This window comes from Molothrus ater, chromosome 5 (genome assembly GCF_012460135.2).
Source record: "Molothrus ater isolate BHLD 08-10-18 breed brown headed cowbird chromosome 5, BPBGC_Mater_1.1, whole genome shotgun sequence".
In the NCBI taxonomy this organism is placed as follows: Eukaryota; Metazoa; Chordata; class Aves; order Passeriformes; family Icteridae; genus Molothrus; species Molothrus ater.
The window spans coordinates 15892673-16036851 of NC_050482.2; the positions used below are offsets into that span (position 1 = coordinate 15892673).

Here is a 144179-nt window from a genome sequence, read left to right on the forward strand (position 1 = left end):
CCGGTGGCGGTGGCTGGCAGAGCCGCGCTCCCGGCCCTTGGCTGGGCTCGGTGGTGTTCCCCGGCTGCGTGCAGGGATCTCCCTTGGCGAGGAGCAGCAGCGGGAGCTGCGTCACACCCTCCTTTGCCTCCTCCCGCCCCCGGCCGGGGTGGCAGCTGGGTGGCATCCGATTTAGCAATAAGAGCTGGGAATGCAGGTTCTGCTGTGAGGCTTGATTCCTGAGCGGTGCCTGTGCCTAGCCGAGTTCAGGGCTGGGCACACGTTCATGTTAAACAGCAGCCAGCAATGTGCTGATTTCTCAGAGCATGCAGTGTCTGGATGCTTCTTGGTGTGGAGCAGTGAGGCACGGGAGTGTTGGAGCAGTAGAAGCAGAGGAATGCTGCTGGAGAGCTTACTCGGGAGGAGACAGAGAGGATGGCATGGTAAATGGCTGTTTTGCAATTCAGGATGTCAGCCTGGACTCCTGCAGACAGGTCAATAGGTATGCGTAGATTTTGTGGTCTTCTGTGTGCTCCTGTGGTCATCGCGTGCACAAACGGGGCAAATGAGAAATGACAGTTTTTTGTCATGTTTTTGTGTCTGGCCGTGTTGCTGCAGCTCGGGAGTTTTAGATTAGTAGATGTGGTACTGTTAAGCTTGTGTGATTATGGAATGAATGATGGACGAGTTCTCGGTATCATGTTTCCAGTGGTGGTTGAGATGTGGGTGGGGAGAGGAAATATTTAATAAAGTAGGGCTCTCAGGTCCCTGTGCTTTGCATTATCTGGCAGTATCCTGCCTTTACTTTTAACATGTGATAAATAATTTCATTCCGCAGAATTAGAAGTGTGAGCTTAACTACTTCTTTTAATGCCATGTTTAGCTATCAAATACCACATCTTCAGAAAGGGAAGGCTTTTTTTAGTCCTTGTCTGTGTTCTTCAGAAGCTGACAGTTAAGCTGTTAGCTCTGAAGCTGATAAAATACAAAATTGGTGTTGTTCTGGCACTGAATTGTGCAAAATTCCATGAAAGCCTGAGTTATGTTTCACTATTTTTCATATGGTTGCCACAAGAATGTTTGGCTCATCCCTCTGCCCTAATAAAGGTGGTTTTGGGCTGAGATGTCAGACTGAGCTGAAATGAGCCATGCCGTGCATCCTGCTCTGCAGGTAAGCTCTCAGAGCTGGTTTCAGACAGTGGTAGGTGGAACTAACTTGAGTTCAAGTATCAGACTGATAGGTTTGGTTTGGTTTCTTTTCCTCATTTAACTGTGGTACTATTGAGATGTGATGTGCTCAGTGTGTCCTTGGCCAGGGGGTGGCTCTCAAGCAGCCTGGGGTTGGCTGCTGCTGTTTGGATGTGTGTGTGCGTGCCACTCCTTGGCATGGTACAGCTTCTGCTCTGGGTGAAGGCATCACCCAGGCTTTCACCTCCTGCCTGATGCCGTGCCAGCATTGCTGTGTCCTGGTGACCTCACATCAGTACCCGGGGTGGGGGGGGTGAGGAATTAAGGCAGCAGCTGGGAAAAGCCTTGTCCTGGCTCTGCTCTTTCATGGGACCCGGTTTGAAAGAGACTGGTAGAGGGAGATCCCAAATGAGGAGGCAAAATCAGGGGACTGACTGCAGCCCTGCTGTCCTTCCAGCTGGAATCTAATTCCCAGTGATTTACAGCAGAAACTGTTCCCTGCCCCTACCTCTGCTCTTCCCATGAGTGATATCGAAAGGTTATAGGAATAGAAGTTCATTATACAAATGAATGGCTGGAGCAGTGTTATGTGCCAAAGAGATTCAGTGTTGTTTGAGACCTGGGGGGAAAATCCTCAGCTGGAAGACTTTGTTTTGGCAAGGGAAGCCTTTCAGTGTCTGAGAAGTGATTAGTGCTGCTGTTAAAGGTCAGGTATAGGTACTGGGTGTGAAACATTGTCTGTGCATACACATGAAGTACATACATGTTGTACTACATATATGTGGTATGTCTTCAGCATCATTTTGCTACTTGAGTATTCAATCCTTAATACAGAGACTTCAGAACTAGGGAGAGGCATTAGCTGTTTAACCCCCAAAGTGATGACAGATCTGTTGGAAGAATAACAAAGATCCCATTTCTCCTTCTTTTGTCTGCTGAAAAATCACATTTTATTTTTTGACTGTATCACCACCAAATGTATAGGGACTCTTGAACACCAGTCTGTGTTTTGTGTAACATATGGTCCCACTAACAATTTTATAGTGAATAATTTTTTATTTAAGGAGTAATAGATCACATTTCCTGATGTTTTCTTTTTTATAGGTCTGGGTAATAAATGCTGTTCATGAATGCTTGAGTCAAGGGCAACATATACCTCACTGATTTTTTTGGGTTAAAGTTATGTAGCTATTCAATGATTTGTCATGGTCTCTACCTCCCTCTCTTACCCCCAGTATTTATCAGGCTTAGCAGTGATACTCTCTAACTTCAAAGTCTTGAAGGCCCTGGCTGCAACTAAAATACTCCAGTATTATGTTCAGAGAATTCTGTCATCTTGAATTGGAGGCTCTCTTGTTCAAACCTGTGTCAGGCCCAAATAAAGTACACAATTTTCTGGCATTATCCTGTAACACTGGTTCTATTTCTTTCCTACACTGACTTTTGCAGCTAAAGAATATCTGCATGACAGCATCCATGCTAGGAGGAGAGATCACTTTCTCTAATGTGTTATTTTTATGACACACAGTTTGATCAGAGGGAAAGCTTTCGACAGTAAGTGCTTAATCAGAGTTTTCCAATACAGATTTTCTCTCTGCCCACTGCCCTTAACCTGACAGGTTAATCCATGTAATAATCTGTGCATAGAAATACAGACAACAAATGTAGTGCTTCAGTTGTAATGTTGGCTGCTTTGAGGTTTTTATCTGTTTTGGTCTTCAAAGTTTCTGAACATGCAAGTTTCCTCTTTGCACCTTGCGTTCATTGCTGTTGCTATGGGACACGCACTTCCAAACCAAAGAAATAACACCTTTTCCTAGAGGTCAGAATTTACTAAAAGAGTTATAGTTTAGTTGTGAACTCCCCTTAAAATTTAATGACTTAGTGCTGCTTTTTGTTATGACATAAGAAAAATGAAGTAAAGAGTCTTTGAAGCTACTTCAGACTTCATAAATATTAACAGGCTCTGCAGTCTTCAGAGAGGGTAGGTTCTGGGTGTTTTTCTTCACCTTAATAGTATGGTTTCATTTGCAAAGTAAATCTTCTTGTCTTGACTAAACTGAAAGAGCAGTTATCAGATGCAAATCAGAAATGCTGTGTTTGTGGGTGGGAGCACTCTTGCTGTGTTTCCCCTTCTCTCTTGAACACCTAATCCTTTCTCCCGGTGCATGCTCTGGGAGCAGTAAATTTAATTCCATGGCTTACAAGACCAGATCTTCAGAGGTGCTTAAATGATTGAAAATGCAGGTTTTTTGCTTCTGAGGATAGTGGAAAGTAAAGATTCACAGCTTGCATTGAAAAAATCCTTTCTGTTTGCATCCTGGGCCACTATACATGTTTAATGTATAGTGCCTGTGTTAATGAGGAAAAAAACCCCACAGGAAGTATTCTCTAAACATGCCTTGAGTATACCCAAAATTGTCTCTAAGTTTAAAAACTAGTTTGCATTTTAATAAAAACTGAAATTCTGTTCGGTTGCAGCTTCCTATGAATCCCGGTTAATGCAGAAAGCTGTCTTTGGTGGTGAATAAAAAACACTTCACCTGTAGATACACTTTGGATGAAGCTTGATGCATTCTTTTAAAACTTGCTCTAGGTGTCTCATCAGTAATGGAAGAGAATTAGTCTTTTTATTTTGCAGCATCATGGAATGACTGAGGTTAGAAGGGTCCTCTGGGGATGCCTGATCCTACTCTTGGCTCAAGCAGAGCCAGCTAAAGCAGGTTGCTCAGGGACAAGTCTAGATGGCTTTTGAGTATCTCCAAGGATGGAGACTCCACAACCTTCTTGGGCAGCCTATGCAAATTCTCAGTCACCCCCACAGTAAAAAAAGTGTCCCCTGATGTGCAGAGAGAACTTCCTTTGTTTCAGTGTGCCCCTTAGATGTGCTTCTGTCACAGCACCACTGAGCTGGGCCCAGCTCTGTCACCTCTACACCCTCCCTTCAGCTTTTTATCTAAGTTTATAAACTCCTCCCCATGAGCCTTTTCTTCTTCAAACAGAACAGTCCCAGCTCTCCCAGCCTCTCCTCACAGGAGATGCTTCAGTCCCTTTCCTGGACTATCTCTAGTTCATGTATCTCTTGTGCTGGGGCCCTCAGAACTGGGCACAATGCTACAGTTGTGGCCTCATGTTTCCCAGTATGCTTTAAAAATAAGAAACTTCTAAAGTAAATTGTGCCTTTTTTTTTTTTTTTTTGGATGCAGGTCAAGAGATCACTTTGGTGCTGTAAATCACTGGTGATTTGCACTCTGAGTTCTTCTGCCCTTCCATAGGAGCTAATGTTCCTTGTTTAAAACACTTCAGCATTTTGCTGATCCCATCAGTGCAGGCTTTGACAACTCTTTTGACCTGTGATTAAGGGATTTATGACTGGGTTTGCTGCTGCACATCCCTAATAAGCGTAAGCACTGGATGCTGAGTCACATGGGGACATGTGTTTTTGGGGTGTGTTGATGCAGACTCCTGTCTGAAACAGAGCTCATTGCAGCTTATAATGAATTTGTGGTTACATTTGGGAGGGCACATTCCTGCTGTGGGCTGGTTTGGCTCTCCAGCAGCCACCCTTGTGCTCTGTTGGGGCTGCCCTGCCCAGCCCTGGGCACTTCTGCATAGCTGCATCTCCCAGAGATGAGCCTGGAGGGGAGCAGCTGTCTGTAGACAAACCCAGGCAAGTTTGGATGCTGTGTGCGTATATGGGTGATTCTGTAGTTGGTGTTAAGTATGGAATTTGTAAACAGGGGCTTTATTTTTAGGTCAACAGGGCTTCTATTTTTAGGTGAGCACTTCTAGGTGGAGAATAAAGATGTTGGTATAATGCTGCTAACGCTGGTCATGGACAGGAGGGAGAGAGAAGAACAAGAACAAGGCATAAAGCACAAAATATCACTTTATTCTTGGGTTTTGCATCAAACTCCTTGAGAGGGGATGCTAATTTCTTTACCATTAAGTAAATGTAATGGTTTACATTATATTTACATCCTGTTAATGTTAGTATGTGTTGTTGGTTAAGATAGGATTTTTTGAAGGTTCTTAAAGAATATAGCAAAATCATGTGGAAAAGGAAGTTGGCAGTTGCTTGCCTTCTCTATGCCCAAATACAGTGGTTAATAGATAGGCACCTTTCAGATTTTTTTAGTATCCCCCCAAAAGTAACTTCACAACATGAGAGGTCTGTACTTACCTTAATTGGAAAGAACAAAACCTTACCCTTCAGGCTGGCCTGATGCATGCAGTTAATGACTGAGTGCAGTTAGTTTCCAGCTGCTAAAACTGTCTTACCAGATCTCTTGACAGGACTATCAGCAGTTTGTGTCAGTATCCAGCATTACTAATGCTTGGCATTTTACCATGTTGTAAAAGCCACTTGTTCCTTCAATATTCATGTCAGGTATCAGGGTTACTGACATAGGGAACATATCAAATTCACTGGTTTGGAAACTGACCAATATTCAGAGATCAAAAATTAGTACCAGGTTTTTCAGTGAAGGATGCACAAGCATTTTTAGATGCTCTCAAGGCAGGGTTTAATTCATAAACTAAAATTTATCATTAACTTAAATTTTGAAAACTGTCTTCTTAAGTTTGAAACGTGTATGAAAAAACTGACTTCTTAAGAGAGTTTTAGCTTTAGAGGTACCTTCAGAAAAAAATCCTCCAGCCTCTCACTATGTATTTTACTACCTGAGGCTCCACATTCCTTCTGCATTTGGAAAATGGTTTGCATGTTTTTCTTTCTTTCTCTCTGGATCTCTTCCCTGCATTCCCAGGTGTGCACAGTAACTGCTTTAAAATACCTTGCTGCACTTCTCAAGGTCAGAAGTGTGTTGTAATTCCTGGGAAGTGTCACAGAGGTGTGACAGATTTCTAACTGTCAGCAGTTTTTCAGGAGTGTCACAGCCATAGGGGTGGGGAGACATGAGGTGTCTGGAGAAGGAGCTCTTAAAATGTAGCATTTTTTGGATTTCACCTTGAATAGTCCCTGCTGCTGTGTTAGAAGCCTTATGAGGATATCCTTTTTTTTTTCCATGTTGTTTTTTAGATCCAGGTGATGTCTGTAGTTGTACAGCTTCAGTGACCTGCCTAGTTATGTTAGGAGTGATGAAGGTGTCTAAACCCTGTAATTTGCTGTAATTTGCTCCAGATCAGAATCCAGGGAACTGTATGACTGTGTGCTTTGGGTAAAGCTGCTTCCCATGGCACTTCCCTAGTAGTGAGACCACTACCAGTGTCAGACTTTGTTCCAGGGATAAGCCAGAAAATGGGTGAGTTTATGCTTTCTGTGTTGTCTGGAGAGAATGGGATGTCCAATATGAGCCTTAGAGATCTTAGCAGTAGAGCCCAGTCTGAAAATACCTGTAACCCCATTCTGGGAGTGCAGAGAACAATAGCTTGGGCTCTTGAGTGTTTTGTGAAATGCACAAGTATTGCAACGAGATACCAGGTTGGAACAGGAAAAAACAATAGCATTTTAAGCACCCAAAGATGAAATGCTGTGTACAATGTGATATTCCTTGCAGTTACATGGCCCCTGATGAACATGACCTTTACCTAATTGAAATTAAGTGCAAGATGATCTGTAATCCACAATCCTATCTCTGAACTCATTTTTGTGTTAGGGGCTTTCTTCATCTTCTCTCTTGCTCACTTTTTCCCTTGTGAGACAGGGAGTAGTGCCAAAGGAGTTGCCTTCATGCACCTTGCTGTCTTTAGCTGAGATGTTTGATTCCCAGCAGCTGCCATCCTATTTGTGTGGAGCAAAGATAGCTGAGAAGTGTGGAACTTAGGGGCAGCAAAACATCCAAAAAATCCTCATGGGACTTAGACTAGTCTTTGGACTGATGGGATCATCAGATAATAGTAAAAACCATCTCTGAAGACTACTAAGTCTTGCATTGCCCTGCAAGGATTATGTTGTTGGAAGGAGTAGGAAAAATGGCAATCTGTCTGAATATATTCTTTGTGTAGTCTGACTTTTCAAAGCATTAAACCACTTGCAGGTGTTACTACAATTAGATTAAGTTTATAATTCTTTGCACTTCTGCAGTGCTTTTATCCAATATCTCACACTCCTTTAAAAGCTAATCTACAAAGTAACCCAGAGGACACCTCCAAGTGTCTGAGATCACTTTTTGTACCAAAATGTGGTGTGACTTGGTTTTGTGTAAAACCCTGCATGGTCTCAGCAGCTCTCTGGGATCACAGTGGGTGTGCAGTGGGGAATGCCCTTCCCAAAAAGCTGTGAACGGTGTGGCTGAGCACGGTGATCCTTTAAGAGAACTACCAGCTGCTACCAGACGCTGGGCTTGCAAGATTGTCCTCACATGGAAGAGCTTCCTGGAAACTTGCGGTAAATAAAACTAATGTCAAGAGTTTTCAAAACACTGCAGAAATGAGAACTCTGTTCTCTTCCAGATTATCTGGAATAATAAGCAAGCCCTTTTCTATTTGGAAGAAATGTTCTGAAAACAAAAGCTTTTGATACTTAAGAAAGGTCTCAGCCTATTTTGAGAAACTTTGTCTTCCCTCCCTGGCAGGGTTGCTTATGGGCTGATGATTGTACATGCATTCAACAGCTCTTTTTACTTTCAGTCATGGGAATAACCAGCCAAGGTGGAATAGTTCTGACTTCCCCAGAAAACTGTATTAGGCAATATTTTACAGCAAATACACATTTTGTAAAGTGTACTTCTGCTTCTTTTCTGTTTCTTCCAGTAGCAATTCTTCCCCAGTTTGAGGCCTCTGCCAACAAAGATTCCCTCTGATGCTGGATCACTTATCCCTCTTGAAAATAAATGAAGCACAAATACCATTTCTTGGAATATTTTACAGGCGGAATGTGGAGTTTACTTTGTTAGCAGATTGAATTTGCTTGGTGAAGCTCTCTGGCCCTTGCAGTCCTCTGTTAAAGGAGAACAGGGACAGTATATGCTTTTTGAGTAGGAAACAATGGCTGACATTTTCAGTCTGGTTTTCCCGGTGCAGTGCAAGCCTGGCTGTGTCCAGTGCCCACTCTGAGTTTCACTTGGGTGGTTACAGCTGGTTACCTGGTTTGAGACACTACAGGGATCTATTCAAAACTCATTTTGTGTTTTGTTGTTAATACTTTGAAATTGCATAAATATTTTTTTCTTTAGCAATAAGCTCTAAGTATTAAGCTGTTGTCTGTGACTCATTAGTCTGTTGTTGGTGACAGTTAAATCATGGAAAATCCTTCCATGCAGTTTGTATTCCTTATTGTCTGAAGCAAACTGCAGCTGTTTGTTTTACCCTGAAGGAGGCTTTCTTTTAATCTGGCTAAGAGTTCATAATAACACCTGAGAGCTAATATGAAAGTACAGCAGACCTCATTCATTGAAGAAAATATTTCGTGTGCACATTTAACTGTTGAACATTTGTGTTAGATGAATTTTGAAAACACTGCCTAGACTGACACAAAAAACAGTGTCCGTTTCCTTGGTTTTTTTAACTACTTATTCTCATTTCAAAAGCTCCAGCAGAACTAGGTGTTGGTAGTTACACAGAGTGATGTTTTCTAGAACTTTTTTAATCAGTAGTTTAGTTGCTATGGGTTAATACTGCATTCTTGTAAAAGTCAGAAGAAAAGTCAGTTGAAGACCCATATACTTACTGGAAACACTGTGAAGGGGTTCCACCTTGAAGATGGCTGAACAACCACAGATTGCTCATTGTGTGAAATGAGACATGGGAAACTGTGTTTAGGAAACAGATGCATTGCTGAAGGTTCTGAACCACAGAGGAAGCACCAGACACGAGATCTTGAGGTAGATTAGCTACAAGCTGGCAGGTTTTCTTTCATATGAGTTGATAATTGGAATAGCTTATTTTTATTTTTGAATAAGGACTTACCAGTAGATTTAACTTTTACTTTAAAAGTTGTTTTGAAAAGTGTAGTCATAACTGGCAATGTGATTATAGTCCAGTGTGCCAGTATAGTCCCTTGTGTAAGAATGCCAGTAGGAAGTGGTATGACCTCTTCTGTATGTTTGTTAACTATATACCAAATCTAAAGGCTTTTTTTTCTGTACATATGTGAGCTCTTGGTCAAAGTTCTTAGTGCTGGTTGTATACAAATCAGACCCAGCTTTCTGATCCCAGTGTCAGTTGTGATTCCTGGGCACTCAGAAACCTTCACACTTATTAGGAAACAGTCTAATTTAGAAAAACTTGCTTTCATGTCTCTGGGTTGTGTGCCTCCCTCTTCTGAAGGAAGGGTTTTAGCAAGGGGAGGTTTTTATTTTGCTTGTTGCAATATTGAAAAGCCTGATGCCCCTTTTTGAAAAGTCTGATGCCCCTGGTGTGCTGTGGGGCATCAAAGTTGAGTGCAGCAATTAAAAGCTAGAACAGCCCCTGATTAAAACTGCTGTTTAGTTTCTGAAGCTTTTGTACTATCCAACAAATAAAATGGTTTGGCAGGGGTATCCATAGGAGATGAACTATCCCTTCATTGTGTATTTACAGCTTTTCTTTTCACCCTAAAGACAGCCAGTCCCTGTTACTCATCAACTCTTCTTCCAAGAGTAAGGTGTTGTTTAGGGCAGACTCCCATTTCCAGGCATCCAAGTCCCTGCTCAAGTTTAGTCTGTCTGCCTAGATCCTGAAGCTGGATGGAGGCTCCAGGTGTCTACAACAAAGAAATCCAAAGATATCATTTTCTTTTTACTTACCCTTTACCAAATTTGATGTTTTGTAGTTTGCTTTTGGGCATATATTGCTCTGGAGATCCCAGTATATTCAAGAATAGTATGGTGTAGCTGTTTCTTGTTTCTTTTTTTTTAAATTTTTATGCCAATCATGTAAGCAAATCAGAGGCTAGTGGGAGTTCAGTACTAGCTGGTGGTTCCATCATATTCTGCATATACTGACATTAATGCAAAAAGTCTCAGAATTCCAAGTTTCCATGACTTTGAGAGACTCTATCTGTTAAAACATTTCTGTAGTATAAACAAAAATCTTGATATCCCTATACTGGAATTTGAGCCTGACTTGTAATTCAACTTTTGGAATCCTTCTTGAAAAGTGAAATCTATGGTTTAGGTTTTAAAATTCCAAGATTTAAATATGTGAATATTATTTAAGTAATTGGGAATAAGTTAGAGCTGTAACAAATCCCAGTCAAGAAACTGGCAGAAGTGCCAAAAATGTTGCTCTCTGTCTTCATTTGTATCCATTCCCACATTCTTTAGAGAATTTTCAGGAGGTCTTTAGGGATCTATGGTGGTCTCTGGCGTTCAGCTGGTGACGGGGCCTCTCAGTTTTAAAATGAGGCACCACTGGCTTCTCTCTTGACTTGGAAAAACACTCTATTTTGTAGGAGTGGTTGGATGAAGAAAGGTGGGATCTCTCCAGAAATCTCCTTTGTGGACTGAGGCAGCTTTGAACTGGGCACAGCTGAAGTGGTTTTATGGCAGCAGGTGGGTGGGTGGCTGCGAGGGCTGTGGCTCCTGACTCCTTGCTTCCCTGCTCCAGACAGACTGCTTGGAAAGACACACATACATGGCTCTCTGCCTCAGGGGACTTTGACCTCTGGACCTTTATGGTTGCCAACTGAAGTGTCAGCATGGCATAAATAAGTCAGATCAAGGAGTGTAGTTCTGGCCCTTGTCCCAGCCTTAGAGGCAGACGTAAATGCCATCCTCTAGCTGCCTTTTAACTTGTTTGGGCTGATTGAAATGATGACTGATAGAATCTTATTTCTTTTCCCTTGGTTTCTTCACTTTGTTACTAAACTCTCTCCCTCTATCTTTGTGTTAATTTAAATCTATTTTGAGTCTGAAGGCTCAACATGTGCCAGGTTGCTATTTGCTGTCATTGGCTTTGGATTATTTTAGCAGCCTGACAGGCTTTGCGTTGTAGCTGTGACATTTTGAGACAAGAAAGTACTGGGGTTTTTTTATAATAGAGCATGCAAAAAGTATGGTAATTTAGAGAGCTTTTACAGGCTTGGTTAATAAACCAAAAAGCTGATCCATTAAGTGCATTGGATTCATGTGTTACCCCATGCTTGGGATCAAATGGACCGATCTGGGAGAGATTTTTTTTTTCCTTTTCCATGTGTTCAGTACATCTCATGTTGAAACCTGGTGGAAACCAGCTAGTACTGCTGTTTCTAGAGAGGAGCTGGTTCTCTCGGGAGAAATGCCACTTAGCCTATGTGTATACTTTGGTGGTGATGCTGACAGCAGGCTCCCCCTTTGCAGAGAAGTGGAGCTGGTTTGTTGACATGCCCTGCTTTATTTAAAGACTTGCTCTAAGATAATCTTGTTCCAGTTGTTTCAAGCAGCTTCAGAAATGTAGTTGTTAACTCTTTGTCATCTGCAGTAATGAGGCGATAGAATATAAGAGGCACCATTAAAATGTTAATTTTTTACAAATATGACCAAATTAGTATGAACTGAGCAAGCTTATGGTAATTACCTCAGCTGTGTGCTTTATTGTTAGGAAGAGCCTTTGTGTCTTCCTTACAGACTTATGTGAAGCATAATTTTTGTGTTTCCTTGAAATTATGGAATTTTTTCTTTAGTTTTTCTTGGCTCTATTCTTGCTTTAAGGAGGCCTCAAAATTGCTCGTAGAATGTGGCCATGCATCTCCTGTTTTGTCCCTGTTCCTGTGGCAGCCTGTGTATGCTCCAGGCTGCTGGAGGTGGGGAGCTGAGCTGCCCTGTGTGTGTGTGTGTGTGTGAAGATGAGTGCATTATGATTGCTGGCTGGAGCTTGTTTCCAGCAGTGTTGAGTGTCTTGAGTGACGAGTTATTTTGGTTTTGTCTGTAAAATTAAATAGGTTTTGTCAACTAATAAAATTCGGGAGAAAACACAAGAATGCATGGGAAACTTGAGTAATGTCTTTTTTTTTTTTTTTCTTTCCCTCCCTGACTTCTCCATCATTCTTTCCAAGGTTATTCTACTTCCTCATAGGCTACGGTCCCCTCTGTGACTGTTGGTGGGGTGAGGGGATGTACTTTGCTCAGCCTCACCTTCATACTTCTCCATCCATTGCCTGTCGAACCCTCACTACTGCTAAGCATGTATGGCAGCCTTTTCCTGGGCTGGCCTGGTGTCCATCTTCAATCCTCACCTTAGAGCAGTTAGTGGTATCACCCAAATTGGCTTTTTTGACAGCAGTTGATATTACAGGCAGAGGTTGTTGGGAAAGAGCATGAAGGAGATGCCCAGACCACAGCTGCTTCTTGGAAGAATCAGATTTAATAGCAAGGATTTCTGCTGAGTTTTGCTGTCCCAAGCATGTTAAAATCAACATGTGAAATGAAAGATCTGCAGTTATGGCAGAAGACCCCAGCAGTTTACTGAACAAAAGGGTTAACTTGCAGGATTGTGGTTCTTTTCCTTAGGGATCTAGTTTCTCACAGGACTGTACCCTCTGCTCCCTGGTATGGCTACACTAGCTGGGAGTTTTGTTTCTTAAAATTTTAGGATTTCCACTGTAAGCATGGGGACAAAGAGCAGATATTCTGGTTACTGTGGGAATGATGCAGTTTGAAATGTGAGAGAATAGAGGTTTGCTCCTGTAAGGAAGATTACCTTGAGCAGCAGGGCTTTTCAATCTGGAGCCTGCTATTTCACTAGGTTAATTATTTAAACAAGTAATTGCAGTTCAGATATCAAACCCATATTTCGGGTACAGTGATTTCTTTCTTTTCCCAGCAAATGTAAGAGCAGTGCAGTTGAGCTTACATAAAGGGTGGCAGTCAGAAGACATGCAGGAGGGGTCTGTGATAACTAGAGACCAGATTTGGTGCTTTCCTGTGTCACACAACTTCCTCTGCTATTTCCTAACTCTTCTACATGGAGTAAAATATCTCTCTCATCCTTTGACAAGCTGCGTGGGTGGAATGAAGGAGACTCTTTTCCAGAGTGCTGCTTTCCAGCAGAGCTGCTGTCAGTCTGGTGGGAACTTGACCTTGACTTTTTTACTCTGTGGTAAGATTTCAAGGAATAGTTTACATGGCTTTTACAAGGGGCTGTGTAGTGCAGACAGTGCCAGAAATTAAACTGATGACTGAAGCCAGACTTATTGTATAAAACTTGGTCTTTCTGTGTTACTTCTTCATTTAACTTACTCTGATAAACCCCATCTTTCTGTGTTGTGCCTGTCCTTTTACGCATTATTTATGCAATTTTTGCACAATATATTATGCCCCTTCATTTAGAGGTTTGACATGATGAGTAATTATAATACTGCAAACTTGTATATTCCATGGTGTATTTTAACTTTTTTTCCCCCCTTCCCTCTCTTGTGTATTTGTAGCACCAACTTCAGAAGCATTTTCAGATATTTGTTGGGAGAAAGTGGCAAGGAATAGAATGAGCAGCAGCTCTGCTTCGTGCGTGGAAATGTCTGTGATTTGGAGATTATACACATTCTTTGTAAGCTCAGGGCCAGTATATAGGTAGGAAAGAAAAGATGCTGAATTATAGTGATGGTTGTAATTGGCATGTGCTAGCTCTGTCTTTATAGTTCTTCATGGAATTACAATATTATATAAATCTTTAATGCATTAACATTATTTTTATAACTGCATGGCAGTTGGAGAGCTACTGGTGTTTGGTAAAATGCTCAGTTCTTTTCCTCAGCTGTTTCTGTCTTTTGATTTTTGTAGTCAGCATAACTGAAATGCTCGATTGGTTTTTTTTTTGCAACATTCACATTTCAGAAGGTTAATGAATTCTCAGATCAGCAGTAGGATAGTTAAAACTTGGAGAAACAAGTTACAAAGTGTTGTACACAAAATTACTGCATCTTGGGAATCTTTCACTGAAAACTTGCATCGGGATGGTTTCATGTTAACTGGATACTCACAAAGTTCTAGTGTTGACTTCTACTGAATTGTCTCCCTAAATTGAGAGAAGACCCTCAGAATAGACCATCTTGCTGTACTCTGGCCCTTATTCTTGTTCTCAGTGAAGTACCCTGATAGATATGTGATTTGGGAAGTATTTGGGAACCTGGGCCTGTGGTTCCTTAGTGTCAGAAGGGTAGGGGGGTTCATTTTATCCCTGCGTGTGTGACAGAGCAGTTGCAGCCTGTGGTCCTTTGCCTCTTAGCTTGAGTAATTCCTTTTGTATGGCCTGGCCGTGAGTGAGATCGCAGTGCACAGGAGGCTTGGCAGTGTGGCTCAGGGAAGTGTTTCTCACATGTCAGAGGTGCAGAGGTGGTGAGGGCTGGGGCAGGCTCCCCTTCAGCCCTGGCTTGTGCTCTCAGCTGTGCTCGTGGCTGTACGTGCACAGCAGAGATTGGTCAGGCTGTGCTCGTTAGCTGTGAGCTGTGTCTGCTTCACTTGGGTATATCTTTGTTTTTACACACAACAAACAAAAAGGAATGCACAGACATTCTTCAAAACTAGGCAATGCTGTGTACCTTTGCTCTGTTTTCATAGGTTGCTGAGTGAGCTGTGATCAGACACCCTGAGCTGATGAGACACTTGCTTCTGAGAGACCTCTCAAAGAAATACCTGCTAGCACCAAGCCAGTGTGTATAGACTTTCGAAGGCTGTTCTCAAAGAATCTTTTTTTAAGCTTGGGTTGCAGCTCATTTCTACAGTGTCTTTTTTTCTTAGTAGTACCTTCATTCTCTGATTTATCTGTAGTTACCCTCTGAAGATGAACATGCAGTTGAGATGATTAAAAACTTGGCATCAAAGAGGTGTCAATAACTTGCTCTTTCTTACATTGAAGGAATATAATCAAAATTCTTCAAGGCTGGCAGGGCTCACAGTTTTTATAAACAGTCAGTGATTACCTTCTTAATAAACTTTATTAGTCTGCATAAGATGCTCCTGCCAGTATATGTACTTCCAACTTTAAATATTTATTTTAAAGTAGGTTGCAAAAGACCAGCATTATTTTGAGTGTTGTGTCAAGTTAGACTTCTTACAGTTTCCATTTGAACAGTGGAAGAGGAGATAAACGCAGCGACGACCTAATCTTACGCTGTGTTAATTGTGTCCTGTCCTTCTGCCCCATTTGTCACCCCCATGTCTCTGTTTTTATAGGCAGAAGCTGTTCTTGCTGAGGGCAGCACTTGCTGTGTGCCCCACCTTCTTACCTGTTGGAAGTCCATCCAGTTCTGAGCTGCCTGAACCTTCTCATATGCAGAGGCTCTTGCTAAGCTGGTGATGCTCATCTTCCTGTCTTCACCCTCTGCTCTGCCCAGACTAGGAGACAAAATTCAGAGCAAGGAAGCAGAAAAAAGCCTTTTGTCAATGCCAAGCTGTGACAAACTCTTCCCTGTCCTTCAGAGTAGGGAATGAAGCTCTTGAGTTCAATTTCTGAAATGTGCCTTGTGGCAGCTTCATAAACACTGTCTTTAGGGTGAAGCTTTGCAGTTGTTTAACCTCATTTAAGTGCAGGTGGCTCCTGTAAAATGATGCTTTCTCCCCCTTCCCACCACCACCAGAAATGTTTTCTGTGTGGGAGTAGCAGAATTTCCAATAGTCTGTGCTTCCCGGAGTGAGACTGCATCCCTGTCTGCTCTGATTAAACTGACCTTGCCAGAAAACAAACACAAAAATTAGTTGCTCAGCAATGAGCTGATAAACTGCATGAGTGATCAAATGACGTAAAGGCTGTGGCAGAAATTAATGGGGTTGCTCTCTTTGGTGTCAGCCTGTGATCTAGAGGGCTTCAGGCTTGGCTGGGCTCCTCTGGGATTGGGATGGGAGCACAGCAGGGGAGAAAGGAGGACCCAGTGGGTGACCTGGAAGGGAGAAGTTCATGTCAGCAATGGCCTTTATCACAACATGCTAACCCTTTCACAGGCTATCTGCCATGGCTTGAACTGGTGGCTCCTCCAGTCTATACATGCTGCTGGAGATCCTCTCTGCAGGCAAAGTCTTCATGCAAGGTTTATTTGTTCAGCTCTTGTGGTGCCATAACCAGTGTCTCACTTTTATTATCTCCCACACAGGTGTCCTGAGGAAGAATGAATTTCATCTTCCTGTTCAGGGGTTAAAATTCTCAATTTACAGACAAATTAATTTAACAAAGCTTGTTAATTTCAGGTTTCACAATGCCAGACAGAAGAAGTGTGTATGGTGGCTCTCTGTTAGCAGAAGAGGTGTTAGGGTAAGTGGGGAGTTCAGGATAAAGTACAACTCCCACAGACACTCAGTGGAAACAATTAGTGCCTTTTGTTCCTTGACCCAATGGAGTTTGACCTGGGTAGGTACGTGTGTGTGGTTTGGGATTTTTTTTTTTTTTGTGAACCAGTCCACCCACAATTTTCCAGTGGTGGTCAAGTCAAGGGCCCCAGTTTCAGCTGTCTTGGACGTGGAGCAGCAGCTCCCCCTTCTCCATCCTTCTTTGGAGGTGTGGAGGGTCTCTGGTGCTGCTGCCTGGCTGACTGAAGGGCTGGTCCCCAGGTGCTTGAGGGATTAAGATCTGCAACTCTGCAGGAACTGAGCAGCTCATTTTGGGAATGTCTGCCTTAACATTTTTGCCAGATATGTGTGAAGTACTGTCTGAGGAAGGTACAGAAGAGATCCCTACAGCCCCAAGCCACCATGTTCTGGGTCTCCCCTCTTCCCCCAGCCCTTTTGTTTGCAGCAGCCAAGCTGAAGGTTTTGAAGACAAGTCACTTTTACTGTGCAGTCCTGATTTGTCTCCCAGGGAACTTCATGTTGTGAGCTGAATGACATGTTACTCCCTTTTGGGGAAAAAAAGATAGATTTTACCATAATGCATATTCATGAAGCTGCGTTATGGTTGCTGTGACAACCTCAGCAGCGGTAGTCGAGATCTGTATGTTGAACTTCATCTCCAGTCCCCATATTGAACTACAGAACATGTTACACAGCTTTCCACTCTTTTCTTCCTCCCCTCCTCCTCCCAGTGGACAATATAAATTGTTTGACTCGATGCTTAATTAATAGCTGCATCTGTTTTAAGTCTCAACACCAAAGCACAACTTCCTGTTGGTTTCCAAACTGTGTTAACTGAGTGTTGCTTCTGCTGGGAGTGTGTACACAGAGGAAGTGATTCTGGTGGGATTTTTTTGTTTGTCTCCCTTCAAACTTACAGACATAATAATCCTGAGTTACTAAGCATTATGTTTCTTCAAAGGTAGCCTGATAACTTCATCTATTATGAAGAAAAACAACCCACCAGAGTCCATCCCCATAGTCTATCCCTGTCTAGTCTAGTCTGTTCCTAGAGTTTTAAGGACTCCTGACCCTGACAGGAGCTTTTAATAGATATTACTCAAAACCAGAAAGGAGTTTGTTCTGGGTATGTTATGGCCCTGAAGCCAAGGGTGATGTAATTCAAGGAAGGCTTGACCACACTGTGACGCTGAGGCAGTGAGTGTTATTTCAGGATGAACCTGTTGTGATGAGTGTGGGGAGGGCTCAGTTGGAAGATTTGTTTGCGTGTTTGTGATGTCAGAAATTGAGGGCTCTTGTGCAATCCTTGTAATTTTCAGAGTGTTTGTAGGCTGCTCTTGGCCAATCCAACTGAATGTTTGGCCCAAAGTATTGCAGTCTTGGTTTCCAGTGACAAGTGATGACATCCTACACTGAGAACCCAAAATGTTGCATTGTCCTGGATGAGCTCAATCTCATGTTGGGGCTGTTCATGAAAGGGCCATGGTGAGTGTGAGTTGTGCCCCTTCTGTGTGCTAGATGTCTTTGAGTTGAGCTTAATGCAGAGTTTTCTTGAAAGGTACAAACTTCCCCTTTGCAAAATCACTCTCTGTTGTTAAAGAACAACTGTGGGTAAAGATTGGCTTTCTTCACAGATGTGAGCCTTCTGGAGAGTAGTCTGGGAGAAGTCTATGCACAGGGGGAAGAAAAGTGTCCTTTTCTTTTATCCTGTGTTCTAGGATGACCCTGCTTGAGTAGGGAGATTGGACCAGATGACCACTTTGGTTCCTTCCACTCTGACCCATTCTAATTCTGTGAAAAGCTGAGCAGACAAGGAGCTCTCTGGTGCAGTTGATCTTTCTCTGGTTAGTTTCTTAAATATTAATAAGTACAAAATGTTCGGAAAGTGACTTGAAATAAGATTCCATTCATTAAAATGAAAAATTGGGGGGGAAATCATGTAGCAGGAGGGAACTTTTTGCACAGTACATTATACAGAGGACTCTGAATCTGTATTAGGCTTAGATATACTTGCTGTTCCTTCCAGTTTTAGTTAAACATGTCTAGAAAAAAATACAACAAGCTTAATTTTCAGTGTATGTGGATGGATTGAGTTTGTCTTGTGTTACTGCTCTCCTATCAACTCTCAGGATATTATTAAGGAGCATTTCAGTGTAGAAGTAATGAATACCAAACACAATCTTGATACTTTCCACTCCCTCAGTTTGTACATCCCTTCCTCATGATAAGACCGAAATGTCCTGGTGTTGACAACAATGTCTGTATTTGTTCATCCACACACAGCCTGGCTTTTCTTGGATACCAGGGCTCTTACACTGGACTTCTGCAGAAATGCATTTTGAGAATGAAAGAACAATATGAAGGAGATGGAATGTAGAGATGAGAACTAGGGGTATGCTAGATTAGCAGGTCATCTTCAGCTTTCTGAAAAGCTGTTTTTCTAGCAAAAGGAACATGGGTGCCTTGAAGGTTACTCTACTGTACCATAGTCTTGTACGGCCTTTATGACTTGGAATGACATTCATCCATGATGTTTTAAGTGGTTTCTTTGTTTGTTTTCCCTCAGGCTCCAGACTAACACTTGCTGAGGCAATGCTGTTTGACTTTGTGTAGCAGGTTTGTGTTTTGTTAACAGCTAAGGAAAACTGACTGAACCCTCTGTTGTGAAGCAGAGCCCTTTCTCTGAGAAGTGCACATGAAGATTTCACTGTTCAATCCCCGCTGGGTCTACCAGGCCACAGACTGTACTTGTGTAAAAACTAAATGCAACAACAGGAAACCAAAACCTGTGTACTACTTGTAGGAGACTCTACAAGGGGTAGAGTTTAGGCAGGTGTCAGACAGCAGCAGTGCATTGGCTACTGCACTTCCCTGAGTTCCCTCTGCATCCCAACCTCTTCCTCCTCCATACAGGAGTAGAAATGGGGTGGCAGTGGCACGAAGGGGTGGGAGGGTTGTCCACATCTCATGCACAAGTCCTTCCAGATGGCAGGGGTGGCTGTCTATATTCCCTGGAAATGGTTGTCTGCTTACTGAAGCGTCTCTATAAACGTAGGCTGAAAAATTTCTTGTAGATCTCCTCCCAATTTTCATGTGGAAGTTCGGGAAAACTTGATTTTTCTGTTCTTAGTATAAATTTGGAATGTGAGTGTATGTTGTTTTTGGGTCTTGATATATTCACTTGAAATAAAGGTCTGACAGTTGTTTGAGGGTTTTTCATGCTAGGTCAAAATAAAGGCGTCTCTTCCCTGGCCCTCTCTAAAAGGAATAAAGCTTCTGGCTTGAAGGACTTGTGTTAGCTGGTAGATATTAATGGCAGATATTAATAATTAATATTAATGAATATTAATGTTAATTAAAAAGAAAATCTTTAAAGATTATTTTAGCTAGGAGGTTTTTTAAGCATGGAGAAAATAGGCCTTTTTCACTTGATTATTGTCACATGTATGATAGTGTTCGGAAGTGCATGTTTGGTAGTGTTTAAAATGCATGGAATTAAAATACTTGTATTTTTATTAGAGTGTTATGATATTTGTTAATAGTTAGTTTGGAAGCAGAGTGAGATGTGGGTCTGCCTGTGCACTCTGAGCTCCTCACATGCAGAGAGTTGCATGGTGGTTTTGATGTAGTGGGTATGGGGAGTTACTAGAAACAGCCTGAAATAATCACAGCTGAACCAGCTGGGCTCAGAATGGGTGTTTGGGTAGGGATGGGTCCAGGGTAGGTAGTTGGGAGAAGGTGAGGGATGAATAGCTGTGATGGTGAAGCGAGTGTTTTGATATTTAGTTGCTGTATTTTACAGTAAATCTAATTCTAGATCAGATTCTGGTCTTTCATTTTACAAAAGCTTCCCCAAGCTTGCCTAAATTTGACTCAAGTTAGTTGGAATACAGAATCTCCAAGAATCTTTTTTCCTAGTGAAACTGCTGAAATGTCAGCATAAAAAAAGTTGCTGGTTGCAGGAACAGGCTGCTGACATAAAAAGCCTGTCTTAGATCCAGCATTTGGCTGGAGGCCAGATAATGAGTTTTCATAGGAGCTTGTTGGCAAGCTTACATTTCTGCTTAGGTTAATGTAATGTAACTGTAAGTAATTTGGGAACCTGGTACATGCAAAACAATTTTTAGACAAAATGATCTTATTATTTTTAAATTTTAACTGAGAAGATATTTTTATAAACCAGATTCTTGTACTTCAAGCACTTCAGAAATGCCTTGGAGTGTGGTTCTTTACTATGTCCTCCTTTAATGGTTAACCTACTGAATAATCCTTTAGAAATATTGACCCTCATGACATACCTGTCAAATCAGAATTTATGCTGACTTCATTCAGTGGAGTGATTTAAAGAAAGGATTGCATTTTTAAAAGGCTAGGCGGTAAGGGGTAAGTCATATTTAGGGGTAAGTCATCAGTTTTGTGAGTAAAAAAATACCATAAATGTGTTCCTGGGTGACCTGTTGGCCAGGTCATTCTGTGACCTTGGGCTGAAATGCATGAGCCATCCTAGGATGAGAAAGGAGCTCAATTTCCCCAAATGGTGCCCATCCCTGGCAGTTATGGCAGTGGGCCTCTTCACTGTCCTTGTGGCTTCTTTCAGTCTTCATTCAAAGGGTTGGAGATTGCTTTGTTTCCAGATGTTTTTGATGCTTCTCATTTCTTACACGTGCAAGTGAATGTGAATTTACGCTTAAGGGGAAAGAAAGCTGAATTCTCATCTTGATCCATCTGTGGAAGTGCTGGATATACCAGGCTATAAAAGATGTCCAGATCCAGCCCTGTCCTTTGAGGATCAGCGGAATAAATGTGATTTTAGAGGAGAATGCTGAGGACTCCTGTTTCTGTCCAGGACAGCAATGCTCATCTGCACTCACTGCTCCATCTCTGAGAGCGGTTGAGAGGGCATGGGATGGGTGCTTGTCCTCCATCGTTATGGGCTGCCAGCCACTCCAGAAAAGGAGTAACTCTTCCATGCCTTATTATTTCCATGCACTGCTGTATCATTAGCAGTGGCAGCATGGATGATGAGCAGACAGGATTTGGTTTACAGCTGCTTTGCTGTAGGTCTCCTACATGGTGTGTAAATCTGGTTGAACATAGATGGAGATCATTGTGATGGGAGAGAGAACCATACAATGGTGCTGGTGCTTATCAGAGGTTTAAACTTCCCTCATACCATTTGTTCCCTAATTGCTATTAATAGTAGGGCCTAGAGATATTTCTGGATGTGATAGCTGACAAGTTTCTTCATCAAATAGTCAATGAATGAGCAAGAAGTGTTTCTATTTTAAACATAGCTCTGACAAGTAAAAGAACTTCAAAGAAAAGCTGTTCTTAGAAAATAACCTTGGTGTGAGTTACCATAAGTGTTTCTCTATAAGTGATAGATTAAACACAGGTTGAAACTTTAAGCATCTCTGATAAAGGAAGAATTTTGTGGGGTTTTTTTGCCAGCTGTACTGTAAGGGGTTTGTATTGGTTTAAAACTTCTGTGTTTAATTGAAAGGTGCTAATAAACTTTGGCAGAGGTGCAAACTAAGACATATTTGAAGGGAATGATCTCGTTTGAACTTGGAGTGAATAGTCAATGCCAAAGTGTTAGGTTAAGTGGAGAATCCATAGGGAAAGTTGTAGAGCTTTGTTGAAAAGAGGTTTGTCCTAGGAGGTGAGAATTGCCTTAGGTACAAAGGCTGTGGTAGCAAAAGGTTTTTGTATTTTGCTCTCTATTTTACTCCTGAAGTGACATGAGTCTGAATTTACCTTTGTACTTCCATCTCACACCAGTGTCTGGGATGATGTGCCATGAAGCCAAGCATGACCTCTAATGAAGAGGATGGTAGTGCTGACCATAGAGGACAAAAGGGTAGTACCAGGAACAAGTGCCTCAAAACAGATTTTTAAAAATCCATTTGCTAGAGCATGGCATCATCCTCCAGATGAATCTCTGTGTACTGAGATAACTGTGGCTTTTTTGTTATAAACTGACAGAGCAGGAATGACAGGATCAAGGAACTAAATGTTGGGTTTGGCTTTTTTTTTCTTTTTTTTTTTTTTTTTTCTTTTTTTTTTTTTAGATGAAGCTTGGCACCTTTGGTACAGAGTGTGATTTCTTGAATGGGACCAGTTTGGCAAGTCTGGATTAAATCAGAAATTATACAGTGCAGTGTCTTGAAAAGCTGCCATTACAATGAGTTTACACACATAAATAAAGCTTTCTTCTGTTGTCTTTCTAAAAGCAAAATTTCAGGGGTATACAAGATTGTCAAGTTTGGTAATTTTAAGGATTTTGGCAGTATGTTTGAATATGATTTATGGTCTGTTTCAGCTGTCTAATTTTTCATGAAATCTTCTGCATGGATCTGTCTGTGGCTTTTTTCAGTAAACCTTTGGTACTTTGTTTCGTTAGGCTGAGGTCATAGTGAGATATGATGGCATCCTTACTCTTTTGCTTTAGTTTTTCTTGGAATTTAAAACTTGGTTATGAAGCTTGGTGAATTTTCCTGTCTTTGATTAGAAGCATCACAAATTGAAAAATACTGACTTATCAGCTAAACTTTCCTTTTTTTTCAAGTAACTTCCTAATCTTTCTTTGGAGTGCAGGTTGTTACTGTTTGTCTATTCTGACTTGCTTTAAAAGCTGCCAGGAGAGAGGGGCCATGATAGTCTGGGAAGAAGGTAAATGATCAACTACTGCAAACTAAACCATGCATCTGTTACACTGTGGAAAAAACTCCTGTTAAGAAGCTAAGCATGTTTTTCCTCAAGTGGCAGGAAGGCACTTGAAAGATGGTTGGGAGGAGTTAGTGATAGAAATGTGTGTATTTAGATTTATTGCAAGCTTTCTAAAATACTCCTGATTTCTTGATCTTGCAGAGACTCCAACCGTCATGTTAAGGTAAAGCAGAAAAGTGCAGTGCTGAACATGCTAAAGAAGTTGGACAAAATAAGGTTCAGAGGTCACAAGAGAGATGAGTTCCTTGATTTAGCAGAGTCTCCAAATGCTTCAGACACTGAATGTGGAGATGAAATCCCGGTGAAGATACCTCGAACGTCAGCTCGAGACAATGAAGAGTTGAGAGACCCTGTAAGTACTCAAATTAGTATCATTATATTATATTATGTTATTTACTTTTCAGGCAGAAAAATAATAGAAATTACTAATTCTTTATCCTTATATTATGGTTGTAAAACTTGAAGATTGTGGGCTAGGAAGTAACTTTCCAGTAATAGGCCTTCATTTTGTGGAAAAATCAATTAATTTCTCAATACTAGAGTTCCTTGTCCCTACTTCTAATTTTAGATGTTGTGAGTTGACAGGTTTGTTAACTTTGGATGTGCTTCTGAATGCTCTCTGTTTTTTATTTGTTTTGTTGAATTACTAATGAACATGTGAAAGAGAAAAGGCAGCCTAAGGAGCTCAGGTCTGCACAAATGGCACTGTCCAGGACTTTAAGGATAAGACTTCTGGTAGCTTCATTAGTGTTAGAAGGTCACACCAGCTCCTTCTCCACTGCAGTGTTGTAACCAGTAGTGCTTCCATGCAATTAGAGCTGGTTTAAACCTGTGAAGGGGGTGCTAAAACGTTTTGGTGCTTATAAGCAGAAGCACCAAAGCACACCTACCTTTTTCAAAGACATGGCTTCAGTAAAAGTTAAATATTCGTTAAAAATGTAAAATAAAATCCTTCTTTAAGTGTTTAAAAATAGCTGTGTATCCATGAGCTTGGAGTGCTACAGTATTAGTTTAGATTTGTTTATATAATTGTATTGTGGAAGTGACTTGGAATTCAGAACTTATATCACCCTTAAAAACTTCCTAGTTTTTATCCCCAAAATGTAATCAGACTGTTGTCTGAAGACTCATTCCTAGGAGCATGGGGCTTGCTCACAGGAAGCTGTAAACTAAGATTTTAAACTGTATATGCTTATGCATCTCCTTTGGGGTTGGCAGCTTGTATCTAGTTCTGTAGCTATTAGCTTTTTTAAATTTAAGTGGGCTTTTATGGTACTACATACAGTCCTGCTTATAGAGAGCTTTTTTGCCAGAATGTTTTTCCTATGATCATGGAACAAACAGGTGGTAATGACAGAGCATGTTTTGGTCACAAAAAGTCTGTTACATGTAAATCCTCAAGCTTCTCAGACAAGGAAATCTGTTAAATGCTACTCTTTTGCTCTTATTCTACTGAAGACATTTATCTGTGGCAATGTTCCTCACTCAGGGTCACCAAATGTGGAATTGGCAGGCAACTCCAACTTGGGAAGAGATGAGAATCTTGACTCCATGTTTCAGAAGGCTGATTTATTATTTTATGATATATATTATATTGAAACAAAAGAATATATTAAAACTATGCTGAAAGAATAGAAGAGGGGGTTAATCAGAAGGCTAGCAAGGAATAGAAAGGAATGGAATGATAATAAAATCTTGTGACTGCTCACAGCTTCAACACAGGTGGCTGTCATTGATCATCAAGCAAAAACAATTTCACATGCTGGGTAAACAATTCTCCAAATCACATTCCAAAGCAGCAAAGCATGGAGAAACTGAAGCTTCTCAGCTTCTCAGGAGAAAAGATCCTAAGGAAAGGATTTTTCATAAAATATGGCTGTGACATTTGTCATTTGTTAAGATGTAAGTATTGTGCATACTGGGACTAATCTCTGATGCTGTCCTTCCAATGTGGTGTTTTGTGAGTTTTTTGTAGGTAAATACTGGCTTATTTTCATTAAACTTCAGGCTTTATGTTTGGTGTTGGTATATATGTCTTTTGTATTTAATCAGAAGTATCTGGATGGCAGAGCTAGAGGCTACAGAAAGATCTGCCTGAAACTCCAGGTACCATTTTCTGTATTTCTTCAGGGGAATAGTTGCTCCTGGGTGGTGTGGAGGGCAGCTGAGGGCACAGCAAGGTAAACTTGTAGTTTTGAATAGTAATAAAGCCTTAACAGATGCACATCTGCAGTGATGATCTCTGTTTTCTCAAAATGTTGAGCTCTGTGTGCTGAGAAGGGAACTTGGAGAAGCATTTACTTTCTGGCTGATTGCATTCTGCTCTAGGCTGTTGTGGTCTAAGTCCTTGCATACAGTTGAGGGCAGTTCTTTAAAATCAGGGAGAAAGAAAGAGAGGAAAGCAGAAATGACATCGAGCTTGTTTTGCTCTGCTCCTGATGTTTGGGAGCTCCAAACCCAGGGTGATGCTGGAACAGCCCAAGAGCAGTGGCTGTGTTACAGATATGAGCAAAATAAGCCAATTGCTATGAGCAGAAAGGTCTGATGTATAAGGGATAAATTTCAGATGGGAATTTTGAGAGATTAGCAGTTGGCCCTCACAGTCATCTGTGCACTCAGTGCTGCTGCCCATCCCTCAAATGAAGGGAGAAGAAATAATCCCCTGTGCTGCAGAGGTGCCAAGAGTAAAGAAAGCAATCCTTATATAGTTAAATCAATATTAAAGTAGTGGTGTCTGAGGTTGTGTAAACAGTGCAATTTTGAATTATTTGTCTGCTTCTTATTGAGATTATATAGTTGAGTTGTGCCTGAAAGGGTTTTAATTCAGTGTCTAAAACTCATAACTTAAATTGCTTGTACATGGTGTTTTATAGGCTCTGTGAGCAACTTAGTATTATACTTGTATTCCACTGATCATTGGAAAACCAAATCTTCTTGGTTTCTTCCTGTTTAATGCCTTTGGGAAAGTGTTGAAAGCACACAAAAACCAATGCAAGTCTTCTGTGTAAATGCAAGTCAGGCTACATGTCTTTTCAGATAGATGTGAGCTGTACTGTGCTTCCACTTCTGTTCCTTCATTGTTTCTATTGAAATCTGGGTACAGAACTCATGGTCTTGAAAGAGCAAGGTTGGTGGCTTGGAACTGAGCGTAGTACCCAAAATTAGGGTCCTAGCATCTTCACTGTCAGCCATTCCCTAGACAAAGACTTCATCTCTACCCCTCTCTACTTCCCTCTCCTGCCCCTGTCTGGTGTATTATTCATCATGGAGGCATTAAGGAAAGATCTCTGTCTATTAGAACAGCACAGTGCAGTCATATGAGTGAAGAACCCTTCATGGGTTACAGTGCTCTTAAAAATGTGCCTCTTCTGTAGGTATGTATCTGAACTTGACAACAAGTGCAAAAGCTTGATGCAAATGGAGGTTGCAGAGTAAAAAGCCTTGTCATAAAAGCTTGTGATTGCAGAGCCCTGACCATCTGCCAGGAGGAGCATCATCCTCTGTTGCACTTGCAGCAAATGAAGTGAATGCTCAGTCCCAGGCCACAGATTGTGCAGTGGCACTTAGTCCCAACACTTCACATGCCTTACTGAAGTCACACATGTAAAATTCATACCCTGTGAAAAGACAGAAAGGATGGCCAGATAAGGTCATTTCCTGTTCTTTATCTTTAAACTGAGCTTTACCTATTTAGTTCAATAATAAACATCCTAACCTGTGTTTGGGTAAAGCACCCAGCTAGCTCCTGGCCCAAGGACTCTGGAGGTGGAAGGATTTATATTTTCCTTTGAATTCTCAGTGGTTTCTGAGAGTTTTTGTTCAAAAAAGAGTTTTTGAACTAGTTTGGATTCAGCTTACAGGCTGGCTGCTTGCTTGTGTGGGTTTCCCCCTCTCATTTAAGTGCCCCAGCTACCAGATATGCCTTGAATAGGAGATACTTTCTTGGGTCCCTGTGGGTGTTTGGATGCTGTGATCAGATCATTGCCAAGACAGCAGTACTGGTTAACAAATTTAACTCTCTGCTAAGCATCTCTTTCAATTCCTGAATGGCTTCCTAGATTTCTTCCTTCATTCCCTCTTTACCATAGCTGGTTGTTTGTTTTTTTTTTTTAAGGCAAGGATATTAGACACTCTATGCAGCACTGCTCTTTCTGCATTGTTTTGTAAAATCACCACAGTTGCAAAATAGGTAGAGGGAGGAACCTGGTCCATTCCAAATCAATTAGCATGTGATTTGTTGTGACATTAGAAATTGAGGCAATGTTGCTTGCTCAGTAATTAAAGTCCCCTTTATTCAGTGCTACCCTTCCTGTTTGTACAGAAGGGGAGACAAGATCCTGTTCTACATGCAGGTGTATGAATGAATGTGTTGCAGACAGATCACGTCCCCTTCACAGAGCAGAGAAAGAACAAACTGTGTTTAAACCTGTAGAGGCTGGCACTAACCTGACAGTGAGAATTACTGGTAAAGCTCTCTTGTATCTGGCATATTGTACTGAAAGCAGTCTAATCTACTTATGCAAGTTCCCTGCCAGTGTGCTAGGATTAAATCTGAGTTACTGTGGTACAGAAAACATTACTTTAATTGTTCTTGCAGTATAGCTTGCTTTTCCCTGACACATGTCAATTAAAACCTCAAATGCTGCTCTGTTGGTCATCTCATTTACAGGGATTGGAAGGTACAAAGCATGATGCAAACATTACAGTTAAGAAGTTAAAGTCTCTGAATCTGGCTGGCATTAGATTTTAAAAAATTTATGTAGACTATAGCTGTGGTTTAGGAGCATGCCAGTATGGGTGTGCTTCCAGGAATAGCTACTAAGAATTAACTATTCATGCAGATGCTTTCATTCTTAAGCAATGTTGTTGAGTTTTTCCTTTTCTTACAGCAGGTAATTGCATCATTCATGGGGAGCCCTTTCATAATTTGAAGTAAGAAAATGCACACGAAGTGCAGATGAAAAACTCAGGAGGCTAGAACTTCATGAGACAAGCTGTGTAGTTTGTTGTATGGCTGAAGACTTCTCCCCTCCTCTTTTTTCCTCAAATGAATGCAAGTTAAAAATTCTATTTTAAACTATCTCTTCCCTGTGTTGTGTCCCAGCCACTTTCTGGGCTCTAAGGAGTGACTTGAGTGGAGGATTTTACCCCCTGCATTGGCATGTTGTGTCCTCACTGCTCCTCATCCTTTTGAGAACTGCTCTTCTCCAAGGAAACCTCACCATTTTGTGAGATATCCCTAGAAAAATCTCCCACATACATATGATGTTGTGGAAGGAAATTAGAAGCACAGAGTTGGGCGGTCGTGTTTCTGTGTGATACTGAAGTTATGCTGTGCTGCAGGTGGAGAGGACAGATCCACATCCACTTAGCTGGGAAGTGACTGGGACCCTTTCTGTGGCTGTACAGCAGCAGTGGCAGCACACAGAACAAAATCCCAGGGCCTGCAGGATGGAGGGGTTTTGGAGAGGGAGGGCAGAGAAGTCTTGGGCTGGGAAGTGCTGTGTGAAAAGCCTGAACTGCAGATGGCTTTTGGAAAACACTTTTGTGGGGAGATGTGGGTTTTAGATGTGGAGCTGGATGTGGCTCGGACAAGCAGCCCTGAGCTCTGCTAATGGCTTACAGGCAGTCTGTTGTCATCAGAAATGTTCCTTTAACCCCTCTGTCTCTGTGTTCCCCTCGGGCATTTCTCTGTCTTCCTAGGCACTGCCAGGCCTTCTTCTCATGGTCTTGGCTAAGCAATAACGATTGCCAACCTTTTAAGAGGGCTCCTGTGTCAAATGCTGTCAAAGCTAGAGAGGCAGAAGGAAAAGCAGAAATCTGTGGAAGCCTTCAAGGCTTTTACTGTGAGTCAGGAACTGGAAAGGACATCTGTACAGGGCAGTGTAGGTAATCCAGCCTGAGTCCCAGCACTGTCCACAGAGGCAGCAGAGAGGAGAAACCTTTACTCAGATAAAACTGGAATTAATACCAGGATTTTGATAACTTGTGAATTGATCCAGATATGCTAGCTTCAGACAGAGGGACTTTTTTGAATTCAGAGGCAGGCAGTTGACCTTCAGCAAATGTAGAGACATTATTTCTTGTTTTCTTAGATGTGTTGGTGTGGGGAAAAAGCTTCACTGACAGAGACATCTGCTTAAATGTTTTCTATATCACTGTCCTGGGCATCCTCAGTTTTTCAGAGTGTTTCTAAATGGTACTCATAAAATGTTGTGGTAATGTTAATTTTGGAGATTGGGTGCACCACCAAACCTGTGTCACTGTGTATCTTAATAAACCATTTTATTATTATTACATGTTAGTTACATTATCTTGCTCCTAGTATTCTAGTGAGCACCCTTATGTTTTAGCTCAGTGGATTTTCTTTCTCTTTTGTTCTCCTCTCCAAGTTAGAAGCTTTGTAGCTAGTTTAAAGATGTGTACCTTCTGATTTTTAACCTGTCTGTGGATGTCAGGCTGCTTAGGTCCAATGCTTTAGCAGATAAACATATTTGGAAACCCTGAGAATGAGTCATGTTAACTGGTATCACTCTCCCCAGTGCTCTGCACCTCTTCCTCAGAGGCACTGTTAAGGTATCCTGGGCTTTAATTATTCACTCAACAGCTCTGAAGAAGCAAAAGCAGAGCTGGTCCTCCAGGCATATTTCTGAAATGTAGCACATCTTTGGGTAAAATATCTTGAGTACCTTCAATGAGGATGAGAACTTGAATATGCTTAGGTACTTGCTAGCCCCTTTTTTTTCCTGTCTCCTCCCTCACCTGGGGTGGGGACCAGCTGCTGTCTAAGCACAGGGCTGATGCCCAGAGAGTTCAGGCACATTCCTTTTGAGTACAGCTCCTTGCTCCTTGTCCTGTATGTGATTTTATTATTTAAGCAGTGGCATTGATTCTTCAGACAGCTCCCTGTGAAATCCTGCGTGCTGGGAGCAGAGATTGTCCCTGTGTGCTAGATGTGGGTGTACAATACAGAAAGCCATGCATTAACACCTGGGCAGCAGTCTGAACTTTAATAACACTTCCCTTGTGCCTGCCCATGTTGTAAGGGTGCTGCTTTTCAGCTTCAGCAGCACCATCCTCCTTGGGGCTCTCCAAATGTCTGGCAAGTGATAGCACTAAATCTTGCAGTGTAAATAAATACAGCCCAGCTCAGTAGATAAGAGATCAACACAGAGGTCAATTTGCATCCTGTGCTCATCTGAAAAGAGTCTCTGATAATCTTCTGCAGTGGCTGGAGCAGTTGCAGATGGCATCTCTCACTGCACCTCCCTGGCTAAAGGCAGGAGTGATGGGGAAATGTGGGCATGGTGAGGGGGACGCTGTGCTGCAGCTCCTGGAGTGAGGACTGCCCTGGGCTCTGTCCCTCTCTGCTGTGCTGTGATTCCTGCCAGATCCAAAGTGGATCTGCTGAGCTAACAGCTTCTCCTCCTCGTCAGGGCCAGCAGCATTGACAGAGTGCTGTGTGGGTGGGTGCTGCTTGGGGGACTGGAAATAGCATCTCTGCTTGGCACTGTGTTCTGCAAGCCCAGGTGGGGACTTGGTGCCAGGTAAATGCTGGGCACTGACTGCCTGCAGATTGCTAATATGTCTGCACAGACAAATTCTGAGGCTTTAACTCAGGATCTGTTCTTAAACTCAGTTTCAAACAAGAAAACAGATGTTTAATAGGTATTTCCACACTGTTTTATCTTGAAAGTACAAATCCATCCCAACTGTGAAAAGACAACTTTGCTGTCAGTAAGCTTTCTGCACATCTTTCCTAAAACATAGAAAATGTCTGAATTTAACGTCTCCTGTAGATTACTTGAATTTATATATGTATGTAATTTAAGCTGTCATGGTTAAATGTATGCAAGCTGGTGTTTGAAAGGAATGCAGTTCCTATGTGTTTTCAGGGTTCAAACAATGAGTGGATAATAGTCAGAATATGTAAATAAATTCCTTTTTATCTTGAGATCATTTTTGAGAGGTAGGCTTCTGCAATCTCTCCCTTTGGTTTTGAATACAAGCTGCTAGAGAAACTCCTGTAATTCTCATTGACAGATTTTTCATACCTGGTGGGGGCTGTACACAAGCACCGAGCAGCCATTACCCAGGAGATGCCCTCACCCACCCTTTCCCCTGCTGTCTGAAAATGCCCACTTTATGAGAGAAAGAAGGCATCACCTGCCTTCTGCTCTGTGGCCTTGGGGTTTTTCTGTGTTTAATTCATGGGGGTGGACATTGTCAGTGGTCTCACTAACCAAATTGCTTTTTAATTCCTGCTTTCTGCAGTATTTTCAGTATTCTGCTGAGTTCATTCAAGGGGTGCTGGTAAATCTGTTGAGGCATGCAATCTTCTGGTTTCCCACTCCCCTGGCCTGCCAGGGTGAGCTCCTGGGCACCAGAACATCCTTCTGCAGTAACTGGGAGAGTTACTGTTGTGGGGAGTGGGGAGCCCCTTCCTTGCAGAGATCTTGAAAATTACACATTCCATAGATGGATATTAAAATATACAATATGTGTTTCCCAGTAGCTCAGTAATTATCTAGAAAAGTATTACTTTTACTGGCCTCACAATTTTATGTTTAAAGTGACCATTCATTCTATGGGAAGAGGAGAGGAGTAGTATAAATATGGCTTTTCAGTCAGCAGAAGAAGGGATTAAATGATGGTGCAGTAGAACTGGTGAGGGTGGTGGTGGTGGGAAATACTTGTTTTCTGTGGCTTCCCAAGGTTTGCAGAAGTGTGTTCTGTAAATTCACATTTGATTAGCTTTCATTCACTTATTTTGGTAATCTGATGCTGACAGAGGCATGTAGAGTTGTTAATACTTGCATGTTTCTCTCATGCTTGTTTCTTTACTGCCCCAGAAAGCAGTTGATGTATTTAAATGACACACACACACACAAAAAAAAAGAATTCCTTCTGAACTTTCAGTATGTTCTGGCTTTCTTATAGGCTGGTCCAGGGACCACCATCATGGCTTCAGGAGTCCAGGATTTTAACAGAACAGAGTCTGACAGACTGAATGAGATCAAAGGTCACCTGGAAATAGCCTTACTGGAAAAACACTTTTTACGTAAGTATAAAATGCTCTGTGGAGAGGAATAGTTTTGGACTTCTGAAATAATGTTTCTCTAACAGTAGGAGCTGGCATCAGAATTTTGAGGTGTGCTGATGTGCAGATAGCACGTGAGTTTATGCTTCCCTGAGAAGAGCTCAAAAGCATTCCCAGGGTTTCTGGGTCACTTGGGTATTTTTTCCTCATTGCATTCCTCACAACATACTCACTATGTGACAAAAGCTGCGTACTTGAAGTCTGGATGTTGACATCTGCAGGTTGGCTTAGAACTAAGTCAACCTTAATGTGCCTGCAATAGGTGTTTTGCTTTCTAGTAGTAATTGCTAAGAAGAGATTTATGACAGGGAGACCAGTTCATTTTCGTGGCAGCTGTTTCAACAAATAATGCGCCTTAAAACACGTGTCACTTAACATTATGTGTATTATTGGTAAGTGGTGTAAGAAATACAGAGAAGAGGGTCTGGAGATTTAAAGTGCTGGTTTTTTGGGTTTATGCTTATATATGTGTACATATGTGTGTATAATGAGAAAAAGTTGTCATTCATGGCAAGGGGAAGCTGCAAGATTTTGGGGATTTTATCTCAGCAGGTCTGAACTGTTGATTTATAAGACAAGATAGTTAAAAACAGAAAAACAGAAAACAAAATAACTTGATACAAGTAGAGATCTCTGTAATAAACTAATGAGAATTCTTGCTCAGTTGCTTCCCAAAATGGCCATTTTAATATTTTGGTTTTGAACTTCAGAGTATGAGGGTTGTTTTTATGTCTTCAAAGCTTGTCAGATATTTTCTAAGGAGTAGAAATAACAAGACTATAGATTCTGTTCAATTTCTAGGCTATAATCCAATGACAAGACTTAGGTTTTTATCTTCAGCATGTTCTCAAGGATTTGTCATTAATTTTCTGTGACTTGTTTTTCACTTGGCAATACTTCTTTGATATGTTTTCCCCCTGATGTGTATAAGAGGGAAGCCTGATAAAGGAGACTGGGCAGGAATTTATAACAAGCTGCTGTCAGCTTCCACTGATACCTGGAGGAGGTATCATGGTTGGAATGTCAGGTAAAAACTGAATGAAATGTTTGACTTGCCTTGTTAGTTTCAGTGATTTACTTGATTTTTATTTAACTATTTGGTACAGAGTTACCATGTACTCCTTCCATCCCCAAAGATACATTGCTTAAGCCCCTGTTACACAGCTGTTTTTTAGGCTAGGTTGGACACATGTGATTTCTCCGTGCAATCTAATGTGCAGTAGAAACAGCAGGACTTAACAGAACTGACTTCTGATTTGAAATGGGATGTGCTTTTTGATGTAAAAACATGGTAGGGCTCCCAAGCGCTTCCGTGGCTGGTGAATTCATTCTCCTTCTTAGTATGTTCTTACAGTAACTAAATGGGGCACACAGGTTTGAGAATATTGGTAGTCTTCAGGTTCCTGCTGTAATTTGAAAACCTTCTGATCAACTGTTACTTGTAGCTGAATCATTTTTCCTTTGCACAGAGCTTTGTTGTGAACTCCAAGGTGAAGGATAAGGAGGATAAAGTTTCCCCTTTGTGTAAACTTTGAGCAGATGTTTGGGGGTTCAGGCCAGTGGGATGGTTCAGCTGAGTGCCTTGAGTCAGCCAGGGTTGTCTCCAGCCCTCACTACTTCAGCAGAGCCTGATGTTAGCTGTAGGTGAAATAACAGCATTGTCCTGACAAATTGGTTGTAATTCTCTATATAAAAGCAATAGTAAGAGTCATAGACTGGTTGAGAAATAAGTAAAATAAAGCTTATCCCTTATTTGGCCACTTTCCATTCAAAATTTTGGGATGAAATAGGTCACCATGTTTGTCAGTTGGAGTGAAGTAGGAGTTCAGCTTTTGCATATGGCTCCTCAGTTCTTACCCTTCCTTTTTCCTTCTCTTTTGAGTTGGTTTGGGATTTTTGATACTAGAAATCCTTCATTACTGTTTTCTTCCCAAAAATGAACTAATGGTGTGAAGAAAAACATTCTTGAAATGTGCAGCTCGTTCGCTTCAGTTTGCCCTTGGAAGAAAGCCTGATTATTATTTTTTTAAAATCCTATTGCTGCAGTAGGTGATTTTTAGGAAGACTAGTTGCTCTGCAGTATTTCCATACTATTTTTGACTATGGAATCCCTTAAGGACACCTTGCTATGATTGTGATTTTGCATATTGTTTGCCAGGTCCACATACTCCATTTCCTCCAGCTGGGCATGCAAAAGTCAAAGCAATTTCTAGTTTGTGAGGGAAATATATAAAGTTTCATGCATTTGCTTTTTAATGTGCTGTGGTTCTACTTGTTATCAGCTTGATTCTGACTTTTTTTTTGGTCTCTTCTATACTTTTATTTGTATTGATGTCATCAAGCAGGAGGTTCAAGGAGGAGAGATTTCCTCTCAGCTCTACGTCATGTGTGATGTACACACACATTACACAGCTGCAGGTCGATGTGGGTCTGTAATTTGAGGTGCCTGGCTAAAGTCTTTCTCTAAACTCCATTCACTGTTAGTAGGCACCAGCAATGGGTGCAGTTTGGCTGAGTAGCACATTCAGTGAAACACATCCCAAACCTCACTGTAGCCTCTCCAAGCTGCAGGGAAATCCAGAGCAAGTAGGTATGGAGAGAAGCTGTTGTCTCTAAGGGGGAAATATCTTCATCTGAGATGCCAGATGAATGTCTTCTTTAGCAAAGAGGTAATCCAGACTCCCAGAGATGTGAAGATGGAGAGGAATTGCTTAGCATGTGCAGAGCTGTAAATGCAAATCAAATGTGTCTGGAAATGCAAGGGATTTAAGCTGTGGATTGACAGGAGGCTGAGGCATGCAGAGAATGGGATCTTGGAATGTCTTAAGCAAGGGGCAGGGATCATCTGATTCTCCCAGCTAAAGGGGCTAAAGTTGCTTTTCCTGTCTGTGTGGGAATGGTCTTAATCTCTTGATCTAAAGGCTCATTCTGAGCCTTATTATAGGAATGCTGAAAATGTGCCTGTTGGGTTTGTGGTATTGGAGTGGGTTCCTTCAGAAGAAATCTTGGAACAGCAGCTGAATCAAGAGTGCAAAGGGCTTAGTCTGCTGGAGTTTCCAGTGCATGTGGTTGGAAAAAGCTTTGTCTTGGAGCTGGGACAATCAGAATCATTTATTTCTAAAGGACTTCCTGTTATTTTAACCTAGTTTTTCATACATGTGAACACTGCCTTGGGCTAGTTAAGGGCTCAGTTTTGGAAGGCAACTACTGACCCAGGGCAGTTAGATTGATATGCTAAGATTAGTAGTTTGCAGTTCAAAACCTAGTTGTATCTTAACAAAAAATAAAATTGTACCTGCTGCTGTTGCATTTGAAAGACAAAACAACCAACAAAACAATCTTTCTGCTTTTGCACCTTTTTTGTTTGAGGTAAACACCTTGCTTCCTTGTGCCTGCTTATAGAGGGCAGTTTTGGAGATATCAGTGCTCTTGTCCTGGTGCCACAAGGTGCTTTGTAAGCACACATGCATCCTGTGGTTTATATGAAGTATTAGCTAATTCTGATTCAAGGGTGTTGAAACCTTTTGCAATGTGGAATTCAGCAGCTCAGGAAAGAGGAGTTGGTAGCACCAGCTGAGAGTGAATAAACCTGGTGACTCTTAGAGAAGAGGGTTAGTCATGGACTGTTAAATCAAAGGAACGTCACATGAGGATGAGGAGTAGTAGAAGGAAATATCATCCTCTCCCAAAAGGGTTTTTGCATTCCACACCACACAGCAGTCTGTGGCAGGATGCTTTAAGGTCTCACCAAATCAGTGGTCTCAGTCATGATGTTTATACCACATGACAAAAGAAGTTGGGATTATGTTGCTTTCCCACTGAAATTTCTGCTGTGGCACACTGTTCATCATCATGCCTTTTTGAACCATTTATGTGACTAACTCCACAGGATTTTCTCTAGCTTTCACTTCACTTTCTGATAGAAATGACCTGATGATTCTTTCTAAGAACAACCTAGAAGAATACTGACCTCATGGAAATAGAGCTCTAGAAAACCATACATGATTCTCAGGCAGAACTGGCATGTTAGAAAGTGTTAAACCTCAGAGGCCAAGCGTGTGCTGACCAGCAAAGGACCTATGCTGAAAAGTCCAGTTCTGTGCAGAAATGCTTATACCTCCTCAAACAGTGCCAGTCATTCTGTGTGAGGAGTAGGCAGTGAAGCTGCCCAATTACCAACTGTGTCAGAGCACCTTCTCTTTAATTTCTCCTGATGTGAGGGTCACAGCAGCTGCAGTAGCAGAGCTAGAGAAGAGCAGAAGAATAGATTCACTGCATTGGTTTTGCTCTTTTCATACTGACTTAGCAGCCTGTAGTCTGAACCTCAGGTTCAGAAATCATGAAGCAGAATCTAGAGCTGATTTGAGCTGATTTACATAGCAGGTGAAGACCCTGGCAAGAGAATAAGCAGCTGCTGTGTTTATCTGAGAGACCCAAATCCCAGCTGTGGGCCATAATGGCCATTCCTTGCTACATGGTCAACCCTTGGCAGGTGATGCTGCACCAAGGGCTCTGAAATGAAGTGTGCTGGTGCTGGTGAGTGCTGAGGGTGCTGTGGCACTGGAGTTACCCTGGGTTTCTCACATCCTTTACTCCTTCCTCTAAACTTCCTTTCTTTCAGTTTAAAATCCTGGACTCCTTAGCACTAAAAATGTATCCCTGGGAGATTACCTGTCTCTTTTGAGATTGTAGAGTTCCTCTGATGAAGACTGGTTTGCCTATGGTGACTTTTGGGAAATCTTTAATGTTTATCCTGGGCACCTAGAGATGACACAGTCAAAAATATGTGAGTCCAGCCTTTGCTATAGTGCTGTCTCTTTACTAGAGCTGCTCTCATTTGCTTCCTAACAAAATTTAAAGTTTTTCTAGGTCTGACTTCTGTCTGGGAGACTTCTCAAAAACTACAGAAAGTTTCTTAAGAGATGTAGGAAAGATTTTGCTTATACCCAGAGATACTCAATGTGTATGTTGAGTTCTCATACTCAACGTGTATGTTGAGTTCATTTCTAGCCTTCCTGGGAAAAAAAAAACCAAACCAAAAAAAACCCTCCAAAACTCTGACTTCATTTTCCTGGAAACACTTGGAAGAGGGAGTCATGAGCAGTTGTTTGGGGGTCAACAGGCCTCAATACAGACTAATGAGCATTCAGATCTCCATTTCTCATCTTCAAAAACTCTGCTCTGACTGGTGGAAGAGACAGATTAGGCTTTTGCTCACTCTCAACTTGACTTCCCAGAGCATGAGGTTCCTGAGACAGGGGAGAGGGACAGGATGTGACTCCATGCCAGTACAGCAGCAGGCTGGGGTCCTGGGCTGTTCCTTGGTGTGAGCCTGGCTTGTGCAGTCTGCCCTTGTCATTGTACAAAGGATGCACTTGGTGATGATGTAGGGGATGGAGCTGTACGTGAAGATGCCCAAATGCTGCAGGATCTTGTATTGTCACACTGCCTTTCATGAGGCTGATGGACCACAAAAAATGCAGCACAGTGCTCAGAGCGATGTCGTGTTCGAGCTGCTGTGGAGCCTTGAACAGATCCCACCTACACACTCTGTTATGTGTGTGGGCTGTGCCTATTTCTGCCTTTTTTTTTGGGTGCCCAGCTTGGCTTTGATAATTGCAGAGATGGTGTGAAAACCCAGGCAGGGTCAGCACTGTTGTGCCTCTCCCTTTTGTATAACTGGGACAGAGATTTTGGGAGCTCCATGTGGAACCTGCATTTCCCTGCTCAGCTTAGTAACACAAAAGCCTTGGAAGAGCCTGCTGCTATTCCTAAGCCAGACATTATTTCAACATTTATAGACTGTTTCACTTCTGCCAAAACCACAGAGTGAAAACCATTCCTGCAATAATGACAACATTTTTGCAGCTCTGTTTATTTTAGGTGGGTTTTGCAACACTTCTGGCATTTTTATTCTCTGAAATTCTGAAAATTCATAGAGGAGCAGTATTTTTCTTTGCTTTTAAACTGAACTTTTAAGTGTATCTAGCAGTACAAAACTTTCCACTTGGAGTTTTGAGAAGGGGGTCTGTCTCAGTAAGCTATATTTTCAGGAAGTGTAATTTAGAATCCTTCCCTAATGAAGGGGAAATGATCCAGGTCTGTGTCTATTACAACATGAAAAAGCTCCACTGAAAGCACTAAATGTAAATGTAAAGTTACTAATTGGTAGTTAGCTTAATGATTTTGTACAAACCTTAGCAATGGCATCTTAGTTCTTTCTAACCTCACCCACTCCAAGTAGGACATGACAGGAATGGTGAGAGAGGAGGCTGGAACAGCCTGCACAGAGGAAGAAGACTTTATAAAATACGATGTGTTTTGTAAATCAGTCTTCCTGATCACATGAAAGAGGTCACTTTATATGAAACTCTTGGTGTTGAGGTGAGGAGAATACCTGTGAATATTAACTGACTGAGGGAGGATGCTGCTTCAGACTCTGCCTTCCCTCCACTGTCTCTGGATCAGAGTTGGCTTGTTTCTTATCAGCAGAGCAGGAGCCCTGTCAGCACGCTGCTCCCTGTCCTGTAGGCATATGCAAAGAGGCTCAAAAACTGGTCTTTCAAAGCTCTCCTTAGTGTAAGTACTGGGGCAGGAGCTCTGTCTTTGGAAGAGCAAAGGGAAGCACAAAGGAACGATGGAAACAACGCAAAGCAAAAAGCGATTGTTTAACTGCCAAACCTGTGTTAAAGTTTTTAAAGGGAAATTGGCATGACTGGTTCTGAAAATGACAGGTCACTTCTTTGTTTTGATGTGTGCAGACTTAGCTGGAGAAAGGTGATATTGAAAATGTGGGGTCTATATTTAAGCATTTCACTTCTCCACTCTACCAAATGCCTGTATAAAGTGGGCAGAGAGGAGGGAAGGATATACACTCAGTAAAGATACTTAATCATTAATGATTCTGTCTGCCTTTTGGCTTTTTATGACACCAATATTCCTATTAGAAAATCTTTTTCTGCTGTATGAAAGATTAATGCAAACAAGCAAGAGGCTTGACCACAAGGGAAAGCCATTAAATTGACAAACCAAGGTGTTCACAAATGAAAAAAAAAAACAACAAAAAAATAAAAAAAGAGGAGTTCTTCCAGACCAGTTGTGTTCATCTCTGGAAGAGCTATGGAGAACAAGAATACTCAAATCCATTTTGACAAAGGACATTTTTAGGTTCTTCTTCATAAAATCCTTAGAGCAATCCTCCTAAGCAGTGAGCTTTAAGATTCCCTAGTGAAGTGTAGAAATCCAAGCGTGAAACAAACATGACCGTAAGAGGTGACTTAAGGAAGAAAGGACAGTTAATGAAGTAGAGCTGCTAGAGTGATGGCTTAAATAAGCACTTTGCCAAGCATCTGGCATGCAAAGAAGTAGAATATCTCACAATGTCTGGTAATGTTTTATCTGAAATCTTTTGGGTAGATTTATGATAAGTTCTTTGGCAATCTCCATGGTTCTCAAGTCACTGATGGAAAGAACATACGCCCTGGAGAAGGAGAATCATGGATTAGAAGCAGCACAGGTAACAAATAATGCACAGTTAAGCTGTATCTAGTTGTAGCTGTGAATTGTGACCATGCCTTCAGAGGAGTTATGTAAATTCCAGAGTAAGTGTAAGCAGGAAAAAAGCAGATTAGGGAATTCCATTGCAAGTTCTTCCTCCATCACTGCTTGTTGGTCAGACAATATTCTTTGTTTGTCCTTGCTTTATCATAAGTGATGGAGCTGTTCCATGTCTTTCACAGCACTGCCATTTGCTGCTGGTTTTAATGATGAAGACTAAAAGCTCTTCAGTGTCTATGATGATAAAAATATCTGATGTTTTCAGACTCCTGACATTTTGTTAGTAGTGTCATATAGTGGGTTTACCTTGGGACAAAGTTAACATATTAGCTTTCTGTAGGAATGAGGAGTCTGGCAAGGGTGGAAGCTGCCTGCCCTGGAGACAGCTCCCAGCCCCATCAGCACAACTGGTGAGATCCAGACTGAACGTGTGTGGTTGGGATTTAATGTATTTAGTAACAATTAAATAACATACTTGAACTCAAAGGGTTGTAAGGAGATTTACCATGATTAACATAGATGTAGAAGGGTTATTTTTGTCCTGTTAAGTACTGGTGTTTCCCCATGTAAATATGACAGGGTTGCACACATGCTTTTTGCTGTTTCTAGTTTTTAACTCAGATTAAATTCCTTAGATTTAACACTAGACTGAATTCAGGTAGCTAGAAACAGTGACTGGCAGTCTCTAGCTCTGCTCTGAAATAAATTTTTGGTCACTTTGTCCCAGAGGGGGATTTTGCAGCATACCTGTAGGTCTAGGAAGAAATGGTATTATATAAAACAGCTATGAGGAGGCTCCCTAATCTACCTCCAATCCTGGGATTAAGGGAAACATCCGCTTTACTGCACAAGCAGTTTTGAATTAGAAATCCAACGTTCTGCCACGCCTTTCTAGCCTGATGTATCATCCTTCTTTTCTAAACACCACTCACATTCTGTTCAGTCACTAAATACTGAATACTAAACACTTGGGTGTTAAAGTGCTTTTTATCAGGACGTTTCTTACAGGTGAGTATTCTGAGGAGCAAACTGAAATTTCTCATTTGCTGTAGCGGCTGATGTTGTAAGATGATGCAACAAAAACACTGGGTGCTGCTGTCTTGTAGCAGTTTCATGGTATCAGCTAAGCTTTTTGAAATGCTAAGTCTTTCCATTTCAGTTGTCAAATCCTAGGAGTTCAGGTGCAACACTTCCATTACACTTCACAGAGGATAAAATGCTGTAGATAAACTGAAATGGATAAGTGTTTTTGGTAACCTGTGAGATACATCACTGATGATGTCAATTCTCGTAGGGTTTACAGTGCAATAAGAAGTGTAGTGATTACTGTCATTGAAACACCACTGTTGCCTTGTCTCACAGACTTTTATAGCTCATTTTCAAAGAGCAGTAGCATCCAGATATTGTTCTGATTTTCTACGCAAGTTGACTTTGCTAGAGAGCTTCTAAAGCATTTTTTTTCAGAGTCACACTTGCTGTCCAAACCTAGAGTTACCCAGTGTGTAGGTATTTAGAGGTTGTGACTGAGTTCATAGGCTTCTCTAAGACTCAAGGGCATGGAGGTTTTTTACTCTAAATTCTCTACTTCATTACTGTATTGTGACAAAAATCATGGCTAGCAACAATATCTATGATTTATAACTCAAATATATATATATATATATATATATATATGTGTGTGTGTATAAAAATATATATTAGGCTATTACAAATTCCTGGGAGCAATCAATAGTATGGCAGCAACCAAATATGTGTATACTGTTACAGGCTACTGCAAACTTTCACTAATTAAGCAAACTTTCCAGTAAAACCACAGAAAATGTAATTATGATGGATTATTTATATGCACATATAAAAATGTTTACATTAATACCGGTATCCAGCTTACTGGACAGATGTCAGAATGGGCCAGACCATCCCAGATGTTGGAGGAAGCTGTCCTGGGTGAGGGTCCAAGATTTCTTAGAAAGTTTGTGTGAAGGGTTCATCTCGTTTAGGAAAGGACAAGTATGTGCAGCATGCAAAGTTCTTGGAGAGAGAAGTTTTGTTTTGGATAAAAATTAAGTCATATCAGACAGAAATAAGGAAGTGTAGGACTTTGCCACTTCAGCAGCCAATAGATGCTGTTAATTTCTATATTTCACTTGGAATAGCCAATATAAGTTGTTTTCTGTTCTCTCAGTACAATTATTTTTCTAGACTGTTTTCTTTTTCCTGCAGATAAAACAGCCAATGGTAATTACCAAGTCTTACTTCCTCAGGATGCTTTCCCTGTTTTTGGACTACTTTTCACCTTTTCAGATGATAAGTGGCTGTTGTGTTTCCTTGTTTTTGTGCTTATCAATGCTATCTCAGGGTGTCTCAGGTTTGTAGGTACCAGGCTGTGCATTTCAGAGAGGCCAGCTGCACTTTTCAACAGTGCTTCTGGTTCCCAGGTGTGGTTCCCAGGCATACCAGCATTTTCCCTGTCAGTATTTCAGCAGACACTTTCTTCTTTTAGTAATTTCCCCCCTCTAACCAGGTCACCTTCATGGCTGCTCACTTCACCTGAGTGTCCAGCTAAGACATGCACTGAGCCTCCAGCAATATTTTAATGTTTCTTGCCTGGAGGAGATAGTGAGCCACGATGGATGTGCCTGGGAAGGAAATTATGGAAACTGATTAATCTGGAACCTTGAAGCTTGATGTTTCATGTTTTATCATTTTGTGTGTGTGCAGAGAGGAGAGGATGTTTGAATTTTGACTGACTGAAGATGAAATCCAAGGAGCCCTCTATTCTCATCATCATGGATGGTACTCATCTGTAAAACTCAGTAGACAGATACCATGGTGAAATATTCTTGTGTATTCTTCTCAGGGGTCCATGACCTCTGCTCTTTGTAGCCAGCTTCAGTCATTCTGCAGGAGGGCTCTTCAGGGACAGAGAAATTTGCTTTGAAAGTGTAGATGAGCTTGGCCAAATGGTAGATTATTTCAGGGGAGAGAGCAAGGAAGAGCTTCCCCCCCCTTCCCTTCTCTGTGGCCTCTGTTGCTTAGCAGACTCAGGAGTATTTAACTAACTGAACACGAAGGTTTTGCAGTGCCAGACCACACTGCTGCCAAAGTAGCAACAAATACTGCTTCAAGGGCTTGATGAGATGGATTTGGATTGCAGTCATGTATGGGAAAGTTAGGAAATGCTCTGAAATGTGAAGCTATGACAGTCCTTAAGGATTGGATGTTGTATTTTTTTGTTTGTTTGTTTTATAGGAGTTCTGCCTCTTTCACTGTGCACCCTTTAACTCTGCCTCTTTCCATATAGAATACTTGGCACTGCTTGTCCTTTTTGGAGGACAAGAGGTACAATTTCTGGAGGTTTTGTTTTGGTTTTAGTAGTACAAGATGTAGCACAATCAGAACAGCTGGAATTAAGGAAGCTGGAAAATCTGACTTTCAAGGACACTGAGGTTAATTTATAATTTGTGTGGTTTTTTTATGTACACAAAATGCATAGTCACTTCCTCTTTAATCAAACAAAAAATGCGTAATGAAGAATTTTTTCCCTTTAATGGTCTTGAGAAGATAGTGTCTCTATCAAGCTTTGGAACTTTCTGTGATATCTTCATGATATTGCACAAGCTCCAGTGCATTTGAAGTGCAACAGATGTTTCCCCTCAGCTGTGTGCAGGCTCTTGTTCTGAAACAAGGCAAGCCCTTGAAAGTAGGGTAAATTAATTATAAATTTTAGTTTTCTTGTTGAATTTAAAATTCCTTGTGGATATGTCATTAGGAGCAGCCCCATGTAGAAGTCTGCCCTCATATCCATATCTGGACAGGAGAGACAATACCTTCTGCACCAGTGACATTTCCCTGCCCCACCGCTGGGGGTTCTCAGTTTCAGTTGCTGGGGATAAGGTGGTGATTTCTGTGCTCCAGCTCCTCCTCCCAGGGTCACCATCTCTCGGGGGAGATGGGTAACAGCGCTCCTGTCTTTGTGGTGGAGTTCAGTTGTGGAAGCCATAGTGTTGTCCCCTTGATTCATGTATCTTCTTCCCATGTCCCCTGATTCTGTGCTCTGAAGCTCCTGCTCTGCTGCAGGACAGTCAGCAGATGGAGTGACTGGACACCCTGCACAGGGCCTGCTGCAGGGCACAGAGAGCGCACCAGTTCCTCTGGACATTTGCACTATGGCTTCAGACCTTCTCAAGAGCCATGGTGCTTGGAGTCAGTGAGGCTCAGATACCAAAATTCTCTGATTATCAAAGATTTAGAAGGCAGTATGTAAGAAGAAACAAAAGACATTGTGTAACAACCCTCTGGAGGGTATAAAATGGTATTCCAGTCTTGTAAAACAATGTAAAAAGCCTGAACCCATTGTGCTTGTAATGGTAGTAGAAATAGAAAGTAGTTTCTGTTCTGGTTTGCTGTAAACTTGAAATACACCTGCTGTTCTGCTATTGATTGTTGTGATTGTGCTCAAAAACCATACCAGAAAAAAAAAAGTAAAGTAAATTTTGGTTTTAAAAGGAAAAGGAAAAAAAAAAAAGAGAGAGAGACTCCCAATCTTATTTTTGCCATGTCTCATGTATGCCTATCTGAAAAAGCTGTCAGTAATAGTGACTCCATTTTAGCTCTAGAGTAAAATAAGGTCATGAGCAAGGACACTGGCAGTGACAAAAAGCAAGGCTAATTAGCCACAAAAAAGCCTTATACATACTTGATACTAACTTCTTGTGAAAAATGTTGTGAGAATGTTTATGTGTTTGTATAACAAAATATGTGAGTATATTTATATATATAATTATTACATGGAATTTAGTAGCTTTTACACTTTTCCAATAACCTTGGAAAAGTGTAAAAATTTAAACTTAGTTTCTTGTTTCACAACCCTTTCTTAAAATTTTAAGGTTCTGAGGCTCATAGAGGCACCATATGACTTAGTGCCAGAAATTGATGGGCATGGGTTTATATGGCATCATATAACTTCTTTTCAGTTTATGATTTTGTGTTTTCCCACCCACAGACACAAGGGAAGAAAACAGATACTTTTTTTGGGGTTTTTTTTTTTTTGTTTGTTTGTTTGTTATGACCATTGGATTTAGCAGTAGACAGCCTTTCCTGCTGATTATTTCTTTGGGGAATGAAGAGTATGTCATGTTTAAGTAAAGATAGCTGATATCTTGTACCAAGGGCTTGTTTTGCATCTTGAAAAGAAAACTTTGGAGCTGTTTTCCTCCTTGTTTAACAATAGTAATGAAACATTTTGTACTTGATACAGCTGTGTGCTTTTTATGAAGTCTGTCTATCCCTTGAATACTTGTTTTTTTCTTTTTTCTGGTGAACATATTTGGTATAGCACAGCTAAAGAAATCCCCACACCAAATCTGTCATAATTAGATTTTAAAATTTCTTATAGAAATACTTCAGGGTAACTAAATCTTTTTCTTCTTTAATTAACAGAGGAGGAGCTCAGGAAGCTGAGAGAAGAAACAAACGCTGAAACATTAAGGCAGGAGCTAGAAAAGGAACGGCAGAGGAGATTAGAACTAGAACAAAGAGTCAATGAAGTACTTAAAGCAAGGTAAGAGAAACATCTTCACTGTAGAGCTGAAAGCCACTTGAGATCTCTGTCTGTCTCTGGGAAGTGCTGGTAAAAGCAAATGTTTCCAGCCCAGGTGCTCTTAAATTAAATTACTGGTCACAGAGAGAGCAGCTGTCTATGTTGTCCTGTAAAATGACATCATTAACATCCATGTACATATAGGTTACTTGGCCATAAGTGCTGCTGTAGCTATAGAAGTGCCATGACACTTTCTAGTTGAGATATTTTTCATTTCACCTCTTCTGATGCTCTCCCTCTGGGATCTTTCCTTCCTGGAGCTACTGAATGCCAGAGCCTTTGCCATGCCATTGCACATGCTTATCCTTCTCAAAACCTGTGTCTTCTGCAGACTGCCCAATCCTTGTTACTCTTACTCTAGCAGCAGCAAGGATGTCCCAGCACCACAGCAAAGCCCTAAATGCATGTGAGTAACTGGACTTTGAGCCTTTCTTGCCACTGCAGTGACAGATGGAAACACCTCCCCACGCTCCTTTCAGCCTCAGGGGCATCCATCTTGACGATGCAAAGCATCTCATTTGATTCAGTCTCTCCTTACTCTGCTTAGCTACGCAGATCTTCACACCACAGCAGTTGCTTGGGGCTGGTTGTTCTAGACCCCTTGTGCCTGTTGTACCTTCCCCAGCAGGAGCTGAGATCACTGGGCTGAGCAGCAGCAGCTGTGGCTCCCCACCCAGTGCTGTCATCAGGACACGGTGCAGGCAGAGTTGGTGATCATGTGCTAAGCACTTCCACTTACTGGGAGGTGACAAGCAAGAGCAGACAGGCAAAATGTTTTGCTTGGATATGTGATTTCCCAGTGCCATGCAAATTCTTCCCAACCTCCCACTTCATTCTGTACTCAGGTATAAAAATACCTTCCCTCTCAGGCCAGTCCACATCCACTGGTAGTAGTGAAAGTAGGAGCTATTTATAGGAAACATGTGGGCCTACTTTCTCTCTGTTCTCTGTCTACCTCCTGCTCCCATGGAATCATAGAATTATTTAGTTTGGAAAAGACCTTTAGGACCATCAAGTCCAACCATTAACCCAGCCCTGCTGAGGCCACCACTAAACCATGTGGTCCAGAGCCACATCTACATGTCTTAAAATCCTCAGGGATGGTGACTCAACCACATCCCTTGGTAGCCTGTTCCAGTGCTTGAGAACCCTTTTGGTGAAGGAATTTTTCCTAATACCAAGTCTAAAACTCCCCGGTGCAACTCGAGGTCATTTCTTTTTGTCCTATAGCTTGTTACCTGGGAGAAGAGGCTGACCCCCACCTGGCTACAGCCTCCTTTCAGGCAGTTGTGGACAGCAGTGAGATCTCCCCTGAGCCTCCTTTTCTCCAGGCTAAACAGCCCCTGTTCCCTCAACCACTCATTGTAAGCATACACATACACTTTATTTAAGGGTGTCAGAAGGTACATTGCTGTCTTTCACTTCAGTCTCTCTTGGCAGACCTGTTATCCATGAATTTATTTAACACTATTAATTGCTGGAGCTGTCTTCTTCTGGAAACTGTGGAGACAATGCATTACAGAAGTCCCCTCTTAACTCTAAAGAAGCATTTTATTTGCTTTCCTTTTTAACAGATTTTATAGTGGTTTCAAGAAGTGCCCCATAGTTACAGAATTGTAAGAAATGGTGAATTACTGTTTAGCATTCAGTTTATTTGCCATTCTTAATGAGTCCTTTCTTCTCTTACATTCTCTCCAGACTAAAGTGTTCCAGCTTTTCCACTATCTCTTTAAGAGTTCTGCATCCCCTTCATCAATTCAGTTGCAATTTTTTTTAACTATTTTAAGAGTTTGAGCAGTATTCAGAGTGTTGGTGCACCAAGGCTTTAGATAAAAGATAGATTAGGCCTTCCCTCTTATTCTCAGTACCCACTACAGTGGGATTTTTTCAGGTGATATTTCACAGTGATGGTTTTCTAAAATCACTGGTTCTGTGCAGGGTTGGTCTATGTGAAGTCTTTGACCTGTCCTGCCAAGTCAGCTTAGAAGGGGCTCTTGAAGGTCCTTGTGGAAGAGTCTGGTTCCCAAGCCAGCACCACAACTGTGCAGTGGGAAGGTGGCCCTGATCTGGACTTTTTTTGAGTGACATTTTAAAGTTGCTCTTACAGCTGGGATGTGAGAGTGCAATTTTATCGCCTGTGCTGGTTGGTCTGGCTGTGTGTCTGGACTGGTATTGCCTGTTAGAGTGGACAGCTGAGGAGGAGAAGCTTGAGCCTGTTGTGTGCTGAGAGGATCAGTTGGCACAGTGACAGCTGTGCAAAGCACTGAGCCTTGTTCCCTGCTCTTGGTAGATGAAGCTGATGCTTCAGGGAAGGGTAATTTCTCACCTGTGACTTGCTCCTTGAAGAAGTTGCTTGAGATGCAAATTCCTCGTGCTTGTCTGTAGAGCTGGCACAGCTTTGTCCCGAGGGTGGCTGTGCCTGGACTTCAGGTCATGCACAGAGAAGGGGGACAGGGATCTCCTTGTGGCTGTGAGTCCTGGAGGAGGATGAGGAGCTCTCTGGTTCTGCACAATGGTACTCATCATCCTGCTCTGTTTCACAGTAATAAGGCTGACTCAGAGTCTCATCTGGCCCACTGCAGCTTATCAGCACAGGTTTTACTGAGAAAAGAGATGGACAGTCTTTGTTTATCAATATTTGTGTCGACATCTGTACCTTGTTGGGTGGTGAACAACAGCAAACCTCTAGCAGGAGTGACAGTGCTAAATTAAGGTAGGATGACATGGCTCCCTGAGTGCTATTTAGATACCCTAAGGATTGCATTAGTCCTGTCAGCTTGGGTATTGCACGTGGGGATTACATTCAGCCAATTATCCTCTCTACTGAAGTGTTTCTCTAACTGGTCTTACTACTATTTCAACCTCTTTGTGACAGGGTGCATAAGGTGACAACAAAATAAGACTTTGAAATTTTTTTGGTTTCTACCCAGGAGGAGAAAATTTTGTTTGTCCATGATTTTTGCTTAACTTGTGCTTCATTGTGTGAAATTCTTCACTGCTTACTATATTTTGCACTTCATTGTAGACATTTAAAAATACTTTTATTAGGACTACAGGGGAAATTTTGACTTACGTAGTCAAATATGTAATAGCCCATATTTAATTGGAAATTAAATATGGGCTGATGGAAATTTAATTTTATTAAGCAAAGTAATATTTATTAATAAATAAATATGGCCTGATGGAAATTTAATTATTAAGCAAAGTGGCTGCAGCAAGTTCTGTGTGGTTATGTCAAATTCACCCTGCTTCTAAGGTTATTGTTAGCAGTTTTAAAATAGAGATTCATATGTCCCCTGGTAGGGGAGGGAGCAGCTTTGTGGTACTTAGTTGAAGGCTGGAGTTTTCATGTACTGTTCCTTTTGCTTGCAGAAGTAAACTAATACTAACGAAAATCAAACTGTTCTCTGGCATAAGAAAGAAATTATTTTAAAAGTTGCAGTATTCAAAAGTATTCGTGAGGCAGATAATACATGTATCAGTATAAAACATGATGAAAAATGTTTGGCAAGGAGAAAACAAGTTCAAAATCTAAATTTTTTTTTCTAGTGAAGAACATGGGCCTCCTTCATTGAGGTCACAGTTGTGCACAGGGAAGAGGGTAGAGTGGAAGAAGAGGATTTTTGGTGCTTTTGTTTGTCATGGTGTTTATTGTTTGTATATCTGATTTTTCAGAGATACAGTGGCCTCAGCTGAAGGTTTCCACAGATACAGTTCAGAATATCCCAGCATTTGGTATGGCAGCTGAAGCTTATGACATATTGTGAGCAGAATGATGCATAAATAATCTGGAATAGTTTGTGAGAGCTGTAACTGCCATATTTTCCAAATTTTGAGCTACAGTCATGCAGAAAAGAAAAATAACAAAAAGTTTTGCAACACCACTTACCAGGAGCTTGTGACTTATGCAGCACACCTTGTTATTAGTACCATTGTGAACTATTTTTACAAGGACCAAATAGACAATGCTTCTGTATAAATCACTATTCCTTCATTGTAGATGAGAATAGCAAGGGCTTCTGAAATGTTTGGTGTGTTTTAATGGAAAGGAGATGGAAAATATGAAGATTATTTAACTTGGTTTTTTAACAGCTCTTCAGGGTAAGAAGCCATGCATACCTGAAAGATACGTTTTTAAACTAGGCTAAGAAAATACCTGCTTATTTTTGCATTTATGAGGTTGGAATGTGCTTTTGATGGAAGTACACACATATTCAGGTTGCTTTTAGCAGTAGGAAAAGTGTTAACAGCCTTGAGTGTCTTCTACAACAGTGGTTGAAAAACTGGTGGTGGGTTGCTTGTGAACTTGGAGTTAGCCTGTGGGAAAATTGCTTTGAATATATCTGAGAACATCATGGCAGTGATTGCACCTCTTGTGTCCAGCAATTCTGGTCTGCATCCTGTTTTTTGGGGGAGTCTGTTGATTCACAGACATCTCAGCTTGCAGCTGCATTCAGGGCCTAATATGCATAAACAAAAATGTTTATTTTAGGGAAATGGTCTTCAGTGTCAAGGTTCCCTTAACTTTTGTGTTATGCTTGCAACTAAATAATTAAATAGCACTTGGGTGCTGTTCTGTGGGGCAGCTCTGAATGGACACTGCATCAGACTGTGCTAGCTGCTTTTGAGAGTTACATGTGACCTGGTCATGAACAGCTCTAATATTCATTAATATTGATGCTTCCCTGACCTCAGTATATTAAAATAAACAAAAAAGACAGTTTGTGTTTGTCTCCTTCACTGTCTGAGCTTGCTCTTATCTGTTTCAAACAGCCTGTGCTTTAAATGGCTGCAATCTCTAGCTGCATAGAGATGACCTAGCTTCATGTTGGGGATGTGTTGGTGTTACCAGTTACACCCTTTTTCTGAGTGGAAAGTGTGTCCAAGAGGAATTTTAATGCAGCTTGTTTTCTTAGGTTCAGGCTGCGGTTAGGAAGCCCACATAGGAACACAGTGCTGTTCTGGGGACTGTTTGTGTTTTTCAGCCTTTTATATTATCTCTGGCATGAAGAGTGGTTCAGAAACCTGGAAAGATAATTTCTTCCCTCTGTCAGTGGTCTTGATGAACTGGATGGTTCAACATGACCTGGTTTTACAATCGAACTTCCCAGTAGGTGTGCAAGCCCAAACAATGAATTCTGAGCTTCCTGTCACAGATCTGTCTGAAGTGGCTAATTATAACCTGATTCACAGGTGCAGTAATGAGCTGTCATTAACCTGATGATTCGTAAAGGTCAGGTTCTTCATGGGGAAGAAGTAACAGGCAGATGGCAAGTAAGACATTGCCAGAAAAATGAAACAAAAGCACCAAGAAGGGCCAAAGCCAGCTGTCATGTGCTCCTGATGGAGCCCAGTAAGGCTGCTGTACAGAGCTACTTCTTGGTGAGATTTTCTTGATTTTTTGCCCAAGAAATGTGAGGAGTAATGTTGCTGTGCTGCTTTTGAAAACACATCCCAGCATGTCAAAAGGAAGACCCAGCCTGAAGACTCTGACAGCTGACAGTGGTGGGATCTCATCTTGGCTCTGGTGTGACACCACCCCAGTCAGTGCCTCCACACAGCTGGAATGGGCTGAGTAACTGATGACCACCTCCTTTCCACCTAAATGTGGCTTCAGCTTCAGTGAAACACAGCCCGAATGACAGATTTCAGCTGAAATGCTCAATATGTGGTGTAACCATCTGATGTGTGGCTGGTAGAGGAAAACAAGATACCACTGTGTAAGAGTTGGTGCAAATTTGATCATGTTTGTTGCTGTCTGTCTTTTGAGAGCTGGAAATGGAGGAGATGCAAGGATATGGGAGAAGAAGCAAGGATAGGAGGAGTTTTTAGATGAGGAACCTGTGACTTATATAGAAATTGGGGCAAAATGGCACAGGAACCAAAGTTAAAGTTTAGCTAAAGAAAATAAACTGATGACATTTCAGGTGACTTTCAAAAGGACTTTCTGCTGCAAATACAGAAGCCATGGGGAAAAGTCCTGACGAATCATGAAAGCAAGTGTCTTTCAAAGCCAAAAACATTGAATTCAGCTAATTAACACCAATAAATGTCGAGCTGTAATTGATAAATCAGTAAACTACTTCTAAATGTTCTTTTTAGAAATGAACAAGGATGTGGAAAGCTCATTAAGGATCAGGAATGCTAAGAAGGAAGGGATGTACTGTAGTTTCTCCATCATGTTCATTGATGTATGGTAATGTTGAGCAGCACACAGTAGTAATGGCCTTTTCCATGTGCAGGCAGTACAGTGACATCTTTTCCTAACATCCTTTCTAGAGGAACAACAGGAGAGAGAACTGTGTGTCCATCTGTATTGCTGCAATCTGCCCAGTGCAGTGGGATCCCTCTCCTTGCTCTTCATTTGCTGACCATGTTTCACTTGATTTCCTTTCTGAGGAGCAAAAGATGAAAGGAACATTTGAAAATGCTTACATTGCCTGATAAATGAGTGATCATGAAATTGCACAACTGACACTTTTATTTCAAGAAGTAATCTTCTCAATCATACAACTCCCTGCCAAAGCTTGCTGTGGCTGGTGTTAAGTTGTCAAAGCTCCTGCTTCCTTAGAAAAATCTTTCTGTTAGATATCTGCATAGATGAATGAAGACTTTGGGACTGAAGCCTGAAGTATTCTCAACACAGGTTGGCAGTTGGAGGCTGTGTACAAATGTAATTTGAAGCCTTGCACATGTACAGAATGCCAAAAGCATTTGTGTTTTAAAAAATCTGTTCACTTTTAATGGATGAGAATATTCTTGAGTCATTTTGAAAGGTGAGACCAATGATGCCAGCTTCTTGACATATATTTAGAACATTTTTGTTGCAATTTTTCAGACTATTTGATTTCTCAAGTTATTTTTCAAATTGGTTATGATCTGTGTATTTTGAGAGTTTACAACATAACATTTTAAATCATTCTTAACACCTGTTCCTCTTGTGAAGTTGTTTGACCCTAGTAGCAATGGCAGGATTCAAGATTTGTGTGTTAAATTGTGGTTTTGTTCTGCTGCTGTGGTTATCAACTTGTGATATAGAATCCCTTTTAATTTCTTGCTGTGGGAAAAGTCATGGCTCTGAAGAATTTTCCTGGCAGGCATTGCAATGAATATACCACACAAAGGCATAAATAATGCAAGAAATTTAATACTACATTGTTGAGCAGTTGTAAGATGAAATGGAGCTGTTGTAAGGTGAAATGGAGCTGTTGGTGACAGGAATGGCTAAACCCCACCTCACAGTGGGTGCTATTTCCCAGGATCCTAAGTGCAGTGAATATTTTGAGTTTTGTGAAAGGGTGTAAGCTGGGTTTTCTTTTGTCATGATTGTATAATCTCAGCTATGGAAACCATGGAGGCTCTGGTGTTTCCTTTACCTAAAAGGGAATAAATTCTTCCTCTGTAACATTTCACATTGTTTCTGTTTTCTTTGTAGGGCAGAAGAGGTGCCTGCAGCTCAGCAACCTGCAAAGCCACAGGCACAAGCCAATGGAACAGGTGAGCCTGGTCAGATCTCTAACAGCACTTTAGTTCAGTTGGATTTTTTCTTTTTTTTTTTTTCTTAGATCCTGAGAAGATCAAATCTTGCTTCTTAAGACGCTGATTATAAATGACAATTCAAGCAACTTCTCTCTCTGTACATGATTCTGCATTTACTTTTTGTGGTTGACCTAGCATACCTGAGCAAGGAATTTATTGTGTATTGTAAGGCCTTTAGGTATGTAATGAAACCTATTGGCTCACTTCATCATTCTGGCATGCCTTGCTGATCCTTGACTTAGCAGAAAATATGTAATATATAGAAAAAATGTTCTGTTTTGTTCTCAATTGCAGAAGGTCTGTTATGCCCTTAATCATATTACTACTTCCTTCATCTAAAAGAAGAGACATTCTAGTGAAGGAGTAAGACTAAGAGTTATTAATTTGCTGGACACCTACACTGCCATTTCTCAAGCTGATGCTAATTATGAATTCAATCATGTACTACTGATGTATGAAAGAACTAAGGCAACAGTTAAATTCTTAATCTTTCAGTGCACTTTTACTTCCCTTCCTACCGCTTGTGATCGAGATTTAGAGTTTTAAATCTATGGACTAAATCTGAAATTTCCCCTCCTGTACTTCCTCAGTGTCAGTGCTTTCTGTTATGTGGGCTACAACCTGACATTTTTTTCCTCTTGTCAAAATCTCTTTCTCAGTATTTTCTGAAGTATTAGCATGTGGGAAGCTACTTCATATTTTTATTCTCAAATAGAAGTGTTGTCCCAGCTGTAAACAGTCACTAGATTCCTTATTTTTTCTAGATTTCATTGTAAATCATTAGTAAATGGTTTGATTCTATTTTCTGAGCACCAGTGGCTTTTTCTCATGAGTTTAAATGCATCTTTTTGGCTATTGTAATTGGCTGATGAATCTTCCATGCCTCTGTTTAGTCATATATTAATTTAATGGAATTCTGTACTAAATTTGGTCATGGAGTAATTATGACCAGTATCCTCTTGGTGACATTGCTGCATTGAGCTATGTTTCCAAATGGTCTGTCTGTTCCTTCTAGACCACAGTTTTGTGAGTTACAGGTGATTCTTTCATTCTCACTTGCAGTGCCTTAAGGCTTTTAGCCTGATTTTCTTGCCATGTACCCCTATATTATGTTATTTTTCCACTGAAACTGACACACAGAAAGTGTGCTTCACTTCATTATTTTGCTGTGTAAGACTTCCCAGGTAGTATTATGACTGTATATTCCATATATAGAAAGTGGTATATGCAGCATAATTTCTGAAGGCTGCCTTTAGAAAAAAAGAAACTCTGTGGTTTTTTTGTATAGCTCTATGAAGACACACACACACAAAATCTTGATGAACTATCTGTGGTTGGAAAGTGGAAGTAAAAATGGCTCTAGCAGAATCTTGATTATGTTTCCACCTCCCTTTCCTGTCAAATCCCTGTGGCTGCAGGGTGGCTGTCCATTTCTTTGCTCAGGAGTGTTTTGCTTTGCAGTTGCTTTTCCCAAGGTGACCCTTCAGCACAACAGGGAGCACTGCGATTTACGTCGGGCTTTGGTTTACAGAAGTCTCTTAACCAGAAAATGTTTTTACTGTGTTTGCTAAGAATTACTGTTTGTTAGGATGTTTTACTTTTTGTACTTTGGGTAATAAGATGCTTTCATGTACTGTCCTAAGAGCAATGCAGGAATCACTTTTAGTGTTATTTTACCAATTTAATGCAGTTGGGTTCCTGTGCAATGGCAGAAGTAAATTGCAAGTTTCCACAAAGAGTGTTGGTGAGGGATGGGGAAGCTGAGCAAAGTGTGCTTCCCAACAAAGCACCGTGTGTGGGAATGGGCTGGCATTGGATTAAGGTGTCTTCTAGCATTATCCTGATACTTAGTGCTTCTTTTTTATAGATAAGAGCTGTCACACAGTCTCCTCAAGACTCCATAAGTGGTTTTGTGATAAATTTGGGGAGTATGTTGAGACTTCAGATTTCAGCCAGAAGAGAATACAGTGGAAACAGAAGAGCCACTTAGTGCTAGAAGGTAAATCCCTAATGTCATTTTGAGAAATTCTTGGTGCCTTTACAAGTTACTTTTCTTCTCACTTTTTTTTTCTTTTTAACCAACATTTGTATGGTTTGAGCAAGTGTTTCAATAACAAATAAAAGTACAGAACTACCTCAAAAGTTTTTTGACTACTTTGGACAAAACATGAGATTTTAAGTTTATCTACTGTCTGAAATAAAATAAGATTTGTATTATTTACCAGGTTTTGTCATATGCCTCCCAGAAACAGTGAACAAAGTCTTAGTTAGGTTGGAGATCTTTTAAACTTCAGTTTTTTGGTCTGATGCAAGGTAGATTGTATTAGTAGAAACACATTTTGTAGCAAGAAATAATAAAGAGTAGGCAAGAATAAAGGCTTATAGTTTCTAAGTGTGAAGAGTATTTCAAGGATCAAATGTACACAAGTGTGCACCAGTTGTCTATTTAACAAATTGCTTTTATCTATTATTTTTCAGGTTGACTGAAAATATGAGAAGATTAAGTAAGTACTTAGCAATATTTTATTTGTTGTGTTTGTTCTGGTTTCATTTGGGAGAATATTTGTGATTTGTTGTCAGTGGTGTACATGCATTGCCTTCAGAATGCCTTTTAAAAAATAGTATTAAAGTTAAATTTGGGGTGGTTCCTAACTTCCACTAGGTTAGCCACAAAATCTACATCCTGTTGTCCAAGGAGCCTGACTCAGAGCTCTCCAGAGTGTTGTTGTCACCAGTGATTTCCAGTCTTTCAAGTCCTGATCTTCTCTATGGGCTTGGTGCAGGCTGCTGCAGCAGAGCAGGTGGAAGCAGCACTTGAGTCCATGAGCTCTTCCAGTGCCTTGGGTGTGCCCTTCCACTTCCTTCATCTGCTGCTTTGGATGTGCTGCTGGAGCTTAAGGAAATCCAGTGATAGTTGTGTAATTACTTCACACAGCAAGTGTGTTTGGATAGGTCACAAGCCAAACTGGGACAGCAAGTCTGAGGCTCTCTTGAAGAAAGACTTGAAAAGTTGTGAGTTCTACTGCAAAAGAGAGTGAGAGCTTCTGAGGCTCTCTGTGCAGGAGGGATCATCATTCTTCTCATCAGGAAACACAAAACTGACGTGGTGCAACAGGCACCTTGGTGGCCTTGCAGCAGCCCTCTCCTGTTTCCTTGTGTTCCCTAGCTAGTTTGCCCAAGTAGTGAAAAGGACAAGAGGGTTTTAGGGAGCTGAGGAAGAGCTGCTCTTGTTCTTGCTGGCTGGGTGTGCCTGTGTGTGGGCCTCTCCCAGCACAGCTCAGTCTCCCCTGCAGTGACAGCCAGACCAGAGTCTGCAGAGGTGGCACACAGACTTCTTCAGGGGGTCATCTGCTGGGCTGCCTGGCTTAGCAAGAGCAAGCAGCAAAGTGCTAGCAATGGGTAGAGTCCTGCAGAGACACAGCCAGGAGATCCAGCCTGGCTCCAGTCTAGCTGGTGAAGCAGAGCAAGGGAGGGAAAGGCTCTGGATTTTGTCTACCTGGGCTGTAGTAAAGCCTTTGGTGCTGTTTCCCACAGCATTGTCCTAAGAAAGTGGCTGATCATGGCTTGGACAGGTGTGCCTTTGCTGGGTAGAAAACTGGCTGATGGCCAGGCCCAGAGAGTGATGGGGATGGAGCTACACCCACCTGGTCACAAGTGGTGTTCCCCAGGGCTCAGTACTGGGGCCTGTCCTGTTCAACATCTTTATCAATGATCTGGACAGCAGCATGGAGTGCTCCATGTCACTTTGCAGATGACACCAGCTTGGACAGGAGTGTTGATCTGATGGTGGGTGGGAAGGCTCTGCAGAGAAAATCATTTAGGGGCATGGGTTTTGGTGGATTTAGCAATGCTGGGTTAATGGTCAAATGCAATGATGATCATAAAGATCTTTTCCCACCTAAATGATTCTGTGATTCTAAGTTGTTCCTTGTAATTCAGTCAGACTAATGTACATTGTTTTACAGTGAGACAAACTGACCTGTACAGTGGTCTTTGGGGTAGTGTGAGCATGGCTGAGAACAAGCTGCTTTTAGCATCCAGGGTGCCCTTATAAATGATGTTGATATTTTTTTCTTTGTCTATACTTAATAGTTGAGACATAATCTTTGTCTTAGGTAACACTTCATTTTTTGGAAATACATTCTTTAATTGTTCAGTTACATTGGTGAGTTTAATTTTTTTCATTTGGATAAGCCTTTTTATCATTACGTGTTGTGAATATTCCTGTAGTTTTCTAATTTGATTGTTTGCAATTTAAAAGTGATTTAACCACTCCCAGCTAATTCTAATACTGTGTTTTTTCTCAACTTCCATTTAGAGAGAGGTGCCAAACCTGTTACAAATTTTGTGAAGAATCTTTCTGCCTTATTAGACTGGTATTCTATCTACACTTCTGCTATTGCCTTTATTGTAAGTTATCCTACTCCTCCAGGAGTAGTAAGAACTTGAAAAAAATACATTATTTGCTGAAATTCTTTGAAACTGCCGTATCTGAGTAGGGGTTGTGCTACAGTTCAAGTCAAATCAAAAAGTGTAATTTCATTTGACACAAAATAGCAGTAGTGATCAGTTCTGTTATATAAAAAACCAGTTAAATTGTGTTTCCTGGGTCTTTTGTAGCCTAGCTTTGTAATTGTTAAAATAACTTAGAACTGTCTGGGTGTTGTTCACTCCTTTCTTGTTTCTTGTCTCCCAGACCTGGTAATTCAATGGTTACTTCAGCCTCTGCAAAGTTTCTTCTTGTCTAGGGCTGAAATGCTGAGAGTGGTTACATTTGATTGTCCCCATCAGGGCTCTTTGCCATTTGATAGGATCATACTGATGAGAGGAAAATGCTTTGATTTCAGTAGGATTCACTGTGCAAACATCAGGTCTGTGAGCTAGGTTCAAGCATTTCTATGCTATCTTAATGAGGTTTGGATGCTGCAAAGAGACATAAGTATCTAGTGGAGTTTTGGTTGTTTTCCTTCCTCCTATTGTTAATTAAATTATCTAAATTCTTTTGGTCATAGTGTATATAAAATGAATTTCTGTCAAATGATTTGGCAATAGCTGTGTGGTGAAAATGTCACACACCTTTTTGTTAAATATTATCTGTAAGTTATAGTCCTTCTGCTATTTTGCATGGCACAGCTGAATGAATATTGAGAAGGAGCCTTCCCTCCCAGTGCCCTCTGTCTGTCCCTTCTCCATATCTGCTGATTTTTCTCTTGCCTCACCTGGTAAGCCCATATTTCAGATAAAAACTGAAAGAAGAAACTTTAGCTGGGTTTTTTTTGAAAGCTCTGGGACCTGGGAGCCAGAGCAAGGTTTCACTTTGTGGTTATCAGTAAAAACCCTAGTGTCTCTCACAGAGAGACTGTAGTCTTTGTTTTCAGAAGCTGGGTACAGAATACCTTTTGAAGCTTTTTGTGTTTGTACTTTTTACATAAAATAAAACCTGTTTTCTTGCAATCTTTCTAGTCTTGGTAAAAATTTGGATTTAATTGACCTGAAATAATAGAATGAGAGTTTATCCTGTTACCCAGTATGGGGCTAGTTGCTGTAATTCCACTTCAATACCATGGCTTCTGTGCCATTGCTGGCCATATCATGGTCATGTAGCAGATTCAAAGACTTGAGGGTTTACCTCTTTTTTTTTTTTTCCTCCTACCCCTTCAAGTAATTATAGTGTTGATAATACTCAATGCTCTCTCTGAGGCAGCTGAGAACTAGTTCAGTGTCATCTCTGGAGATCTGGTTCATTCTTAGTTTTGATTTTGCATTCCTGAGTGTGGGGCCATTGTCAAATACAGAGTGGCTAAAATTTATTAATTTTTTATATGAATTGCATGGTTCTGAACCCAAGAGCACAGTGGGAAGTGGTATTTCATGTAACTCACTGTACCCCAGTTTGTAATCTGTATCTCTCTTTGTTTGTTTTTCTTCTTAATCTGCAGATTTACATCAATGCTGTATGGCATGGCTGGGCCATTCCTATGTTCTTATTTTTAGCAATTTTGAGGTTATCCCTAAATTACCTCATAGCCAGGTATTTGCATAAATACTAGCTTACTCTCTTAAGTAATGCTTTGTTTGAAAGATGTTTTGTTATCCTTGCACTGAATTATAAACTGCTACCTTTTCTTACATTTAACACAGGGAAATTCAAACTCAAATATCCTGTCATTGCTCCGTTTCTATAATCTTTTACTATTATTGGGAAGTATCTTTGTATCCTGTGGCTTGGGTTATCATAAACAATGTTGCATGCTCTCAGACAAATCCCCCTCAGCACTGAAATTCTAGTATTTCTAATTCTGCAATGCTTAGAGTACTTGAAGAACATCACCTTCAATATTGAAGCTTGCTGTTTTTCCCAGCAGAGAATGTTCACCTAGGCCTAAAATGGCAGTTTTGCCTTTTTCCATAGCTCTTGAAATATTTTATCCAAAGTATCTTCCAGTTGTAAAGTCAATCTCTTCTAAAAATTAAGTCTGTGTGATTGTTGTTTTTGTTTGTTTTTTTTTTTTTTAATGCACCTTAAAATGGTGTAGAGGACCTTAATGTTCCTGTTGTAAACTACTTTTCTGACTTCTTAATTGATATTTTGTTTGACATTGTATTCCCTGGAAATTGCTAGGTAGCAAATAGGCTTCTGAGTAAGTTGATGTAATTTTCTTCACATGGAAAAAGAAGAGAAAAATATTCCTAATCCTTTACTCCATGCACACCGTTAAGTTTTATTGTGAAACCCAGAAGTAGTGATTCTGTTTAGTATCTACTTAACTAATATTTTTAAAACTGGCTGTTGTTGGCCACTTGTGCTTCTGTTATATTGTGGGTTCTTTGTTAATTTGGGGGGTATATTATTTGCTTTTAAGCCTTAAGTGCTTATTGCAGAAAACTGCTTTTTAACCTTTTACAAATAAGCCATGTTGATGGATGGAGTTCTTGCTCTCTTTAAATATTTCCATCATTCCTAGGGGTTGGAGAATACAGTGGAGCATTGTGCCTGAAGTTTCTGAGCAGATGGTAGGTGTTTGATCAGCTTCACCTGTATGCCTGCAGAAAAAATTGCACCTTTAAACCTTTCTCTCTGTTTGTGTGGGTAGCTGGAAAGCAAGGAAGAGCAAGCTGCAAGTGAAGACACATTTTTTTTTCTTTCTCTTGTAATTTAAAAGTAAGGGCACTTTAGTAAGGGCACTCTTGGTGCTTCACCCTAAAATATTCCAAACCTAAACCGCATTTCTGAAATGAATTTTAATTTGCCAGCTTGGCCCAAATTAGGTCCTGTGGGATCTTGAAGAAGTCTTGCAATCTGTTTTCTTTAAGAACATCAAGTCCATCTGTTAATTCAGCATTGCCAGCCCCATCACTGGGTCTGGGTACACATCCCTAAGTGACAGATCTAAGTGTCATTTAAATACTTCCAGGGATAGTGACTCCCCATCCCTGAGCAGCCTGTTTCAGGGCCTGACAACCCTTTTAATGAACAAATTTTTTCTGAATAGCCAATCTACATCTCCCCTGGCAAAGTTTGAGGCCATTTCCTCTTGGTCTGTCACTTGTTACCTGGGAGAGAAGACTGACTCCCTCACCTCATTACAACCTCCTTTTGGATAGTTGTAGATAAGGATAAAGTCTCCCCTGAGCCTCCCAGAGCATTGAAAACTAAAAATAACCAGCACTGAAAGACATAAAAAATAGCTGTGAAACAAGAGAGGAAAATGGTAAATGTAGAGACAATTAAAAGTGAGATGAGTATTGCTGAGAATGTTGAGGAGTCACCTTGTTCTGTAAGAATACATTTTATCTGAGCTGCAAATCAATGGATTGTCTCTTTCTTGCTTAAGGAGCACCCAAAAGAGGACCTGACTGTGTCTGAAAAGTTCCAGCTTGTTCTGGACGTGGCTCAGAAGGCTCAGGTACTGTGCTGCTCTCTGGCTGCCTCCTTGGGAACAAGGGGGTTCATGCTCCAGGTGGTCAAAGGACGTTGTTCAGCAGCATGTGAAAACAAATGCTTAAAGAAGAAATACTTCTCTTGCAAAGGGAACTTTATCTGTGAGCAGTGGAGATCTCAGTAAGATTCCTGGAGTTTTTGAAATGCCATGATGCTTCAGAGACTGGTGGTTTGAGGTTCTCTGACTGCAGAAAAAATTGCACCTTTAAACAAGCAAGCTCTGGAGGGGAACAGAAGCAACTTCTCACAGTTTCTACCTATATATCATATAAGCTTCTGATAATGTAGATTGGGTGGTGAATCTTCAAAATGTACTGGAGTGTGGATCCATATCACAAATCTGCTAGTCATAAAACTGAAGTAGGAGACTCTGTTCCTTTAAGATGTAGCTGAAGGCTGTGGTCTGTTTAGCTGTGTTAATTCAGCAGTTTGCACTTCATCTCTAAAACAGTATGTTTTAAAAAACGCCACCCCCTCCAAGCCCTGAAATCTGCTGGTGCTGGAGAGGCTGAAGGAAGGTTTTCTCCCAGCTCCCTGAGCTGGCTGAGGTAGCAGCTGAGTGACTGCAGCACGCAGATGAGCTGCAGCCTTGTGCCTTGTGCCCTGCTTGGTGATGTGCTGCTGTCAGAGGGGCTTTAACCTTCCCTGCTGACTGTGGCTGCTCAGCTCCTTCCTTCTGCTGGGCGTGGTGCATGTGTTTATATGAACACCTTGGGAAATTGATTGGGAAGGTGAAATTTTCAGGTGCTCTGATGGTAAGGATTGGTCAGAGAATATGGCCTGAGTCCTGAGCAGGGGTCAGCTGCCTCCCCATTTGTTGGAATTAGTTGAAATCTGCTGTCTCTAATGGTTTATTATAAAAGCTGATAATGGTCTGTTTCCAAGATGCTAATAGTCCTTTTGATGAACTCAGTAACCACTTCCTGAAATTTCAGCACTCAAAATGTCTGAAGAGACCTTCAGTTTTGTTACCTACTAAGAGAAGCTCTTTACTCTTAGATTGACAGCTTAATTTAAAATATTTGCAATAATGTAAATGCTTTCCAGTCATGACAGTGGGATCAAATAATTTCTTCACTTGTAAGGATCAATCACAAGTTACAGAACAAGGTTAAATGAGATGGAAGTCATCATGTATTGCTACTCTGTTCTCTATTTACTCAGTTGTGAAGTACATAAATGGCTAAAAGTTAATTTTAAAAAAGTCACTTCTGGGAATTGCTTACCAACAAAATCAGAAAGCTATTTGTTTTCATTATGTGGACAAAAAACCCCAGAACAATGCAGGAGTTGGTTTTAATTCTCTTGCTTCTTATGCAGAACCTTTTTGGCAAGATGGCAGACATACTGGAGAAATTTAAAAAGTAAGTTATCTGATAGGAGATTTTCTTCCTTTTTAAAACAAGACTTGACCAATATCTGTAACACTGGTAATAAAATTTTGCTTCTTCTTTGTTTTCAGCTTGTTCATGTGGGTCCAGCCAGAAATAACACAGAAGCTCTACATTGCTCTATGGGCAGCTTTTATTGCATCCTGCTTTTTGCCCTACAGGATTATTGGGCTTGCATTGGGTAAACACAATAAATAATTCATCTGTTATGGTCTAGATTTAATGGTTAAAACTTACATGATCTTTAGAGGGAGAATTTTAGAGTTTAAGAGAGAAAACCTGCATTAATAAATCATGCAGTGTTCTAAAGTATTTTCATTGTGCTTGGCATCATTTGCCATGACCATTTTGAAAACCATCTCAGTGTATAATAGGAAAAGACTGGATAATGCTTTTGCTTCTTGAAGAGAAGTCTATGATGAGCTGTTAGCAGAACTCCTCAGACTGTCAGCTCCAAGGCTTCTGGAAAATCCTGTATGTTGAGGGTTTTTTGCTCATACATCCTTGTAGATGAAATATGTGGCATGGCACAGGATGCATGAAAATGACAATGTAGGAAAAAAATAAAAGTAATAGTGGGATTTCTGGTAAAACTTGGAGGATGGGCTGGAGAAAACAAACAGACTACAGCTGGTCTGTTACAGACACTCAGTCTCAGCTGGGAATTGAGAAAAGGGTTCTCACTACATCATGAGACTCTTTGCTAAGGTATGAAGCCATGTACTGTGAACTAAGAATTCTAATTTTTTCTCATTAAACTAATGATGTAATCAAATTAGTATTACATTTAGTTAGCATGAACATAAATGTAGGTTCACTTGACACAGCAATTGAATTTAGATGCGTGAGGAATAATTTTTGACTCTTAGGAGATCTGAATTGCACTCAGTAAAGTTTTGAGAGAGTATTTTAAGGCCATTTTGAATGGCAGAATGCAAGGAAATAACTTGTATAAGATAAGAGTTGGGACTGGAAGGTAGAGGTTTATGTAGTACATGAGAGCCCTCTGTTGCCATTAAAATTCTTGCAGGAGCTGCATAGTTGAATGCTCTGGTGTGTTTTTTGTTTTGGTAGTATATGTTTTCCGAATGCTTCTGGTAATAAGGAACATATGTTTGAATTATTCAAATGTTCTTCTGCATAATAGTGACTATGTAAATGTTTAAAAGAACTTGGGATGGGAAGGAAAGAAAAATCATTTTCTGGTGTTGCAAGAAGAATAACAAAATAGTAAACCTAGGAGAATGGTTTTAACACTGTGACTAAATATACAGAATTCTGTTTCATTTGTGAACTTTTGAAAATATGATCAAAACAGTGATGTTCTTAATGCCTCTTCAGCATTCAAATTGAAGTGACCTTTTTCTTCAGGACTCTATGCTGGAGTCAAGTTTTTCCTTATTGATTTTATCTTCAAACGATGCCCCAGACTAAGAGCTAAGTATGATACTCCTTATATCATCTGGATAAGCCTCCTGACAGATCCTCAGCTCAAAGAAAGATCTAATGCTACAGTGTCGAGACGGGTAAGGGTAATGAATCTTTTTGTCCCTGTGTTCTCAGCCTCTGAAAATCAGATCCCTTTCTCCCTTTTCCTTTTCTCCAGTGACTAGAGCACATTAAAGAGAAGGTTAATTAAATCCTTACAATCAATGTTAGTTGATTGTAATATCCCTTTTTTATTATTTTTAAGATTTACAGTTCTTCTATGAATTCTTTTTCTTGTATGAAAGGAGTCAGTTATCAAAAATGTGTATGTATGTATAGAGATACTGTGAATCATGAAGCTGAACACACAAATATAACACCATCCATATTCATACCAATTTCTTTAATCTACATTCTGTGTAATTCTGTTGTCAAATACAGTATTTTTGTCTCCACTTTCTCTATTCTTAGACATCCTTTTTCAGGGGAAATTTACATACTTACTTAAATTGAAGTGCAGTTAAAAAAATAGATAAAGGCTTGAGTATAATATGCAGCTTTCTAATGGGATAATCACTTACAAAGGTAGTAAGGTAGTTTACATATTTAGATATGATGTCTCATGGTTATTTGTATCAAGTGACCTTTCAGCATAGTGGTGATAAATTACTTTGTGTTGTACTCCAGCAGTACATTTTCTTTTTTTTTTTTAATGTCATAGTTAAATCACTAAGTACTGTGCTTTGTGCATCTTGGTAAATTCTTTTGGGGCCTGACATGGTAACTGAGTCAGGGTTTTCCATATTCTGGGATTTGTCAATCTTTGTTAGTTTAAAAATTAAAATAGATATAGTAAACCTTGAGTCTAATGCCATTTTAGCATTTGCTGAATGCCTCTTAGCACAGTATCTAATTGCATTCATGGAGTTTCTGAGTACTGTCTGAAGTGCACAGTACTGAGCAGTAATTCAGCCTGGGTATACAACTGGAGAGTAAAAGGGATAAGATATTAACCCTCAGTTATTAAGAGGAAATCTGGGGCTTGGGGGGTGGTGGAGCAGAGGGTAAAATAAATAACTGCAGCACAATTGAATATTTCAGAAGGAAGTGGACAAGGACAGTTTCTTACAGAAAGTGAGTTTCCTGTTCCTGTTTTCCAAGGGATGAGAGGGGTAAATAAGCACTTGGATGAAGCTATCCATGGCCTGTATTTCTCTTGCTTGCAGAAGATAATTTTGAAAGCTTCTCTGCTTCTCACTCTTACAGGTTATCTTTCACATACTGTGGTAGTTGTGACACCATGTTGCTGGGTCTCTCTAATCTGCCTCAGAGGTGGAAAGATTCTGAATTGTTGAACTTGAGTCCATAAACTTAGAGAGTAATGACTACTTTTGGCTTTTCTTCATGGCTTTAGTTTTGCAAGTAGAGACAGGGTTTTTGTACTACCAGGTCTGGCTCAGTGGCCTTGGCTTGTCTTCCTGGAAAGGATGTGCAGGACTGCATTACCTGCTTCCAAATGCCTTTGAAAACATTAACTTCATCTCAGTAATTTTAGAGAGACTTTCTTACTCCTTGAGAGATTTCTGCAAACCTCATAGTATGAAAAATAGATTTTTGTACTAAAAGGTAAAAACCAAAGAGAGTTTTAATTTTTTTTTTTTCATAGGAAGGGCAGAGCCCAAAACATGTAGTGCCAGCATGTGTGCATTTGCTTTGGCTTCTTATTATTCAACAGTGTACAAGGCAGAGTAAACTCAGACACAATGCAATATTAATTGCCTTTGCCAGCACTCTGACCTTGTGTCCTTAGAGAGCAGTCCTGACAGCAGTATCTGATGGGTAAAGGTGGTATGTCAAAAGCTGATGGCAGATCAAGTGAAAAGGAATACCTCCAGGTCGTTGGTGACATTTTTAGACAATCAGGACTCTCCTAGCATTACAAATCAAATCACTTCCAGTTAGATTTAAGGCTTATGGAAATACTTTTCTCTTAGTAATTGGCCATTGGTTGTCTCAAGCCTGAGTGGTAAGAGGAAACATTTGCACGTGTTAGGCAGGACTAGAAGTAGGGGCAGAACTACTCATGTTTTCAGCCACCAGATGGGTAATGGTACTGAAGTTTAAACTCAATTTTTTAAATCTCTTTATGTAGCAGGTAGGTAGGAAGCTGTGTAGCAGAGAGCAGAAATAGTCCTTATACCAGCACAAAGAGCATTAAACTTCTTGGTTTGATCCTTTTTATATTTTGGGCCATGGTACTTCACCTGGTTGTGTGCATGTGCAGCCAAATAGCTTGTCTAAGAAGGCCTTCAGAAAATTCTTTTCATCTTTAGTTGCACACATATTGTTGAAGAAGCTGTTATTTTCCTTGGTTCCAGGGACTTAGCACCTCAGAAGTAATATTAATTACCATCAGCATTTGCTTTCCATGTTAACTTTATTTTTTCCCCCTGAGGCATCATTGTCTTACAGGTACCCTAAAAAGGCTGATGGCAGATGCCCTCTGCTGTGCCTGTTTTGTCAGTCTGGTTTCTGGTTAGCAGTTGCAGTTCACAAGTTTTCATTTGCTTTGGATTTGTTTCCTTAGTGTGTAAATCCTGTGAGGTGTTGAGTGCTGCCAATTTGGTGCAGAGTAACAGAAAAGCAGCTGAAAGCTGCCTGGCCTTCAGCAGCACTGGGCTGTACAGAAGAAGAGCTCAGTCCTGGGCTGGCATGCTGTCAGTTTGCCACTTGTTTAACTGCATGTGCATGGGAGGGCTCAGAGCAGAGCTGCTAGTGCCAGCTCTGGAATCATGTGGTGCCCCACCAAGATGAAGAGGGAAGAGCTGTCCAAAAGAAAGTGCCTGCTGTCCTTCCAGAAGCAGAGCTTGTTGCCAGAGCAGTCTCCAGTGACTTTTAATCTCTTTTTAAAAGTAGATTTTACTCAAGTACTATGGTTTTAGGAGCTCCATACTACCTTTTTTCCTTCCCAAGGATGCCAACAGCCATTCAGATTTTGTTTTATGTGTCAACACTCTAAAAATTCAGTACATCTTCAAAGCACAGAAAAGATCACTGCTTCTAATGCAACCTGAATAAATTGAACTGGTGTGCTCTAACCACTCGTAACTCATTTTTAATTGCATTCATTGTGTGTAGTCTCTTGGTTTGTGAGCAAAATCTTGCAGTGCCACTCAGTTCATGTTTTATTCTGTGTATTATACTGTTAAATAGATTTCACTTTTTTTCTTTTGTCACTGTCACATTTGTGTTGTTTGTTTCTTTTCCTGCTAGCTGTCAGGGCATGAAAAGGTATGGATCATAGTGTGGAAAACTTCCTTTCATTTCCAGCATTTGTATTCATATTGAGCTTATTCAGTTCTCTGTGGCTTTTTTTTTCTCTCTTTTTTCTTTCTAACTTCTTTTGTGCAGTAATACTTTGTTGATCTCTTGAAAACAAGCCAAGTACTGATAAGATACTGTCTGTTAGTAATCCCACTAGTTACAATCGTTGGAGCTGTTTGCAGTGACTTAGCTGTATCTAATGAGACAAGCCTTTACTGTAAAAAAATGGTATTTTAAGATAGGTGCATTTAGCACCATGTGCTTCTCCCAGCAAAGTGTGTCCATCAAAGGGCAGCACTTTGAAAGGTTATGTTCAGGTGCCATGTTAGAGGCTTGTGCTCTAGCAGCAGCACAGTGCACTAGTCTGAAGTTAATTTATGGAAGTAGTTAATGCAAATTGTTGCATTATAGATTTTTTATTTTTTTTTTTAGAAAGAGTAGTTAGCTAAATTATTTTTGAGAGTGTAGCTTAAATGTTGCTGCTCAGATTTTGGAGTCATGTTTCTTTTCCTGCAGCTTCAAACAGCAACTGCCAGGAGTTATGTGGGCTCAAGTGCCCCCACTGGAATAAGCAAAGATGAAGACACAAGTCGCTTTCATACCACCAAGAGAGGAAATTTCCATGAAGTTTTTAACCTGCCAGAGAATGAACGCCCTTTGCCAGGTATGATGCCACAGCAAGGCTACATTAGTAGAATATTTCGTAAAAAAGCCAAGGATAATTTAAAGTTGAATTCCTTTTCTGTGCATTGTGTAGGTGTAAGCTTTTGATTTAAAGGTCTTGCTTTAAATTAGGATAAATGGAGGTGGTCTCTTTCATTCCATACCCTTGCAGCTCTTGGAAAGAGTGCACAGCCTGGTGTTCCTTTTATGGTTATGCAAATCCAGTAGTCAGGTTAAAGGGAATAATTGTGTGGGTGGTTTTATTTTCTTTTTTTTTTTCAAAATGAGTGTTAAAACAGATGTTATGGTGTCTGGAACACCTGATTTAGGCTTTTCTTTCTAAGCACTAAAATTTAATATTCAGTGTTTTCTATTGTATAAGGAGTCTGTTGGGGACAGTGCCAGTCTCTCTCTTTTTCTTTAAGTCAGGTTTCTTGTTATGCCTTTTTCAGTGTGTGAAAATGGCTGGCGCTGTTGCTTGATCAACAGAGATCGGAAGATGCCCACAGACTACATCAGGAACGGAGTTCTCTATGTCACAGAAAAGTGAGTCATTGCACTCCACACCTTTCTTAGGAGGCAAATTCAAGACATTAAAGTGTTTGAATCAAAAAAAGGTCCTTTAATGGTGTTTTGGAACAAAAATGCCTTTTCAAGGTGCTTTGCAACCTCAAGGCAGTATCACAGGAGAGGGAGAGCTGAGCCTGGTGTGTGGCTGTGCTTAACAGATGAGATTTTGCCTTGGAAAGGCTTGCATAGGAATGCAAAGTAGCTCTGTACAGACAGCTGTTAGAAGCTGCAGTTCTTGATGTGGATAACATACTAACTGTATAGATACTAGAATAGAAACCTAAAACCTAAGTGAACTTTGAAAATTGTGATCAACAGCTATTTGACAAATATTCTTAGTTTGGGCTTTTTTTCAAGCAAGCTGAATGTGTGGCTTCCTTGAAATAACAGCAACAAAAAAGAAAACTGAAAAATAAGCCTTGGATTCAAATTTTTATGGGTGAGTGGTTGTTTTTTAAAATTTCCTTGCTTACCTCCCAGCCTCCCAGGACTGAATAGCTATGGTCATTACTGTTTGGGTCGTGCACTGAAATTCCTTTGGAGTGTAATGAAAGGAAGTAAAGCTCATCTGTATGCAGTGTCACCTAGTGATGGAAGCTGCTCTCCAGTGTTTAGAAATCTGAGCTTTTGTCTGCAGCACAATAACATGAAACTAACACAGTGTTTCTCATTAATCTTCTTTTAGGATGGTGAAAGACATATAAGCCTTTTGACATTTGGTATTTCAACTGTTTAAGGATATATGTCCCTTGTGTGTCTTTAAAATGCTTGTCAGGTTTAACCATTCAGTGCAGTGATATAAATACAAGAATTCTTGTGTGTATGCATACTGTATGTTCTGGGCTTTCAGACGCACACCAGCCAGCTGCTAGAATTTATAAATGTTTGTGCTAAATTAGAAACCGTAACTAGACTGAATGTCTTTTTTTATTTTGAAAGTTATTTTAACTTGTGAGATTTCAAACTTCAGAAGAGACAAGAGGATATTTGAGAAATTTATTTTAAAACACTCTATCAAAATGAACACTTTCTTTTCTGGTTTTCAGTTACTTGTGCTTTGAAAGCTCAAAATCCGGCTCATCAAAAAGAAATAAAGTTATAAAGCTGTCGGACATAACAGATATCCAGAAGGTATGTCTGGTTGGTGCTGGAAATAGGGGAGAAGACTGGTTTTCTGTTCAGCCAATCATGTTTTGCATTTGTGCTTTTGTTATTTTGGAAAAGCATGCCACTGATAATTTGTAGAAGTGAAATATAATTCTTTGATTATGAATGTTTCACAGAACTGCTTTTTCAGACTCAGCACAAGCAATCTTGCTATGAGCATGAAGACAAACTAGTTTACTCTAAACCCTTACACTCCTGCATTTTTTTAAAATTTAAGTCATGTCATTTACTAGCTCCAGTGTTGACTAGAGCTGTGTAGGCCTTAAGAAGATCTATTGGTAACAGGAATTGTGTATTACTAACTTCAGTTTGGGTGTGAATATGGATAGATGCACCATCTTAAAAGTAGGTGCCTTAGAGGGAGGCAGGATTGTTGTCAGTGGAGAAATGTAGATCATTAAAATAAATTGATGAATTGATAAATAATGATATAAATTTTTAGATCATTAGAATAGCCAGACTGGGATGGGCTGGAGTTTCATCTAGTTGGGACCCATCAGTAACAGAGGCAAGAAGTGGAAGGTTGGAAGCAGTGCAAAGGCAATGTTGTCCTTCCTCTGGTTGAGATTTATCTGCCTGTGGTTACTAATGGCTTCACTGGTGCCTTGCACCACTCTCTGTGTCCTTTAACATCACTTTTTGTTACCCTTTCTGAACTTATCTCTATCTTGAACACAGACACCCTTGCTTTCTGCTGCATCCTTACAACAGATTAAATCGTGTTGAGCAAAGAAGCACCTCAGCCTGGTGTCTATTACTGCATAAGTACCTCCAGATTTTCAAATTAATTCTTTCTATTTCTTGGACATGTCTATAAAGCAGACAGCTTATGCTCAAATTGAACATTCCTACTGGAATTAATAATTCATATTAATGGCTTTCAAACATCGTGCTTCAACTTTGTTGTTCAGTAGGCCTTTACTGCCATAAAGTTTCTTTTGCATCTTTGTAGTGTTTTAATGAGACAGAGATCATGCAGTCAAGCATAAAAAAGTACTGTGGTTTTATTTGGAGGTGGGAAACCCAGGTCTGACTTGAATGTCACTTTCTCCCTGTGCATACTTCTGAGTTCAGCCATCTGTATTCCTTATCTTTATGGACTTTGTAAAAAAACAAGCAAGCAATCCATGTGCGTGCCACTGGGTGCTATGGTTTAGGTGGCATGGTGGTGTTCAGTCACAGGTGGGAGCTCTTCTTCAACCTTAATGATGCTGTGGCTCTGTGATACCCTGTTTTCTATCTAATTTTGAAAAAGAAGCTTTTTCTGGTCTGCTTGCTGTTCCTCCAAGGAGTGGGTGGGTGTCAGCTGTAGGGGAAGCAGTGGGTGATGCTCACCCAGCCCCATCTCTCGTGTGCCCTGCCTCTGTGCCCGCGCCACGGCCGGCTCAGCTCCCCGGGCTGGGGCTGCTTCCTGCAGCTCCTGGGAGGAAGGGGAGAGAAGGGTCCTGGCTGTCCAGCTGAGGCTGCACCCAGCACATCCAGGAGAATCAGACTCCAGAGAATGGCAGCTGCCTTCATCCTGCTTTTACTAGAGGTCTCTTAGTCGTGGCTGGGTGGACAGGCCAGTGATGGATTGTGTAACCTCTGCAGCATCTTTTGCAGTTGTTCAGTACAGAAGGTATCTTATGTCTTTGTGTGTGGCTTTTTTTTTTGCTTTTTTTAGTATAAAGTGCTCTCTGTTCTCCCGGGATCAGGGATGGGTATTGCTGTATCAACACCATCTACACAGAAAGTAAGTAGCTGGCTGTATCTGTACTTTGCTGTGTTGGATTTCTTACCTTCTTTTCCTCCTCTGGTTAGCACCAGCATAAAGGCTTTTTTATCCCCTTATGCCAGTGGCTGGCTTTTTTTCTTTTTAAAAAAATTCACTTGTCTATTATTCAGTATGTTTGTCTTCAGAATTTTAATGAATTAAATATTCGGCTTGGTCTAGTGCATCTGGAGTGTTTTACTCTAACACTTCAGAAAGCTTTTCCCCAGCACCCTCCATCAGGAGCATGCAGTCTGCTATGCAGTCTGAAACAAAAAGCTGTTGGCTTGAGAGTATCCATGGGGGGAGGCTTTGAGGTGGGAGGGCCTGACCCTCAGATGAAGTTTCTAAGGAAATGAAAAATATTAGAAAATATTAGAAAAATATCCTCCACGTGGTCAAGGATTTAATAGAGAAAAGGATTATTTTGTCTTTATTCAATGCATTTCTACCACAATTGATCTGTTCCTAGTGACTTGACGAAAATACACCTAGAGGAAATTATTTTTTCTTTGTGGACTGACATGATGTGTTTTTTTCTGTCATTTAGCCTTTGGTGTTTGGTGCCATGGTACACAGAGATGAAGCTTTTGAGGCAATTTTCAGCCAATACATGAAAATAACATCTGCATCATCCAGCACTGAAAGCTAGTGTCTTATCTTGGAAGAACTAAAGGAAACTTCCTTCTTGTATGACTTGGTAGTGAAAAAATGAACATCCTCATCTATTTTGCAATAATTTTTCTTGTCTGGTGGTTTATATTCTATCTGTTACATAAACCAAGTGTATTTTATATATGCCTTCATGTTTGTTTTTAAGGTTTTTGTAAAAAAAAGACAAAAAAACCAAATGAAAACAGTGAAAGTGCTATCATCACTATTAGCCTTGCACATTAAGCACTTTTAATGTTTATTTACTGACATTAAAAGCTGGGAAGATGCTTGGAGACCTGACTATATAACAGATTGATCCCTTTATCTCCACTGATGTCACTAGGGATTCATTTGTCCCTTTATCTTAGTTGTTTTTCCCTGAGATGTGAGAATGATGACTGCAGCAGCCTGAAGTCACCTTCTTCAGCTTGGAGTTTTTAATTGGGTCCTTTATTAAAACTGATGGCAACACCAAGGAAGTATTAGCTTCTTAGTATTTCCATATGTACAACTGCATTTAAAATAACTCCTCCTTGCTAATTTTTGCATTGCAGAAGGATGTTTTACTGGTTTGGTTAACTTCAATTTTTCCTGCACAGAGATGTTTAAATTACTTGTACAGTGAATTGGAGGAGAAAGTTTGTAACTGTATCTTCCTTTCCTCATTAACCAAAGCAAGAGGATGGAAGGCAGGCAGATACTTTTTATAAAAGAGGGCACCAAAATGTTGTTCCTAAAATGTTAGGCATCTTATATTTCTATAGGTACTTGTCCTAGAAGGGCTCAGCTGTTGTACATGTTGCATGTACAAGGCGTTTGTATGTAATGCATTAAAGACTTGAAGGCTTTTTGTGTTGAGGTGGGAATGATTAAACTAAACTCAGATGTGATCTTTTTTAATTTGGCTCTTTTCTTGAGTTACCTTGTGATAAAATTATGCTATAATATAGCAACTGAAAGCACCAGTTCTCTCAAAGCATAATTTGAGGAGCGTTGGTGTGCTTCTGTCTTCCCCCTTGCAGAACTAAATTTTAATAACAATTAAACCCAACTGCCAGGTAAAACAGGAAGGCTGCACTCCTCTAAACTCTCTCAGGCCTGTCTAGCAGCAAAGCACATATTGACCTTTGTCTTCAATATTAGAGAGCTTTTATGCTCTATATAATAGCACCCATCTGAGAGGTTTAGAGTTTTATTTGCATTTTCATGAAAGCACAGTAGGAGTTATGCCAAGCCTTCCTGAGTGTCTTTTCCTTTGCTATGTCTTTTGAGTTGAGCAGTATAGATGTCTCCAGACGTTATATGAATGGCCCTAAAAAAAAGCAATGGAGATGCAAATTCTTATGTAAAATGAGATTTAATTTCATGGATTTTTTCTCTGTTTTTTTTTTTAAAACAGGAATTTCCTTTCTTTGTAAGGAAAGGGGTAAAATGAAGGAGGGAGAGGGGTAGCAAACACCAAAGGGTGTTTAACTCTTAGCACAGTTTTAACTTGAAGTGTGTCAATAAGTACAGGAATAATGAAGAAGGTGGAGGTCAAACTCTACAAACCTTATTTTAGTCTGGCCATGAAAAGGTAGGATATGAGAACTTAATACAAATTTTATATGAAGCAATTGTGTTGAATATCATAATTTGTTTGAGTATTGTAAAGTGAAACACTGATGGGTTATGCCCTGGGTGGAAATGTAAGCAAGAACAGGGGAGGAAACCACTGTAATGGTTAAAATGCAATTTTCAAGTTCTCACTTTAGAGTAGCACTGGAACATGTCTGTACATGACCTGAAAAATGGGTGCATTTCTAAGACCACCTTTGGTATGCTGTAACTCAGGGCCTGGAAACTTCAAATACAAGTGAACTGGTGGGAATTCCATTTTGCTGCCGTTTAAAGTGGATGTAGCTTGACAGTTTATGGTTTCATAACTTTACATATTCAGGTTATATGTTTAAGAAAAAATTATCGATCTTAAATCTTTCTCATCAAAACTACTTTAAAATCAGTTAATATGTTTTTTGTAATTGCTACATGTTATAATTTGGCTTTTCTTTCTAGAATCTTCCTTGAAAAGCAAGTGCAGCTAAAAAATAGGCATTAAAATAGCTTAATGTTATATAAATCTTAATCAGATTCATTCATTTTGTCTTAAGAAGAAAATCCCTTGGATGTGTTTTAAGGTTATCTTTTTTTTTTGAAGAAACAGAAAACTATATTTTTTACAGAGAGCATGCTCTTTTTCTTATTTTTGTATCATTTTTCAAGTGTAATTTATACCTTCACTCTGATCATAACAGCAGTTTCAGTAGGAAATCAGTTGACTTGCACTTATTACCTCCTCCCCTTCCACCCTTCACTGGTGACCCTCGTATGCAGGGTTGTCCTAGATTCTGGTTCCTGGAGGAGCTATAGGATCTGTACTGCTGGTGCCAGGACAATTAACCACACCTAGGCTTCCCAGAGGGAGAAGAGATAGCATTATCCTTTTCCAGACTGAAATGCCTCATGTGTACAATATACTCTTAAAATTTATTTTCTGAATGGAGAAATTAGAAATGTCCTATGAAATCTAATGTGCTGATGTTTGAAATGAATCCACGCTTTAACAGTGTGAACTTAAAAGTTAGCAATCCTTAAAGCAGCAAACCTAGTGCAAACTGCAATGCAACATTGGTTCTAGTATAGAGAAAACAGACTGGATTTCTTTGTTTAGGCTTTTTTTAAAATAGAGTTGTAATATAATTGACAGACATCTGTGTACATACTTTGCAAATTTCACTTTACATTGGGTTATCCGGTTTCCCTGCTGCACAGCTGCTCCTCCCGTGGTGTCCCTGACTTCAGAGACTGGAGGTGACCTTTGGGTGTTTACTCGGGCTTTACTCTCCCGCTGCACCCTCTGGAGGGCAGGAGGGGATGGGCAGTGAGTGAATGTATCCTGGACATGTGTGATCACACTGAAACTCCCACCTTAAATTCCAATCTTCCTCCTTAGTTTTGCAGTACAGCCTGGTGCACTTCAGAAGCAGGCTGGGTCGGAACACTTAATGTAAAGTGCTTTAAATAGCTGAAAGTGATGTTCTTGTCATTCTGTCTGTCTGATTGCTGTTTATATTTGCAATTCTGTTCATGTCTGTGGATGTCTGGATCATTCACGTGTAATTGGATTTAACTTCTTTAGAAGTTCATTGGTTAGTTTGAGTCCCTTTTAAAGACAATAAAAAAGGGAGATGAAAACTGACTAATTCTTTATCACTGACCATTTAAATTCAAAAGCAAAACAAGCTGAAATATGAAATCATGCCTTTCTGTGCACTGTAGCTGTTTTGAGGCAAGATTGAATGAAACAAGCTATTTATTAGTAGCAACATCACACAGGATGCCAGCAGCAAAACTCTACCCTCGTTCTGCAGACAAAGAGAAAAGGAATTTTACCCGACTGTGAAGAGATGAAAGGATGTACCTGATTTTTGGCTACTTAAACCTGTTTGAAAACATTGGTAGTTTTTATTGAACTCTGTACATTTTGGCAGATGTTTAATTTCTACTAATCATTGAAATATAATGGATGTTAAAATTTTTATGTCTGAAGTTTGAGTCTATATTTTGAAATTGTAAATAATTCATTATCAGTGTAACTTTTGTTCGACAGAAGACTTATACTGTATGAATAATTGAAATAATGAAATTATTTGCCCTGTACATTTTTTAAGAAAATCTTGTTTGTTTAAAAAGTCTTGTATAAATTATAATTTTTATTTAAATAAACCTAAAAATGCTTTGTGCTAATGTTTCGTGCAAACTTCAGTTATGTATCTATCAAAACTACACCTGCTTTCTTGGAACAAAGTAAGTTAGTGCTTTTTGGCTGATTCACAGCCGTCTCTGGGGGGAGGCGGGTGGGTGTCATTGCTTTTGAAGCCCAAGGAACTGGAATTTTATTTAAAATAATTATGTTACTTTATTGGAGAGTGTATGTATGTTTTGGTGTGTGTGATAGTCCTTTCTGTGAGTACATCAGTCCCTTTGGAGTTACGTGGTTAATTTAATGAATGAAAAAGCAAGCAGTGATTTCTAAGATGCCACTGCAGGAGGGCATGGATGACACAAGGGTGCTGGGAGGAGTACAAGCTCCTGTCAGCCAGAGCTCCACTCCACTGTGCTGCCAGAGGTAGGGACAAGCCCTTTCCACCCCGAGGGTGTGTAGGAGGGGTGCTCAGCAGCAGCATTCCCTAATCAGCAGCAGCATTCCCTCATCAGCAGCAGCATTCCCTCATCAGGAGCAGCATTCCCTCAGCAGCAGCAGCATTCCCTCATCAGCAGCAGCATTCCCTCAGCAGCAGCAGCATTCCCTCAGCAGCAGCAGCATTCCCTTAGCAGCAGCAGCATTCCCTAATCAGCAGCAGCATTCCCTCATCAGCAGCAGCATTCCCTCATCAGGAGCAGCATTCCCTTAGCAGCAGCAGCATTCCCTCAGCAGCAGCAGCATTCCCTTAGCAGCAGCAGCATTCCCTAATCAGCAGCAGCATTCCCTCAGCAGCAGCAGCAGCATTCCCTCAGCAGCAGCAGCATTCCCTTAGCAGCAGCAGCAGCATTCCCTTAGCAGCAGCAGCAGCATTCCCTTAGCAGCAGCAGCATTGCAGCCCTTAGCAGCAGCAGCATTCCCTCAGCAGTAGCAGCATTCCCTCATCAGGAGCAGCATTCCCTCATCAGCAGCAGCATTCCCTCATCAGCAGCAGCATTCCCTAATCAGCAGCAGCATTCCCTCATCAGCAGCAGCATTCCCTCAGCAGCAGCAGCATTCCCTTAGCAGCAGCAGCATTCCCTAATCAGCAGCAGCATTCCCTCAGCAGGAGCAGCATTCCCTCATCAGGAGCAGCATTCCCTTGGCAGCAGCAGCATTCCCTCACCAGCAGCAGCATTCCCTCATCAGCAGCAGCATTCCCTCATCAGGAGCAGCATTCCCTCAGCAGCAGCAGCTCTCTGCAGCCTCTGTGTCACCTCAGCTCCCTGCTCTCAGCAGCCCACCCTGCCCATTTGTTTGCCTCTACAATGCTCCAAGTGTTTGGCTCGGCTGAAGTAGACCAGTCTGAGATGCATCCCCCACACGTGAATGTGTCCTGCTCTCCTTATTTCAATATTTAGTTTTCTCCTGGTGGCAGCAATGCAGCTGGCGATATAATGGTGTTTTAGGCTGGTATTTTAAGTGTTCTGGCAATACTTAACTTGTTCAGAGAATACTTAGCTTCCCTCTTGTACTGGTTTAATGTGTTCTTTGTTAAATGTTTGTACAAGGTGAGTTGCAGCTGCAGCAGTACTCACAGAGGTTGGATTCAATCCCACCTGCCTGAGGCCTTGGGGAAGGAAAACGTGGAGCCTGGCAGTCTGGTTTTGGCTATAGACACCATGGTATGTGTGAGGGGACTTGGTCTTTGTGGAAACAGTGCTTGCTGTGCCAAGGTCACTTCAGCAGCCCATGGAAAACAGAATTGAGCTGAACAAGCTGTTCACCTGCTGTCCCTGTAACTGCAGCCCCTGCTGCAGAAAGGCTTTCCAGCCACCCTCTGCAGTGTCACCCACACACGGTGGCTCAGTGCACCTGAGCAAGGCATGGCCTTGGGCAGTCCTGCATTAATGATAAAAGGGCAGTTACAGCTTTCAGCTTGGACAAGCTGAGGGGTTTTTTGCAGTTACTTTTAAATAATTTTCCAGTTAAGTCTCAGTTCTTCTACTGAATCCTTGGATTCACTAAGTTGCTCTTCTTAGTTTTAGGTTAGGCTAAGTGTTTAGTACATTAATTATTGGCTCATCTTAGACTTTTGAATATTTTTATTTCAAAGGTAAGAAACACAGAAGATGTAAAATTTGATTTTTTGTCTTAGAGAGGTTGGGGTATTGCAAAGGGATCAGTCCCTTGCAGCAGTATCCTCACTGATTTGTGGATGCTCCAGAAGTTACGTGGGTGTAATGCAGTGCCTGAAGGATGTAGTTATGAGCATGTCTTTAATACTAGATTTAGCTTGAACTGATGCTGTATTTAGTCAAGTTGGCTTTGACTGGGAAGCAGAGAGATGAGGGGTAGATAAATACCTTTCTCTGTTTTTAAATAGCTGGCACTTTTCTGTACCTTGAAAGCTGCAAAGCCTAGTTGAGATGTGCATTAGGCAAAATTTCTGCTTTTGTATTATCTACTGAAGTTCCTTCTATTGTTTCCAATTTCTGTGACATAAGGTTGCATATGGATAATGATTTCCTTCAGTTTTCCTTTTTCACTATCTTTCCCTATTCAATACCAAATATTGATAAAAATTGCTCTTTTTTTCATTCCTAAATTTCCCAAATTTCTCCTTTGCTGTCTATGAAAGTTTTGAATTCAGAACTTTTCCAGTGGTTCCTCTGACCTTTATTTTTCTCCTTCAGTGTTGTTCCAGTTTTCTTCCTCTCACAAAAATAACTCTGTTATTTCACTTCTGATTATTTAGAGATACTGACAGACCATGTCCCAGTGAGCATGTCACAAGTTCACTAAAGCTGCCTTCACCTCTTACATCTTCCATTTTGTATAAATTGGAGCTAAATTGCTATATTGGATTGGTTGGATTGGATTACTCAGTGGTTTGGATTACTCAGTGGCTTCCATTTCCTCAGGCTGATTTGTCATGTCTTTGCTCCTGATCATCTACATGACTGGGAAAGAAGATGCTTCTTTAACTTGTGGAGTGAGCTCTTTAAAGTAAACAATCTCTTCTTGAAAAAGCCAGTTTTACTGGTGCAAGCATTGGTTGAGTAAAGCATGTATCTGCAGAGGAGCAAATGTAGATATAGATGATTTTGCCTGCTGCAAAATGGTGTTTTGGGAAGGAATGTTTGAGCCTAAGCTATTTGCTGAGGCATCCCCATGCCAATCTCTTGAGCACAGGGCGTGAGGTTTTAACCCCTCATGGCTAAACCAGTAAGAAATTCTGCAGATCCTCTCCCTAGGTTATTTATGTCAGATGAGCATTTGGGAAGGATTCCTGGTATAAAGTCTGTGAACAAAGCAACTGTATTCAGTGTTGGTTTTGCTTTGTGAAAAAATGTTGCCCCTGCCCAGAAATGTCTTTGGCCAGTCACAAATATTAACCAGCCACACAGCAGGAATAAGAGTCATGAGTTGATTCTGAACCTAATAATCCTTAAAAATATCATGCAAGTTATATATTTGTAGAAATGGGATCTATACAAGAAGTATTTGAGGTGAAAAGAAGCTTTTAAAAGAAGAAAAGTAAAAAAGGTTTAAATCTTCTAGATGTTATTTGGGAAAAAACTGTTGATGGGTCCTGGAGTGTGAGGTAACAGCAACCTCCATTAGACATTTTGCATGAAGTGTGAATGTGTATATTTACCTTTCTTTACTCTCATAATGCAAGGCTTTCCTGTGTTTCAGATGTGTTTTTCTTGCAATACCCTGCATTTGGGATGCCTGCAGGAAGTGTGTTGGTGTTGGTTAGTGGACATGCTCTAGAAGTTTCCAAAGCTATACAGGATGTCATCATTACTCCCAGTACTTGCCTGGCAGGGGAGATGCCTTAAAAAGCCCTTTTCCTGCTCCTAGAGGGAGCTTCACATTGTCCTCATGGTGTGCTGACCCCTGTGACTTACCAAAATAGCAGCCCTGATGCACAGCTCATGGAGTGGTGGCAGCTGTTTCTGAGCTCAAATCCTTCTGCAAGATGAGTGGCTCTGGGCACTTTCCAAGGAAAGCAAAGCCCTGAACTTTACCTGTGTGATGCAGGGCTGAGATGGTGAAGGGAAGACAGATAGGATATGAGGGAGAGGCAGCTTTGAGTCCAAAACTGGACTTGTCATGACTGTGGGTGCTCCTCACACCATCTGTGGCTGAGCAAGGTTCAGGAGGGCTTTTAGAAAAAGGGGAGATACTGTCTTCAAAGCTGTAAAAATATGTTGAGACTCTTCATTTAAATATGCCAGAAAGTGTATAAAGAATGTCTGTATGAAAAATCTAACTTTACTGTATTGCTCTAATACAGGCATTTTCAAATATGACCACGATGGTCATCATGCAAGGTGGCAAATCCCAGTTGTATTTGGGGACTTCTTGGGAAAATAAACACAAAATCCTCTAAACCTCAGCAAACATCTTAAACTTGCTGGTTTACTAACTCCTGCTTAAGATTTATTTCTACTTTTTTATTTCGATGAGAAATTTTACTGTTTTCTACTCCTGACAATGTGGACAGCTTAGTGAAGACTTACTGTGCATCTCCTGGCTTGGAGATGACAGGAGCCTGTCAACACTTGCTTCTACAGGAGTGCCAGGCTCCATGTCCAGCTGGGTAAACACCTTGAAAAACCTGAGCTCTGCTCAAGCAAACATTTTAAGATGACTGTGGTTTCATGCCAAACTAAGAGCTCCCTGCCTCCTGCTTCCTATCTTATTCCAATGCTGGGGCTCACCAAACCTTCCTGTAATGGCAGGAGCCCAGCACAGGATGAGAGCAGTGAGAAGAGCAGTGCATTATCCCTCTTCCCAGAAAGCACAGGAGGTGTTACAGGCTGGCTTGGCTGCCCTGGATCTGCAGCCCAGGTATGGTCTTGGTGGCCATAAGGGATCTGACATACAATTACCTCCGGGTTCCCCTTGTCAGGTTTGCAATGTCTGTCAGATTTCAGAGGTAACTTTTGAATATAACTTGGATAAATGTTAAGGGCTAATCCTGAGCATATAGTAATGAAGAATAATGCAAAGAAACCTGAGCTAAAATGTCTGTATGTGCAATCTGCATTTGATTGTGCAAATATTTAAAGAGTTGGAATGCTGGTGTTAGAGGTATGTTTAATCTGCTAAATCCACTTCCTTCAAGCACCAGCTTTTGCCCAGCTCCTTCCCTCAAAACTTCAAGTAGGGCTGGCAAAAAAAAAAAAAAAAAAAAAAAAAAAGGTGAGGGGGTGGCTGTTGCTCATCAAATTTTTGGGGCCATTGCAGTAAGAGCAGGGATGGTTAGAGAGGAGGCAGGAAATACAGCCAGGAGAGGTCGTGGGCTTTTTTGTTTGAGCATGCTGTCTCAGGGGCCGTGCTGGGTTAGACTCATCCCTCTTGGAAGCAGGAGCAAAGAGGCAGGGGCTGTTTCACAGCCTCCATGCAGAAGAAGAAGGCATGTTATCTGATGTGTGGCATGTTTTCATCCTAAAAACCATGAATAAGGACCTTGGACGATGTTAAATTTAAATTTAAAAAGGTTTTGATTTAATTTGCATTTTTAGCCCGTGTTATTCTTCAGTTTTACCTCCTTTCTGCATGCGTGCCTGTGGACATGCAGCTGTGTGCACTGAAAAAACTTAACCTCTCTGTGCACAGCAGATACATTCACATGAAGGCTGGCAAAGCTTAGCCCTCTATTTTCCAGACCCTTAGCCCCACCCAGCCTGCTCGGGCTCCCCACCCAGCCCACGCTGCCCCTGCAGCTTTCCCACTGCAGCTCCCAAAGCTGCCTCCAGCCACATCATGCTCCCACAGGGGCCGAGTGCCACTGTGTGGCTTGGTGGGTGGTGGCACTGCTGAGGTGGTATAAAATGCAGGTAAATACAGGACTGGGTGGTTAAGCCTTGCAAAAAAACTGCTGCTGTGCTGTATCTTTGCAAAAAATCTCATCTTGAAGTTGTAAGATGTGCTGTGGATAGCAGCAGCGGCAGCTGCTGGGAGAAAGCTCAGGCTTCCCAGATCCCAGTCAACAAATGCCTGAGTATAAATTTTTTGCAGGTGTACACAGTTGCTGACACTTGCTCTTTTTAAAACCAAGATAGGACTAACTCACATTAGATGGGGGATGTCCTGCTCCTGTTACACCCCATATCCTCAGCCTGCAAAGAATGCTATCTTGCACTTAAACACCCCCAGATCTGCATCCTTGCACTGGTGCCAGAGATCCCAGCATCTGCTGTATTTATCTCCATCTTTATGATTTTGTCCCCTTGCTTTTTGAGAGCATGAGCTGCCCAAGCTGTGGAGGCCACCAACACCAGACTGGGGTGGGGAATCTGGGGTTGGCTTCTCTCTCAGTGCTGCTGAGGCTGAGGGCGTCCTGTGACAGCTCTGGGAACCTAATCTGTAAGCCCCACATGGAAACATATCACACTTTATAAGCTATTTATGTTATTTCATGGCTGAAATACTTTATAACACTGCATTTTAATCCTCCTTGCTGCTAACATTTTTGGTGGGGAATATATTATCAAATTACAAATGCCAGGTTCTAATTTTTTGTTCTTGTTTTTAGGAATTATGGTGTTGGGTTTCTTTGTTACTGCCAAGAAAGCCCTAATGAGAGATACTTTTCTCCTGCTTTCGGGAATGTTATTTTGATGATTGCATCGGGTTGCTCAGGGGTGGATGAGTCGATGAACAAAGACCTGAGCACCTGACAGGAGAAGACTCTCTTGTGTCAAGATCCTGAGAGCAGCCATGGTGAAGAGAGAGGGACACCATTATGAGGAGTGTCTCCCCTGTCCCATGTCTTTTATCCTCTTCTATTAGGTCGATTTTCTGTCTGGTTTCATACTGGTTTGTATAGTTCCTGAAGTGCAGGAACTACCTAGGCTCTCCTTTTGGGGCCTAAGCCTGCAGATCTAAAATATGGCTGTCAGAGCCAGGGAGACTGTGCTATGCCAAGCCAGTCTGAGCTCAGGGGACCCTTGGTCTCCATTTGCTCTTACTATTGATGTGGTTGAGGTAATTTAAATGCCTTTCCCTTTGTTAGCTTTTCCTGACATACAGCTGCTGAGTGAGGTTTCTAACCAATCTGAAGGGAAGTCCCTGTGGGAAATGAAGTGTATTTATCAGATGTTGGTTTTGATGCTCTCTTCAGAAAAAGCAACATTGTGGTCTGTCTAATTTTGTGTTTTTAATAAGCAGAGGCACTGTTGTCTGCTGTGGTGGGTAACTTGCAGAGCCTGCTGAGCTGTGGGGGTGACGTGTTCTGGGCACAGACTGGGGAAGAGCTGCTCATCCCCATGGGGTACAAGGATTGCACTGTGCTGAAGCTGGAGGTCTCCATCACCCACAAAATTGCTCACCTGGACACCTCTGAGGCCTCTGGGGTGGGATTTTTAACAATGTGTTTCCTTGTGAGCTCTCCTGGTGGAGAGCATTCAGCTCATAAATGAAGACAGCCTGATCCTCCCCAAGCCCTGGGCTGGTTCCATCTGCTAGTATTTAAAAAAGAAGGGAAGGAACTTGGAATTAAGTGTGCTGCTTTAGATCTCTTTGGCAGTTTCTACTTGCACATCAGCAATGAGGTGAAAATAGCATCTGGCTGCAGATCAGTGTGCAGGAGAAGGTCCCTGTGCCCAGTGATTGCAGTGGCATTGAGATGCAAGGTTTTGGCAGGCACCTAAGTCCTTTATAAGAAGAAAACAGCTCTGTCCATTCCAAGAAGGGAAGCAATGTTGTTAATCCAAGTGCTCTGTAATACTGGAATGCTTTTGTACCAAGGTGGAGGCTAAAGGCTGAAGTGAACTGTTATTCCACAACCCCCCAACACAGCAGAGTGGCAGATATAGGCAGGAGAGAGATGGAGAGGCCTCAGCTCCAGCTGGATGTGTGCTGTTCCTTAGGCTCCAACAAGAGGAACAGGTGGAAAATAGCTTGGAAAATGTCTTTACCCTCAAGAGTGCCCTTTCTGTTGCCCCAGGGGCTGGCCAGTGTGGCTGGGGGTAGCTCCCCACTGCTTCCCCAGCCTCCCTCCACCCCCAGCTGCATCCTGAGCTCAGCCCCACAGGGCACCCCTTGTGCTCTGGCTGGCAGGACGTGGCTCCTGAGCTCTGTGGCACTCCAAGGGGCAGCCCCTCCTGAGCAGAAACCCCTGGGTTTTACAGGGCTGCAAGGAGCTGTGCATGGCAAGCCCTGTGCCCTAAGGCTGCCAAGTGAGGCCTGCACGTAGGCAGGCGTATTGCCTGTACCTGCTGTCTCTATTGCCTGGTCACTGCTGTCAGCCATTCTGGGGAGGAAGGGCAAAATAAGGTAAATAAGGGTAAATATCTGCTCAAGCAGAAACTGGCCTCTGGCTTCCCTCCTGCTTCCCAGTCCTGCTGCCATGTGCTGGTTCACGGTGCATGGAACATCCCAGCGCTCCAGCCTCAGCTGCAGGTGGGTTGATTTTCACAGAAGGGGCTTTTATTGAGAGGGTTTGTCAGACCTATATGCAGATCTGGTTCAATATTTAAAAAAATTACAGTAACAATTTTGTTATATCTCTGATTCAGTTTGGTTTTTCCTGAAACACATCATATCTTCCAGAAAATGGGCAAAGATAGGAAAGAGACAACAGATAATGTCATTATTGATCTAAACATTTTTAGCCAGGCAGTAGCAAACATTTAAAAAAAAATTATATCTCATCTCTAATATAATTAGCTGTTGCTGTCAATATCTAAGGAACAACTGAAATAACCATGTTAGACTCTGCTGTATACTGTGACAAGTAATTTTAAGTCTTTGAATGTTTAGCAATGGAAGGAGGAGAGAGAAGCAGGAAAGGTTATTCTAAAAAAGTCTCTGAAGGCTGAGGCACAGCAAGACGCTGTGATCTTCTTTCAGACCTCAGTTATTTGCTTTCCCAGGTACAACGCTGTCTTTTTGCAACTGGAATGCATTTTTATCCCAACACATACTTAAATCCTTTCTGGTGGACTAATTCCTACTTGCTTCCCGATTCATGCCCCCTAAACTTTGCATTGATAAATGACAAGTATAGATTTGGGGATATTCACTGCTATTATGAGAATGTGCATATTTTCTTCCTGGTTGTTTCAGGTCTGTTATCTGGTTCAAAGTCAGAAAAAAGCTCCAGATTTCATTGAAAAGATGTAAAAAAAAGCACATACCTTTTTAAGACATCAAATTCTCTTGATAGTAGTCCCTCTGAGCGCTGCTTTGTTGCTATGGTGATTACTAGTCCATTTAAGCCACTTTAAAATTGTAATGATGAGCAAGAAAACCAAATTCATAACAATGTCATTAGCATAGCTATTTTTATGTGTTCCATGAGATTAGGAAATGACCAAAGTCTGGGGTCAGATCTAATGCAAGCTGCTATCAAAGACATCAGCTCAGAGCTTTGAGATGATAAAGCTGTGGGGCCTTTGTGAACCACTATGGCAGAATTAGCCAGCCTGAACTAATTAAAATACCTTCAGGGGCATCCTCCAGCACTGGTGTCACATCAGACTTGTGCTCTGTGAGGAATCTGGTCCTGCTGAGGAGGTACCAGGGAAGGGAAATCCAAAGTTAACTTGGTTCCCAAACTTTTTGGACTCAGGTCCTCGAAGGCAGTCAGCTGAATGGTGGATCCCATGAGCCAGCAGCCCTGGCACTTCAGCTGAAGAGCCACAGTGGTGATGCTGTGCCCGTGGGCAGTGACTCTGGGCTGGGACTCAACTGGCAGATCTGCAGAGGGAGACCTCAGCCCAGTCTGTGCTCTGAAGGGAACCAGACAGGGGGGAAAGCCCAGCACTCACCACAGGAAGCCTCTCTACCTGTCAGGACACATGCTTTAGCTGGAGGCCTTTGGGTGAATGAAAGGCATCACACATGGGGTGCCTGGTGAGCTCCGCTGCCCGTGGAGGGGACATGGAGGATGGCCCATGTGGAGCTGCCTGTGCAGGGGCTGGGGCAGCAGCAGGAGAGAGACCTTCAGGCAGCACTGCTGAGGCTGTCCAGGCACACCAGCACTTCCTTTAGTCTTTTGGAGACCGTTTCAAATTATGATTCACTGCAGTGTATTTAACCCTTCAGTGAATAAAGTAAATGTGTTTCTTACCCATAAGTATCATTGAGCAGGGTGGTTTTGGTGCCAGCAGGAGTTGTGATGCCCCTCAGCAGCAGGAAGGATGCTCCCACCCGAGCAGAGAGGTCTTGTGTGAAGACAAAGGACACTGGATGCCCTACCAGAGAGGCACAGTTGACACAGGCAGGTGACAGACATCACCCCTTGGCCAGCAGCAAGGTCTGATCCAGGGATGGGGGCACCCTGCAGTGCCACCCCCTTGCAAACTGGGTCATTCAATATTTGTCCTCACTAAAGTTACACATCAAGGGTATGACTCCAAAGTCTCCTGTTTAATGAAATATGCTCTAAAATATATTTTAGTGACTGAAAATCTTAAAAATATTGGCCAGCTGGCAGAGGAGAGGAAGAGCTGAGATAAAATAATGAAATAGATGAAATGGCAGACTCTGTGCTGCTGGTGTCGCTGATGCTCCTTTGGTTTAACACTTGCATGAGGCAAGAGGAATCTGAAGTCCCAGATACGACAGACAGGAGTTATCAAAGTAAAGTTACTGTGACTATTTTTATAAGGCTCCTAGAAAATTAAAAGCCTCTCCTTTCCTTGTTAAGAAAAAAGTTTAAGCTGAAATACAAAAATATCACCTGCTGTTCAAGGCCGAATCCTTTTTCACTTCTGAAAATGTGGAACTTGCTATATCCTGAGTGACTCAACAAGTGATCAAACTCTAAATTCAGAGGCAAGAGGCTGGTGCTTACAGCAGCCTTTCCATGGGCAGGAGGCACAACAGGCACAACTGGAAATACTCTCGTCTCAGCACCTGGCTTAGAGTCTGTCTGCCACTGGTTCCAGCTACAATGAATTGTAAAATAACTAATTAAATTTAGAAAAAATGAGGTATTGATTTTATGATATTTTTGCGTGACCTTCTTCCCTTTACCTAGGGGTAACTGTGTTACTTGTTGATTCACATCCAGTGCTGACAGCCTGTGTCAGCATGTGATGTGTAGTGAGAAGTCCCTCCCCAGAAAACAGCTCTGAGAAGCTGGGAGTTGGGCAGCATGCTCCTGAAAAACTCTCTGGTGTCATCCTGGCCCAGCCACGCCTACCTAGTGCAACACTTGCTCCTTGGTCTACCCTCTGTAGGAGAGATGCTTGAAGTAAATCCAAAATTTGAGTAAATCCAAAATTGAGACTGCCACCCTTTCCTTATTTTGTACATATGCACATATAATAGATTCTTATTATATAATGCTTGTTTGACTGTTGAAGAAGGTAAGCAAAGGTACCCAAAAAAACGCTGAACCTAATATATCCTTATAATTTGATATCAGTATCAAATTTTAAGGTATCAGACCCTCATCAGGGTCATCAGCAGGCTGCTGATGAGCCAGAGACATCAGGGTTCTGGCTCCCAGAACCAGATTGCAATGAGCATGAACCAAATTGTTGGTGTCATGGAGATGCCCATTGCTGTGGCTCAGGCACCACAGAGGATCTGAAGCTGCCATTTGGAAATTGCCACAGCCAGGGTCATGGTGGCAGCCTCATGTGGAGGAGGTATATTTAGATAAAATAGATAAAAATGATAAAACTTTTTATCATTTAGATAAAAAGTTTACTTTGTAGACAACAAGAGATACTACCATTATTGAGCCTGTTCCACTTCAAAATTGTTGCGGCTTTCACTGGCCAAGATGAACTCCCTGAGTAATCCCTCTTAGAAAAGTGGAAGAAATGCAGAATTTTTCAAGTGTTTTGCTCCATGAAAAAAACTGTGATGCAAGAACTTTATTTTAATTCCAAGCCTGCACAGTGTGACATTTTCCTTTATCTCCTCCATCCATATGTGGCTTCCATGTGAATAGCAACACAAGAAAATCAACATCCAAATTAAAAAGAAAACCATAATATTTTTGGCCTGCAGAAATTGTTTCATCAAACAATTCATCACAGAAGGGACTGAGTGAAGCAGACTCAGCTTGTCATTATGGAGGCAGGCAAATGGAAAGGTAAATGAAAGGAGAAAAACGGAGGTGTTGGGTCACTATCTCTAATAACACATCTAATTCTGTTGTTATTCCATCTCCAGGTTGATCTGGGGAATTTGTTGAACTATGAATTTCTGTACACATATAGGGTTCATGCTTCAGTGCACAGGGCTGATTGCTCATCAGAGGCCTGTGAGCAAAGGCAGCTACTGCAGAAATTCAGTTCTTCTTCTGTAATGAGCTTGTCCAAAAGAAAGGAGGAAAAGGATTAAAGTCAGTTATAAATTGTGTGTTTTATTTTCCATTACGACCTTTCTTTGCAAATATCTTCAGTTTTCCCCATATGATTTCTGTATTCATGAATATATGTTTTTCTTCATTAAAATGTAACACCAGATGAATTATCTTTTGTCAGTCACAGAGCAATGAAGAGAACAAACAAAAACCCACTGAGTGGTTATTTATTGCCTGTGATGTTTCAGTGAGGAAAGACTTCCTGTTACCAGATTAACCAGCTTCCCTCTCTGTTTATTTGACTAACAGATGAACAAGACTGAAAGGATTTGCTATTGCATCTTCTCCCTGGTAATGCATCAGTGTGGAGCCAGAATGCAGCAGGAAGGAGCTCTGTGCTGGCAGGGGGTCTCTGGCTGTGGCACTGCTATAAATGTCACCCTGGCTCTCCTTCTAGGAGGGAGATTTAGCCCAGCAAAAATGGAGTTTTAAATAAGAGGGCTGTTTAGAAACCATTCACACAAATGGAACGAGCCTTAGAGTGTGTTTTAGAGCAGCAGCAAGGAGGAGAGTTGCACAGAAAGTGTTTCCTGTTCATCTGCTCTCCTGTTGGAGGCCATTAACAGCTTCTTGTTGGAAAGTGCATTGAGGACAGCTGAATAGCACTGAGCTCTGCAAGGACAGCTTGCATTTCACTTGTGAGCCAGGCTGAGAGCAAGTGAGGGTCTTTCTTGGAAGGTTCACAGCGAACATTCCTTTAAAAGAAACTTAAACTCTGCAGGTTTTAGTGTAATTTCTTTAAAATCCTGCCACTGTGATCTCTGCTGAGCTTCACTGCATTTCCCACGAGGTGTTCAGCTGCACAGCAAGAGCTGAGGGACTGGCTCAGATCCCTTGGCCAAGATGGCAATACATTTTGTTTCCACCATTTCAAAAGCACTTCCACTTCTCTTTTCTATGAGTTCTTAGTTGCAAGCTGGTAGTAAAAACACACAGCTCTATAAATTACATCTTGTTAAAGTAACTTTTTCTATTCTGTACATCACTTTAGTGCTTGTCTAAGCTGTATTTATCTCCAAGGCTTCCATCAGTAAAGGCTGTGTTCCCAGAGCCCAGCTGCTCTTCACAATTGCTTTTCTCTTTACACTGTCAAGTCAAGTAGGTTTGAATTCTGGTTGGTTTTTTCCTTTGAATTTCTCACAGAAACCACTGAAAAGTCAATGTTTGCCAGTTTTTACCACAGGTATACCTGGCTTTTAATTAAGCCTCTAAGCTACTGCAGATTGTTTGTTTTCTACTGCCAAGTACATATTGGGTTTTGTATCCAAGGGGGAACATTAGTTCTTCAATATTTGTTGTTTGGCCTGATGCAGGTTGGAATATTCACATGAGCACACATAAAAATCTGAACAAATTGTTCAAAAAACACTAACTAATCTGAAAACATCTTGATGTTTTGGTTTCAAGCTGCAATCTACATTTCATACCTGTTTCTGAAGCTGCAGACCTTGGGGCATGAGTTTAGATTCCCTTTGTGCCCATTTTCCCCTGTAGCATTAAGCATTAATCTTCAGGCTTAGCTAACTCACAGACAAAAATCCTGGGGAAGAAATGTCAATTAGACAGCAACCTACTTTGCTTTCACTCAACCCAGCTTCTTATGGATTCTCATCAGCCTCCTGGGAGCACAAGAAGGTTTGAGAGTCTGAGGATCCTCTCATTGGTGTAACCACATCCATCATTTACCCACAGTAATGCTGAATCAAAACCTTCTTTTGATAGAGAGCTCCTGCTGGAGCATTGCAAATGTTTTTGGTAATGGCACCAAATTCCCATCTTGAAAAATGAGACTCAAACAACCCACCACATTCTGTGTGGTGAATTTACCTGTGCTGGGTTACCTTTAGAACTGTGTTGACTCCCAGATTGCTCTCACATTAGACAGGGCCCAATTGATATCTTAGGTTTCGTGGGATTTCTGCCACATCAGGCACTGTGAAATGACTAAAGAGATTTCTGGGTGCAATCAGGCAGGAAGCAGGCAAATGTTCTTCGTGGCTAAACTCAAATCAAGTTTTCTTTCCCTTTCCTTCACTTGTTTTAGTGCACAGGTCTGCCAAGGCTCTGGAGCATCCATCACATATTTATGCTCATTTCAGATCCAGAAACAAAATTAAAAACGTGGGGAGAGGCATTCACATGATTCACAGAGTTTCTAAAAGCATGAAGAAAGTATAAACCAAAGAGAATTTAAACTTTGAGTGACATGAGGAGCCCCTGAAGAAACTGAGTCTGATGCAGTGCAGGAGGGATGTTGATGGGATGACCTTGTAGCTTTAAGTATTTTCAGGTCAGCAGATTTAAAAGGTCAAGAGCTCTTCAGAGGTGGTAAAGCTTAAAAACAGGTAGGTTACACACTGTGAGAAACCTCAGAGTATGAGTAACAGACTAAGGCATGGTGAAATAAGGAGCTGAGGCGCTGGAAATGCGGGCACCTAGTTAGATAAAACTTTGAAGAAACAGAGGATGAAATATCTTATAAAATTATCACTGACAACAAGGGCAAAGTAGTGTCTTTTACCAATTTTAAGAAACTAGCTGGAGAAAACAAACCCATTCCTCCAACACTTCCAAAGCAAACCTTTTGTGTTTTGTTATGATTTCAGTATGGTACAGGTTTTAAAACAGATATTTTAAAATAAATAAAGATTTTAGACAAGCTGTGGCCAGGCTGAAATTAAGATCATCATTTTGATATAGAGTGGCTCACATGAGTGGTAAAGCTGCTGGTGGGTCCAGCCATAGGATCAGACTCTAACTTTCCTTTTAGGAAAGCAAGGCCAACAAACAACATTCACTCCTACACTTACAAATCACAAAAGTCAAGCAATTTCTTGGTGTCTGAGGGTTTTTTTTTAAGGCATAATAGGTAATTTAAAAAATATCAATGATAAGTTGTTTTGTTGCTCACTAAAGATTAAAAAAGACAGTTTTCCCACCCCCCCCCCCCCCAATGTTATTATCTTATTGCAAAGACCCCATACCTTCTTGGTGATTTCTCATAGGCAGCTCCTCACAGCACTGACTCCAACTTCTACAGCACAATCAACAAACCCTAGCTCACTCTTCACCCAGCTACCCCACTCTTTTGTAGCACTCATCCTTATTGGACACAGCTGTGGCCTATTGAGGGCAGGCCTGTTCCTAATCTTTGGTGATCAGTACAGCTGCAACTCCTCAGGGGTGAGACTACCTTCTGCACCATCTTTATTTTCTTACATTCTATCCCCCCACACCCCCAGGGTTCAGGTCTCCTATACAAATTTTCAGTAAAATCCTGGCTGATTTTTTTTATTATTTTTGGTGTTTGGCTTTAGAATATGGTGGAAGTCTGTGGGACAGGTTTAGTTTTGATCCATTAGAATAGATCAGCATTTCCATGCCATCACTGTGTAGGCATCTGAAGGGTATAAAGCTATTTGGATTTATTATGAAGCCAAATGAGTCCAATTAAATCTCTTTGAATCATAGCTATGTAAGAAATGCAGAATTAAAAACAATGATAAAGAGGAAAATAATTTTTGTAAAGTTCAGTTGAAATTCTCTAAATCATGGAGATAAATTGAGGCAAAGATTTTTAATTATTATTATTATCTTAAAATAAAATGTAACACAGCAGCACAAAATCTAATACTGAAACACTGCACTGAGCAGTTCCTTGTGGCCTCCTGCTGCACTGGGACAGCAGCTCAGGATAGAACATTCAGGTGCAGTATGGCATCTCTGTGTGGTGATCTGAGTGTTCACATCAGAGAATCACAGATTCATGGAATAATTTGGGCTGGGAGGGACCTTTAAATGCCATCTAGTCCAACCTTGCTGCAATGACACCTGCAACCAGATCATGTTGCTCAGAGCCCCATCCAACGTGGCCTAGAATATCTCCAGGGATAGGGCATCCACCACCCTCTGGGAAACCTGTACCACTGTTTCACCACTCTCATCATAAAACATTTCTTCATTATGTATAGTTTAAATCTATCCTCCTCTAGTTTAAAACCACCACCTCTTTTCCTATTGTGCAGTTGAGCTTTGTGGAGGCTTTTTGATTCTACTCAAGGAGAAAGGGAAAGCTGGGGGATGGATGTGTACATGTAAGGGGGATTTATGGTAAGGGGAGATGAAGGCTTTGGTGCTCAGGGAGAGCTGTGCCTGTTGGGACCTGGGGATGGGGTGACCACTGGGGTGCTGTGCCAGGCAAGGAAAACTGGATCAGGATAGCTGAGAGGCTTCCCATATGCCAACTTTCCTGGTTAAACACGGCTGTAGAAGAAAAAATCCCCTATGTTTCCATTCTGAGGCCAAACTCGGGTGAGGTATGTGGAGCAGCTCAGCTGCATGTGCTGGAAGTTTTACATGGGGAATTTATGGTTGTATCAGAAAGTGTTTTCTGGGTCAGCTTTTCCCCTTTCTGGGCTCTCGTTTTCCCAGTTCACTTCTATCTCACCTGGACACACACCAACTTCTAGGATATATAACTTTCCTTTTGCCCTTTACTACCCAGCTCTGTGGTCTGGAATACAGATACCAGAGCAATGAACATGTTAAAAGAGGTAAAGTTTATATGTTCATCTAACACATGCTTAGTCTAAATCTGAGTATTGATCACAGTAGGCTTATTCCAATACTTAAGCACGTACTTGAACATTTTTATATGTAGGAAATCTATTTATGTGATGTTTATGAATGCTATTATGAGTTTCTGTGTCATTAGAGATTCATTATCTTGCTGGAAAGTGAAAGGTGGTTAGCTCATGACCATAATTAAAGTGTTTGGCTATAATTTTATTGTTGTGTGCAACTTTTTCCTGTGTCTATCTAACATTTTGTTTCAGGACGAAGCTATGCATTGTACCACACAAAACTAACTTGCTGAAGCTGGAAGCATCTCAGAAGACCATCTAGTCCATCCCCTGCTCAGAATAGGGTCAGTCACAGCAAGGTGCTCAGGACCATGTCCAGTTAGCCAAGGGTGGACACCCTACAGCCTCTCAGGGCAGCCTTTCTATGTTTGATCTCTCACAATAAAAATAGTGGGTAAGTGCTGTATACTACAAATTCTGGCTTCCTTAAATCACCATACAAAGCAAAATAGAAATCAGTTTAAATAAACAAACACACATTTCATCCTATGTACATTTTTACCACAATGTATTATCTTATTGCAGCAAGGAAAGTGCCCCTAGCTGGAACAAATACAATGGCTGGATACATAAAACTGTTTAGGTATCTCTTACCCAACCAAACAAGGAGTGTGCACAGAGCTTCCAAACCATGGTCTGAGTAACTTGGCGAGGATCAAGATTGAGTCTGACCCCCTGGCTCACTACCCTAAACTTCTTGTTGCACTTGGTCCTCTCTGTCTCTCTCCCCCCCCACCATGAGATCTGAGAACAGTTTTGGCCTTTCCAAAGCCTGACGCAGTTTATTCCTTGCAGAATTAAGGCATTCTGTCTTATTGAAAACAGTGTAATATTGGAGTAGCATTGGGTGTTTTGCTTCATAGATAGATCATTATGAATGTCATTCAACATTTCATGAAAATATGAAAAAAATGGGTATTGTATAATTAAAATCTTTACTATTTTAATCTTCTTACACATTGCATAAACACGAGCAGTTCTTATGAAGTGTGGGTTTGGTCCAAAAAATAAAAAAACCCCAAAACAAAAAAACCAAAACAAACCAGTAAGATGAATGCTTTTCAAGTATGGAGCTTTATCTTTCAGGCAAGCAGAAGCAGTGAACACTGAGTACTTACAGGCTACAAAACACAAAAGCAAATTGTATGCGGTGAATTAAAAAAAAAATCACGGAAGATTAATATCTTAAAAACACAGCAAACCTTCATTTAGATTTCTTATCATGAAACATTTTCTCTTTGACAGCTGTGAAACAGCAGCTCAAATCAGCCCCCTTGGATGTCGGGCAGGCAGGGTCTGACTGCAGGGTTTGGCAGCCCAGTCCCACCAGGATGGAGCTGCCAGCACAGTCAGGCACTGCTGCAGCACAGCCATGGCTCATTGCTGTAAAATACCTGTAGCACTTCTCCAAATGAGGTCAGTGAGTGCCTTAAGAGCCAAATACTCTTGCTTTGTGTTAGCTCTTAATAGTGGATGGTGGAGTCATATCTCAGAGAAGCACTGGATGGCAGTAAATGCCCAGCAAAACTCAGGCAGACAAAGGCAATTAAATAAAGCAAGGCAGGGAGAAGCTGAAAACTTCAGCTGCTTCAATGATCAGTTCTTTACAAATGGCTATTATATAATATAATAAGTAACTGTAGTTTTACTTATTCATAAGAGAGTTTTGTGCATGGCTACAATCCATCTGCTTTAAATAGCTTGAGAGTGAAATTGGCTGTCTCAGACTTTTTAGGAGTTGCTGAATATCAGGAAGGAGAAAACACCTTTCTGTTTTCAGGTACATTGCAAACTGGATGAACAAAAGATTTTTCTTTGAAAATTTAAATAACTGAATATATTTTCTTATTTGCCAAGGTTTTGCAGTTTGATTGCTTTTTTGTATGTATAGGGAAATGAGCACAGAGCAGTATTTCTGTTGAACTTGATATTGCTTTTTCTTTGAGATGCATTTGACTGATAAAAGCAACAGCATTGCCAAGCTTGACACTGCAAGGCATTTAATTTGATAATGGATAACATTCTGCTGAAAAAACCCAGCATTTCTTTACATAAAGCATTACAAATCCCTACCAAAAGGCTCAGAAATCAGCTGATGGTCAGATCTCAGAAGGTAATTATATCTAAGAAAGCAGCGTCCCAGTGGAGGTGCTCACAAGGTGCCTGCTCATGGTCCTGCTCTCATCCCATTCTCTGCAGCCAGGGTGCAAATACACCCCATGGACTTGACTGCAAAAAGTTTGTGTGGAGGAGGGGGACAAAGGGCAGCCCTTCAGAGCTCTCCATTGTCACAGCAGCTCGGGCTCCCTTGGGTAACACACATTTTAACAGTGGGCTGAATTGCTGGAGATGGAGCTGCACAGCTGGAATATTTTTATGCAGTTACCAGTGACAGGACTTCGGACTCTATTTCAGCAAGCAGTGGCCAGGAAGTGTTTTCACGGTGGATAGCTGGCTGCTGATGGGCTCCCAGACTAGCCAAGTGGTTAAAGTGCTAAAGTAATGCATGGCTGCATGGGAAGGAAATACTCTTGAGAAGTGGGAAGGGAAATTATCACTCTGTGAGGCATTAGCAAGAGCTTTACTGGAACAAACTGTCCACTTCTTGGATACCCAGTTTAAAAAATATGCTGATAAATTGGAGAGGATACACAGAAATACTGCAAGAATGATTTGAAGTCTGGAAAAGCTTAGAGCATGCCAAGAGCTCAGTATAATTCATCCAGAAGAGCTTAAGTGCCTTGGTCATGGCCTGTAAGCTCCTGTCCAGGGAAAAGGTTTCTGAAGTTTCTGAGTCTCTAACACAGCAGAGAAAGGCTGGAGTCAGGGTCAGAGGAAGTCTGAAGATCTAGGATGGAGAAAAATGACTTTTTCAAAATCTCTGTACATTATTCGTCAGGACCCTGGGCTCAGCCATTATTGAAAAAAATGAGCATTCAGTGGAGGAGTTTCTCCTCTGGTACAGCAGTGGGTATCTAGATTAGCAGCTTAAGTCAACACTTGTTTTAGATTTATTCAAGTGTAAATAAGAGCAGATTTTTGTCTGCCCTTCACCAGATAAACAGCAATGGTCCGGATTTTTCACAGCAATATTAAAACAGAGAGCTATGTTGCCATGAAATAAATTGTATAGGGCTCAGAAACAACATACTGTAGACAACAAGGTCCTTAGGATAAACAGATATTTTTGTTGCAAATGCAGCAGAGTTCTTTTTATATAAAGATTACCATAGATATGTCAGATAAAAGCCTTGATACATAGCTAGATAACAGACTGTATTCAATAAGTTGTCCAAACATCTTGTTCTGTCTGTCAGATCTAATGATGACTGGTGACTAGACACTTCAGCAAAATGCTGCTTTGCTATTTATTTCTCATTTATTCTCTTGAGAAATCGCAAAACATTTCCAATTTGATTTAAGGAAGTTTCCCAAAGTCAATTGGACATGCTGCAGAAAGCAGTTCACTTTCATGGTCAATATGTGGTCTATAAAAGAACAATAAGGAGAAGGTAATTTCATTTTGATCATGCTAACCTTGTATGTTTATGCTCTGCTTAGATTTTAGTACTCCTGTCACTCGCTCTGAAACTTGCATGATGTTGAATCCTTTTGTCACATCCAAATCTCACTTGGATGGAGGATAAGGATGCACCCACACGAAGGCCAAGCTAATCAGCAGCCTGGGAGGCATGAAATGGGAGACCCCCAGCCATGAGTGGTGGTAGAGAGCTGTGCTTTCAGCCCGTCCTGCCACAGCCACAAAGGTGGATGTCCTTCCTAAGCTTTCCCTTGGCTCTGTTTGAGAATATCACCAGGGAAATAAACTATTTTTGCCAATATAATTGGATGGTAAATCATTGCCTTCCTCAAGCATCAAAGACCCTCAAGCCATAAGGCTACTTTAGCATTGATAAGATTGACCAGATAGACCACCTTCAAATCCAGACCCATCCTCTGGAGAGCAAACATGCAGGTCTGATCAGCAGTGTCCAGCAGGGACACTGCCATTGGTTTGGCTGTCTGTGGAAAGGAAAAGCTGCCATTCCAGAGGCAGCAAAGGGTCTGTGTTTAGCCTAGGAAAACATGGAAGGAGAGAGAATATATTCAATATTCAGGGAAAGGTCCTCAGGGATATTTGATCTGGAGGCCAGCTTAGATGTGGGCTATAAACTGGTCTTTAATAAACATAAGCTGGAAATTACCAGAAGTGTCCCAGTCTATTAGAAGAACAAGAACCATAGTGTCCTAGGGGAGGAAATGTATTTACCTTAGTAACTTTAAGGTGGATCTAGGTCAGTTTATGAAGGTTCTATTACCTGCCTGCTGAAATGGACAGGGCTCACTGCTTGACCAGGGAGGTTCCCCCCAGCCCTGTGCCAGGTTTATCCCTGTGCTCCCAAAGTCTCATGCCAAACTGCAGCCTGGTGTTTTCTGCTTTCTCTCTCCCACACAATGTTTTTATTTACAGCAATGATAAGAAATTTTCAGTCTGTGGTTTCCAGACATTGTGGGTTGATTGAAAAAAAACCCACAAAAAAACCCCTAACCCAGCAAACAAGCTATAGTTTTACTGGGAATTTCAGGTCTGCAGGAGTTTTTTTGGTGGTTTGTTGCCATATTAACTCTTTTTCTAACATCATTAAGTGCTAAAATTCCATGATTTAACACTAGAAAATTTGTGTGTGTGGACAATCCAGCTCTGTGTTTTAATGATTCTTATGTATACGGAATTTTAATGAATATTGCCTTCAGTGGGCCATTTGTCTAACCAAGATTATGTAAAATGCTTCTTTTCCTGTAGCATCTGAAGAGCAGAGAAAGACAAGAATTTGACCTGCCCCAATGCAATTAATTGTATAGGGCTCAGAAACAACATACTGTAGACAACAAGGTCCTTAGGATAAACAGATATTTTTGTTGCAAATGCAGCAGAGTTCTTTTTATATAAAGAACTGAATATATATATATAAAGAGTGAGATTTTCCATCTACAACCAGACAGGAAATGGGGACAGGCCCATGCAGCTGGGCATTCTGAGGAGCAGGAGGGAGTGGCTGGGGAAAGCTGCTGTGGCCTGAGGGTCAGGAAGGGCTGTTAGTGCTTCAGGCATGCCTCTCTGAGAAGATGAAAGGATGCTGAGCCCTGAAGATTGCTGGGCTAGAGTTTCTTTACTTCCCATAGACAGAAATGCAGTACATGAGGCTATGTTCCTAACTCCCCAATCCACTCCCTCCATCTCTGGTCCTAAATAATAGAAAGTAATTTCATAATGACAATTCACAAGGCATTCAGCTCTTTGCAGATAAATGACAGGCTTTGGAGTCTTCCCTGGTGCTGCTGCTCATGGCAGTGCCTGTTCCTTGGGGACCCCTCTGTGCTGTGTGACAGGAGAGCTGTGGGTCTGGAGGACACTGGCAGCACAGGGTGCTTTCCCCAGCCAGACCCCTTGGGAAGCAGAGAGCCTGCTTTTCCTGGGCAGGGAGCTGAGATTCTCCTGCCTCCCACCATGCTAAAGTCCTTGTGGCAGGGTTAGCAAACACATCTGCTCCCATCTGGCTTCTCTCAGGTACCTTCTCTCTTATTTTTGTAGGGCTGGCCACCTCCATGTGTGTCTCCCAAGCATCCCTCCCATGTGCTTTCCTGGCTGACTGCTCCACTCCCATCCAGGTGAGGGCTTTTGCAAGGCTGCCTGCACCTCCACAGTGGTGGACCAAGGCTTTTTCATGCAGGTGCACAATGCACCTTGTTTCTCATATTTCTGTGATTGCCCATTCCTAAGAAAGCTTAAAGGACCTTTATGTGAGGAGAGAGCTTCTTCAGCTAGAAGTAAGTGAAACCACTTTCCAAGTCACCTTCATGGGTCTTTCTCTGCTTTCTCCTGGTTTCAAGCACAGTTTAAGTTAAGTGCCAAGTCACAAGAAGATGTAAAATGATAAAATATGTGCCCCTAATACTTGTTTGGCTTGAATAATGTGTTTCCCTTGTGTTTTCTGGCAGTTAATGGAAAGCTGACATAGAATATTTTGAATGTATGAGTTTTTGGGGTTTTTTTTGTGGTTAACTCCTCATATTAAATTCTTCTGCAAATCCAAAATCTGATGGTTTTATCCTTCAGGATGCTGAGCCTAGACTCTCGTTCCCTCAGAGTACTGAAGTTTCCTAATTTGTTGCAGGGAGAGCACTTTCTGCCACTCTGGCATGGAAATGATGTATCATGGGAAAAGTGGGGCTGAGTGCTCAGGCACACAAGTACTTTGCTATCTCTGAACAGATTTTAAGCTGTGACAAACTGTTCACTGTCCTGGTACCTACTGGGTTTGGAACTGAAGGAGTTAACAGTGTCAGCCCTCCATGCCCGTGGCAGGGGGCTGGAAAACACACTTTTTTATCATAACAGTGCCTTGCCTCCTGAGCAGTATTTGGAGATCTCTCATATTTCTGTTTAAAATTCACATCCTTTCTCAACGATACGCAATGCCTCCATCTCCATGGAAATGCTGGTGTTGTTCAGCGTTCACAGCTCACGAGGACAAAACACAGAAGAAGCATTTTTTGTCCTGTAAAGAACAGGCCCATATTCTGCTGCAGCTGCCAGGGGCTCCCCACTGCTCGTTGCTTATTCAGTACCACAGCTCACCTTAAAATGTTTTTAAGCATCAGCTCTCCAGCCTTTCACTGCCTCGAAACACCTTTAAGGAATCTGTGTGGAAGACCTGCAGGCAGTACAAAACTCACTGCAATATGACTGCCCCTCTCCTGGCAGTGCTTCAACACCCCACAAGTTTATGGAGTTGCTGAAGGGACTAATGCAAGAGGGTTCTGGGAGTATTTCTTGCTCTCCAAATAGAAAAAAGCAACTGGATTTATTTCCCCTGTGATTTACTTTTGAGTATGCATATTATGCATTTATAAGAAAGGGCAAACAAACCTGGAGGTGTGTTTTATCATCACTACACTAATTGACTGTTTCCTTTTTTACCAGCAGGAGAGAGGAACAGCTTTTCAGGCAGCCCACCTTGAGAAGCTGGGGTGATGCTTTGCCTGCAGAGCCCCTGACCTGCACCATCCAGCAGGGGATCCCTGGCAGCAGCAGCAAACACACAAAGTTTGCTCCCATCCTCTCCCATCCCTTTCTGGTAGAGACCTGGGGGAGGAAGGAGATGAGAAGGAACCCAGTAGAGGTCAAGCACACCAGGACAAGTGGTGGGGACAGCATGAGAGCTGGCAGCTGTGGGAGGCTGGTGGGGTATGCTGGTGCACTTGGTCACGTCCCTTCTCCTCTCAGGAGAACACAGAGAGTGACAGTAATGTCCTTTTGGGGAGGATTTTGAAACCAGCAGATGAAAGCCTATACATAAAGGCTAAGTACTATTATTGCCCCTTCTATCCCACAGTATATGCTTATGCTTGGAGCACTCTACTGCTTCTGCTCTCACTTTTAACAGAAACAGGAGCACAAAAAAGATAGACCTAAGAGGATTGCCAGCCTATGGTGAGTTATCTTATATGAAATGATGGTGGTTGGAAATTCTCATTGTTTTCTTGGCATCAGCCACAGTTTGTCCCCATCTGATGACTCCTCACTTGCAGTCAGCGTGTGCCATGTGTGATGGGCACCTGCAGCCTTGTCCCTGGACAGGCTGTAGAGGAGAGAGCACTTTCCCCTTCCATTAAGCTATTGGTTTGAGAAGTGATTTCTATTAAAATATAGTTTGTAATAAGTAAGACTGGATAAGGCATGGGACCAACCATAACTATTAGTTATGTCAGATTAAAACTAAAACTAACCACTTGGAGCTTAGAGGGGGTTTGGTATGTGACCAAGAATAAAACAGGCAGGAAGCCCTCCCCGCTGGGTTTTGTTGCAGTGGTTGTCACCACCCTTAGCAACACAGATTTTGATGTAAGTTTGCATGCTTTTAAGTACTGACCCCTTCTACACTTTTGAGGCCAACCCAGAGGTGCCTCTGGAGTATCACATACTGTGAGCAGCACTGCACAGCATCCTTTCCCCCCACAAAAGAAAACATTTTTAAGCAACTTCCCTTTGCTGTGCTGCTGTGTAGAATGATGGCAGTTCCCAGAAAAGGCCAATCCTGCAGAGCAAGCTGAGATAAAAGCCAAGCCAGGGCAGGGTAATCAGCAGTAATGAGCTAGAAGGATGCTTGCCTTGCATTTACCTGACTGTCCAGCAAATACTGCACTGGAAAAGGCTTTAAAGGCTGATAGACAGAAAGAAGCCAGGCTTTCTAAAATTGCTGCACAAATACAGGCTAATGCTTAGTGAGAAAAGCTGCTTATGTGAGGATGAATATGGTATCACGTATAACAAGGAATTATTTGGTTTATTTTAAGCTGATTTATTTTAAAATTATTTCTGAGCTCCTGAGGAACTACATAAACATTTTTCATAGTATTTTACAGCAAAAGCAAAAGATCTGGGTTTTAATAGAACTTCAAAGTTGTCTCCAGACCCCACTGGGTTTGTATATCTGCTGGGCAGCTAACACATCAACTTTTTCACAATCTCAGCCCAAAAGGGAGCCAGTAATAACAAAGTTACCCTTAAATGGCTGTGGAATATTTTAACTGTGTTTAATTGTGTTCACCTCATAATACTGAGAGCCTTGGTTCTCCCCACTAGGAGGGGAGAGAGACAAGAACAACTTCCTTCTGCCCTACTGAGGCTGTCTGCAATGCCAGGTGGCTGTATCTGAGCCAGCCCCAGTGGTTCCCCAGTCACAGGGGATATAAACTGGGTCATTCCAGCTGGAAGAAGACATCAGGGGTGGTTCAGATACCTTATGTGGCCTGAAGAGCCTCCCATTGTGTCAGTGCAGTGGTCAGTGAATACAGAGGGGTTGTCCTTGTGACTCTGCACAGACCATCCCCAGGTGCTGAACGTGGCCTGTCCAGCTGGGACACTCCTGCTGGGAGAAGGTCATGTCCTGAGCGTCATGGTAAGCCCCAAGAGGGGGCCAAGAATGTCTCCTGTTCTCTCAAGCTGCTTCCTTGGCTGTCAAGTAGAAAGTTCTGTACCTACACTGTGCTGCAGAGCCAGTGGGTAGTGACAGCTTTTGGAAAGTTTAAGGCAGCCAATTCACAAAGTGTGGCTACTCCATTGACTTCTACAAGTGACAGTCCCAAAGTTATTTCAAATGCAGAAATTAGTGCCTTTGTCTCCTTAGTCTCTGAAAACCTGATGGAGTTATTTTTATAAAGGAGTTGCATATTTTTATGGGCTTAACCTTTTATCCTGAAATTTCTCATAACTGTTTTATTAATGCTCAGGAGATCTGAAGTACAGATTGCTCAGCTTAAATAGGTAGGAAATTTAAATTACAGTTAAGACTTGTCAGGAGAATTAACCTGAGCCACGGCTTCAGCTTGGAGTGAGTGGCTGGTGAGTTAGGTACCTGCCGCTGACCATCCACCAGGACAACCTGGATTTTGTGCATTCAGGCATAAATGAGGAATGATGTTGCAGAGGGTGAAAGATCTGCTGGGACCAAGATGCATTTAGGACCCCCATGTCCCACGTGCTGCTTTTCAATGGACTGTGCCCAGGGACACACTGGAGTGTGAGAACTGTGAATCCTTCCTGGGATATCCCAAATACCACATCCCTGGATCCTCAACAAGGGCACTGTGTAAGCCCCCATCCCTCTGGAGCTGAGAAGGACACAGTGACCCAGCTCTGCACCAGGCTGAATTTTAGCAGAGGCAGGAGTTAGTTTTGCTCTGAAGGGGAAGCTCTTTCTCCATTAAAAGGTGTAGCACCAAGAGAGAAAATTAAATCAGAGATATTCCAACAGCATTTGATTATTAAATTAGAGTTGACTTCTAACTTGCGAGTTTTTCACAGAGTTATTCAAATGCCATGTTAATACTGCAATTGTTATTTGTTTTAAGAGGGTCACAAAGGTTTTCCTTGCTCTCTTTCCTGAGAAAAGGAGGTGACTTTGGGAAAAAATTAAACCTTAAGCTTCTCAAAAAGGAGAGGCACAAGGATAAAGCCAGTAGTATCCACTCCTGTGTCTTGGGTGAGGGGCTAGAAGAGGAGAGCAGCAGTGTGGCTCAGAGCCTCATGGTACATACAATGGCAAGGGACAAGGGACCACCACACACAAAGCTGGACAGAGGAGAGTGATCAGTGCCTTTCCCTCTGTGAGCAGTGGTGAAGACATGGAGGTGGACTGGGCTCAGACAGAAAACTTGAACCCAGCCAGCCAAAAGACCCTTACCAAGCCAGAAGCATACTGAGGACTTCAGAAAACTCTAGAAAAGTATAAATGAAAGGGTTATAACTTGAAAGCAGAAAAGGACTTATCTTTCTTTCCTTGTGTGGATATAGAAATGAACAACCTTCAGAGCCCACAGGGCTCAAATGTCAGCCTAGGAAAATTGTATGGGTTGATTCTACTAAAAGCTTGGACCAGACAGGACTCACCAAGGATTGTATTTGCATTATGGTCATAGAATCATAGAATGGTTTGGGTTTGATGGGACCTTAAAGATCATCCAGTTCTAACCACCCTGCCATGGACAGGGACACCTTCCAGGTGCTCAAAGTCCCATCCAGGCTGGCCTTGAAATCTGCCAGTTTTGGGGCAGGTAGATAAAGAGGTATATAATTTGATTCCTTGGCTGCTGTTACAAACCCAGGTGAGAGGCTTGGGCCAGGTGAGTTTGTGTGCACAGCACTGAGAGCTGGGGCTGACACCTGGAGACCTTGAGAGGTCAAACTGAGGGCTGGTTCCCTGGTGATGCATCTTCTCACAGAAGATGTTGTGCGTCAGGCTTAGAGCTGAGGTCATCTTTAAAGCCAGGAATTAAGGGCCTGAGGGAGGGTTGTGTGCTGGCATCTCTCTGAGGTGCCTGTGAGCGGGCACAGGTGTTATTGGACATTACAAGATAAATGTAAATAAAAGCAAAAATAGATAGATAAGCAAACTGCAAGTTGCATAGGACTGTGTGCTTCAAAAAAGAAAGTGGACAGGGGAGTGAGGCATGGTCTGCAAAGCGTGGAGTGGAGGGGAGTGTTTGGGTACTCTGTGTCCAGGTTTGACTTTTTCCTTAGGTGCCTCTGCTGCCAGAATATCAAATGCATCTAGGAAAGTGATGTCCTTTCCTAGCTGAAATTTCCAGTTCCAAGAGAAATGGTATGTTTTTGAAAAGGGCCAGACATAGAGTGACTGACCTTTTGCTCTGAATATCAGGCAGTGTATTTTTGTTAAGGGGAAGTGTCCATATACAGCCTTGATAAAAGGGTGAAATGGAAGCCTTCATACTGCACCCACTGTAAGTTTCCTGACCACAGAGGGCAACGTTCAGTATTCGTGCTTTGGATGTATTAGAAAGTAAAATATGAATCAAATAGCATGACTTGAAGCTGATTTGTTTCAGAAGAAAGTAGAAGTTAAAACTTTTATACATCTGCACATCAAAGTGTTATTACTAGCTCAGGTTTCTTTTTATGATTTAACCCCATATCTGAATTGAATTTCAATGGGCTGGTTGTCTGGTGCACTCCAACCAGTCGAGTTGGATGAACACCCCAAAGCTCAGTGGCTGAGAAGAAAGAGGAAAAGCTTGCTTGGGAACATCAAATGGGATTGCAGGCCTGATATCTTTTGCCAGTAGAAAGATTGTTTTAATACCCTGTCGGTCACAGTAATAACCTTAAACAAATAGATCACTTGTATTTACTTTGTAATATCAGTGCTTTTACAAGATTGACTACCTAGTGGGATTGTCTGTACAAATTCCACAGTTGTCCCCAGGCAGCTCTGTGAAGAGGACACTTTAACTCCATATGCCATAGAAAGATGCCTTCAGTGATGCTCCATGAATTAATCATATCCCTGAGGGCTGTGGGAGGATAATGGTAGAAAAGCCCTGCTGGAATGACTTGGAGAGCTCCAGCGAGCAGTCACAGCACCTGGCCACTTTGTGCAGTGAGCAGCAGTTATATCAAACAGGCTGTACCTGCCGGAGCAGATAGTGCTGAACCTCACGAGCTGTCAGCAGGAGACAGGGAAGCACCACTTACTTTGCCTATTGGAATGGGCTCCCCACTGCCTGGGGCCACAGGGGTTACTGGAGAGAAAAGGAAGCAAACATTTATCTAGTGGATTACTCTTTTTTTTTCCTAATCCCCACTCTTGAGTTGCAGAGGCACTGTAAGGATGAGCTGTGTGTATTCTGTTTGATGATAAAATTGCCTAGCAGTCAGCTGAAGGTTTTATGCACAAGTGTTTGGGTTTTTTCTTTATTGGTTACCCATTTCTTCTTCCCACCTTCTAGGTTCCTACTCTCAAGCCAATGGCCATGCACAGCCATTCCACGTATGCACCTCAGGGGAGGTAGGGATAATGGTTTGTGACGATAAAGTAAAATTATCACCAAGACCACCTGTGTTGTCTGTTCTTGCTATTTACAGCAGTCTGTGTCAAATCTGGTTCAATATTTTTTCATCTTTTCTGGGCAACAGGTTTCCCTTTGTATGAATTTAAATAAAACCCTTTTGGAGTAATGATGTTTTCACGGAGGGTGTGTTAACCTACAGGAGTGGGAAGTAGGTTTACATTCTGAGAACAACATGTGCATCAGGATTATTCCTTCTCCACTCCCTGTGAGCGAGACCTTTTGTTTCCATTTGAGCCAGGTGCCAGCTCATTACTCTGAGACATTTAAAATACATCAAATGCAAGTAATGTATCACATTTTTTCCTAAATATTTTGCAGTTGATCTGTTTCTGCTATATTTTAGACCTTTTTTTCCCTGTCAAGACAAATCTTGCCTGGATAAATATGAGCAAAGCTTTTGTTTTGTATTTCCTTGCACCTTGCTCTGTAGCCAGATCCTAGCTACAGGGTCTTATTAACCTCTCTGACTATGCCAGGTGACTCCCAGCAGACTGCTGGAGAAAACACTAATTTACAGTCACAGGAGAAAGCAGGAAAGCAAATCACTGCTTAAAACTTTATACATGCCAGGCACGTATGATCTGACCACACAGACATCTGAACGGCCAGACAGGTGAGACAGATCTAGAAAGATCCAAATGCCACTCTACCCTAAATCTGTCTGTTTCTCCTGGTTGTTAGGAAGGGAGACTTGGTGAGATTAGTTTGGATGCAGGCCTCAATCCTTCAGTCATTTCCAAGGCGATGAATGAGTTCCCATGCTCCCTTTTCCCAGGCTGTCACACTTGCCATTTGCCTTCATGCAGGGAATTACCTTTTAAAGACTCAGAGCTGAAAACCAAACTACATCATGTCCAAAGTGCAGCACCATAGGCACAAATTCTTCAAATGCTGTTGGCTGCTTATCTGGTTGATAGCACCAGCCAAAATATTCCGGCTTGAAGAGACAAGGAAGAAATTCTTATTTCCCCAGGTCAAGCTCTCTGAGTCGTGGGATGAGGCCAAGGAAGCAGCTACACCTGCTCCAGAGACTTAAGAGAAGATTACAGAAACAATTACTGCCAGCTGACCCCATCTCATTTTTCTCATTTTGTGCCTTTTAGACAGGGCCAGATCCATCCTATGAGGTGCTGAAGGGGTCTACATCCTACCTGAAGCTATTCTGCATTTTTCACCTGCTCTGACAGAAGAACTGGGAAAATCTTTTCTCCAGGTTGCACTGCAGGCATCTGTGTTGTACAGATTTTCACAGCAGTTTTGATGAGTCTTGATTTTTTTCTTTAAAGTTTTGATGGATCTGACCTTTTAGCTCTAATGCCCTCTATGAGATTTCTGTCCTTTTTGGATAGGGTAATGATTTTTTATTTATGTTGAACTGGAGCAGGCTTTGGACTGATCAGGTACACAACCCATTTTACTTCTACTGTGAGTAAAACTCTTAAACTGTTTAGTCAAAACCTGTCTTCTCCAGAGAAACGCCTCATTGCCTGGCTGTTTCATTTTGAAGCCTTGTAGCCATGAAATCTGTTGGGAGAACACAAACAGCTGTGATTACCTGACAACTCTAGGAAATGGCATAGAGACAAGATATGTCTTTGAGATAAAAGTGCTGATTGCGGGTGGAGGCTGCAGACAGATCTTTAAAACTTGTCTGTAACATTTGGGCTCTGGCGGAGCACCAAAGGGGGAGATGACCTGCCAATCTGTATCAATGATCAACAACAATTTGACACTGCTCTCCTGCCCAGCTGAGAGTCATTAGTTTTGTTAGAATTGTATTGAGGGTGTCTGTAAATGTGATACCATTATTCTTTCTTAATGCAACCACAGTTTACCCAGAGGATCCTCATAAGAACAGAGCCCTTGGCCTTGTGCCTGCTGCACGTGTCCCACCCGAGAGGCAGGTCCTGACCTGCAGTGCCCTCACTCTACTGGGGGAGCATGGAGAGCTGCACACGGGGAATTCTGCAACATTGCAAACAGAAAATCCATCCAAAAGAGTCAGATTTTGGATTGCTAAACCACAAATTATTCCTCATAGCCGTGGCTGGACTATGGGAGGCAAGTTTTAGCAGCAGGAGATGCAGGCAAGTGTTGCTTCTTGGGGGTCTGCTCACTATCTCACCAAGTTCTCCTTAGAGTAGGTTTGGATGACAAAATTTATAAAATCCAGCATTTCCCTCTTTTTCTCTCATCCCTGTCTCTTGCCTGTGAATGTATTAGTCCTTATTGCAAGGACTTTCACTGGCACCAAGCCAGGACTGGTGGGATTTCTCAGCCACAGATAACATCTTCAGATCTGTTCATTTCCTTTTCTCCTGCAGCCTGTCTCCTTCTCTTCCTTGTGTTTTTCTACTCCCTGATATTCCTTTTCCAATTATTTTTTGCAAAGATGTTTTACCAATCAATCTCCAAGCCATTTGTTACTGTACTGCAAAGGACCTTATGCACTCTCCCTTTTCCTTTTTTTTCCTCTCTCTCCTATTTTTTTTCTTATTTTATCCCCACAACAACATTCCCTATTAAAGCTGATGTGCACTACCAGCTACAAATCCTGCCTGCACACCTGTACCACGTGTGATGGTGCCCCAGCTCCCTTTGTGCCACAGGTGGGTGGGAGACAGTTCAGTCCTGCAGGACGCTCCCACACTGAAAACCCTGGGAATATAAGCAGTTCCCAGTGCCTTACTTCTGCTGTGTAGCAGCAGTGGATCTAGTGATGGGGTAACTTAAAATGCTAAATTGCTTTTGTTGGATTTGTTTTGAAGAATGCCATAGTGGAGCTGCAGTGAGACCCAAACAGGAAATCCAGAGGTGTGTGACTGTCAGGTAGCCTGGTTAAAGCAGTCACAGACTCCAGGCCCTCTGTGCTCTCCTGCTGCTGTAGAGCAATGTCAGGCCAGCTTTTCACCAATTGCATGTAATCACAGTGAGGCTGTGGAACTGTAAAAAATCAGGACTGAATAAAGCCAACTTCTGAACTGCCCTTGTCCTACCACGTGTGGCTCAGGGAGCAGCCCTGTGCTATCCTTACCCTGCAGCTGGCTTGAGTTCACCTGTGCCTAAATCTCCTGATAGCACAACACCAATCAGGGACATTAGAGCAGGGAGCACTGCTCTCTTTCAGAAACCCAAGTCATTATTAAGAAGGAAGGGAGAAAAAAAAAATATGAGGACTCACTAGGATTTGACAACTAGGTTAGTTGTCAACTAACCTCAGCTTTAAATCCAACTGTCCCTGGAAAATATCCTCGTGGGATGTTTGAACAGGAGAGTCAGAGATATTACAAAATGGAATCGTTTTCTTAAGATTTCTACCAATTCTGGGCAAAATCCCATGAGAATTGTTGTTCTTGTGAGGTTTTCTCTGCTTCTGAACAAGAAAGAAAATATGTTCTTGAAGCGTTACATCTCTCACCATGGTGGAGTGGTGTATCTGGAAATTCAATTCTGACACTTCATGAGGACTGCAAAGTGAAGTTTGTTGAATTGTGTGAGATTCTTTTTACCCCTTGTCACATCCACCATGTCTTCTTTGTGTGGGATGGCTCTGGTGCCAGGAGCTGCCAGATCTGCTGCCCAAGGAGACCCCAGCCCAGAGGTGACAAGGTGGGATGTGATTGTCATGTGAGGTGAGTGGCTCTTTGCAGCCCCATGTCCCTCTCACTGCCTCTCCGTGTGCTGCAGAGCTCCAAAACCAAGAAAGAGAAGAGACAAAGAAGCTGGTTACTGGCAGGGAGGTGGCCACAGGCAAAAATTGGAGAGGAATAAGCAGTATTTGCATCTTTGTAGAAAGAAGAGGGCTAAAAAGGGCAGCCTTGTAGCTGCTGTGTGCAAAGTGTTCAGGTATGTTGGGTTCTGGTGATGATGGGCTTTTGGGTACCACCACCAGGTCCAGACTTTGGGGAAGGAGAGCTTCTCTGTGAGGGGTGGAGCTGTGAGGACCCTGGTGGGGGTCATGCTGTCACTGCTGGGGACTGACCCACAGCCCCTGAACAGGCAAGCAGAACTGGGGTGGCTGCAGCAGGTTCCATCCATGAGCCAGGGATGGGGCTGGAGACAGACAGCTCTACAGGAGGAGCTGGAGTGGGCTTGAGAGGGTGCAAGGATCCTCCTGAGAGATGTAGCAACCTAAGTCAGTAAGACAATGTGCAAGATCTCCCCTGTGACTACAGGAGAGGAAATTCTGATGCCTGAAGATGCTGCCTGAATTTCTTTGATGGTACTAGTGCTGCCTTGGGCTGCAAGTGCAGACCAAGAATTACACTGTGGCATCCAAGTAGCGTTCTCTTCATGGGATAGTGTCCTATCCCATGCCTCTAAACCCTCTGCCTGGGTCTCCTGGCTGTGGATGTGGCATGGCATAGTGTTTAGGCACATTTGTACTCTCTGGGCAGTTCACTGAAACTGCACCTTTCTCCAAATCCATTCCTAAGGTGTGGTAGGATCAAATTAAGAACTTCTAGTAACATTTGCTGCCTGTGAAGCCTAAACACATGATTTTGGAATAGCATAAGGTGCAGGCAGCTTTAATGTGGCCAGGAATGGGGTCCACACTCCAATGCAAAGTGGGTGGGGATTTATGCACAGCTCCACTCCTCAACCAAAGACGAGGAGCAGCTGGTCTCCAGCTCAGCTCAGTCCTCCCACCATCAGCAGCCACCAGCCTGGGATGTGGCTGCTGGTGATGGAGGGTGTTGTCTTTGTTCATGATGCTGTGCCACGTGGATTTCAGCTTGGGGTTAAGCACTGGAGCTGTGGTGACACCAGGGTGGCAGGGGCTGCGTACCTGCATGGCTGTGCTGCTCTGACATCTGAACACTGGCGTTTGCAGGGCACTTTCCCCCAAGGGCAAATGCCCAGATTTCTCACTGAATTTACCTAGCAGCAATGGGGAGGGTGATGCTTCTGGCAGAGCTGCCATCCAAGGCACTTCCACAGGCTCTGTGGCTGAGAGGATTGTTTGCAACCAGCTCAGATAACAGAAATTTCAGGCTGCTGATGCATTGCAAAACAAACAGGCATAGTTTGCTTTTGGTTTTCATAAGGAGGCTAGATATGGCCTGAGGTATGCAAATACCTTGTGATGAAGAATAAAAGATTCCAGGATGGTGGAGGTGTAAGAGCTGACAAATTAGGTGGCATTATGGAATAATACTAGATCTTTTTGCAAATTGAGGAACAACAGCTGTTAAGCATGTCAGTATTTTGCAAGCAGAGGAATAGAAAGCATTGCTGTCACATACACAGAGAGGAAAGAACGTGAGTGCAGCAGTGAACAGGTGAGAGAGCCTCATGTTGTTATCCATAGGAGGATAAAAGCACCAAATCCTTATTTAATCCTTGCAGAGTTATTTAAAATATTAAAAGTGGTGAGCCTCAAAGGGGATTAGGAATGGTTGCAGAGGGTGAGTTAAATTACAAAGTTAACATTTGAGGTTTTTATACTTATTTGCAGGAGTAAAGCAAGTACTTCTTTTTCACAATTCTTCCTTTTTTAAATTTTTTTTTATTTATGAAAGCAGGCACACCACATACTTAACTTACCAGTATTTGTGTCCTTTAAATCCAGAGAGTGAACCTGGAACTTCATCCCTGCTCCCATTGTTCACCCTGCAGAAGTCCCCAGCCGCACTTACCTGACCTCTGTTTCTGCCACTGCTGAGAACCCACACACCTCACAGATTCTCAGTCAGGGTTAATCTCCTGCCTTCCCTGCCTTTTTCCTCCTGGACTGTAAGTGGTGTTCTGATTTTCCTTCTTCATAAAGGTGACCTTGATCTCCCCTGCTTTTTGACCCCACCTTTTTATACCCCTTTCTCTAGAATCAAGGGAAGAGTTGAGTCTTGTCTTCTAACTTCACCCTTATTCCTCCCAGTCCTTCCTTTGTCTTCTGGGACTAGTATTGCTCAAGTTGCTAATGATCCCTTGTGAGAAACTGAAAAATTAATGGTTAATGACTCAAACAATTGGCCATTTGCTAAAGCAGCAGGTGCTTTGCTGATGCTGTGCAAAGTCACAGCCCAGCTGTGAGGGGGTGCACACCCACCATAGAGGCTGCAAGCTGGATTTTCACCCAGATAAGGGAAGAGATAAAAAGCAGAACCTGCAGAGGTGAGATAGTGCTTTTTACCATGCCAATGTCCTCTCTTACACATCTGGCTCAGGTGTAAATCTCTCCCCACGGCTCCAGTGGAGGTATCAGAACACTCACACACAGTCCTGAAGGTGTTCATCCCTTCAGGATGGACTGACCTGACAGTCCATAGCTGACAGTGGCAGCACTGACTCAGCCACGCTGACCTGAGAGCAGCTGTCATGGCTGAGAAGGTGCCATGAGCCATCAAACACCCCGAAGCACCCCCAGACTCATCTCTGAGGCCTTCCACCAGAGGTGTGATCCACATGTGATCCACAGCCTTACATCAGACAGTGTAGAACTCCCTGCCCCAGGAGGAGTATTCTCAGGTTCTCTCGCTGCTCAGAGTGACCCCTAGAAACGTTAGAAAGTCTCTTTTCCCAGCCTGGCGCTCAAAGAAGGAGTCAGAGCTCTTCAGTTCTCAGTCTCAAGGTTGTTTATTGTATCTTATCTATAAAATTCTTTCTCCTGTCCAGCCAAGGTCCACTCAGCAAGACAGTCAGATGTAGGGGGATACAGTATGGGTAAATGAAGGTGGTATAGAATGTAATCTTATCCTCTAAAGAGTTGCAGCTGAGCCAATTACTAAAGATTAGGAGCAGGCCTGATGTTAACAGGCCACACCTGTAGCCAATAAGAAGAGTGTTATAAAAGAGTGGATTGGTGGGGCCTGGAGTCAGTTGGCTACTGTGAGGATGAGGAAGAGTTAGGGCCTAGAGGAGCTGCCTACAAGGACGTATGAATCTCTAGCAATATAGAACTCTTGCAATATATGTATGGTGACAACAGCCAGAGGCACTCTGCCTGCCCCTGGGGTGGTGTTATCTTTTTATACTAAAAACTACATGTACAATATTTACAGTGACTTTCTAATCCCTATCACCTATGTTAGACAGTGAGCTTCTACTCTAAACCAATCTAAAAATGCCAACATCATAGCAGAAGATGGAGGCCAAGAAGGAGAAGGGCTGGACATGCCCTGATTTCTCCATTTTGCCCCCTCAACCCTCATTCTAAAAACCTCAAAAATCTATTTTTCCACTCTGTGATAAATTCACTATCATTCTACTTAAACTTTTGTGGCTTATAATCTATTAAATATTAAGCCCCGAATGTTTCGGGGTGTGTCCTGCCTGGCTTTGTCTGGCTTCGCTGCTGGACCAAAGGCGGCAGCTGTGGCGTTTTTCACCCCAGAGATGCCTTTGGCTGGCTGGGTGCTGCAGCTGGGCACTCAGAACAAGTCCAAGCAAAATAGGAACTCAGTTTACCTTTGGTGGAAAAGGTTCAGGCAATGGTGAAGAGAAAAGGAGCGGGTTCTGCCGTGTAGCTTAGATCCAGAGTTTATTGTAGCATGGTAGACCTCTGAATGTGGCAACAGCTCCAGACAGTCAGACAGAGACAGAACCACGGCAGAGACCCCGGCCGCATGGTCTCGTGTTCTTTTTAAGCCCCGGGGACAGGGGGAGGGGACGGACAGGTGAGGGCCAACCAGGTGTGAGCAGGGGAAGGGTCAGGGGATGTGGATGCTGGGACAAACCAATGAGCCCAGGCCTGGGGGGGCATCTGCCAATCACACGACGCCTTGCTGGAAGGTGCCAGGCAGGAGGGCAAAGGGGCAGGGGGAAAGGTTGGCATACCTAAGGGGGATGGGATAGGTGAGACAGGAAATGGCGACACACTACAACAATAATCCTTCATATAAAGGTTGGTAATTGTTTTTTCCAAGGGCTAAATCAAAGGCACAGGTGTCTTGGGCTCTGTGCCAAGGTCTCTGAGCCCCCTGGGCAGAGGCTTGAGTCCTCCAGGGCAGCCAGAGGAATTTCCTGAGTTCCCACAGAGTATCTGGGCATTCCCACCTGAATCTGAACCTGCTGAACATTGTGTTTCACAGGCTTCCCCCTCCCCTGATTGATCAAGACTGTGACCACCACTTTGGTCAATGGACATCTAAATTGCAGCAATCAAGTCTCACATTGGATACATGGGTGTCAATGTCCTTCAACTCTAAACCTTCTTCTTCTTCCTTTTCCCTATACATTTTCCTAATTGCTGTTTTTGTGCTTTTATATTACTATATTTCTACAGATAATAACCAAACCAGCTACATACCTACTTTCTATTGCAAGCAGATTGTTCTGAAATGAACCTGCCATATGCGTATTTATAAACACTTGTCATTTGGTGGCGTCTCACTCTAATCTGCCCCAAGGGACCTACTGAGAAGAATCTCACTTACTCTGCCTTCAGGGATGGCTCATAACATCTCTGAAAAGCTCTGCTATTCCAGTTTAATTTACTTGCACTCATGCTGATGAATCTCAGACCTGTCCATCACAATCTTACAGTAACCTCATATTAAGGTGGACTTTAAGCAGCTGGATCTGGATGGACTGCTTGAGCAGGAGGCTTGGACACTAAAGCACTTGAGCTTTAGTGTGGCACTTCAGCAGCTGAAATACTTGTCTTCAGCACCAGGATGGAGGCAGTTTTCCCTCTCATTCCCATGGGACGAGAGGGGCTTCTGCAGGTGCTGGAGGATGGATATTCTGGAGCATCTGACTCCAGTACTCAAAGATTAGTGAGCTCTCTGAGAAACCTATCCACAGACAGGGCCTGGGGAGTGCCACCCCCAGGACAGGCAGTGGAAGGTGCAATTGAAGTGCCTGTGTTACGAGAGGACAGTTTGAAATGTTCTGTGTGTATCTGAAAAAATTTCACCAGCCTGGCAGATAGAGCACAGAGTGACCATGTGCTGCTGGTACGGAATTTGAGGAAAAAGATTCTTGAGCACCTCAAATATCACTAGAATCCTCTGTTTAGGCAACTGAATGCAGTTAGTTGACCCCTGAGAGCAAGCTGTCCTCCCAGCTGTTGAGGGTGCCTAAACAGAGCCACTTGCATTATTCTGGATGCCCCAAATTACTTGGAACACTTGCTTAAGCTGGTGAGCATGGCAGCAAGCCTGGGAGGTCACTGCAGCAGTGCCAGCAAGGTGCCCACAGCATCTCAGATGGCTCTTGGTGCCTGTGAATCACTGTAGATGTGACTGTGATAGGGAAAGCTGAATCACTCTTTGTGCTCCACTGACTCTATTGACTGGGCTCCCCTTGAGTGTAATATCAGCTTAAACATGCAGCTGAAATGGTGGCACCTTGATTCAGTCTGGACCTGAATTCTGTCTTTAGAGCTGGCAGTCTAAATGTAGCCCTGTATTTTTTTTTTCTGTAGAGCACTTAGCAGAGCTAGCCTTAGCATTTAACTTCAGGGGTTAAAAGTCTTAATAATAATGGCAAAATAATAATACCAGTGAAATAACATCATTATTCTTATTCTAATTTGCTAAAAAGAAAGTCCTATTCATTATTCTATTTCTACAGCTCTGTAGTAAAAAAGAGATAAAGTTCATTTGGTCTCCAAAGTTTATCTGTAATTATATTATGTATATTTAAATGATGTTTAGAATATATGACATATTGCTCACATTAAGAAATAAAAAATACCCACTAGCATCAGTAGAAACTAGAAGATGCTGGCTCCAGCCCCCTTGGAGCAATGGAAGTTCAGGGGCTTCTTTGGAACAAAGCCAATTTGTTTTGTCCCCTCCACCTGGTGCATTCAGACATACAGAGGACTCCTGCCTAAGGCCATGTTACCCAGCCCTGGCTGTTTCAGCCTCTCTGTTCTTGGCTGCTCAGCACTGTGCTGCCTTTGTTTTTGCTAAGGCTGGGCCAACAGCTCCTGGCTGGGATTTTCAGAGCTGCCTCTGAAAGCCAGGGAGGGTGGAGAACCTGGCTCTGTCCATGCTCATGGTATTTCTGAGGAGTCGCTCCTGTAGGAGCACCAACTGAAATGTTGTTTCTCCAATTTATCCTCTGCCAACTCCAATTTTTCATGTTCTATCTATGCTACAACTTAGTTGATGCAGCAGGTGCTTTTTAAATAAAGGGAGAGAAATACTGCTTCCTGTTTATTTATATGTTTGATAACTTCCAGGAGGACCGGTTCTGCCTATGCCATCCTAAATAGAAACTGGATTCGAGAGATCTGCTGTAATATGAGAGAACCAGGAGTTAGAGAAGGGCTCATCCTTCAGGCAATGTTAAACTTTCTCCCATCAGGCAGGACTAGACTTCACATACATGGTTCTGCTTTAGAACCAAGGTTCTGTTTCAAGCCCAAGCAAATGATCAAATGGAAGGAAATGAAATCTTCTTCCAAATTGAGGGTGGGGAGTGAGTTGATTTAATTTTTAAGGAGACACTGGCACATACCAAAAATGCCAAAAATTTGTACCTGACTGAGTTACAGCCAGTGCAGTTACCTGTTTAGGTTCCTTAGTGTTTTCCTCTTGGCTGTGGATTGGGAAGTATGTCATTTTTACTCACCTACAAAATGGCAGAGTTTGTTGCTATACAGTAAACCCTTGCAGCCCAGGATATGAGAGTAAAAGGAGGACACACTCATGTTTGCCTCTTTAAAAAAACAAAACTTTTCCAGTGTTCAGAGCTCTGTGTACCCAAGTAACTCTGGCCAGAGACCTCAGGCCACTGATATCCCTCCATAGTTGTCCATGGCCAGCTTGAGTTTCCTGGCAAATGTTGATTTTCAGTGGGATTTCAAGGGTCCATGTGCAGCAGTCTTCTCTGGTTACTGAGCTGATGGAGGCAGCAGGACAGGTCAGTGGGCCCTGGTCCAGATTTTGCATTGAGCATGTGATGTGTCACAGGAAGCTTCCAGATATGTTGGAAACGTGTGAGCAGATTTCACTCTCCTTTTGCTGTAGTGGGAGACATCTCCTGCTCCTTCAGTTCTGCCCTTAGCAGGTGAAGGGACAGAGGGAGAGGTGCTTGGTGGCAGGAGGGCTGCAGAAGGTGAGGAGGTGGCTCTGGGATGGTGGAGACACGTTATCTCAGACGGGAACCAACTGCCAGGGATGAGAAGGTGTTGAAGGAGGTGAGGATATACAGAGCTGGAAAAGAGCAGAAGGGTTCAGTTGGTGGGTGTATGAGAGACTTGTTAAAGGGTTTGCAGAAAGAGCAGTTGCATTGTCTGGGAGATTGGGTGGGGCAGGGCTGATCCTAAGGATGGCAGTGAACAAATAATCCAGGCAGAGAAGAAGTCATGGAGAAAAGACAACAGGAGAGGGGAAGGCAAAGGAGGTGCTGGGGGGAGGGGGGAAGGCTGAAGTGGCATGTGTGTGAAACAGGGAACAATTTGGATATGAGAAGAAGAAAAGCAAGGAATTGATAAGGAAAGGCATAAAGAAGTAATAAAAAACTGCATTTCACAATGGTTTTCAGTGGCTGCAGGAGGATCATGGTGAGTCTCCTCCTGCATCCAGCACTGGCCACACTTCCAAAGCAGCAGAAACACTGGGGACAAATAGCAGCCTGCCAGCAGGATGCACCTTTTCTTGGTGCAACTTCTTCCAGTGTGTTTGTCCAGACACAAATAATTTGATGTCTACCATCATCCTATACTGCAGTCTCATCAGTCTCCCTGTCAGTTTTATGCTTATGCAGTATAAAACACCCCCAAAACATCAGCATCTCCTTTTGAAGTATGTACTGGCACAAACATGGATCTAGTCAAGAGATTAGTGCAATATTTGATTTGCTAAAAAGGCTTAACAACTCTTAATGTTTTCATATTGAGCTTCAGGGTCTGTATTTTAAACCAAAGAGGAACACCAGTACGGTTTTCATTAATCAAATACCAGTTTATAAGGGTTGCTGCTGGTAAGGAGAGAAATGCAGGAGATAGGGTGGTTTGTTTTGGTGGTTTTTTTTTTTTTTTCATATGCTTATTCTAAAATTGACCTGACACCTTCTAGCTATTCCTTGGTGACAGATTTCAAACTATTCAAACAGATAATTTTCAGCTCTGGCATTTCTCTTTGGAACTTTATGCAAAAAGTTTTCCGCAATATTTAGTATGTCAAAGGCTGTCTAACAGCTCCAAGTGTTGCTTGTAAAATATGCACACACAAAAATGTGACAAGGATGTGTTTTGGCAATAGGCTTAAACTCAAAGAACTGTTCCAGTACCTTGATTAATTAAAGACAATCCAAGTGTTACCTCCAGCCTGCACTGGTACATCATTAAGCAGCCTAATTAATACTAGGATATACTGAAACAAGAGAGGTATTTTGGAATTTCAGTTACTAAGGGAAACCTAAGTGCTGTCTGTTAAATGCTTTGGCCTCCTTTTCTTGTAGAAAATGTGCTTTATAACTTCCCCATATGCTCCTGCTGTTCTCTCCCTGATGGATGTTGCTATGGAAGCAAACTGGGGAAAAAATCAAACAGCTAATAATGTTTCTGCAAATGATTGCACAGGTGGAGATGAAAAGTACAGATGACACAAGTTAGTTAAGCAGGGGATTTGAGCTGCAGCAACAATTTGAGGACAAAAATCAAAACACACACACACACTTTGCTTTCTTTCCTCTTTATATAGACGTGGCTAAACTCCAGATCTTTGCAGGCTGTTGAGGTTTATTTTAGCCTCTATTCAGTTAACACATTCAGAATTTTGCCCTAAAACACTGAATAAAATAATAAAATAATAAAATTATGGAGGTTTAGAAGAAGAGCAGGGTTGAGTACAAAGCTAGTGAGTGGGATAGCCTAGGAGGACATAGGTCCCTTGAGGCTATGAGGTAAAGAACTTCTGTCTTTCACTCAAATTAGAAGTTTTCCTTCAGTTCTGTATCATATTTGAATATCATTACAGCAACAGGGGAGGATGCATGTACTGGCCATTGGAAAGACAAACCTGTGGCATTACTTTTTTGTATTCCTTCAGAGGAGTGTAAGCTTTCTGACATCAGGCACATACCCAAGAAGTGTATGTGAGTGAGTCCAGCATGCTGATATAGAGCATCTAGTTAGGTACTGAAAGTAAGGATACTGAGAGCCAAGGAGTGAGAGTGATACAGCTCACACCTGGCATCTCTCAGGCTGCTGGCCAAGGCCAGCCAGGTTGGCTGGTGTCTCCAGGGCACAGAATAGGCAGCTACTCCATTTATTGCTTGCTTGCTTTTCAATCATGTTGGCTGCTGCTCACCCTGACTCTGTGACACTGAACTTTTCTTTAGCTTCTCTGAGTCTTAAATAAAGTCACACATATGGATCCACTTCAGGCTTATGCAGCTTGGTTCTCTGTCCAGGCATCCATTCCTCTCTGCTAACAGCTTACAGCCTGTGGCTTCTTCTCCAGTTCCCCTTAGACATGTTTTAAAGTGCTGCTGCACCCCTGAATGCTCTGGGATGGGGCAGACCTTGTCTGGCCTGGAGCTTGGTCCCTACAAGGCCTCCTGAGCCCTTGCTGCAGCCTGAGGCTGGGGAGAGAGTACACTGCCAGCAAACATTCAGCCAGAGGCCACCAGTCTCCACCATCATTTTAAGTTTTTTCGGTTCTGTTGCACACCATGATATGTTGATATAATATTTAATATGTATTAGTGATGGTGTATGCTGGGAGCCTGAGTCCCCCTTCCTGGAAGAGGGCCATGCTGATCACCTTGCTCTGCACAGAGCTTTTCACTGCAGGTGCTGCCCAGCAGAGGCTCATGTCTCATGTACTAAATCAGAGCCCCATCCATGTTAAATTTTAAGAAATGTCCCCTTTCTGCCAAATCTCCTTATAAAACCTTTAATGAAAGTGATTCATCCTGCCAAAACTTTATGGTGTAAACTTTTTAACCACTTGTAATCAGGAGGTGGATTTCAAGCAAGGGAAAGGCCAACTTATCCCCCCAGCTATGTGTGGGCCAAGTGCCTAAGTGCCTGGATGACTCCATCACACCCACATGTGCTATGCCACGGTGCAGTGATAAAGAAAAACAAGAACCAAAATATTCAACAATGCATTAAAGCCACCTGAAGCCCATGCATACCTAGAAGACACTAGAACACAAGCACAGGTGAAGGTGCACAAGTGTGGTCCATAACCCAATCACATAAGTCCTGGTGCTAAATTTGACCAGCCATTTAGGTCAAATCAGCTAATTCAGGCAGCCTCACTTGTGTTAGCAGTCCAACAAGTGACAAAGTTCTGGGGAGAGGCTGGATCCAAACTCTTTAAATTCATAGCATTGGTGTTCCATCACCCCTCTCTTGCTTAACAAAGGCACATGCCCTGGTCCATTCTTCTCTTGGTGTGTCTCACTTGCATATGCTATATATATGTACAAAGACATAAATAGCTTTCTACTTCTAAAACTGGTTTAAAAAGAAGTTTCCCAGCTCCTGCTGTCCTGCTCCTGGATATGTCACAGCCCTGACTTGGCTGCAGAAGAGACCTGATTTAGGCTATCCCATTCTCTCACATTGCTCTTGAGGGAGAAAATTCCCCTTTTTCTCCAAATGGAAAAACTTTCCTACCACTCCCTTTGATTATTTTATCTTTTTCTGCTATGCCTGTGTGTTCTTGAAAGGAGGGACAGTGCACTGCATGCAGCCACAGTCACTTGGTATTCAGGGGAAGTTCAGAGTTAGTGAGGCGCCTCTAGAGCAGCTGCAAAGGGCCCAGTACAAATATGAAGAGCTGCCGAGATTCATGAGTGCACCTGGCTGTCCTGCTGCTTTACAGCCATTGCAAATTAATTCTTTCTGCATGTGAGCAACTAAGGCAAGTCACTTAAACTGGTGGCCTCCTGCTGTCCTCTTAGGAAAAGAAATAGATGACTTGCACTGTAGAGACCTAGTCCAGTGCCAAGGGAGCCACCAGCTCCTCTGCTGTGCCTTTCTATGATTGCTGGAGCAAGGCAGGGAAGAAATTTCGGTTTAAAGTTCAGCTCCTTGATAAGGTTCAGTTACAGTCTCTGGACCAGCATTCCTTGGGCACACAAAGAGAGCATGTGGATCTGCTCCTTTGTCCTGGTAGAGCTCCAAGCACAGCAGTGCAGAGGAAACAACTGTGTATTTTCCATTGGCTCCACTGGAGCATGCTGGCTGCAGCTGGAATGGCAGGGAAAAGAGAGCAGAACCTGTTTGGGAAGGGATATTGCTCAAAATGGCAAAAGCTGCTGAAGAAGCTGCTGCTGAATGCCTGGGCCACATCTCTGAGGCCCCAGTGTTGGAGGTGCAGCTCTGGCTCCCACAGGTAGCTCTGAGCTGCAGAGCCATGATGCCTTCAGGAGTGAGCTGTGTCTCCCACACTGTGCGGTGCTGAAGGACAGATCACCCTCTTTTGCTTTCCAGAGTGTCTGATTTATGGACACACAGATCCCAAGCACTGCAGAGGCCCTGTGCAGCACTGCAGTGTTTGTGGTGCAGTATATCTAATTCCTGTAATGTATGCAAAGCTCTCAAAATGCTAACTTTTTATTTCAGTCTGTGAAAGAGAAATATATTATCTCTTGGGCTGGTGACATTATTATCAGAGTTAATACTGGCAGAGAGAAATGTCTTGTGTGTTTCTGTCCTGTACTGTACTTCTGTGCTGTACTCCTGGGCATTCTGCTGTGGGGGAAGATCCTCCAGCTTCCTTGGGACCCAAGGTGACATGATGCCCATGTCACTAAAATCACTAAAAATCAATCCCTCTTCAAAGTAGGCCAAGAGTGCTGTGTCTTCTAGGTTAGTTTGCAGCAATTCTTCATACATCTCTGCCCCTTCAAACACATCTGTAGAGAACATCAGTGACAAGCAACCAAGGGGAATTAGGAAAGAGGGATATAGGATTGGGTGGCTCCACTGAGGTCTAGGCTGCAGAGTCAGTCACTCACTTGACATGATCTGTGATCTGAATACCACACTGTGAAATAGGGGCAGAGCCCAGGCTGACACCTTAGGCATTACCCAGCTCTTCTCCTTTGTCAAGGCAGAATCAGGTCCATCTGAGACATTCCTGGTTGATATTTTGAAGATTTTTTAGTGTATCCTAATGCCTCATTAAATGACTGTCTAATATGCCTGAACAATCTACATCCCTCTAACGGGTATTTGCTATTTAGGACATATTACTGCCCTGGGGTTCAGTCATGTCAATCCTACAGAGCTGAGAGGCCAGTACATCCCACTTCCCAGGGAACACCAAACAGGGCTGTCACCTGAGCTCTGTGTCCTGCCAAGGAGAGGACTGGAGGGCTGGGTGTCAGTCCTTCAAACCCACACTGGTTCTCCACATCCTTGGTAGAGGCCCAGTGTTGGGTGTCCTGCCTGTCTCTTGGGTTTCTGTGGTTGAAATGGCTCCCAAGGTATTAGAAAGTCTTTTTGTCCCAGCCCCATGACCAAAGAACAAGACTGAGATTTGTTGGTTCTGCTTTTCAAGGTTTATTTTCTCTTATCTATTACATTCTTTCTCTGACCTGCTGAGGTCTGTCCAGCAGGTTGGGTTGTGGCACAGTTGGCGCCCTTGGGGTGGTGTTAACTTTTTATATACTAAGAACTACATGTACTTTATTTATAATAATTTTCCAATACCTATCACCTATGTTAGACAATCCAAAAGTGCCACCATCATAGCAGAAGATGGAGGACAAGAAGAAGAAGAAGAAGGAGGACAGGACATGCCCAGATTCCTCCATCTTGCCTCTTGCACACCCATTCTAAATCCCCAAAATTCTACTTTTTCAAACAGTGACATGAGACAATGATAGTGACAAATTAACTATCATTCTACTCAAGCTCTTGTGGCTTGTAAATCTTCACACAAAGTTGGTAATTGTTTCCATGGACTAAAATTGGAGACACAGGTGTTTTTGACTCTGTGCCAAGGTCTCTGAGCCCCCTGCCAGGGTCTGGAATCACCCAGGGCAGCCAGAGGAATGTCCTGGGTCCCAACACTTGTCCTCCTCTGGAGCTGCTTTGTTCCCTCCAAAAGCCAAGGAGAGACAGACAAGTGTGTCAGTCAATCAATTTGCTCTTAAATGGCCCCAAATGTCCTGCAACCTTCCTCACCCAGTGCTGGGGCCCGGCTGCTCAGGGTGGCAGTGCCTTCCCCTGCCTCTGGGAATCAGCAGAGCAGAGCTCACCTGAGGGAAATGAATGTGAAATTGAATATTAGCAGAAGATTTGATGATACATTCATCCAAGCGTTATAGACCTGATTGAGTACACAATGCTACACATACACATGTGTGCTTGTTGCTTTTTAGTGCCTGTGGCAATCACATTTCTGCTTGACCCAAGTTTCCTTTATTTCCAAAAGTAAAAATGCTATTATTGCTGACCATAAAATTATTCAGCCCTTTTATACATAGCTATAGGAGTTGAAGTGCTCCACTGGTTTTAAAGCATGTAATGGAGGATTTGTGTGCAAAGAGTGCATAAATGTGTATTTTCGTTACTCTGATATAGTTTGCCTGTCAAATATGAATGAATTTGCTGTTTTTGCAAATATGGTCACTGCAGAAGCTTTCCCAAAACTCCCCAGCAATACAAAAATCCACATTCAGTCTCTTGTCTGTATAAGCAATTCTTTCATCTCTTAATCTTTTTTTATGGAAAAAAAACAGACTGTAGTGAATTTTGATGCAACATAAATAAATTAGAAAATCATTAAAGAATTTCCCTACAATTTTCAAAGAAAAATCATCCTTCTTTTTCAACTGCTTCATCAAATTAAGACCAGACCTGTCATCTGCCTAACAATAGTTTCTATGTATTGATTTAATAAACATATTTTGATACAAAATTGAAAAGAATTAGGATAAATACTGGGATATGTATATACTAAGATTTATATATTGAAAGTAGACCCCAAATCCACACATTTACAGTCTTTGATTTTTCTGGCAGCAATATAGCTGCGAGGAAAAATTTAAACTGGAACTCATGCTCCTTTTCAAGGATGGAGCACTGTATATACCATTGAATGCAGCATAGCAGAAAAATATACATTGCTAAGGTCCTGCACTTGTATTCTCACTTGGATTTCAGAAACAGGGCAATAAAGAGCTGAGGAGATGGATCTTGTAGGAATTTTTCAGTTGAGAAAAATTTAATTTAAGGACAACTTGGTTGAATGTTTTTTTCTTTTCTGTGTTATTTACCAATAGGAAAATTCCTAATATTAACATGGTTACAGATACTTCTATCTCATGGAGGTATGCAGTTAGAGTTTTTTCTTTACTTCTGACTTGGATGTAATGTTACTGTTCCATTTAAATTTGCTGTTCAATTCGTATGACTGTAGGGGGATTTAAAAAATCCTGTTAAGAAATGATTAATGGTCAAGTCACAGCAATGAAAAAAAAAACCCCTAAAACTAATTAATTCATTATCTTACTCTAACTCCCCAAATGACTGTATCAATTGCAGCCTAATTCCTAATGACTGGGACAAAAAGGTGATATGTGTCCTTGGAAGAGCTGAGGGACAAAACTTTTTTGTATTCCACTAGATTTCCCTGAATATTCTTGCTCGGGAGGCAGAGCTCATCAGTAAAAAGAACATACTACTTTTGAGCTGCAGCAATAAGATTTTTTCTGGAGTTAGATGATGACCTTACCTATTCAATCCATTTCTCAGTCTTCAGAGCACTAAAATGAGTTCAACAGACATGACATTTGTGTAGTACTTCTCACTGAATAAATGTGCTGTTAAGCATGTTGCTCAGGTTTCCATGTCTCTTCACAAAGCTATTCCCTGCCTGTGAAAAGCAGTCTGCCTTCATCCAGATGTGCAAGCCATGCCTTGAAAACATCACTCCTTTCCACTGGTGCCACTTATCTGATGTCTTGAGCACACAGCAGGCTGGGTGCCCTCCCACACCACAGCTCATCCCTCCCTCTCCTCCCCAGTCCATAGGAACACATTCTGGGACCTTGGCCTTACTCAATGCCTCTGAAGGGCAAGAAAGAAAAGTCTGACATTTTCCTGGAAGAAACCCAGCACAGAAAAGCTCCAATCACTGAAAATTGCAGCTAAGCAGGCAGAAGTAGGTCAGGCCTGATGCTATTTGCAGAGTGCTTTTCCAGGGAATGGGGAATGGGCTGATCAGTGCCAGGGGTTAACGTAGGTGGCTGTGATGTCAGCCCACCCCTTCCCAAGGAGAGGTTTGTATTTGACCTCCTCCAGTGTTGCAAACATCTTTTCATTAAAAATCCTTTCTTAGGATTTTTCTTCCTGAGAAGCTGAGAGGCTTCAGGAACAAAATGTAAACAATGGTTATCTGCTGCTGTGGAATGCATCAGGTGCATCTGTGATTGGCCCATCTTGGATGTGTATAATTGATGGCCAATCACAGCCCAGTTAGCTTGGACTCTCTGTCCGAGACACAAACCTTTATTATTCATTCCTTTCTATTCTTAGCTTAGCTGGCCTTCTGAGATGAAACTTTTCCTTCTATTCTTTTTAGTATAGTTATAATGTAATATATATATAATAAAATAATAAATCAAGCCTTCTGTAACATGGAGTCAACATTCTCGTCTCTCCCCTCACCTGAAAACCCCTGAGAACACAGTCACACTCCAGTGATGCCTGCATGCTCTTAGAGTGTATTCTAACATGAAGAGCTGCTAATCCATTCTTCCCATGTGTATTTCACCCAGGCTGCTGTTGCAAAACCTTGGTCTTTGCATTATTCTTTTCTGCCCTACTACATCCAAGGAAGACCTACATAGCCTGTATCTCTCTATTAGGAAACTGAAGCCATGATTTATATTTTTCATTTGGCAGCCATGTAAAAGTCATGTTTGCACTCAAGTCTGATTTGATTTAAGACTCAATTTATCTTCATAAAAGAGAGTTTATGGTTGTGCTTTTATATTTGGCATATTATCAAAAGAGAGGTGTCCTGCCTGGCATTCTCAGGGCATTGCTTGTTTTGGGAGCATTTTCTGGAGCTGTGGCAGTGCTATATCACTGTTATGTGCTTTGGGATGTGTCGTGGATATAGCAGTATCTTCCTGGGACACAGCTCACCCTGAACCACAGCTCACTCCTGTTTTCACAGTAAGCTCCTGCTGCCCAGGATGCAGGGTTTTGATGAGTCTGGACCATATTTTGGCCAGAATGAATTAAAAATAGGTGATTTATAAGCACATGGGTGTTGATTCAGGTGTTAAGAGGAGGTCACTGGGGCTTTGCAAAGAAGATCTGAAATAACAAAGCCATAACCCTTAAGCATGGTTCGCAGATGGGTCATTACCCTTCAAAAATGGCTGCAGCTCCAGCTGATACCAGCTTCATGCTCTGCTTTGCTTTGTTATGTCTTTCTCAGATGTCACTATGGTGTGTGCTTAAATAGGATCTCCTTTCCAGAAAGTTCATTTATGTAGTATTTATATGGCAGAGACATCTGTCTCTTTCTTTTGTGAGCCCATGCTCTGGTTTTGATTTATGTATTGCGTTCTTTCAGTGCCAAGAAAACACTCTGCTCCTCTCAGGCTGATAAATTCTGATGATTGCTCTCATTCTGTTTTCTTATGTGAGGAGACATTTTAATATTGCCTTCTTATCCATCAAACCTCTTCATTTCAGGGACTCAGGCAACTATCTGTTTAGGAAGTGATTTCTTGTAAGTGTCATTTTCTAAAGGTGAACACCTCCTGGCCACTGCTTTTAATTGTATTTTAATGGGAAAGGGCTTGCAGAGGGATTATGTAATCCAAAAATGGCTTTGCACATCCTCCCAAGGGTTTTGCCACAGCTGAACTCAGCCTGCTTTCCCCTTCCCTTGCCTAGCAATCATGGAGAGGAAGGGAAGGATGCTTTTTAAACTCTGTGTTTTTCAAGCTCAGAGTTGACTAATCACCCAAAACTTCAAGTTGGAAGCAATTTCTGGAATCTGTGCGTCTCATCTCAAGAAGATACGTGTGTTTACATTCATAACCACCAAAGGCACTTAATTCTGCATGACTCTGCAGTTCACAATAAATAGCTATTTGTCCTCATGTCCAGTGAACAAAAGATTGCAAGTGCTTTTTGCTGGCAAGAATCAAATATCTTGCTTTTGTCAGTAGGTCTTTGATCTGCAGGAGCAGCCATGGAGACAGTGAAAGCAGCCTGGTGCCACTCCTCTGCCCCTGGGCAGGTGAGCAGCAGGAGGCTGTGGCTGGCAGCCTCCAGAGACCTGTGACACCAAACACTGCTGTTCTTAAAAAAGGGAGAAATAACCAAGCTAGGGGCAACCAGAATTGTGTTTCAGCACAGTTTGTGTCCGGGTAGCATTATTTGACTTCTGTCTGGCTCCATTTTAGGCACTTTGAGCAAAACATCTTCTTTGGTATCATATTTTCAAGAACATGGTGTGTTTGACTCAGGAGCCAGATCTAGTGCTGGCTATTGGTCAGAAATGACAGAGAACACAGTTTGTGAACAATCAGTCTTTTAAAAATAGTGAAAGAAAACTACCTTTATTTCTTAATCTCAGTCCTTTTTGTGTTGGCCAGTGCTGGAGAAAGGGCACCTGACCCCTGGGAGGTGTTTTTGTCTGTTGGGAGGCATCACTGCATTCAGAGGTGCATCTAAACAGTGTGTCACTCATTCCTCACTAGTAGCTGGGGAGGATTACTGTGACAGATGAACTTGAAGTATTTTACTGCTGCATTCTTTGATCTCTTTTTCTGCTATTTTCCAGCCCCACCGCAAATAAAACTCTGAACTTTTCTCTTAACCCTAAGCTTAGTATTAACCTTAAATGAACTGCAGCTGAACCATTGGCAGTTTTCCTCTGGTCATTACCCATACTACCCATACTAAACCCTTCTCTCAGCTACCATCTCTGAGGCCTCTGCTTCCCTTTTGCAACCCCATTTCAGTCTCACTTGCATTGGTGTACTGGCATTTCTCTTTCAACCCTAATGTTAAACATGGGTTGGGAAGTTCTCCCAGACTCACATTAGAAAAACAATAATAATAAAACCCCCAGTCTTTCTTTTCCTCTAGTAATAGGGCAAAGCGTTAGGATAGGGGATTAGGGATAGGATTAGGGATAGATATAAAACAAGGGTCAAAATTAGGATTAGGGATAGATATAAACCAAGGGTCACAAATGGGTTAGGATGTGGGATGGGACTGCGACGTGGAAAGCTCCTGCTTTGCCTAGGGAACAAGAGCTTTGGAAACTTTCCTAATGCACCAAGTTCCCCCAGGGAAATCCCTCTCCAGTACCCTGCAAGGAGATGATTATTTCATAAGAAAATGAGGTGATGCATTCCTGTAAAAAATAACTTGTTTCCTGGCTTTGTTCCAAGTGCAGAAGAAGCACAAACAGATTTATCACATTTCCTTCTAAGCCTTCATTTGCACACTGGTCACTTTATTTTAAGCCGTTTTTCTTTCTGCAGTGCCTCTTTCCTGGCTCCAGGTGTGGATTGCTGCAGAGGACACAGAGCTTGTGCACAGCAGTGAGAGGTGGGTGAGCAATTCTCTGCTCCCTGACTCTGCAGAGCAGGTTTGTGTCCTGCCTTGCTTGAGCAAAACAGGTCTGGTACAACTACACTACACAAGAACTGTACTCCAAACACAGCAGTGACTGAGATGCTTCTGTTGTAATATCCCTGGGGTGTTAAGTATTTGGGGAATAAAGGTTTCTCTTGTGGTACAAAACCCTTCTCTGAGCATAGTGACTGAGAAAACAACAACTAGAAATGTGAATAGTGTATTAACACAATCTTAACAGGCTGTTTCTCTTCCCCCACAGGTGCTGCAGAAAGGAAATCTGAGTGGAGAGGGCTGGATTTCTTGCATCAGCACTGAAGAACAAGTACATAGCCCTGAACCCAACATGGTGACATGCTGTAGGCAGTGTTGAAAAGCCAGCTATTGCCATATTGCATGCCAGCTGGTTTTTACTTGTTCTTACAGGTCAGCAGACTCTGAATTTTGCAAACAGGCTCACTTGTTTTGTTTTTTGTGGCTTTTATAATAACTCCTATGGGTTCTTTTGTAAATTGCCACTGTGGTTTCTTCCACTTACATCACAGTTTTTGATACTTCAGTTCTGAAGTATCATAAAACCTAGATTAATAGTTTAATGGGATTTTGAAGAGCTGTAACATACAAGCAGTAGGAGTTCATGAAGCACAATTACAGTACTGAGCTAATCAGCGCAGCATTCAGTTGACTAAATTCTCATCTTTTCAATGACAGTAAAAAATCTCCACATAAGAAAAATTAAGGATTATGAAGATGCAGGGAAAAGTCAAGGCAAGTTCATTTGTTTCAGTGGACAATGTGTCAGAGCTGTCCTGTTGGTTACAGCCAGTACTATTATTGCACATCATGCTTCCCAATTCCTGCAGGTTTAAAGGCACAGGAAGGTAACACAGCTCCTGATGGAGGAGTTTAGGATGGGATGTGGGGAAATGGTGTACAAGAGTTGGCAGGGATGATGGATACTGACACCCTCAATATCCCACAGGCAAAATTGTTTTGTTTGAGACTGGCTTCATCAGTGTCCATGCAAGGTATGGATGATGCATGTCTTATACTTCTACAGATTGTCTCTAAAGGTTTTTGACTTTTTATCACAGGTTTCCTTAACCTTTCATGTTACATCAGTACATGCTCAGCAAATCTGAAGACAGCATGTGCATCAGATAGGTCAGATGAGTCTTGTCTGACCTCAAAGAGTGAATGATATTTAAAAGGAAAAACCTTGATCTGTTTCTTACAGTTTTTTTTCCATTTTAATTTTAAATTTTGTGTCAAAACAGAGTAACTTTCAGAAAATCCACTGCCCTACACCTGTCTCTCTTCCAAAAATGGGCTGTTTTCAAGACACAGTGGTGCAGAGTGGCCCTGATGAAGCTCTACCACTTGTTAAATATGGACTTTATCCATGCAGCAGTTTTAGCCCAAGCCAGGCACACCTGCTGCTCTTTGGCTACTGCACTGATTCTGCACTGGTGACCAGTCTCTGTCCAATCTCTGCTGCTCTCAACCACTCAGGACCTTATTACCAGGCCACCACTCACACAGGGGCACTCATTTATGTAATTCTTTTCTAGCTTTCCCTGTCTGTGCCCAGAGACACCCTTGAGATGGAGATATCTCTCATGATTTTCAAACACCAGTGCTCTGTGCCCGTGACTGAGGTGGCACAGAGAAAATAATTCTCAGTAAGATGTCCAAACCCTCCCTTTCAGCATTTTCTGAACTCCAGTGGCATAGGGCTCAATTGAAAAAATTGTCTAAGAAAGGCTTCACTAAGTGGAGCACATCAAGAGAAAATAAAGAATGAGGCCCTGGTTCCATCTACAGAAGCTGTCATGATTTATTTGCTGTCACTTGAATCTACATTAAAAGGCTTGCTGCGACTTCACCAATTTCTTTCCGTTCTGATTGTCTCGATCTCTGCTGATATTTGAGGCCTGGCTTGTTATATTTGAATTTGAAAGATATGTAGCCACCCGGGCCTGGCAGCATGCTAGCATTAACTTCTCCCGCCCAATGGGCTTTTGCTGGTCCTTTATGGAAGATGAAAATGGATGAATCAACTTCAGAGGCTTTCTGGATTGTACAAAACCCGTCCTTCTTCCTACCCAAGTAAAGCAAGAGGTCCTGCTAATGAACCCATCGGAGGAGGGCTCTGTCTGCTGCTCTGTGGCAGTGACATCCAGCGCCGCTGTGAACTTTTTGAGCAGCCATTTCTAAATTGGGAAGTCTCACATTTATGTGGCCATTTTCTTGTTTTAAAAGAAGAAGTCAATACGTATTCACAGTTTGATCCCCATTAAGGGCTGAAGCGATGCCACGTTTCACCAGGAGAACGTTAATGCTATCAATTTTTCAGCTTTCTTACTTTATTTTCAGCATGTCATGTCCCTTCATATTTAGCATGTTATGAGGAACCACTGGAATTCAATTACTGCCTGTCACTGCTGTTTATATTGATTTATAGATCATCCATTTTGACAAGTTCATTGCCAAGCTTTAATATGCCTTAATAGCTTTATTGTTTATTAATGGTAATGCAGTGGTCCAATCTCCAGCCTGAAGTAAATGTCAGCCCTTCCTTTCAGTGGTGGGCTGGGGCTGCAGGGCATGGGTGGGCAAGTGGCCATGACATGGGGCTTGGCAGCACCCTCCTCCCCCTGCCCAAATGCCACTGGCACCAATTCCTTTGGTTAATGGCCTCCACAGATTTCCTCCAAGAAAGAATTCAGAAGAGATTTGTCTAACAGCTTCTTGCCAGGAGGGCTGATACGCTGGGCAGTGCCAGTGGGGTTTTGGCAGTGCCAGTGCTGTGGTGTCTCTGGGCATGGAGCACACACCACACCTGGCTCAGCACACAGACCACACCTTACCCTTAACAAGGTGTAGAGTGACACTCTAACCATATTACTCTGGTCAGCATATCTGAACAGAGTGACATAGCTGAGACTATTATGGGGAAGGCAGAGGTGAAAAGTGTATGTGCATCATGGGGCTTTTTTATGTCAGGCTATGTAGAGTTTTATAATGAGGGCAGAGTTCACTGGCAATTATTGCTTAGGAAAGTTTCATGGATAGCAATTTTTCTTTCTTTTCTTGCCAACTGGCTTTTTGAAATATCAATTTACCATAGGAAAAATCCTCCTCAAAAGCAGGAGTCCCCAGGCACGAGGGGTCAGAACTGTTTCAATGCAACTGTGCTGTAAGAAAAAGAATGTCCTCAACAGTAGCATAATGACTTGTATTTCTTAGGCATAAGCTGTTGCATATTGGTAGGGTAAGAGATGAACAGCAGCACATTTCTGAGTATTTTCTGCCAGAAATATATAGCACTAGTTTTTCAAATGAAGCTGTAGCTGTTTCTCCATGCATGAGTTGTGAGTTTTCCCCTTGCCCCTGTCAGCTGCCTTTGCAGCACAGAGGTCGTTTGCTTTTCAGGACTTTTTTCAGTCTGAGGAGAGCTGCTGCAGCTCAGAGCTGCTTATCCAAGCTGGGGAAACGTGAGATGCAAATCCTTTCCTGAACAGCAGCTATCAGCAGCTCAGGTCCCTTTGCACAGCATTGCTCCCTCCTCTGAGCTGCTGACAATGGCAGCCCAGGACTCTTTTCTTACAAGACCCTTCCAGAAAGGGTCCTCTTTCCCAATATCTTGCTTAGCAGTGCTGAGCACCTTCAGAGAAATAAAATGATGGGCTCATTTCTGCCTTGGTCTGCAGCATTTCCCCAGGAGCATTAGTTCATATACTCTTCTTGCCTTGACTAAAATGATGAGAAATGTATATCACTTACACTGTCTTTCTCTCTCTCTCTTTCACATACACACAAATATACACATATATATATTTAAAGAGACAGCTTAAAACCTAAGTTATAACCCAGGAAAAACAACTGAAGGTGGTTTTTTTTCTCCCTCAAATTCAGTTTTCTAAGTGAATTCAGAGGGAGTCGCCACTTTGGCTGATGAGATGTGACCTGTTTTAATCACTGCTGTCCACTGTTAGGTATGTCAGGCAATTTAGCTTCAGGTGCATAATGGCAAATTATTATAGAGACAGAATGATTTCAAGTTTCTAGACAGTGGGAGCATTCCCAGAATCCATTACTGCCTGATTAAATTACTCAGATTTCTGTGTGTGAAGGTTTTGTACAGCAGCATGTAATCCACGAGAGTAACTAATCATATCATATTGATTTAGATGCTGCTAGAATGGGAAATCTAATTGTAATACTGTGAAAGCTTCTTGGGGAATCTGTACTAATGATTGCGTTTGTAATCCCATTTGCAGGTGAAAGTTCTGAAGCTCAGCTGTGAGATGAATAGCAATGACCACGGCTTGGACACAGCCCTGCAAAATCAGGTTGCCAAAGATGAGACCAGCAGAGGCTGTCCTGATGACTTAGCAGCAAGTTTACATCCCTCTGGTTTTCTCCCCTGATGCTTCCTGGGACTTACACATTAAAAAAAGTGAGCAAAAGGTGGAGGCAAAGATGAGGAAGGAGGCAGAATTCAGACCCCTGTCGTGCTGAACTTCAGAGGCCATCCCAGGAGCCGACACTGCAGTCTGAGCTCTGCTGGGGTTTTGCAATGACACCACTCCTTTGCACTCCTTCTCTTCTTTTTATCTGAGGATGAACACATTTGAAAAGCACTTTTAATTCAGGGAAATTAAATGCCTACCTGCTTTTCATTCAAATTCTTTATTGTTGTTTTATTCTTCTTTAAAGACAAGTTTCTATGGTGTTTCTTTTGTGTTTGTGATTGCCAACACCTGGATCTGCCTTGACCTTTCATGTCTGTGCTCTGGCAATATTATCCTCTCTCTTTTTTCACTTTCTGGAATATGTGAGCTATTACTATGTGAATTATATGAACTGCTTTTTATCTTTCTTCTTTGTGATACTGTTGCAGAACTGTATAAATATAAAAACATAATGTGATTAATTGCTTTGCTCCTTTACTGTCATGGGATTTTTGTAGCTGTTGGGTTTTTTTTTTCACTTTTCTGACTTGTTTATAATAAAATATAAATATAAATAATCCTGTCAAGAGAGTGTCTCTTGCATATTCCAGAGCTTGGGAGGTGGCTTGATGAGTGAGAGGGCACAATTACCTGGGAGAAGAGCTGCCCACCAGGCTCTGACAAGGACTTGCAATACTTGTGTGGGACAGATGCAGCAAGCTTTCAGTTTGAGGGACAGGTCCCTTCAAGACACTGCAGCTTCCTTTCCAACACACAGTGGAGCTCAGCTCACTTTCCTCTTTGGCCCCTGCCAGCATGTGATTTCTGAGGCCCGAACAGCCATGTCTCTTAGAGACAAGGTGTGGTTTTGACTCTGAATTAGTGACTGCTTTTGGAGAGTAGTGGAAGAGACACCTTTGTCTTTCCCTTGGGAGCTGACTCAGACAGATTCCAACCTGGATTTCACAGCCCTGTGTCCTCTCCTGCTCACTGTGCAAACCACATCAGGGAACCCTGCAAAACACCAGGGCTTTGTGTGCTCCCATCACCTTGCTGAGCACTCCAATGGGATGATGAGCTGGGCCTGGGACAGGGATTTTCCTAGGAAGCCAGGCTCAAGCAGGACTAAAGACAGCAGATATAGACCACAAATTTCATCTGCATCCAGGTGCTCTGCAAACTCATCCTGCTGTGCATCAAAGCTTGTGAAGAGAAGAGTGGTGGCCCATCTGCTCTTCCCAAGGGGGGCTCACCCCTGCTGCAGCTGTTCTGTGCTTCCCAGCTTGCTCTTCTTGTCTGTGCTTTGGGTGAATAGCTAAAAGGCAGAATAATCTGGGGCCGTGGGCAGATACTACCTGCCTTCAAACAGGTTTTAAACTTTTTTGCAGTGAAATGTTAATTATCTTTATTGCAGTGTATTTTCTTGCACAGTTCAGGTGTAGTTTAATTCCACTCACAACAGAGAGATTCTGAGTAATACAAAAGACATAAGAAAACCCTGAGAGTTTAAAATAAGCCCCTATTATGGTTCCTAGTCATGAACAGACATTGCCTTTGTATTGGGGAGATCAACAAAACTGGAAATTAATTAAGCACAGTCTAAATAGCCTTTAGGATATTCAGTTATATATAGGAAAGCATTTTGCAGGCCTGTTTAATGGATGACTCCTATCCTGTCTATCAGGTGTCATTGAAACCCAAGGGATGTGCATTTAATGTCAAGGCTTCTCAAGGTTTTAGACAGCATTTGAATTTAGGATAAACTAGAGTTTGCTTCCTTGACTGGGATGCAGAGGTCTTAAAAATGCTTTGGAAAGTCATGCTGAGGGTGCTTATTTTTGGTAATATAGATTCCCAACAGCTGTGAATCATGTTTCTAGAGAAGGTCTGAAACCAGAGTCAATTCCTCAGACTAGCATGATCCCTGTCAGGATGAGATGGAAAGAAAGGAGCAAGGAAGCAGGCAAACAAGCCTGGTTCATGTGCTGTGATCCTGTACTCAAGGACCACAGTAAAAGTGTCATTAAAATATATTACACTAAAAATATACACAGATTTTCCACGTCACTGAGTTTTTCGTGGGAACCATACAGCAGTGCCCCAGATATCTATTGCTACTCAACAATGGGCAATAATAAGAAGAGCATTCAATGAGGTAATTTAAGTTAAATCATATTTAGTACAAGATTATCAGATCCTGCCTTACTGTGAAATTGCAGGCTCTTTTCCACCATTTTATGAGATATACTTTGCAAAAGTCTCAGATTTCCCTGACAGACATTTCCTTGAGGTCTGAAAAATGCAGAGCAGATCTAGAAATGCTTTAATGAATGCAGTCTCCTCTACTTCACTGTATTGCTTTCTTTTCTTTTTCTGGGCTGCAAAAAAAAAATCAGTAGTGAGACTGGGACTCTCAAAGTGATGCTGACATCCATCCAACCATTTCAGTTTCTCTGGAGATTGCTCCATGTCTATCAACATCTAACTGGGCTGAGCTTTTAACTTGTATGTTGCCATCAGCTCGGCTGCCTTCCCGTCAGCTGGCAGATCTGCCATCTGAGCTATCCTCTTTCTGATTTGATTTGCACATTTCCCAGTCTTTTGTCTGTGATGCAGTCTTGGTAGGTGCCTGAGGACTGTTTCCCAGCATATATCATAGCTGAGCTGTGCCTCTGTACAATGCTTGAGTCAGGAATATGAGCCTTATGAGGCCTTGCTGAGCTGTCCTGGACGGGACTTTTGTTATACATCCCCACACCACTGTAGCAATTTCTAGCCTACAAACAGGGCTTTTTGATCCACAGCACCAGAGGGACTGAAAATAACTGTGATTAAAGGTAAGCAGAGTATTTATATGTATGCTGAAGTTGATAGAAAATCCAGTAAGTATAAAATTGAAGAAAACATTGAATAAAGAGTCCCAGAAAGCTGGCTCATTCTTCTGCTCACCAGATCAAAAGGTATGGTGCACTCATGCTGGCATTTTCAAAGCCTTTCCTGTTTCCCTCTTTCACTGCCCAATCTGTGCCAATGGCAGTTCAAACTGTGAGGGTGCTGCTGCTGCCCAAAACTGTTCAGAGTGCAAAGCAGTGAACAAAAAACCCAAGTCAGAAGATCTAGGAGGGGTGGGTGTGCAGTCCAAGGCATGGCATCCTCCAGAGCAGGTGGACCTGTTTGCCCACAAGGCAGGGTGGGATCTGCAGAAAAGGCATCCAACAGGGTCTGGCTTCATGCCCTTTGTTGAGGGCCACCCCCAAAGTGTGACTCTGTGCCTGAAGCCAAAGGGCACCACTCACACCAGGACAGAAGCTGCCCAGTTGAGAGGAGTGACACTTCTCCCCTTACCTGACTGCTGCCCTGTGGAGTTTTCACCCCAAACCAATGTTCCTGAAAGCATTTTGCATGACGTCTGAGATTTCTCAAAACAGCAGTAAAAAAAAAAAATCCATCAAAAGAGCAGCTCTAAAGGAGATGAAATCCTGTAAACAGAAGAAGTTGACCAGTTCTCCTTTACCATTGCTGAAGCCATAAGGGCAGTGTTGCTACAGTGGGGTGATATGCACAGGGCACTGCAAGGCATCCCTGGCTGTGTGATCACTTGGTGAAGACAACCATGTCAACCACTCTCTCTGGAGCTCCTGCTGTGACACTTCTCAGCAAACAGGATTACTCCCATTTCATGCTCAGTTTGCATGTTTGGGTTTTCTTTGTTTTCAGAAAGGGAACGTGTTGGGGTTTTTTTTTGTCTTGTTTTGTGCTTCCCTGTAATTAATCTGCAGCACAGATATATGCTTTCTTGTGCTAGGTTTCTGTTTCCCAATATATTCAGGGTTTATATCTCAGTCAATGTATTACCTCCCCCTGAAAAAGAATTATTTCTGTAATCAGATTAGTGCTGAATTTATACTAAGTCTGAAGTACAGCTTTACTCACTTGATTATTCGGTTTGCTGTAAATGTTGGGAATAAATTCCAAGAGAGTGAATCAAGCAATTTATTTTTTTACTACCCTTATACATATTTCTACTTATTTGCCATGTACCTTTACTACCCAGCTCTAGTTGTACAAAGTAGACAAAAAAAATGATGCTTTGCAGGACTGTATGATCTATCTGAATGCTGAGAAAAGAGCTTTAAACAATTTTTCCAGTAGAAAACTTTGAAAGTTTCCATGAAATTTCTTCTGAGGTAAGAGCTGTGAGGGTTTTGGCTTTTTTTTTTCCACACACATGGCTCATCTGAGATGTTGAAGAGATGTTGTGATGGAGAGCAACTTCTCTACTACTGCATTAATGAGAGCAATGGCACAGAGTTATCCTGCTAATGCCAACCCAGGCATATTAACCCACTTCACCCATTAATGCAACACAATTCACAATTTTTTTTGTGTGCAAACTTCTGTATGGTCAGCCTTTGCTGAAATTATCCAGGTTGGATGGTGTCTGTGCTTTCTGCAAACAGTGCTCATGTGAGTGGTATTGTTTGTCTTAAAGGCAGGTGTTTTAGCACATTTCTAGATCAAACATGCTGGGTATGAAATACAGATAGGTGAAATTTCTATAGGTAGAAATATAGATGTGAGTGTGAAATGCATATGAACTGGGAAGATGCACAAGTAACATAATTCTTGTAAGTTCTAAGAGGTTTTATTTCATAAAATTTAAGAGGATTGTTTCTTGAGTGTTTGGGAAAGAGTTAATAAAAGTAAAGTCTGAAGTTGCCAAGCTATTAATTTTCCATTCAGGAATGGGTTGCTCTGAATTCAATTACCCAGCTGCAGAAGTGCTTCCCAGTATTTGATGACATCTTCTAAAAGTGCAAACGATGGGGTGCACATGGTGCTGCTCAGAAATGAAAGGCTCTGCATGTCACATCAGGCTGGCCTGGCAGAGTGTGCCAAGGTGACACGCCTGTCCCCTGCAGGGTATCATATCCCTGCCCAGCAAGGAGCAGGAGCCTGGTGTGAACTTCCCTGAAAAGCAGTGGTAAGGCTTTCCATATGTTGCCTTTACTTTGGGATTCTCCAGACCTTGAATTAGTTCATCATTATTACTAAGTTACTCAGAAAAATGTACTTCATGCTCTACTTCATCCTGCTATCCTATAGCCCCAAATATCCCACTGGAAGTGAAATAACCACCCTCAATCTCAGACGTGTCCTGTGACTACTGGGAATCCTATAGGGAATACAATTTTCTTAGGAAGCTACCAACTGGCATTTTTCAGTCTGATTTTTCATGATTTCTCACTGTCTGGTTTAGTTTTTATTGTTTTGAGGGATGAAATTGCCAGTGCACACATTGAGAGAGTCACTCTGTAAAAAGAACAGTTAAATCAGGTCCCCATGGCAGGAAGTACTCCTTCAGTCTCATCTTTCCTACCCATAGTGTTGTTCTCATTAATTTTGGTCCTAATAATGTCTCTGTGTATAAATAATTCCAGTCTCTCCTCTGTTTTCACAACCATCAGGGATTTACAGAGCCTGAAATAAGTAAGCTATGCACTAAGAGGGTTGTAAAATAGACAAATGTGCTCTACCAGAAATACCACATTATACTGGCACAACCCAGGGCCCCCTGCTCACTCAGGTGAGCAACATCATGATGCCCTCGCAGGCCACAGCAGCATGAAAGCTAATATACATATTTTTGTATAGTATTGTACAGTCTTTTTTTTAATGGTGGATGGTAAGGGTTGCTTTAGTGTTCTGTTAAGTTGCATGTTGTTATTTATGCACCAGAGAGCAACCTGAGGTGGTGCTACACCCCCTTTTGTGTATGTGTGTGGAGCTCTGAAATTTTACTAGTAAACAACAATAGCTAAATAATTTGCACATGATTTACCAATTCTATCATGTCCCAATAAAAATACAGGGTTGCATATGCCTTCAGATGCTCAAGTGAACAAACAGGAGCAATCCAAATTTCCTGACCAGTTTAGGGCATTCCCAGTTGGCCATCCTTGGCTAGTGCACATTCACAGGTGTCAGCACTGGTAGGAAGCAAAATTGCTCTGCAAGGTAAGATATAGAAAGCAAATATTCTTGATTTTACTATCCTGTTTTTTTAGGCATTTACAGTGGAATTGAAGTCTAGTAAAAATAATATATTTCTTACCCCTCCCATCTGAATGTCTGCAAGCTGTTACATTCACATAGAAGTTTAGCATAATATATCAAAAGTGCTGTCACCTCTACTGGTGACAGAGCAACCGGGGCCCAGAGGAACCTCTGGCAGTCTGCTCTGGGTCACAGGTATGTTAGACTGGGACCTGGAAAACCTGCTCCTTTTCCATGATGTGATAGAGTGTTCCCCAGGGACATGTCCCTTCTGCATGCACATTATTCAGGCACCAGGGTCTGGAAGCTGGGGGGTTTCCAGCTGTCAGCAGCTCCTGCCAATCTCTGCCTCCCACAGCCCTGCAGTCCCAGCAGCACAGTGGAGGGTGAAGGCGGCCGGTCACCCCACTGGTGGTGGCACCCAGGTCACATTTGTCCTGCAGAGACATGGTCCTGGCAGCTGTGCTTATTTCAGGGTGATTTTTTCTATTTTTTCACCTGGTATAAGAGAAGAAGGTTGACAGCCTTGACACACAGTCTCTTCCCCAGGCTACTCCGCCAGAGCTATTTTTCTCAGCTGCAATCTCAAGTCATTTTAAATAACTCCCCAGCAGCTCTAGCACACACTAATGTGATTAGCCCACTAGCTTCTTGACCATATTGCTTCATACTGCATTTCAGACAGTAAATGCATTCCTCCCCTTGGAGCCCCCTCTCCCGGTTGCCCCTGGTGCCCGAGTTGTTTATAGCAGTGCAGGAATTCATCGCTGTGCCCCTGTGGCAACAGCTGCACTTGTGTTCACCCTCCCTCCTGCCACAGACAACAGGCATCCTGGAAGATTTGAACAAGACCAACTACACTGTCATCCTGCATCCTGTTTAGAGAGTGTGCTGATGTTTGAGGCCGTGGTGGAAGAGCCCTTGGTCAGGGCAGGGATAGGACACTGGGCTGTGTGCAGCTGGCAGTGGGATGAGCAGGGAGCCCAGAGTGCAGCAATTAAGCGACACATTCTGTTTCCTGCTCCAGGCAATATTTTCATAGACTGTAAAACCTCTTTTCCTAGCAACGGCTGTCCTCTTTCTTGATTTAGTACCTATGGTGCTGACAGTTTAAAGTCATGTTTATTTTACAGGTAGCTTAAACAAATCTCTGCGAGAGTGGCTCTTGCCCTTTGAGGAAGATGGACTGTATCTCTTTCTGCAGAGCAATGCCCTTAAATGGGTGTCTCTGGAGCTATGAAAAATTTGCTCTCCTCCAGGATTTGAGGGGAGAAAACCCACTCCCTCTAGAGAACCTACATTTTTCTGGGGACATCTCTTCTTTTACTACAGATGAACAAGTAATCTAGGGAAACCCTTCTAAGGAAATAAATGTCAGAGAAATGGGATTCCTGCAGACAGATGTAGTTCAACCACATCTTCACTTGAAGGAATTTGACTTAATTTTCCTTAAGGAAAGCCAATAGGCAGTGCTGTGTCACTGACCAGTGTCACTAGTGCAGACCTGGGCAGCCACACAGCTTGCTGAAGCCTGGGCTCCTGAGATCAGAAAAGCCTTTTCACTGAGCAGTTCCCTGTTAGAGAGAGTGTGTTCTAAAAGATGAAACTCTCTTAAAATAATGGGTCTCATCTTGATTCAGCCAGTTAATTTTTCCAGTGGTCTTCTCCTTCATTCACAATTATGAGCACTGTAAAGACAAGATAGGGAGCTGGGCTTTATGTATTGCAGTATGACAAATTTAGTATCAGCTGAGTTTTCCCAACACAGTAGGATGCTGATAATCAACTGAAGAATACTCCAGCTCTTCAGGACTACTGGTGTAGTATATCAGTCCGAAAAAAGGTTTACTATCATCTTCATATATTACCTTGTGACAATGTGTCATGTGCAGATTTTACAGGGAGAAGCTGTCTTCTGAGATTCACTGCCATATATTATTTTTATGTAGGTTTATGTTTAGAGGCACTTACAGGTGACTAAGATAGAGTGATTCTCTTTACCATGAGATGAAGTTGTGTGAAATGTTGGCTGCAAAACCACTGCACTCCTTTAGTCTGGTTTTGTCCTGTGAAGTGCATCCAATATTGAGATGCAACAGGCTGGTCCTATCATTTGATTAAATACTTATTTCTAATAGGAGGGGAAAATCTGTTAATAAAAAAACATAGACTCACATGATGATTTAGGTTGGAAATATCCACAAATGGAGACTCCAAACCAATTTGGACATCTTTTTCTGGTGTGTAACTATTCTCACTGTAAATACTTCTTTCCTTGTGACAATCTGTCATTCCCATGCTTCAATGTTTCCTAGTTGTCTGTGTATCACTGTGAAGAGCCTGGATTTGTTTTCTCTCTGGTACTGGAAGTTAGAACTTCAAACAGGCTTGAACAGCCATGCACTCCCCCTTAGTCCACTTTTCTCAAGGCTAAACTAAGCCTGTTTCTTCAGACCTCTCTCACACATTGTCTGCTCCTGACCCTTAACCCCCTCAGCTGCACTTCTTCCAGTCAGTCCATACTTAAATTCTTCCAGCTTGCTGGGGCTGCTCTGAATGTCCTCCCTGTCCTTCTGCACACCCACCCGCCCCCTAATTCAGCATTACCTTGCTGAGAGTACATCCTCAGCAGTCAGGTCACTGTGAAATGCCAGCCCCACTGTGAAAATCGATCCCCAAGGAGCACCACCTGTCACTGGTACCTGGGTAGGCAGTGAAACAGAAGCCACTGTCCTCTAAGTTCAACAGGTCAATTTTTATGTTCAATCTTGTCCATCTGTCTAGTCCATATCCTTCTTACCTGGCTACCAAGTTACCCTCTGGGGTGCAGAGTGTTGAAGGCTCTGCTGAGATCAGCACCAGCTGTGCTCGGTCCTGCAGAGCTGCCCCTGCAGCACAGGGGCAATCAGGGCAGCCAGCAGTGACCTGCCCTTCCTCCTCCTTCCGTCTTTGTCTTGGATCAGATGAAGTCTCTTACAGGACATCACCTGTTGCCTCCAGAAAGTACAGAAGATGTGGCACCTCCTTCTCCGTTGGGAAGGACGTGCAGAGGCACAAATTTGCACCCTGTTTAACCACAGGCTTTAAGGATGTGAAAAATTTTCACCCCCTTAGTGAAGGAATTTAAGCAAGACCAGCACCTGTCTCCTCCTAGAGACAGAAAATTGCCGAGCACAAGCACTCGACTGAAACACGGTTTTTGTCAGCCCGGATTTTGCAGTTTCTGAGAAGAGATGTATCTGATTCAAACAAGACCTGGCTTTGGTTTCACAGTGCCAAACCAAACTGGAGAAGCAGTTTCCACTGCAGGCAGCAGTGTCAGCTGCCAAAACCTCATGTCTCCATGAACCAGAGAAAAGAAATATCCTTATTGCTCCTGTCACCATTATTTACATATTTGTGTTATCATTGCACTCACAGACCAGGCTTCCCAATACAGGACACTACAGAAAGACAAAGATAACAGAATGGCCCCTTTCCTACAGCTCTCATTTACTAAGCCACTGTTTTCTCTTCTGCCAAGCAACTGCCAGGTGCAGATCTGTGTATATGGGAGAATATGGGAGAAGCCTGAGCTTATTTTTTTTTTATACAACTTAAAAGATTTGCTGCAGTAAAGAGCTCTACTTTGTGGCTAAGAAGTCAGAGGGAGAACAGCCTCATCATAATTAATTGTGGAGTACTGCAGCCCCCATGGTGCTGACTGATCCCAGTAACCTGAGCCGGGGTGGGGGGGTTGTCACACTCTGTTTTATCTCCCTGCATTAACCAGGACCTCTTTTCTTTCAGCAATGAGAAGATCACCAAATTCAGACCCTCCAGGGCTGTTCTGCAGGAATGTCTGGGCAGGATTTATCAATTGCATGCCTAAATCACATTCTCTTTCCTTAAACTAGTTCTGAGGATAAGAAGAAGTGCTTTTGCTGGGACTATTCATCAGGCTTTACAATGCACTTATGAACTGGGCTGGTGTGAGCTGTGGAGGTGGCACAGAAATATGGACCCATTTTATTTATATGATCATCTGTTAGTGTAAGGGCAGTAGCCAGCCACTCTAAGGTATTAGCTCAAGGTTTATCTCAGGGGGAGATGAATACCTATTAAAGAAGGACTTAAATCTGTAGAAAGCAGTAGGAGCAAGTCTTGAGAAATAGAGCACAGACTTTTTAGGAAGGTGCTGGGATTATTGCATATTGATCACCATTACCAATAAATGTACAGATCAGAGGGTACTACACTGATGGATAACACTGGGGCCAAAAGATAGAGCAATCTAGCAAGGATAAAACAGAATTTTGGTAGGATCAGATAAGCTAGTCAGAGAGGAGACATAATATTCTTGTCATCTCTATAAGTTCTCTGTCCTCTGTAGTACTGTCCACTACAAAATATCCTCTCTGCTGTCTCTAAAAATAGAAAATGAGTAGATGGAAGCTGGATATCAGGGTCAAGGCATTAACAAAAATGCACTTGGCCAAACTCGTGCAAAAGAAGGTCACAGCTTAAAGCAAAGAAGATTTTTTTCTTTAAATTTCTGCTTGGTCCAATAGAGGGGTGTACCAAAAAAGTAGAGAAGCCCCCTGTATTTCCTGACATATCGCTTTGCTAAGATTTATTGTTGGAGGCCCGTGGCTTGTGTCTGATACACGAATGCCTGCTCTTCTATCTTCTGTCTTCCACTTGCTTTAGGAAGCCCCGTGCTTGCCTGAGCCTCCTGAAATCCCAACATGATCTGTGCTGTTCAGCTCTCTCCTGCAGACCACCCTGGTGGGATGTGCCTTTGACAGCCTGCTGTCAGAGGATTTCCCTGCAGGCAAATTCTCTTTTTAAAATTCCTGACAGAAATGTCTTTTGAAAGGTTTCATTTTGTAAGTGCCTTTCATTTGCTCCCATACTGAAACCTGGAAACTGGATTACCTTCCCCTGAATGTCTCTGGTGGGTGTTCTTGTACCTGAATAAAAGGATGCAGGATGCAGTTTTTGTGGTCTGATTAGAGGAGTAATTTATATTCAGCAGATATCCAGAAAGCATGTCTGAGGATCTACAGTACGTGACATCTTGAAATAACTGGAGTAGGGTCTACAGTGTTAATTAGGAATTACGTATGTGTCCAAAAAATATGTAAATAAAGTATAACAAGCTAGGAATGCTAAAGATCACAAAGACTGAAGATACTCAGCAACGCCTAATTAAAGAGACTGCCAGCATAACTAATTAATGAATCTTCTTTTTCAAGATGTGCTTTCTAAATGACAACACTCTAAAATGTGACTTTTTCATATTAATTTTGGATCAGGCACCAAAAAGCACATTCCTGTTAGAGAACAAAAATAATGTCACTGCATGATGCCTATGCCCTGTGGGGTGGCCACAATCAGGGTGAAGGGGTCCAGCCAGGCTGCAGAGGAGGTGGCTCTGGACCACCTTTATGGATGTAGGTCTACAACAAAATGTACAGCTTCTTCCTAAAAGATTACAGAATGCAGGTACCTTCTGTCATAAGCAAAAGCTTTCCAGAACCCTGAACTTTTTTTCCTTTCTATTACCATGTTTTTCAGACAGCATGGGGTCGAAGAAAAGGGGTTTGTAAAACAAAGCCAGACATGCAGCAAAGTGCTGTAAAGGGACCTTTGTGTTGAAGTCACTGCAGTGCCTCTAAACTGATGCTTTGTTTCCCAAATAAATCACAGGTACTGAAGGAGTAGACAGCTTGGAGCACGGCTGTAAAGGTCCTCTGTTAAGAAGGAGAAACTGCCGGCCACAATAAAAGGAACATGAATAGTTTTGAAGGCAGCTGCCCCACAAGTAGAATGGTGAAGCCACTCATCAGCTTATCAATCATGAGGAAGAACTCAGGGGAGGAGGATGTCTCAAAATGGGGTTCATTTCTTTGTAGTTTTAAAAATAGAATGCTTCGTTCTTAAAAAAAAGGGAGTTTTAAAAATGATGGACACAGTTGCCCATCCATGTCTCTGGCAGATAAACACAAACACAGACACAAATATATGAAATACAGATATGCATCTGTGTGACACGCAGCACCCCTTTGAAGTAACAAAATAAAAGATGCTGGCCCACCTCCTGTGCTCTCAAACTGGCCATTGATTTTTGTCCATTGCTGTGGAGGTAGGACTGAAAGTAGATGTACTCTGAAAGTATCTGCATGCAGAGATATAATGTATTGAATCAAAATTTATAACTCCCTATTGCAAGGACTGTAATTACTCAAAGCTATTTAGTAGTTACTTTAAAGAGGAATTTCAGTCTCCTCTCCTTTGTTTTTTCTTTTTTTTTCTTCTTTTTCAGTGTCGAGAAGGAGAAATCATGT

The 144179-nt window shown here is 42.0% G+C and overlaps 1 protein-coding gene across 1 annotated transcript; it reads left to right on the forward strand.

Moving 5' to 3' along the window:
• Positions 1 to 229: 229 nt before the first annotated feature.
• On the forward strand, positions 230 to 75503 carry GRAMD4 (GRAM domain containing 4). The gene is given in 20 exon segments (XM_054514862.1): positions 230 to 481; positions 23175 to 23385; positions 31974 to 32094; positions 45130 to 45250; positions 52725 to 52786; positions 54696 to 54761; positions 54764 to 54827; positions 55307 to 55332; positions 57147 to 57238; positions 58768 to 58859; positions 59794 to 59842; positions 60664 to 60735; positions 62091 to 62134; positions 62233 to 62342; positions 63533 to 63687; positions 67430 to 67577; positions 68029 to 68122; positions 69193 to 69277; positions 70977 to 71045; positions 71614 to 75503. Coding segments are annotated over 20 exon segments (1959 nt in total). The 5' UTR covers positions 230 to 305; the 3' UTR covers positions 71716 to 75503.
• The last annotated feature ends 68676 nt before the right edge of the window (positions 75504 to 144179 follow it).